Source organism: Nelumbo nucifera, chromosome 4, assembly GCF_055504915.1.
Source record: "Nelumbo nucifera cultivar China Antique chromosome 4, China Antique-T2T, whole genome shotgun sequence".
In the NCBI taxonomy this organism is placed as follows: domain Eukaryota; kingdom Viridiplantae; phylum Streptophyta; class Magnoliopsida; order Proteales; family Nelumbonaceae; genus Nelumbo; species Nelumbo nucifera.
The window spans coordinates 66,174,615-66,318,793 of record NC_142652.1 but is presented as its reverse complement, the minus strand read 5'-3'; the positions used below and the strand labels follow the sequence as shown (position 1 = coordinate 66,318,793).

Genomic DNA, 144,179 nt, shown 5'->3' with positions numbered 1-144,179 from the left:
CTGCATTTCATCTATCTTCTTGCTGAGGGCACTGATTTCTGTAGATAGTGTTGTATAGGTGTCTACATTTTGAAGTCTGGGCTGTCTCCTAACTTGGGCTCTCTTAGAATGCCACTGATAGTTGTTTCAAGCCATCTCCTCAATGAGTGAATGGGCAACTTTAGGGGTCTTGTTATTAATGGATCCCCCAGCTACAGCATCCATAATAATCTTATTGGCTTTGCTCAACCCATTATAAAATGTCTGAACTTGCAGTCATACGAGAAGTCCATGATGAGGGACTTTCCTCAATAGTTCCTTGAAACGCTCCCATAGCTCATACAATGACTCCCCGTCCTGTTGAGAGAAGGTGGTGATATCATTCCTCATCTTTGCTGTCTTGGACGGAGGTAAGTACTTGGATAGGAAGTGGCTGGCCATTTCATCCCAAGTAACAATCGATCCAGCTGGTAGAGAGTTCAGCCAAGTCTTAGCTTTGTCCTTCAATGAGAACGGAAACAGAGCCTCACCACATCATCACTAATTCCATTGTGCTTGAATGTGTCCATATTTCCAAGAAGTTGGTGATGTGAGTGTTCGGATCTTCATGAGCCAAGCCGCATAATTAAACTATATTATGAATCATCTGAATGATTGCTGGTTTGATTTCGAAGTTGTTGATGGCTATTGTTGGTCTCACAATGCTCGAGGCTGCCCCGGTGAGGGTTGGTTTGGCATAATCCATCATGGTCCTTTGTTTGGCCATCTCTGCACTTTCAGCTCTCCCTTGCTTAGAAGCTCTAAGGCGGCGACGGAGAGTTCGTTCAATCTCGGGATCGTAGGTGATGCTCTCCTTTTCACTTCTACGTGTCATAAACTATACAAGTCAAAGTCATAAAGAGACTAATACACAAATATCATGAACATATTGCACAAAATTAAAATCAGATTAACTTCAGTAGATAGTTCCTAATATTATTGTGACAATCCTCGGCAACAGCACCAAAAACATGATGCGCTTAGAAGACACTAGCAAGTGCACTAATCGATCAAGTATTATAATGATGAGTAGAGTATCGTTCCCACGGGGATTGATCCAACAACTACTAGTACTGAATCTGCCTTTTGTTATCTGATAAACCAAAATGTTAAACAAAGGAAAACCCTAACTCCTAGTTAGAAAACTACCCTAAGTAGTTTTGGATCAGACCACCTTTAATGATAAGTAGAATTACTGCATGCAAGAACTAACAGAACCGATTTAGCAATTAAATCTTTAAGCAGCCCAACCGAAGTGAATTCAGTCTTGGGTTGGTGAAACCCTAATTGCATGAGCAGCCTCTCTCGAGCACATCCCACTCTATCTATGAGCAATAATTCTTATATCTCTATTAGAAATTTAATCACCATAGATGCATTAAGAACAAGGAGTCGACAGAAATTTATTCTAGTTGAAAGAATGCCAACGAATCATGTAAATTATCTCTAAGATGCATTCAATCCGTTTTCTTGATTTATTGATCTGATTACCTAAATTCTTTCTCAAGTAATTCAAGCAATCCAAGAAACAAGAATAATTCGGCCAAGATTATTCTATTAATCGAAAACCCTAATCAATAAATCCCAAGAAGAAATCACAATCAATTGGATTTGCCTAAAATATTAATTACATATCAGATTTGAAATCCATCATGGTTCGCATAAGAGAAAGGAGAAAAGAAAGATTCAATAAAGAAACATCATGAAACCCTAATCGAATCTAGGTTACCGAATTTGTAGAATCAAAGAAGAAGACAACCTAAGATTTCTGCATCAATCTTCGATCTCCTCTTCAATTCACATTTAGCAGCCTTCTCTCTTCTCTAGAAGTTCTTCTTCTTCTTCTTTGGTTTTGTCTTCAGGTGTCCGAACCCTAATTCCCTCTTTTTCTTTTCCTTTTATACTCTTCCTTTCAACCTTTCTTTTTCATTCTCTAAAGTCAGCCACCTTTTTGGAGCCTCCCTTAGGGTTGTTGTTCTTGGTGGGCTGAACTGCTATTGGGCTTTTCTCCTTGATGGGCCGAACTGCTGTTCTCCCATAAGGTTTCAGTTGGGTTGTAGTTGGGCCTCTCTCCTTGGTGGCTTTAGTGCTTCCCATGGGGTTTCGGTTGGGCTTTTCTTCTTGATGGGCCGAATTATGCTTTCTTCACCCTAGATTGTCCCAAACTCATAGTTTCCTGAAATTCTGCTCAAATAGGGTAAAAACCATTGCAAATCATCATTAAAACCATGTATACAGTAATAAAAATGATGTGTAGCATGCATAGACATCACTTTCTTTAAAGGATCACATATCCACCCATCCAATGAGTTTTCCCTTTGGCCTTCATTAGACAACGTTCATTGCCATTTTAGGTTAAATCGTTATGTTTGTTAAGTGCAAACTCATCATATCGATAGCCCCAAGGTACCATGGAAGAGTATTCCATTTTAGGATAGTCCCTCCCATTAGTCTATAACACCACTATCATCTCATCAATCAATCCCACTGGCTGCTTTAGTGAAATGGATAGCCCAATTTTATGGTGCATCTCCACCCACCAATTTAGAACGTTTTCATGATAATGACGGAAGGCCTTTAGAGAAATCATCTTATGATATTCCCTATCTCATTTCATTTATATTAATCATGAGGGAACGTGGCTATCAGTCCCTAGATCAGATTTAGGTCATACCATAGTGGCTCCCATTGACTTTCATAATGTCATATTCAAATGGGCCCTTAATGGGCTAGGTTCCCATGAGGTTCTTCTTGGGGAGGAAGCTATTGAGGGGGCCCATTATAAAAGGAGGTCATTTAATGATCCATGGACATCATGGCAATAATGTGCATTCAGCCATGATGTTTGTAGAGAGCCACATAAGTTAATACATGGGCCAAGCACTTATGGCCCATGAACGAATCACATACAATCAGTACATCACATTTACATAAATAATTAATCCATATCAATTAAAACTTATAAAACCCATATCCATTTAGATTAACACATGATCAGCCCATCAATTGACTAAATTATTTAATAATTTTATCTAGGTATATGGGTTAAACTACAAGAAGCAATTCGGCGTGTATAGTAGTCCATGCTGAAATTGGCTAGTTTTGCTTTAATCTAACATAAAAGGGGTTTTTCAAGTATGGGTCGAATTGGTCCAAGCAATGTGCCATCAAACCCCTAGCCTAAAAATGATTTTGGGTCACTTAAACCATGATCCATGGAGTTGTGATCAGACCCCAAAGAACCATAGGTTTGGCCCAACAAGATTGAACCAAACCAAGGTCAAATTGGCCTAGGGTTTGGTGTCAAAAACAAGCTTCAATTCACATAGGTAATGATCTGATATTCTCAGTTATGATTCACAATCATATCAATAAATAAATAGCAAATAATTAGAAATAAATGGTTAGGGCTGATAGTGTGATGGTTTGAATCCAATCCGAACAAAAACTGTATCCCTACGAAAAACCCTAATTTCTATTGCTTACATCAAAAAAACCTAATATATTCTTTCTAGAAATGAAAAAAAAATAATTAATTATAGACCAAATAATCAAATTAATGAATTTGGTGTACATCAATCTTCTCACCATCAAGAGTTCAATCTCCATCAGACTTTCATCCTAAGATTTCAAGAATCCATAATAGAACAATTCTACAATACATCAGAATATATTTATCAAAATTTTATATCATTGGCCCACTTTAAGAATATAATTCTCAGAGTTTTCTGCTAACTACTCAAATCAGCTAGACTAGTTCTTGTCGATTTGAGTTTTGGTCCAAATCCGGTTTCATTCTATCCATGGGATGAACCTAGTGCTCTGATACCACTATTGGAAAGGGTTAGGATCTATAATATGGATGGCCAAACCATGTTATATAGCTGGGAGAATTTTCAAAAATTTCATAATCCTTATGGTAATCGAATTCCCTATGTTTTGAAAAACTACATGTTTTAGGATCAATCTTATACTGACCAGACCAGATTTCAAACCAATCAAAGTAAGAGATTTATACCTGATATGCACACTACAAATGCAAATCCTAAGGTGGAAGTTTATGCCCAAATCAGTCCTAAAACTAGCCTCCACTGAAGATGGCACATTGTGTAGGTGAAGTTGATTCAACAACACAGTTTTCAACAAAACTACAATCCAACTATTTGGATCAAACTAGGAAAGGTGAGCCTAAATTTCCTCTGAATTTTTCTTGCAGAAATTAGAAGAAAATTGATCACTATCACTCCTTGAAAGCCTAGGTCGTGATAGGGTTTCTTGGAAAACAAAAGAGAACAAGAGAGAGTGGTGTTCTAGTCTAGTTCACCCTCTTCTTTTATCTCTTTATGGAGCACTTCTCCTAATCAAATTAGGAGATTATCCAAATCTAATTTGGATCTGGAATCTATTAAGAGATAAGCCTTATCCTCTTAAGAGGATAGGTGCTCCATACTCATTTCCAAACCCAGATTCGACCCATAATCATGTGATAGCTCACAACCCAAGGGTGTTGCAGTGGCCAACTTAGGCTTGATTTGTATGGTGTGGAACCCACAATGACCTCACATAAGTCTATATTGGTTTGGCACAGCCTCTACGAAAAGGCTTAACTGAATTCACTACTGAATGCAATGAGCCCTTGAGCACACCACTTTGTCCGACAAAGGGGTTGATCCTATCACTATGATCACCCACTCAGATGAATTCTCAAACTTCCCCAACATACCCAGTTTTGACCCTCAATGGATCTCACTGATTAGCATGTCAAAGACAATCCAATCAAACACCTAGTGCAGTACCATAATCAAGTCTAGGGGTTATGTATAACTTTTCAGTTTTGTCCATCAATCTCCAAGGCCTAGGACATAACTGGAAAACGGTTTGGGTTCAGTGTTTCTACCAAACACACACTGCATGTACTTTCGGTCTAACCTTATCATCTGAGACAAGCTGCCCCAACTTCTTTGGTAGCACATCAGTGTTAACCTTGGCAGGATAAACTCCCCAAGTCTACCCAATGGTTGAGAGCATTCTAAACTAACGCGAGTCTCATAAGTGTCTAGTTTAAGGGGTAATTTCACAAACACATACCAATATCAACATGAAACAATAATGTACTTTTATTCATTTACAACAAATGTATTTGTACGTCAATTCAAATTGGATCTAAGGGCATACACTGTATAATAAATTTATATATTAAAATCATTAAATATTATATTATAATCAAATTTGGATTTTAGTTGGATAGGATGGAGTCAAATTCAAATCCCGATCTAATTATAAATTGGATGTAGGTTAAAAATTCCAAATCCAATATGATTATATAAATACACCATCATATAATTGGATCGGGCCTCAGATTTTTGTGCATCATTGATAGGCTTAGTCCCCATCCCTATCCCCAATTAGTGTATTCCTATTAATCCCATCTCCACCCTACCCCTATTAAGGCAATATCCATCTCTACGGGTGCAAGTTCGATTTATGGTCAACCTGGGCCCCACTCTAAACTTTGGGCTTAAGGCCCGAGCTCAGACCGAGCCCGAAGTTAAGGCTAATTTTCCCAACCCGAGTCTGGCTCGCACTATAATATGATGCATTCGGATTGGGCTAGTAGGGCAAGGCGCCTTTGGCTCCTTGAGATGCATAGATCTCAAAAGGTTACCCAAAATAAAAAAAAAAAAAAGATCACCCTAGTCGGACATCAAAGTGCAAAGTTATGACCTCCAAAATTATGCATGCATTAACTGTGCAACCTGTGACCTAGTGATTGGGTCGAATGGGTCAACAATTGAACCAGCCAAGTTGGACAGTTCTTGACCAAGTTAACAATTTTGACCACCTAATGGGTTTTGACTAAACCTGACCGAGAATCCTAGCCGAGTGACGATTCAAACAATTCAACCAGTCGGGTCAACAATGGGTTGAAAACACTAGTATTAGGTCAACCCAATAATTTGGGTCAAGTTTGAAATATGCATGTTATTAAGTCGGCTCAAATTGGATTTGCATGGGAATGTTTGAGGGTCGGATTAGGATTAAGTAAAACCCATGTTGAACCAAGTTTGACATCACTAAATACAAGTAGTCCTCAAAGGTTTATTAATTAGTTAATTAATTAATAATAAATTAACTAGTCATCTAATTAATATTTAAAAATAAAATAAAATATAAAAAAGATAAAAACATTGTTGATTAATTAGACATTAACTAATATTTAATTAAAATAAAATTTAATATGTAATAAATCAGTAATGTCATTGGCACTAATTTACCTACTATATATCTTCCCTTTTGCAACCAACCAATGGAATGTAAAAATATTTTGGACAATTTATTTATATATCATCACCATAATTTTTTTAAGAAATATAAACAAGTGAAATCAATGTATAAGTATTCTAAATATAATAAATTATAGCATGGATAAACTTAAACTCCATTTCAATATACAAAATAACTCTAAATAAAAAATAGAGTACAATTAATAGTTGAATACAAATTTGTAATATTAATAAAAATATTAATTACATTTGTAAAATAAAAATAAAAATATTTCTATAATTATTTCAATTTAACTTTATAATTAATATATAAATTTTAAAATTTATTAATAAGAAAGTTAAAAGATAAATAATAATATTTCTATAATTCTTTCAAATCAACTATATTATGAGTTAACCTTATAGTTAATAAATTTTAGGATAAATCTCTTAAACTATGAGTTAACCTCATAGCCATAACGAAATGGAGGCCGGGATACCCAAGTAGATCTCCTAGGTTGGTTATTAACTGGAGCTTGTGAGACATCTCCCACTACCCCTTAGCTTTCCTCACCAAGAACAACTTCCTGACGATGTTTTTTCAGGATGTAATCTTCCTCTAAGAAATGGACATTTCGACTACAGAACACTTTCTACTCTCCTAAGTCATAGAATAAATACCCTACAGAGCCTTTAGGGTAACCTACAAATAGGCAACGACTGGTCTTAGATTCCAATTTGTCAGGGCTTGTTCTTTTAACATGTACCGGACAACCCCAAATCTTCAAGTGTCTCATACTTGGTTTCTTTCTAATCCAAAGCTCATAGGGAGCCTTCGGAACGGATTTGGTTGGAACCCGGTTCAGCATGTATATCGCAGTCTCTAATGCGTAATCCCAGAAGGATATAAGTAATTCCGAGTGTACGAGAAGTGATAAGACCATATCCAATAAAGCCCGATTCCTCCTCTTTGACACACCGTTTAACTATGGTGTAGCAAGAGGAGCTAGTTGTGATATTATCCCATTTTCCTTTAAGTAGTCCCTAAATTCGTCAGAGAGATATTCACCTCCTCGATCTGATCGAAGGGCCTTAATGTGTCTCCCTAACTATTTCTTGACATCTTGTGTGAACTCTTTGAACTTTTTAAAGGACTAAGACTTGTGTCTCATTAGGTACACGTAACTATACCGTGAGTGATCATCAGTAAATGTTATGAAATAAATGGGTTGGTTACGTGTCCTAACATTCATGGGACCACATACATCGGTATGTATCAGGTCAAGAGTGCCTGTTAAAGGCTTACTGGTGAATGGTCGTTTCGTCATCTTACCCCAAAGGCAAGGTTCATAGGTTGGAAGATCTTCTACAGTTAGAAAATCCAAAGGACCATCATTTACCAACCTTGTGATATGATCTATGTGAATACGGCCAAGTCAGTAATGCCACAGGCATGTGGGATTAACTGTATCATGAGTTCTTTTCTTGGGGATATTATCCGACGTAGTTTTGGTTATGTTTGTTTCTAGGGAAAGATGAAGAACATAGAGACCATTCTCAAGTTCTCCATATGTGAGGAATTCGTTATTCCTTTTGATAGTAATCACGGTACTAAAAAGAACAGAATAACCATCAACACATAGTTTTGAAACAGAAATCAAATTTCTTCTCAAATTGGGTACATAATGACAATCTTTTAATGTAATAATTCCTTCTATAAAATACAATTCTATAGTTCCTATGGTTGTAGCTGCGATACTTGTAGAAGTCCCCAAGTAAAGAATCACTTCTCTGTCACTCAGTCTTCTGCTTGTCTTGAACCCCCGCAATGTATTGCATGCATGAGTAGAAGCCCCGGAGACAATACACCAAGAAGCAGAAGTGACCAATATATTGGTCTCTATGACAAAGGATTTGAAATTACCTTGTTTCTTGGTCTCCAGGTACTGAGGATAATTCCTCTTCTAGTGGCCGGTCAGCTTGTGAAAGTGATAGGCATCTGATGCCTTGTCCTTCTACTTTTTAAGCTTTCTAGTTTTTTTTTGAGGTTTCTTCTTTGCCTTCCTCTTTTTCTTGCCCGATTTACCACCTTCAACAAGCATGGCTATGGGCCTCATCCTTCTTTATCAGTTCTTCGGCCCTCTACAACATATTGCTAAGTTCCTGAAGGCTAACATTTATCTTGTTCATATTATAGTTCATTATGAACTGATTGAAGGAAGGAGGCAAAGAGTTCAGGATGGCATCAGTTAAGGTGACATGATCTAGCCCAGATCCAAGAGCCTCAAGTTCATTAATGTATCCCATCATCTTAAGACAATGATCATGAACTAGTTGGTTCATGGACATTTGTTCGGTCATAAACTGCTTAAGTACCTTTTGACGAGTAGAACGATTTTACTCTTCATACTTGGTCCTTAAACTATCCAAGATATCATTGGACACTTCAATCTTATCGAACTGTTACTGTATCTGATTGTCTAAGGAGGCTATGACGTAGCACCGGGCAAGAGAGTTTTTCTCCTCCCATTCTTGATATTCCCTCCTGCAGGCCTCAGAAGCCCTATCACCCGATGATCTGGAGTAGGGTTCTTAGCAACTTTGTCTAATTTCTTGAACGTCAGAACCAGCATAAGGTTACGAAACCAGTCAGCGTAATTTGGGCCCTTAAGCTTATTATTGTCCAACAGTTTAGTGAATTGTCCATTTGCCATTTCTAATAAAAGGCAAAGCAAATATTAGTCTACAACCTGATTTGATTCATGTTATCTACATAGATATGGATTTTAATTAATGCTCCATTTCCATTTGTTCATCTCTGAAATTTCCCTCCTATCTCAGAGACAGAGACTGTGAAATATGTCTCTACAAATGTGGGAAACCACATACAGTGCATGGAGCCAACTGTTTCAACTGCATAACCACACCACCTTTTGTGATGGATCACATCCACTCATCTCATGAGCTTTCCCTTTGGCCTCTGTCAAACAAGGTCCATTGCCATTTTAGGTTAAACCTTTCTGTCTAGTAAGTGCTTACTCATCATATTCATGAACGCCAAGGTACCATGAGAGAGTCTTCCATTTTAGGATAAGCCCCTCCCACATTGGTCTATGATACCCCTATCATCTTATGAAACAATCCAACAGATCCAATAGCAAATGGATAACCCAATTTTATGGTGCATCTCTTTATTACTGAAGGGTTCATTTTCATGCTAATGATGGAAGGCCTTTAAAGAGTTCATCATATGAATCTCCCTATCACATGCACTTATATTTCACTTGAGGGAACGAATAATTATGCCCTAGTTTTATTTAGGTAAAACCAATGTGTCTCCCACTGACTTTCTCAAAGCCATATTTAATTGAGCCCTAAACGGCTAGGGTTCCGCACAGTTCCTTTCGGGGAAGAAGTTGATGTAGGGCCCATCAAACAGGGAGGTCATCCAATGATCTTATGGACACCATAGCATTGATGTGCATCAGTCATGGTGTGCGAAAGAGCCACTATCGAATTAACATAGGCCAAGTGCTTATGGCCCATGTACGTAGCACATCACACATCCATACCTCACATGCATGAAACAAATTGATCCAATCAATTAAAATATCTGTAAAACCCTAAATTAATTAGGTTAAAAGGTATCAGCCCATTAGAGCCCATAACATTATCAATTAACATTATCTAGGTAGATGGGTTGTACTGCAAAAAGCAGTTCAGCCCGTATAGATGAATCAGGGCGGATGCAAATTTAACATATTAAAATTGGGTTTTACAGAGGTCGACCGAATTAAAAACTTGAAGTGGACCATCAACCCTCTGGCCAAAATTGAATTTGGGTCAGAAAAAATAACCCCATCAAACCAAGAATTCGGTCCAACCAGTTTGGACCAAATCTGGTACAAATCGGCCCAAGTTTTGGTGTCCAGTTCAAGATTTAATTCAAGAATAATGATCTAAAAAATAAATTAAATCTAGATAATCAAATTACCAAGAAAACAAAATTAGAGGGCTGCACTATGATTTTCTTGGATATCCTGCAAACCTACAAAGAACAATTAATCGCAGATTGCAGAATCGATATCTGCAAAATCGTAGATCGCAGAACTTCATTCTGCGAAATCTTCTTGTCCTCTGTTGCGCACTCCAACAATCTCCAAATGAAAATAAAATAGAAAAACCTAATTTTTCTATTATTACATCACATGGAATTCCTATACAATTTGTCTAAAAAAAAATTATTTACAAACCAAATTGAATAGAAAAGAAATAGCAGGGTGTGCCAATCTTGGCACCAAAAAGATTCGATCTCTATCACATGTGCAGCCCAAGAATTCAAGAAACATTCACAGAACAATTCTATAAATATAACAGAATAATAAAGATTTATTTTCCAGATCATTCGTCCATAATCTGGAAACCAATTCCCAGAAAAACACTAATTGCGCAAATTGGGTACAACGCCTTTTCCCCATTTGTGCAGATCCAGATCTGATCTAATTTGATTCAGGACTTGAACCTAGCTCCAATACCACTGAAGGGATGGGAGATCCAATATATGGATGGCCGAACCCTATAGGAAGGTTGGGCAAAATTTCAAATATTTCTTTACTCCCATCCGGGAATCATATTCCCATTTTAGAAAACTGCATTTTCAAGGTTCGTTTTTGTAACCAAACCGGACCAAATCTGAAACCAAGATTAGGGAGGGATATACCTGATACGAAATCCACGCAAAAAGCTCCTCCCAACGTAGGTGTTCACACCCAAAGAGGGTACAAAATCCTCCCTCCACTGAATATGACACAACTTAGGATGAGGCAGGATTAGCAAGTAGTTCTTCACCAAGAACTTGTGATTCTTCAACAAGAATCGAATGGGGTAATGAGCATAGCTTTAGAATTGTTTCTTCTAGCAAGAAACAATATCAAGATCCAATCTTGATCAGTTCCAAAAATTGGAGATCGAATAGGGTAGGGCGGCAAGAGCAGGGAGAGAAAGAACTGAAGGCAGAAACAGTCAAACTGAATTGTCTTCTGTGTTGTGTGTCTTTTTCAGATCTGCCATGCTCTCTATTTATAGCTTTAAAGAGATGACCTCCTAATCTGATTAGGATTCTCTTGATCCAAATCTTTATTTAGATCTGAACTCTTTAAGTGATAAGGATAAATCTTTATCTTATCTGCAGATTAAGATCAGCCTTTACTAATCAAATTAGGAGTTCCCTGATCCAAATCTCTATTTGGATCTGGACTCTTTAAGAGGATAAGAGTTATCCTCTCATCCTTATCTACTAATCCATACCCAGATTCACCCCTATTTAATTAATCCAATTAACTCAGATCAAAATGGGCTTAGGCCCATTAAGCTTTCATGCTCACTTCCTTTTAATGTTGGCTAGCTTGTCTCTCTTTGTATGGCATGGGACCCTATCATTGATCTACACATCAGCCACATGGGTTCAGCCTTTACTAATCAAATTAGGAGTTTCCTGATCCAAATCTCTATTTGGATCTGGACTCTTTAAGAGGATAAGAGTTATCCTCTCATCCTTATCTACTAATCCATACCCAGATTCACCCCTATTTAATTAATCCAATTAACTCAGATCAAAATGGGCTTTAGGCCCATGATAAGCATGGGACCCTATCATTGATCTACACATCAGTCACATGAGTTCAGCCTTGCCTCTCATACAAGGCTTAACCGAATTCACTGCTGAATATAGTAAACCCCTAAGTCCATCACCATGGGCTCTTAAAGGGCCCAACATTTATACTAAATGGTCCTTGGGTCCAGCCATCTTATGAAAGCCCAAGGACTGTAAGAAGATGAAAGATTAGTCCATCAGGTATAACCCTTAATGGTCTTATGTTTAAGGGTTAAGCTTAAGGTTACTGATAGTATCAGGGGATCCTTGGCAGACTCATATGCAGTACTCCCTCAATACTGTACAACCTTGCTTGCAAGCAACCTTGGGTCTGTATTGAAGCTGCATGCCCCACTTGCCTCAAAAGAATACACATATGGGGTTTTCAAGAGAGTCTTCATATGCCTTGTAGGTCCAAGGGATGGGTTCTTGAATGGTTGCAAAAAGATAATTGGGCTGGATGGTTGACACACCAAGATTGGTGCAATAAGGGGTATAATACTCATAGTTGTAGGGATTAATGGCAATAATGGAATTTTTCTATTGCATATTCTGTGGTAGAAGTTGAAAGCAGAGACAATTGGACATGGTTCTTAGTTGAGTTAAGAGATTCTCTAGGTATTGATGACCCACACAGGTCGACATTTATGTCGGATAGGAAGAAGGTATGTATATATTTGTTTGGTTGATTTAATGCATAATTTCCTTTGTTTTGATTACAAATAGCACTAATAAATGTGATACTTGTTTGCAGGGCATTGTTGAAGCAGTATCATGTTGCATGACTAGTGCAAATCATAGGGGCTATTTACGGTATCTATATAGCAACTTCAAAAAGCTATTCAAGGGGAAGGCATTAAAGAATGATGAATGGGCTACTGGGAAATCATATACCCAGTCTGACTTTATTCATTACATGGAAGTAATCATAAGCATAATGCGTAGATTGGGGAGGCCAGAGCAATGTTGATTGTTGAGATGTTGGAAGACGTAAGGAAAAGATGGATGCAGAAGATTTATTATAGACACAAGGCATCCGGTGCACTTAAGTCTGATTTGTTGCCTAAAGTGCAAGCAATCATTGACAAGAGATCAAGGGAAGCTAGGTGATGTTTATTGCCCAAATACTTATTGTGTTTTCTGGCTTGAGTAGTTCATTGTACATGTACTTACTTATTGTATTTGAACAGGTCTGTTAGGATTTTCCAATCAGGGCAATATGTGTTTCAAACACTTGGAGGTGACTTGGTTGAAAATGTCACCAAGATTGATTTAATGTCATGTACATGTAATGTTTGGGATATAAGTGGCCTACCTTGTACTCATGCACTTGCAGTGCTTAGTTTTACAAGAGGTAGGGTGGAGGACCTATGTGACAAGGCCTTTCACAAGGCAACATATGAAAAGGTGTACAGTCATTTTAGTCATGCTCTACTGGGACAGAAATATTGGCAATAAGTGCAACACCACCCAGTTAAACCCCCCATAGTGAGGAGGAGGCCAGATTGACCCCTAACCATGAGAATAAGAGAAGAGGTGAAGGCAAGAGAGATCCATCATATTGATGGCCAAACCCTGTAGGTAGGTTGGGCGAAATTTCAAAAAATTTCTCTCTCCCATCTGGGAATCACATTCCCTGTTTTAGAAAATCTGCATTTTCAATGATCAATCTTGAACCAATAACTAAACCAGATCTAAAACCTAAAGGTAGGAGAGGGATATACTTGATACGAAGAAACAGTATCCTCAAATGAAGGTGTTCACGCCCAAAGAAAATCTCCAAAGACTGCTCCCACTGAAGATGACACAGTGTAGGGTGGAGCAGAATCAACAGTGTTCTTCTCAAAAACTGAACCCTTCAGCAAGGATTCGATGGAGGCTGTGAGCACGACTTCAAATCAGCCTTTCTCCAAATACTGATATCAAGAACTATTCTTGATCGCTCCTACTAAAGTGGAGATTGAACTGGCAGGTGGCGGCAACTGGAGGAGAACGCAGGGAGAAGATGGCGCAGTCACACTGTTGTTGTCTTCTCTCTATGTAATCTGAGATCTGATCTCTGGGATGGAGTGAAGAATGGTTTGCCCCCTCCTCCTTTTATAGACTTAAAGAGATCAGCTCCTAATCCCATTAGGAGTTTCCTAATTCAAATCCTTATTTGAATATGGACTCTCTTTAAGTGATAAGGATAAGTCATTATCTTATCTGCAGATTAGATCAACTCTCTCCTAATCTCATTAGGAGGTTTCTAGATCCAAATCTCTATTTGGATCTAGACTCTCTGAGTGGATAGGATAAGGCCTTATCCTATCTGCTGATCCAAATCCTAGATCCGCCCCTCTTTAATTAGTCTAACTAAACCAGTTCGAAATGGGCTATAGGCCCAATAAGTCTTATGTGCTCAGTAGCCTTTCAAACTGCTGCCCAGTTGGGCTTCTTTGTATGGCGTGGGACCCAAACATTGATCTACACATCAGCCACATGGGTTCAGCCCAGCCTCTGTTACAAGGCCTGGCTGAATACACTGTTATGGACAGTGAACTCCCTAAGCCCATCACATGGAGTCTTAATGGGCTCAACACTTACACTAAGTGGTCCCTAGGCCAAGCCACCTTATAAAAACCCAGGGACAGTGGGCAGATGCAAGATTAGCCCATCAGGTATTACCCTTAATGGTCTTACATTTAACCTCTTAGCCCATAATGATCAAACACTGCACGACAAGAGAGGACCTCTCCCTCGGCTGCAATGAACAGTGTTGCACTCTCTACTCACATGGATCCCGAGATTTAAAACCTTTTTGCAAATATTTTGAAACCATAATATATATATGTACATCCGTATATAAATATATTTTGCAAAACAAATTTCAACGATTGAAATCGGCTGCCGGCAGTCTTGGTTTCCATCAGAGAGAGTGCATCCCCGATCATTACCTTTGTCCGACAAAGGGACTGATCCTATCACTATGATCACCCACTCAGATGAATTCTCAGACTATCCCAACATACCCAGGTTTTGACCCCCTCTAAGGATCTCACTGATTGGCATATCAAAGATAGCCCAATCTGACACCTAGTGCAGTATCATAATCGAGTATAGGGGTTAGGTGTAACTTTCCAGTTTTGCCCATCAATCTCCAAGGTCCAGGGCAATACTGGAAATCTGGTCTGGTTCAGGGTTTCAAGAAAACCCACACTGCATGTACCTCAGGTCTCTCCCTGGCAGTTGAGACAAGCCACCCCAACCAACTTGGCGGCACATCAGTGTCAGCCTTGGCAGGATAAATCTCCCCAGACTTATCCAACGGTTGTGAACATTCTTAACTAACACGAGTCTCATAAGTGTCCAGTTTAATGGTATTACACAGAAACACACGACAATAACATGAATCAAATATGTACTTTATTCATTTACAATAAATGTCATAATGTACATCATTCTGATTGTAGCTAAGGGAATACACTATCTAACAGCTCCCACTTGCACTTAGGTCCAACCTGGTACAAGCCGGAGTCCCAGACTTTCCATGTGTTTCTCAAACACTTTTTGTATCAGTGGCTTAGTCAATGGGTCTGCCACATTCTCCGTTGATGCTACCTTTTAACATCAATCCCCCGTAGGTCCAATGTTGTCACCCAACACTGGAATGAGTGATATACGAAATTCCAAATTCCAAAATGAACACCTTCATTCATTAGGCAGCCTCACTTACGGCAATGTGTTCGGCTTGGGTTATGGACTGTTATTCTTACTACTTAGGACCCCTGTTTGCCGAATTTCAGCAAAACAGCACACGATCCTATCGTGAAGATATAACCAAATGTAGACATTCTACCATCTGGATCTGACTGGAAGTTGGCATCAGTATACCCCTGGATCTGTAGTGAGTTACCATCGAATGCCAGACAAAACTCTTTTGTCCTTCGAAGGTACTTAAGTATATTTTTCACAGCAGTCCAGTGCTCCTACCCTAGGTTGGCCTGGAATCTGCTTACCACACTTACTGCTTGAGCAATGTCAGGATTTGTTCACAGCATGGCATACATGATGCTCCCTACGGCTGAGGCATAGGGAACATCCTTCATGCCCACAATCCCCTCGGAAATTATAGATAAATTGTATGTTCATCAATGATCACTCACGGTATGGTTATGTGTACCTAATGAGACACAAGTCCGAATCCTTTGAAAAGTTCAAAAAGTTCAGACAAGACGTCGAGAAACAATTAGGAAGACACATTAAGGCCCTTCGATCAGATTGAGGAGGCAAATATCTCTCTAACGAATTCAGGGACTACTTAAAAGAAAATGGGATAGTATCACAACTGGCTCCTCCTGTCACACCATAGTTAAACGGTGTATCAGAGAGGAGGAATCGGACTTTATTGGATATGGTTCATTCACTTCTCGCCCACTCGGAATTACCTACACTCTTTTGGGGATACACATTAGAGACTGTGATATATGTGCTGAACCGGGTTCCAATCAAATCCATTCCAAAGACTCCCTATGAGCTTTGGACCAGCAAGAAACCAAATGTGAGACACTTGAAGATTTGGGGTTGTCCGGCACATGTTAAAAGAATAAGTGCTGATAAATTAGAATCTAAGACCAATCATTGCCTATTTGTAGGTTACCCCAAAGGCTCTGTAGGGTATTTATTCTAAGACTCAGGAGAACAGAAAGTGTTCTGTAGTCGAAATGCCCATTTCTTGGAAGAATATTACATCATGAACAATCATCGTCAGGAAGTTGTTCTTGATGAGGAGAGCTCAGGGGTAGTGGGAGATGTCTCACAAGCTCCAATTAATAACCAACCTAAGAGATCTACCTGGGTATCCAGACCTCCAATTCATTTTAGCTATGACCAAGAAAGTTACTTAGTGGAAGCCACGACCAGTGAGGAGGATCCCGTGACTTATACAGAAGCTATGTTGGACATAAATTCCTGGGTAGATGCCATGAGAACTGAAATGAACTCAATGGAGACCAATGGAGTCTGTACTCTAGTAAATCCGTCCCGTGGGGTGAAAGCAATTGGATGCAAATAGATCTATAAGAGGAAGAAGGGCCCTGATGGTAAGATTGAGACCTACAAGGCTCGTCTTGTGGCAAAATGTTACACTCAGAAAGAGGGAATCGACTATAAGGAAACATTTTCTCCCATGGCCATGCTTAAATCTATTAGGACCCTGCTAACTATAGCAGCATACCATGACTACGAGATTTGGCATGTGGATATCAAAACCGCATTCCTGAATGGAGATCTTATTGAAGATATCAATGTGTAGCAACCGCAAGGTTTCATAGCCACAGGTTAGGAACACAAGGAATATAAACAAAATCAATCTGTATATGGACTTAAGCAAGATTCTAGGAATTGGAACATCTAGTTTGACTCTACTATCAAATAGTTTGACTTTGAGTAGGATCCGGATGAACCCTGCGTTTATAGGAAACTAATGGGGATAAGGTTATGTTCTTCGTTCTGTATGTACACAACATTCTACTCATATGGAATGATGTAGGAATGTTCACTACAGTGAAAGTATGGCTTTCACAGCAATTCTTCATGAAAGATCTTGGAGAAGCCTCTTATATCTTAGGACTTCGACTCTATAAAGATGGATTGAAGAGGATAATAGGATTATCACAGTCTACTTACATTGACAAAATAGTCAAGAAATACAGTATGGAGAACTCCAAGAAAGGAAATGTTCCTTCAAGCATGGAGTCACTCTCTCCAAGGGAATGTCTCCCAAGACACCTGAGGAGATTGAGGGCATGAAGGAAGTTCCCTTTGCCTCTGCCGTAGGGAGCATCATGTATGCCTTGTTGTGCACTTGGCCAGACATTGCTCAGGCCATGAGTGTGGTAAGTAGATACCAATTTAACATAGGACAAGAACCCCGGACAGCTGTAAAAAACATAATGAAATACCTTCGAATGACAAAATGAGTTTTTTCGGGTATTTCATGGTATTTCACTACAGATCGTTGGGTATACTAATACTGACTACCAGTCAAACCCAGATGGTAGAAACTCTACATCTGGTTGCATTTTTATGATGGGTTCTTGTGTATTAAGAAAAATAGTCTGCAACCCAAGTCAAGCACATTGTCGTAAGTAAGGTTGCCTAATGAATGAAGGTGTTCATTCTAGAATTTGGAATTCAGCACATCACCCATTTCACTATTGTGTGACAACACTGGATCTGACGAGAGATTGATGTTAAAAGGTAACATCAACGGAGAATGTGGCAAACTCATTGACTAAGCCACTTATACAAAAAGTTTTTGAGAAACACATGGAAAGTCTAGGACTCCGGCTTGTACCCAATTGGACCTAAGTGCAAGTAGGAGCTGTTAGACAGCATATGCCCTTAGCTCCAATCAGCATGATGTAAAACATGTTATTGTGTAATACCCTTAAACTGGACACATATGAGACTCGTGTTAGTTTAGAATCTTCACAGTCATTGGATAGATCTGGGGAGATTTATCCACCCAAGGCTGACACTGATGTGTCACCAAGTTGGTTGGGGTGGCTTGTCTCAGCTGCAAGGGTGACATGAGGTACATGCAGTGTGAGTTTCTTGAAACCCTGAACTAGACCAAATTCCAATGTTGCCCTGGACCTTGGAGACAGATGAGAAAAACTAGAATGTTACACCTGACCCCTAGACTTGATTATGGTACTGCACTAGGTGTCAGACTGGGCTGTCTTTTATATGCCAATCAGTGAGATCCATAGAGGGGGTCAAAACCTGGGTATGTTGGGCAGTCCGAGAATTCACTTGAGTGGATGATCATAGTGACAGGATCAGCTCCTTTGTCAGACAAAGTGAATGATCGGCGAAATGCACTCTCTCTGATGGAAACCTAAACTGTCAGCAGTGGATTTCAAATGTTTTTTAAATCTGGTTTTGCAAAATATATTTATATAGATATATACTTATATATTATGTTTTCACAAATTATTTGCAAAAGGTTTTAATTCCCGGGATCCATGTGAATAGAGAATGCAGCTTTGTACCTTGCAGCCAAGGGAGAGGTCCCCTATTGTTGAGTAGTGTTTGATCATTAAGGTGAAGGGATGAGAGATCCATCATATGGATGGCCGAACCCTGCAAATAGGTTGGGCAAAATTTCAAAAATTTCTCTCTCCCATGTGGGAATCACATTCCCTATTTTAGAAAACTACATTTTCAATGATCAATCTTGAACCCAAACCGAACCAGATCTGAAACCAAAAGGTAGGAGAGGTATATACCTGATACGGAGTAGTAGTAACCCCCAATGAAGGTATTCATGCCCAAGGAGAATACCAAAGACTACTCCCACTAAATATGACACAACGTAGGGTGGAGCAGAATCAGTATGATGGTTTTTCAGCAAGAACTCGATGGAGGGCAGGTGAGCATGACTTCTGATTATTTGTTCTCCCAAAAGATAATATCAAGAACTCTTCTTGATCGCTTCTACAGGTGGAGATCGAACTGGTAGTTTCTGCAATAGCAGGAGAAGCCAAGATCAGAAGATGGTGTGAAATCCCATAATCGCCCTGCTCCTCTATTTATAGCCTTAAAGAGTGCATCTCCTAATCCCATTTGGAGTTTCCAAATCCAAATCTTGAATCAGTAAGACTGAAGGATGAACTGGAGGTTCGCCCTGCTCCTCTATTTATAGCCTTAAAGATTGCATCTCCTAATACCATTTGGAGTTTCCTAATCCAAATCTTGTATTTGGATCTGCACTCTCTTTAAGAGATAAGGATAATCCCTTATCTTATCTACAGATAAAGATCAGCCCTCCTAATCTAATTAGGAGTTTTTTGATCAAAATCTCTATTTGGATCTGGACTCTCTAAGTGGATAGGGACAATCTCTTATCCTATCTGCTGATCTAAATCCTAGAACCGCCCCTCTTTAATTAATCTTATTAAGCCAGCTCGAATTGGGCTTTAGGCCTATTAAGTCCATGTGCTCACTTATCCTCCAAACTGTTGGCCAATTGGATATCCTTGTATGGCATGGGACCCAAACATTAATATACACATCAGCCACATGGGTTCAGCCTAGCCTTTGTTACAACGCCTGGCCGAATTCACTGTAGGAGACAATGAACCTCTGAGTCCATCACCATGGGCTCTTAATGGGCCCAACATTTACACAAAATGGTCATTGGGTCAAGCCACCTTATAAAAGCCCAAGGACTGTGGGCAAATGCAAGATTAGCCCATCAGGTATTACCCTCAATGGTCTTACACTTAACCTCTCAGCCCATAACGATCAAACACTACCAGACAAGAGAGGACCTCTCCCTCGACTACAAGGTACAGTGTTGCACTCTCTACTCACATAGATCATGGGAATTAAAACATTTTGCAAATATTTTGAAACCATAATATATATATATATATATATATATATATATATACGTGTGTGTGTGTGTGTGTATCTCTATATAAATATATTTTGCAAAACAAATTTCAACGGTTGAAATCGACTGTCGGTAGTTTTGGTTTCCATCAGAGAGAGTGCATCCCCGATCATTCACTTTGTCTGATAAAGGGGTTGATCCTGTCACTATGATCACCCACTCAAATGAATTCTCGGGTTGTCCCAACATACCTAGGTTTTGACCCCCTCTAAGGATCTCACTGATTGGCATATCAAAGACAGTCCAATCCGACACCTAGTGCAGTATCATAATCGAGTCTAGGGATCAGGTGCAACATTCCAGTTTTGCCCATCTATCTCCAAGGTCCAGAGCAATACTGGAATCCTAGTCCCGTTCAGGGTTTTCAGAAAACCCACACTACATGTACCTCAAGTCTCACCCTGACAGCTTAGACAAGCCACCCCAACCAACTTGGTGGCACATCAGTGTTAGCCTTGGCAGGATAAATCTCCCCAAATCTATCCAATGGCTGTGAAGATTTTAAACTAACACGAGTCTCAAATGTGTCCAGTTTAAGGGTATTACACAGAAACACACCATAATAACATGAATCAAATATGTACTTTATTCATTTACATTAAATGTCATAATGTACATTATTCTGATTGGAGCTAAGGGCATACACTGTCTAACATAAGGGCTAAGAGATTAAGTGTAAGACCATTGAGGGTTATACCTGATGGGCTAATCTTGCATCTGCCCACAGTCCTTGGGCCTTCATAAGATGGCTGGACCCAATGACCATTTAGTGTAAATGTTGAGCCCGTTAAGAGCCCATGGTGATAGACTCAAGGGTTCACTGTATTCAGCAGTGAATTCGGCCAAGCCTTGTAATAGAGGCTAAGCTGAACCCATGTAGCTAATGTGTAAATCAATCATAGGGTCCCACACCATACAAAGAGAGCCAAGCTAGCCAGCATTAAAAAGAAGTGAGCTTGAAAGCTTAAAGGGCCTAAAGCCCATTTCGAACTGGGTTAATTGGATTAATTAAATAGGGGCGAATCTGGGTATGGATCAGCAGATAAGTATAAGAGGATAACTCTGATCCACTTAAAGAGACCAGATCCAAATAGAAATTTGGATCAGGGAACTCCTAATTTGATTAGGAAAAGCTGATTTTGCTTTACGGATAAGATAAGGGATTATCCTTATCACTTAAAGTGTTTACATCCAAATAATGATTTGGATCAAGAAACTCATAATCAGACTAGGAGATGATCTCTTTAAGGCTATATATAAAGAGCATGGCAGATCTGAAAAATATAACATAGAAAAGAACACGGTCTAACTGTTTCTGCCTTCAGTTCTTTCTGTCCCTTCTCTTGCCACCCTACCCTGCTTGATCTCCATTTCTTGGAACTAATCAAGATTAGAACTTGATATTGTTTCTTGCTAGAAGAAACAATTCTGAAGTTGTGCTCACTACCCCATGTGATTCTTGCTAAAGAATCAAAAGTTCTTGGTGAAGAACTACCTATTGATCCTGCATCATCTTAAGTCGTATCATCTTCAGTGGATGGAGGATTTGGTACACTCTCTGGGCGTGAACACCTGTGTTGGAAGGAGCATTTTGCGTGGAACCTTGAAAATGCAATTTTCTAAATTGGGAATATGATTACCGGATGAGAGAAAAGAAATTTTTGAAATTTTGCCCAACCCTCCTATAGGGTTCGTCCATCCATATGATGGATATCCCATCCCTTCAATAGCAACCCACTACGGGAGTAATTTAGGCTCATATTTCAGCAAAACATGAACAAACAGGATTGCTCAAAGCTTTTGAAATCTGGTGGAAATGTTTCCAACTTCGCCCAGAATTGATTTGAGGTGATGTAATCGGGTCCTAGGTACTGTACTCCCTAAGACCCTCGCCTCTTTATCTCTTTTTCTCAATCTGGAGGAAGTTGGGAATTTAAATTAACCAAGATTTCAAGGCTTTAAGTAACCTGAAACTAAACTCAAAACAAAGAGATGGTGGAAAGGGAGGCTTACCTCTCATGTACGACCTTGAAACAATCTTTCCAACAGCTAAAAGGACCTCAAATGAAACTTGAACAAGGCAGGAGCTAGGCTGGGCGTTTCTGGTGTTGAGTTTGGAGAATAGGAGATGAGACTTGAGTTTGGCTTCAAGGATTCTAGGATTTCAAGCAAACTAGGTGTGTTACAGGGGGTTGGAAAGCTCTCCTGCCCCTTCAAGCTCGAGTTGAGCCTCTATTTATAGAGAAAATGGAGGGAGATGCGTCTGAAACTCGTCCAGCTATAGTGTTTGTAGCTCAGTAGAGTTTTTTCACCGAAATAAGCAAGGATTTTGAGAGAAGGGGGCTTGTAGTTGACCATTCCTTCTTTGTGCAACAAATCTTCTCGATTTTGGGTGATTTCTCATGGGTTTTGTGCGTCCAATGAGGGATTGGGGCGTGCCAGACATTGCAGCCCCGTATGTGGGGCTGACAATGGCAAAAAACGTAAATTTGATGAGATTTTAAAAGTGGTTTTGTCCTTTCTTGGTTTTAAGTGGGCGCTTGTTTGGTATTTTAGGTTTTTTATGCCTATTAGGTTCAAAAGCATTGGTCTAGGTGTTTTAATGGGGTTAAGTAAGGATCTAACGTTAGTAGGGGTGGATTCGAGTCGAGCCGACCCGAATAGTACCAGGCTCGAGCTCAGCTTAAAACTATTCTACAAGGCTCGAGCTCGGTTTAAGCCAAAACCTTGAGCTCGAGCTCGATTCGAGTCAAAGGTTCATAAGCTCGAGCTCAGCTCGGCTCGACTGGTTTTATATTTCATAAAAATTTTTTGTTATATATTTTATAAATATTTTATTATAAAAATATTTAGAAAAAATATTTTATAAAAATAAAAATTATATATTTTTTTTATTTTATATTTAAAAAATTAGGAATTATAATATTTTTATTATATATATTTTTTTTTTACTTTATTATATATATATATTAAATATCAAATATCAAATATATATATATATATATATATATATATATTCAAGCCTACTCGCGAACCGAGCTCTAGTAGGCTCGAGCTTGGCTCGTTTAATAATCGAGCCACTGAATTGGGCTCAATCTTGGTTGAAACCGAACTGAGTCGAGCTTTTCATGAGCAGAGCTCGAGTAGATCAACAAAAGCTCAGCTCGTTGCCACCCCTAGACGTCAGTCCCCACCCACTTAAGATCCTAGGTTGGACAACTAATGTGGCGGTTTAATCGGGTGTGTCAAAAAGGTATCTCTCTAATGCTCAAACGGATGAATCTGGTAATGAAATTTGGTGTGTTGGGGCTTCTTGGGTCTCTAAATATAGCGGTGATGCCTAATCGGACAAACGGGGTTAGAAAGATTGAGATATGTGGCTGACAAGTTCGGATTAATAAGATTTACTAAAATAGAATCTTTATTTGATAAAGGATCAAATTGGGGAATTTTGGAATGAAATTTGGTGGGTAGCCATTTTCAAACATACCGAATCTGATGGAAGTGATGGATCTTTAATCAGAGGTGTGAATTGACTGATTTACTTCAGATCATGGTCTTAGCTTATGGTTTTTCGATCAACGAGAGGGCCCAAAATGAAATCTTACTTTTTCAATGGTCAAATAGAGGTATTAGTCGTGAAATTTGACATGCTGGGATTCCTTGAGTCACTGAACATGGTGATGGGGTCTGAATGGTCAAATAAGGCTTGGATGATGGAGATTTGTGACAGGTGAGCTTTTGATCAATAAGATTCGCCAAAATAGAATCCAGGCATAATGTTAGGTCAAATGAGAGAATTTTGTAATAAAATTTGGTGGGTAGATATGGATTGGGATTACGAGGCGGTTCGAAGGGTTTGATTGTGTTAGGTATGTATAGATCACGAGTTTTTGGTTCAAGGAGCATCGTAGTGTTATATACGTTGAAATAGGATCTATGATGGATGATTGGTTAAATCTAGGAATTTTGGGCTGAAATTTTGTGTGATTGGTTGTTTGAGGATTTTGTTTCACGTGATGGATTTTTATTGGGGATAAGGTATGGTGATGTAGCACAATCAAGACCATCAAAAGGGAATCAAGTAGATTTAACGGTGGATTTATGGGCATTTCGGCTAAAATTTGGTTTCTTAGGATTTAGGCATGTTTTAAAGTGATTGGTGTGGTCCGATTGGGCATTTGGAATGTAGGATATGGGTTAAAGAAGGACCGAGCAAAAATTGGGTGCTAACACCATTACAGGATTGCAACAAGTCAAAGGCACTGGAAATGAGACACCCAACAAACTAAGCAAAACATATTAGACTAGATCTAACGTCATTTGTGTCGTGTCAACGTAGGAGACCCGCGAGAGGAAGTAGCACACGTGAACCATGAAAATCCTTGGACAAAAGGAAACTTTATCCTAGGAAGATCTCATGCGACACGTGGTAAACCCCCAACAGTGTCCTCTTGGAAACCGACATCAAATCAAAGATCCCCTTTCCTAATAGGATCAAACCCCTTTTGGCTCATTCCCTTCAGGGCGTCAGCCTTTCTTTGTCTTTCAAGGAGACCATCATACTTAGCCTCACCACCCTACTTACATGAGAATCTCTAGTTCTTCCCTTGATCATGAAGAATAATCCAAAGAATCAATCTTACTCCCATCCTAGAGGAGAAACATGAGAACCCCAATGACTCTAATATAAAATTTGAAGACCAGGACAACCAGGAAATGGTGAAGCAAGCGGACATCACCATCTTATCCCACAAAATCTACAGCATTGAGTCCTGCTTTGACCGAATGGAGCAGTTGCAAGTGGAGATTAAAATCACCTTGCACTGCTACTACAGAGATCGACAACACCCAAACATCCACCCTTTGCCCCTACGGACCCTCCTATACCAACCCCTCCCAATTGTCCTCTAGCTTCGGCCGAGTGGCACTCGTTCGAAACCAACCACCCAATTGTACCCATCGTAGCCCAGAGAACCCGATGTTTCACCGCCGAACAAACACATGCAGTAGTACACAACCCGATAATGACTGATGCACCCATTAGTTGGTTGGAAATCAGGGAATATGTCTAGGGCCTAAAAGAGGAGAGCCAGAACAAAACTCAGGTGGCCCTTAACCTACAAAATCCATACTCCAACCACATCTTGTATAACCCTACCCGGCCAACTACGTCCCTCCACTATTGTGGCCCCAGTATGACGGGCAGAAAGGGAGCCTGTAAGAACATGTTAACAAGTTCAAAGGCGCGCTAGGTGCATTCTCTCTTGATGGAGACCTAAGGTTTGAGAATTGTCCAAATCCCTTACCAGATTGGCTTATTCCTAGTTTGTCAACCTAAGTAGGACAGAGTCGGACCTCGTTGGTGCAATTTCTATCAATCGCCAAACCATGATCTCATGGACTGCTTCACCCTACAATACCTTTTTGCACAGAAAGTCAAGTTGGATGATTATATTTAGAGGAAGCCCACCCAGATAGAAACCGATCCTCTCCCAACACATTCTCAAGGGGGCAGAATTAACATGGTTGGGGCACTATCTAGCGGGGACGGAGATATGCTAATACAATGGTTCAAATAGAGCACCGAACTCTAATAGTTTTCAACAAACAAGGACCAAGCAACACGGTGCAAAGACTCGTTGTTAGGGCACTTGTAGAAGCCTTTAGGAATCCCTTGGAACCACATTGCATGGGCATGCTAAAGGTGGAGTTCACACCAAAACTTAGTTGACCAAGGAAGCTCTATGAACATAATCTTTGTCCACACCTTGCAGTTGATGAGTATACCCTACGATGCCATCAAAAGCCTGCCCATGGAAGTCTCCGACTTCAACGGCAATAAGTCCTTCACAAAAGGTTCCCTCATGCTACTAGTGTCCATCGATCCTTTCTCTATAGAACAAGAATCCCACCTACAAGATGTGATTTAGTACACTAATCTTGCCGAAGATGGAGAAACCCAGGTGGCTAAAGTCGAGGCACTGCGACTACCAAAACAACTGGGTGAACCCCTAGTAGCAATAGAGCGGAAGAAGAAAACCATATGTGTAAAGGTGACCGACGAAAGCGGTAAAAGCTGTTACATGACTATCAAAGAATACGAAGAAATTAGTCCTCCCACCACGAAAAAAGCCATCCAAGAGGTATGATTTTTAATTAGTTTGCATACGCATCAAGTTCAAAAACAATTGTAATCTCATTCTTTTTTATCAATGAATACATCATGTTCCCATGCCTAGAACAATTTGGTCAAAAATACATTACTGGAATCACCAAACAATGACATCACGGTGCTCACATCGCAAACAGAGCACAACTCATCCCAACAAAACACAACAAAGCAAAAGGTACATAATCCAACACCCACTATCATTGAAAATAAACAATTATAAATGGACAACTGAAATCCCACCTATGCCAAGATCAACCAAAAGAAACAACAGAGTATTATGATGAGATCCACGTGCCTCCTAAGCATATGCAAGATTCAAACAACACAATGGATGAACCATTAAAAGAAGTTGACATGGCCATGGGAGAAGGGGAGAAGAGGTCATTGTACATATTAGCTAAACTGAGCCAGGAAGAAAAGACAAATATGATAGCTCTCCTAAAAGGTACTAAAACTTACATCCCAATCAAAACCAGAAATCCTACTATCTTACTAAACCCCTTTCTTCCTTTATAATTAACAGAGTTTTAGGATGTTTTCGCCTAGTCGTACAACCAAATGTCAGGGTTAGATCCGGCGTTAGTCAAGCACTCACTCTACACCAACCCCAAGATCAGACCGGTGAAACAACCACAGTAAGTCTCCAAACCAGAAGTTGCCCTGAAGATCAAAGAGGAGGTCGAACAACTCCTGAAAGTACGCTTCATAAAGCCAATTGCACACCCGCAATGGCTAGCCAACATCGTCTCAGTCAAAAAGAAAAATGGCCAGCTAAGGTTAGTACCCACACCCAAACATCGTCACCTTAGTATTCCTAAAGTCAGTATGTAATGCCATCTCTTCCTCCCAAACACCCTAGGTGTTGTGTAGATTTCAAAGATCTAAGTAAAGCCTAGACCAAGGAAAAATTCCTACTGCCCAACATGGAGGTCCTCATCGATGCCAAAAGGAACCAGTTGTTCTCTTTCCTAAATATATACAATAGTTACAATTAGATTTACAAGAACTAGGTAGATGCACCCCACGCAACGTTCAGAATGTCGATAGGGAACTTCTATTACAAAATGATGCCCTTCAATCTGAAGAATGCTGGAGTCACCTACCAGAGAGCCATGACGAGTGTCTTCCATGATATGATACATAAAGAAATAAAATGGCATGTGAATGAACCCCAAACATGCGTGGAGTTGCGATGAACCTGATACCATCACAAAACTGCAAAATCACAGTAGATCGGGAATAAATGTCAACTACAAGTGTGTCTTTAAATTATGCATGCGGGTTTAATGAAAGCACGTCCACCAAATGATGATGTCACCCATGTCACGCCAATATAATAGGGTCAAATACGGAGAGAATCCGGAAGGGATAGGATTCTCTAATAATGATCCCTTAATATCAAACAAAAGGAAAGATCTCATTTTCTTACAGAAAATATCCCCTTTCCTAACAGGAAAAAACTTTTTCCTTGATAACCTTAACTTTCTCTCTATAAAAGGGGGGGAGTAATTCTTCCCTAGGGGAGACAATACAATGATAACTCTAACGTAGGGTTTCTCACAAAGAGACTCTCCCTTCTCTCCTCGCTTCTTCCTTTTTCACCACGATCTCTCTCTTTCTTCCCGTTGCCTTCTCCAGACCTTTGAAGACTGACCAACCTCCACCTTACCATGGTACCAATATTAGAATCTCTGGTTTCATTCTCCGGTCCCTGGTTTTAGCTTCCGAAGAATTAATAAATTGTAGAGAGGCTTATCGGTATACGAAGAAGGCCGCGGAGACGATAAATGGCAGTGGTAAAAGGCCCATCAACCGACGAGAGACATCGGCAGGGCATACTCGACACCACCGAAGAGGCCGCTCTGGCTTACGAGGGAGTTGCACATTCCAGCGAGTGTTTCTGAACCATCCGTTGCAGGGGCACTATTTGTCGACTTCCTCTTCCGACAAAGAAGGGACCATTATCTTCCCGGGGTGCCGACCGGTGACTCATGATTTCACTCGAGCAACCGGATCCAGAAGTTGCAATATCACCCAACGTTGGACTGCTATCTCTCACCAGATGAATTATCAGCATCGAACTCTTATCGACACTCGCATCCCGTCGTTTTAAAAGAGATGGACTCCCTGTCTTGCTCAGCATTACAGAACCGGTGACAACGCGGAGCACCGACTTTCTTCCCCAACATCGGCGACCACCAAGATCGTAATGCGCACGGCTCCAGGTCACCATAATCATTTGAAAAGATGATCCAAAAAATTGACGGTTTCAATTGCAATCAGCAGAGATCGAATGCCTAAGATAAGAAAGTGTTGTTTTGCGGAAGGAAGGCGCTACTTCGCCGGAATAGAGCCCGATGCAGGCGGTCATCATTACACTTGAATCTGGGTATTCCTCTACCTTTTAACTTAAATATATATTATGGGTGAGATTGAAAATATGTATGATGATTTAAGGAGGCGCCATGAGAAAACCCGTTTCTACCAATCGAGCGAAGAAGAAGATAGAAGATGGGTCGGTGTTGATCTGTTCTCACTAAACGCCAAACAGGTCGGTGTCAACCCGCCTCAAAAAAAAAGAAAAAAAAAATCTAAAACTAAGTAGTTGTGTCATACACGGTTTTCAATCTTACCACGTCAGCATTGTTATAAAATATAAACTAAATTATCTTTTAACTAATCACGATACAACTATAGGGTTTTAAATAAATCTGAACGGTAAATGATTCAAAACAATTGTTTCAAATTAGAATCCTATCGGATTAGGTAATTCTAACATTTATTATTTTACGACTTTGTTAGGAAAATATTTGTCATAATTCGCAAGATAAATATTAAAAATTTTGTGCATCCTGTCTTTCGAAGATTATCTCCAATAAATATTAAGAACTACTGATATTTAAGGTTATTGCCATTGTGAAACCTCAATTTTAGTCGGAGGACCATTCTTATTTAGAAAGTTATCCTTTATTCAATTAACCTTTCTTTTTTTTTGGAAATTAATACGATAACACAAAATATGGTAATTTGGTGACATAAACACTCATACTTAGCATTCAGAAAGAAAGATGGGGCATTAATTATCAGAAATAAATATCGAAATATAAAAATACATAATAATAAAAAAGGAATACAAAAGCAAATGAATAAATAAACAGAAGAAAAGTATCCCCCATAGGGTTATCCGAACCCTAGCTGAGTATTGCTTTACCACTAATTCAATATTTCGTATAGAGCTTAAATTCGTTAACATTAGCAAAATAATGCACACATGCATCTTAAACCTACTTTGACTAATACAAAGTTTGGTTTATTGCATCATGTTGAGTCCACAAAAAAAAACAATAATAAACAAAATTAAAATTAAAATAAATAATAAATAATAAATAAAGGTAAAAAAATAATAAAGGTACCTTCACAGCTTCATACACCCAAAATTAAGTAACGGTTCGTCCCTTACATTTAACTACAGATTCATTAGTTCTCATCAAAAATTGTGGCTAATAATCAGTTTTCTCTTTATGTTCATTAACTGTTATTGCTAGGATTATTCACATCGCTTGTCTCATGGCTAGATTAGTGACTAAATGGTAGATTTTATTTCAGTATTAAACAAATGCTCTTAAAATTACCAATTTTCATTAGAATATTAGTAACCCTCACATTGTGTTAGTAGTGAGTACCTTTCCCTTATTAAATGTTTCTTTTTTTGGGAAGGTGGTTGTGTCCTTCCAAATCCTCCTTATCTTATTATTTGTTCTTTTTATTTTCTCTTTCCACAATATTCCAGATGATTAAGATGTTTAGGTGTAATTTTCAGCGTGGTTAATTAGAATAGCTATGTTTTATAGGCTAACCTCCGTTTACTTACTTGCGTACTCATTTATTTATTTATTCATCTTCTTGGGATTTTCATTGCCTCGATGATTACTTACTTATTTGTTTATCTATTTATTTTCTTGAAGTCCCCATTGTTGCTTAATTAGATTTCAAACCTTGCATATGCCTCAATCTTGACAAAGGAGAACGATCCCAAATTATCGAGCATATGAATGACCCAACAAAGTAAAAGGATCTATTTTATGAGTACCAAGGCATGTATTTCCTAATTCAAATTTAGATTAAGCGTTAAAATTTGGGACACTTGATATATTTAACTTGATTTGTAATTTGTAAGCTCATTTATTCATTTACTTTATTCCGCATGCGGGCACCATCCTTGTTTTTTCTTAAAACATATTTCTCTTCGAATCGACAAATATACACATTTCGAGCATAACTTTTTCATGACTCATATAACGTTTCCATGATTCATATAGAGATTCTCCCTCTTGTTGGAAGAAAATGGTGAGGTCATTTCTCATTTTTGTTGTTTTAGATGGAGGAAAGTATTTGGAGAGGAATCAGCCACTCATCTCATCTCAAGTGGCTATAGATCTGGCCGGTAATGAATTCAGTCAAGCCTTGGCCCTGTCTTTTAATGAAAATGGGAATAACCTCAACCTAACAGTATCATCACTTACCCCATTATGCTTAAATGTGTCACAAATTTCCAAGAAATTTGCTATATGGGAATTTAGATCTTCACGAGTCATGCCACAAAACTGAACTATGTTTTGGATCATTTGAATTATGGCTGATTTGATTTCAATGTTATTAGCAGCAATGGTCGGTCATATAATGCTTTAAGCAGCCCTAGTTAGGGTTGGTTTTGGCATACTCCATCATAGTTTTGGGTTCAGCCATCTCTTCAATTTTAGTTCTGACTTGTCTAGCAGCTCTTAGGCGGATACGGAGAGTTTTTTCAATCTCCGGATCGTAAAAGATTTCCTCCAATTCAGGCCTGCTTGTCATAAACTATAGAAGTCAAAGCAATAAAAAGACTAATATACACAATTCAAAAATGTAAATAATTTAACCAATCAGTAATCCTAATCTAGCTGTAGTTTACAAGGCAAATACTAAATGCTATTTGAGAATACAAAATTCCAAGCTCAATAGCAATTCGCAGATCTGAAGACAGATCTGAAACAAGACTGAAATCAAGAACTTTAGGCTGCTCTTCGGGTTCCAATCTGTATATACCTTGGGTAGTATGCAATCTTCTTGATTTCAGCAATGAAAATTAATTACATATATCTGAATTGCTAAAACTATACTACTGAAGGTCAATATATAGATTTGAAATCAGTAACTACTTTGAAATCAGTAGCTACTGATACTAGAACAGCAATTTACAAATTCTCTCTCAATATCATATCTGATTTCATTGCTAAAATCAACAATGGAAATTAATTACTGAGATCTGAAATCTCAGCAGCTACTGAGAACAACAATATACAAATCTGAAATCAGTAGCAATTTATAAATTCTCTTTGAAATCAGATAGCTACCGCAATATACAAAATCTTCTTCATTGTACAAATCTGATTTCATTGCTGAAATCAGTAGCTACAGAAATTACACTATTGCAGGTCAATGTATAGGTCTGAAATCAATAGCTATTGAGAGTAGAACAGTTGTGTTCAAGTGACTGTGTTCAGGTCTGAGCTCCATATTGAAAGGCTACTAAATATCAGATCTGACCCCACTGTTTTTTATGAGTTGTGCATCACCAAACACCAGCTAAAGTGGCTATACTAAAAACTGAACAAATCACTAAGACAAACCACTGATATCAGGAATGAAGCATGTTGTATACAAATCTGTACAAAACCAAAATCAATCAGCAGTAAAAAGACATTCAGTGCGCTCAGATTTGGTATGTGATTTCAATAGTAAGAGTTAGTGTTTACAGATCTGAATCTCGCTACCAGGACTAATATAGCCACTAAACAGATCAGTAATACAGATCTGAACTACATCACAAATACAGATATGAAACCTACTTTAATTCAGAGATTTAGCAGATCTTATTAAATCAAAATTGAAAACAAGTTATGACAGATCTGATTTCGGTATGTGTTCAGATCTGATTGCAGAAGTGATAGGTAAGGTAATCAGATCTGAACCACATTGTTTTCATAAAATATGCAGACCAAAAAGAGCAGCTATACTAATGAAACTATAGCAACTATAATGAGTTCAGATCTGATTTCCGATTTTAGAAATCACAGCTAAGGTAATCAGATCTGAACTGCACTAGCCGCCTATGAGATGAAACAATTCAGCAATTCAACTTTTATCTTTTTTTTTTCTTTTGAGATAAACAAAACCAACAATAAACTAAACTACCTAAACTAAAATAGAAACCAAAGATGAAGCAACTCAGCAATAGGAAAGATGACCAGCTTCATCAGTAATGAAAGCTATTGCATTCAAATCTGAATTCTAAGATGCAGAATTAAAAATCAGCAATGTATGCAGAGCTAAAAATCAGATTAACAGTGGCCAATAATTCCTAATATTGCTACAATAAGTCCCCGGAAATGGCGCTAAAAACTTGGTACGTCTTGGTGACACTAGCAAGTGCACTAGCCGCTCAAGTAATAGAGTGATGAATAGAGTATCATTCCCACGATGACTTATGTAGCAACTACTAGTATTATATCAGCCTGCTCTTATCTGATTAGCCAAATTCTAAATCTAATTCAAATCTGAAAATCTAGCTAACAAGCTATCTACTAGGAGTTGGCTTAAACACCTTGTATTCAAGTTGAGAGGATAAGCTAAAAATACCCAGAAATGATTCAACAATTAGCTTTCTAAATCATTCAAATAGAATTTGATTCAGCCTTGGTTTGGTGAAACCCCAAGGCAATGAACAGCCTCTTTCAAGCGCACATTCATCCAATGCATGAATGATGATTCTTATATCTCTATCAAGAATCTAATCATTCATGCATGCATTAGATCAAACATTTCAAGGGCATCAATTCAAATTGAATGATCACCAACTGAATTGTGCAAGTTATCTCTAATCTTGCATTCAAATCAGTTCTTGATTAGCAGATCTGAAATTCTAGAGTCTTTCTCAAGCACTCTAGAATTTCCAAGAGTCTAGAACAGATTGGTCAATACTGGATGATGAATGTCTGAATTCTCTCTCAAGCAATTTACAATTTACAGATCTGAAATTTCAGATATGAATTTGTAAGATAGCAGTTCAGCTGATCTTTTCTACAATCTATATTCTAATCAAGAAACTCAGGATTGGATATGATCTATTCGAATGATTCAAGAAAACTAATTACATAATTGAATTTACAACAATCAAACTTCCATTACAGCAAGAAAGAAAGATAGATGGAGAAATTAAATAATCTCTAGCTGAATTCGAACACAAAGTATGCAAAAATTAAGTAAGAGTGTGACCTAGATCTCTCAAAAGCTTCTCCTCCTTCGAATTCACCTTCTTCTCTTCTTGGAATGCTTGGATCTCCTCAGCTCCATCTCTCTTGCGCCTAGCTATCTCTCTTCTCCTCTCCTTGAATTTCAAACCCAAGAGACCAAGGAGACTTGAACTTAGGCAATTGAACACCATTCCCCTCCAAGAAACCTCCTTAAATAGGCTTCCAAGGGTTCTAGAAGTTGTCACCGCTAGCCTCTCTTGAACCTTCTAGAATTTGTAGCCCTTTTTTCCTCTTGAACCTTCTAGAAATTGCTGCCCCTTTCTTCTCCTCTCTTAGAAGTTGCCACCCCTAGCTCTTCTTGGGCTGCACTTTGGGCTGCACCTTGGCTTAAAACTTGGGCTGTTTTTGGGCTGCAATTTAGGCTGCTCTTGAGCTAAAATGGGCCTCCTCCTTGCTGGGCTGAATTGGCTTTCTTGCTAGGCTCTCTCTTTGGGTTCTCCCAAAGAGTGTAGCATAGGCTGCATGGGCTGAGTGAACCTCTCTTGTTTCTTTCGGCTGGGCTATGGTTCTAGCTAGGCTAAATTACCTTAAATTTGGCTCTTTTCTCCCTGTTTTATGCCTTCTTTCTCCTAAATTGGTTTCCCCTGAAATATTTCCTAAAATTAAGCTAAAATGGGGTGAAACTCAAACAAACCGTCATAAAAATCATGCATAAATCCTTATAAATTGTATGTAAATTATGTACTCATCAAATACCCCCACACTTAAGCTTTTGCTTGTCCTCAAGCAAAGACATTAGCCATAAACTGATCATCCCCCCTTTTATTCTCACCATTTACCGGATGAATTTTTAGGAGGGGAATGCATTGAGTGATCAGGAAACTTCTGTAAGTATTCTGCTCCTATTCCTATAAACTACCATTTTACCATATGCATAAGAGCCAAGGAAAGGAAGAATATGAGATCCTTCAAGTTACAACTTTCACTCCCGTTCAATATGTCGATTAGCTCTTTGACCGCAAGAATTAACCATCACTTTGAACTAGGTTTCAAATCTGTAACTGCACCTCATGAGTGATCAACTGCATTTTGTCCCCTTGAACCTCAGCCATCACCAAATTTTCTTTCTTTCTTCAATTTTTTTTGGGTGTGAGTGCATTTTATGCTCCATCTCACACTTTTTTTTTGTGTGAGTGCATTTTATGCTCCATCTCACACTGGTCACAGACTTGAGACAGATAACAAGACTCATATTTCAAATTGCTAGTTTTACTATTCAGCTCGGAATAGCAGAGTCAATTGGACTTTGTCCTTTTGCAGTTGTTGAATCTCATGCATTAGTAGTTCAGATGTGAGCTAGCTCGACTGACCATTAATAATGAAATCAAGTGCTTTCATACACATGAAAGTAGTTAGGGTTGGTCATGATGAAAGACATATTCAGCCCCCTTAACCTCATGCATGTGCTAAGTTGGATCTTTCCCAAGAATAAAAACTGATACATATGTTGGTCTCCCTCAACTCTTTATACTCCCTCTTTAAATTCACTTAATAAACAACAATGAACTTGGGGAATTTCAATCTAATTGGTCATGTCAATGCCTGCATGTGTGTGTTGGGGTGATTGAGGTGCATGGTTTCAGCCCCACACCCTGGCCTCAGCCTAACTCCCCCACACTTAAGATGAGCATTGTCCTCAATGCTCTTAGTGTTAGGGAGTAACAATAAATCCAGCAAGAAAATCATCAAGTAAGGAGAGGGGTATAGAGGACTCCCTGAAGTTTATTTTCAAATTCTGCAATGGCTCTACTGATGAGGGGTCTCGCTATGGAAACTCACCAAGTACAAGAAGGAGAGATCAGAAGCTTTATTCAAACTAACATCCTAAAAATAATCTAAAGTGAAATGCTATAAATGAGAAAAGCAGTACGCAAGTCAGACAGTTTATGACTAAGTATCTGAATTTTAACAGTCTAGAGGGTCACTAGTTGTCTAGATAAATAGTGGATGGAGGGGGCATTGTTCCACCCACCAAATATGGTTTCAGGCGCTGACCATTCACTTTCAATGTGCCTTGAGTTGGGTGGGTGACCTCTACAGCCCCATGGGGAAAAACCTATGTAATTGTGAAAGGTACAGACCACCTGGATCTCAGCTTGCCTGGGAACAAGCGGAGATGGGAATTATATAACAATGCTTGTTGGCCCACATGAAAATCCCGTCTCAGCAAGTTCTTATCATGCCACCTTTTAATTCTATCCTTGTAAATCCTGGCATTCTCATAGGTGGCAAGCTTGAATTCATCCATCTCATTCAATTGCAACCGCCTCTTAATGCCCGTAGCCTGTAAGTCAAAGTTTAAGAATTTTAGTGCCCAATAGGCCTTATGTTCTAACTAAACCGGTAGATGACATGCTTTGCCAAAGACTAGCCTGTATGGGGACATGTCGAGGGGTGTTTTATATGCAGTTCTATATGCCCATAATGCATCATCTAACTTGATGGCCCAATCTGTCCTGGCAGATGCTACGGTCTTCTCTAAAATTCTTTTGAGCTCCTTGTTAGCCAACTCGACTTGGCCACTGGTTTGAGGGTGATAAGGGGTAGCCAATTTGTGTTTAATTCCATATTTCTGCATCAGCCACGCAAATTGGGTATTGCAGAAATGATTTCCCCTATCACTAATTATAGCTCGAGGAGTGCCAAATCGGGTGAAAAGCTTTTTCAAGAACTGTACTACCCTCCTAGAGTCATTTGTGGGTAAAGCCATGGCTTCCACCCACTTAGACACATAATCAATAGCAACGAGGATATACTTATTCCCAAAAGAATTCGGGAAGGGCCCCATGAAGTCTATACCCCATACATCAAAAATTTCACAGATCAAAATATTAGAAAGGGGCATTTCATTCTGTCGGGAAATGTTACCCATTCTCTGACATTTGTCGCAGGTGGACACATACCTATGGGCATCTTTGAATAATGTTGGCCAATAAAAACCTTATTGCAAGACCTTGGTTGTTGTGCGGCTGGCTCCGAAATGGCCTCCTGCTTCTCTATCATGGCAAAATTGGAGTACCGACTCCATCTCCTCCTCAGGGACACATCTCCTTATGATTTGATATGCACATAATTTGTACAAAAAGGGTTCCTCCCACAAATAGTATTTTACATTAGAAAAGAATTTCTTCTTCTGTTGATATGAAAGGTTAGGAGGGATATAACTTGTGCAGCAAGATAATTTACAAAATCCGTATACCAAGGAGATGAATATTCCAAAATGGAGTAAAGTTGTTCATCCGGAAATTCTTCTCGGATGTTGCTAATTATCTCCTCTTTTGAGTCTACCTTGTCTAACCGGGAGAGATGATCAGCAGCCAGGTTTGCGGCACCCTTCGTGTCATGGATCTCAAAATCAAATTCTTGCAGAAGTGGGATCCACCTGATCAGTCTTGGTTTTGAATTTTTCCTGGTAAGCAAGTGTCTCAATGCCGAGTGGTCTGCGTACACAATAAATTTGGACAAAATCATATATGAACGAAACTTATCAAGTGCAAAGATTACCGCTAGTAGTTCCTTTTCTGTGGTGGTGTAATTTAGTTGAGCACCACTCAAGGTTCTGCCAGCATAGTAAATCGGTTGAAAGTGTTTGTTCACTCTTTGTCCTAAAATAGCTCCTACGACTGAATCGCTCGCATCACACATCAGCTCAAATGGAAGTGTCCAATCTAGTGCTACCATGATGGGTGCATTGATCAACTTGCCTTTCAAGGTGTTGAATGCATGTAGGCGTTCAACTGAGAATTCAAAAGCTACTTCTTTCTGAAGCAGAGTAGACAATGGCTTGGCTATCTTGGAGAAGTCCTTAATAAATCTTCTATAGAATCCAGCATGTCCTAAGAAGCTTCTTACAGAACGGACGGATGATGGTGGTGGCAACTTTTCAATTGCCTTCACCTTAGCTTTGTCAACTTCTATACTTTTCTGTGAAATCTTATGTCCAAGCACTATGCCTTCTTGCACCATAAAATGACACATTTCCCAACTCAGCACTAAATGTGTCTCTTTGCATCTCCTAAGCACCTGCTCCAAATTATTCAAGCATGCATCAAATGAAGAACCAAAAACTGAAAAATCATCAATGAAAACCTTAATAAATTTTTCAACCATATCAGAAAATATGGACATCATACACCGCTGAAAGATTGCTGGGGCATTGCACAACCCGAATGGCATTCTCCTGTATGCAAAGGTAGCGTAAGGGCAAGTGAAGGTGGTCTTCTCTTGGTCTTCTGGTGCAATTGGAATCTGATTGTACCCTGAATATCCATCCAAAAAACAGTAATACTCATGCCTGGCTAGCCTTTCTAACATTTGGTCCATGAACGGGAGAGGAAAGTGGTCCTTACGGGTGGCTCCATTCAACTTCCTATAGCCAATACATACTCGCCACCCGGTGACGGTTCTAGTCGGGATGAGTTCATTTTTTTCATTTGGTACAACGGTCATACCACCTTTCTTGGGTACCACTTGCACGGGGCTCACCCAAGAACTGTCAGAGATAGGATAAATGATCCTGGCATCTAAGAGCTTAATGACCTCAGCCTTCACCACCTCCTTCATGTTTAGGTTTAGGCGTCTTTGGGAAAGAACCGAGGACTTGCTGTCCTCTTCCATCAAAATTCTATGTGTGCATATTGATGGGTTAATGCCTTTGATGTCTGCTACCTTCCAAGCCAATGCAGTTTTGTGTTCTCGTAACACTCTTAGCAATTTTTCTTTCTGCAATGGGCTCAAGGCTGTTGATATAATTACAGGTAGAGCTGATGGTGCCTTTAAGAAAGCATACTCCAAGTGGGGTGGTAATTGCTTCAGTTCAAGGGTGGGGGTTCTTGAGATGACGGCTTACCTGTTGGTACAGGTGTTTTGCCTAAGTTTTCTAACTTAAGAAATCCCTTCCCCTTGAACTGAGGCTTAGCATTCAGGTATGCTATCATGAGGTTTATTTCTTCATTTTCTCCCTTTTCAATTTCTCCCTATTGTAGGCAGAGTTCAAGAGGGTCAGCCGATCTACTCACCTGGAAGCAATCATCAACTGCATCATCAATAGCATCAATCATGTAACAAGAATCATCACTAGAGGGTGCTTGTTTCATGGCATCAGACATTTTAAAAATTATTTCCTCATTTTGTATCCTAAGGCTGAGTTGTCCTTGTTGGACATCAATCATTGCCTTCCCAGTAGCTAGGAAAGGTTTCCCTAGGATGAGAGGGACATCCACATCTTCTTGCATGTCCAATACAATGAAATCAACTAGGAAGATGAATTTATCTACTTTAACCAACACATCTTCTATAATCCCCCTAGGATGCTTAATGGACCTATCAACCAATTGTAATGCAACTCTAGTGGGTTGGGGCTCTCCCAATCCCAATTTCTTGAAAACCGAATATGGCATTAAATTTATGCTACCTCCCAAATCACAGAATGCTTTTTTCAATTTTTAAACTTCCTATAGTACAAGGGGTGGTGAAACTCCCTGGATCTTTAAGCTTTTGAGGCAGCTTGTTAAGAAGGATTGCCGAGCATTCTTCATTTAGAGCAACCGTAGCCACATCTCCCAATTTCCTTTTGTTTGCCAATAACTCCTTCAAAAATTTTGCATACTGTGGCATCTAGGCTAAAGCATCAGCAAAAGGAATATTAATATGTAAACTTTTAAATATCTCAAGGAACTTACCGAATTCCTTTTCCAGCTTGTGTTGCTTCAGCCTATTAGGAAAGGGAACTTGTGGTTGTTGGTGTATTTCTTGCTGCACTTCAGATTGCCCCTTCTTCTGGGTTCCGGCTTCAAGGGTTGCATCTGCCTTGGTTTCAGCCCTTGCTTTCATCTCTACTTCTGGCAGCTCCTTACCACTTCTTAAAGTGATAGCCTGCACTTGTTCTCGTGGATTCACTTTTGTATTGCTTAGTAGAGTGCCCGGTATTCTCGCTGAGATCAATTGCGCCAACTGCCCAACCTGATTTTCCAAGTTCGTTATTGAAGCCTCTTGGTTCTGAAACCTAGTTTCAGCACTGGCTATGAACTTTGTCATCAGCTCCTCTAGGTTAGATTTTTGTTCCGGATGATGAAAACTTTGGTGGAAGGGCTTCGGTGCATGTTGCTTCTGCCATGATTGGTTCGGGTGTCCTCTCCATCCCGGGTGAAAGGCATGATGGCACTGATATCCTTGCTGCCTTTGAAGGTTGCCGAAAAAGTCAACCTATTCTGTAGACTGCCTAAACTGATTGCCAACTTGGCATTCAGGGCTGGTGTGGCCTCCCCCACACAAATCATATGTCACGGGCTGCACATGCATGGCTGCCATTTGCATTTCGTCTAATTTCTTGCTGAGTGCACCTATTTCAGTAGATAGAGTTGTGTATGTGTCTACATTGTGGAGACCATGCTGCTTTCTCACTTGAGCTCTCTCTGAATGCCATTGGTAATTATTGGCTGTCATCTCCTCTATGAGTGCATGGGCTACCTCAGGGGTCTTATTGTTGATGGAGCCCCCGGCTGCCACATCTAGGATGGTCTTGTTGGAATCGGTTAGACCATTGTAAAAGATCTGTACTTGCAGCCATATAGGAAGGCCATGATGAGGGACCTTTCTTAGCAGCTCCTTATAACGTTCCCATGACTCATATAGAGATTCTCCCTCTTGTTGGAAGAAAGTGGTGATGTCATTTATGAGCCTTAAAAGTTAGGTCCATGAACATAATAAATCTAGAAATTGTAGGAATATTGGTCAACAACCTAAGTTATCATAGATCTATCATTTTGTGATATTTCTATATGGACTCAATTCTAAATTTTAATACACTTTTAGAAGCTAGTAAACTACTTGAGATTTAGGTAGCCCAATACAATAAGTTAGAAGCAAGCATGTGAATATTATGAATTTAGAATATAATTGAAATATTTATTTTGGTTTGTTGACTATTGTAATACATAGATCATTTTTCAAAACTTATTTGACAATATACACTCTAACTATTGAAAACTTATTTGACAACTTGTTTTTCTTTATTTAGTTATATTATTACTCTTATCTTAAATTCATTTTGTGAGACTCGTGTATGGATTGATGTATCTATTATGCTCTAATAATATATGATTATGTTCTGGACCCCCACCATTGGGGATGAATACAATAGCATCTTGGATTAGTCAATTTTGAATTTAGGCCCTCACCACAAGGCATACATGTGGTTACTTATCGCTGGGGTAAAAGTTGTAGTATACCCTTGTGAAATTTTTATGTGACTTTGAATTTGAATTTGAATATATCAACATCAGTCCATAACATGTGTTCCATCTAACTTGTTCTTATGATTTTGTAAATTGTTGGAAAGTTTGATCATTTTTATAAGTATATGACTTATTCCTCTCCAGAACGTATTAAATTGTTTGAAACTTATCTTGAGAATAATATGTAAATTTTATGAAATCACTATTGTTGTTGATATTAGTATTGCCTTTTTTGCATGCATGGTCCAATTGAGGAGATGAAATGTTACCTATTCTTACTTCTTCTACTTTTCAAATGCTGGAAAAGAATAACTACTTAATGAGATTGTTTGAGAGAAAATGTTAATACAAATTCCTTAACGTTAGAAATTTGTAGTAGACTTTATTAGTTGGATTTTGAATTTACTATATATGTTATTAGAGACAGGAGTTATCACTAATGTCACAATTGATAATTATTTTCAGACCTTATGCAACTTGCATTTGGGGGTCAGTCTGATTAGAGGATCTGAAACAGAATTTTATATCTAAATTGGTAAACGCCATCGCGATCAGACGCGTTTCAAACATGGACGAAAGTCCAAAATATCCTCAATATTTTTCAAAATGACATATTATACTCCCGATTTAAACGCAAGGTTTTAATTCAAAGATAAACACTGTTCACTCTTGTCTTCTTCTTGACAAAGCGGCGGCAATCTGATCGAAGCTCCTGTAGCGACCCAAAGCCATCAGTCTCCCTTTCTCCTTCTCTTACTTTCACTATCGCTGCTACAACTTCAAGCAATAGTGGTGGCTTCGTTCCCAGAAATCAAAAACCCTTTTCCCATTAATGACAACAAAATGTAGGTGGGGCTTGATCGTGTTGACAAAATTGGACGTGGGAATCAACGAAGGAGTGAAGGAGTGAAGTTTTATAAACTAGAAAGCGAAACCTGAAACTCTCGATTGGAACCTGAAGTGAAAGTGGGGTTTGATTGTGCCGACGAAATCCTCAACAAGAGTCATCTTGCCAAGCCCCATCATAACTACTAATGAAATTACAGAAACACCCAGTTCCTCTAAAGACAACAATTCTACTATTTTCTCTTTTTCATACTTCCTCCTAAGCAAACAGGATTCATATCCTGCTTCACTGGAACATTCCTTTTCCGTTCCACTGGATGACTCTCCTCTTTTTTCGGAAGACAACAATTCTACAATTTTTAAATGATCCGCTTTGATGTAGACGCATCCGGCTGGGCCAATGGAACCCTACACGCGTAAGGCAGTGAAGCACAGAGCAGAACCAATCGGGTCGAGGGCAGAGCCAAAGTCAACACATCACGCTGGACCAATCAGGGCACACATTAGGCTGGGCTTGGCAAGCCTCGTAGAGCCAATCACACGCCCTCATATGGCACTCCCAAATGACCGCGCCCTTGGTACGGACTGCATCCAAGCTATCCGAGGTCACTTGCCCTCTAGCGGCCTCAAGTATAAATAGGAGGCAACCCCCTCCAGGTAAAGGATTAAATACTCCAGCTCTCTAACTCACTCTTGAGATTACTTGCTCTCCTGTGACCTCGTCTGGGTGTTCACACCTCAGTCCTTGTCCACCTCATACCCTCTTACTAACTTGACCATCGGAGTCCTTGCCTCGGGTCTTTACCCGAGGCCTCTGACATTCCCCTTCCTTGCAAAACCGATATCGGGATCCTCATCCACCTCGGGTACCGAACATAGCGGATATCAGACTTGGGGGTGAATTGATAGTGTTGACCTTGGCCAATCCGAGCATCAACAATTGGCATCGCCTGTGGGAACGTCGCTAAGACTTCCTTCAATCTAACTTACAATCAAGACTTCCTTCAACATGGTACAAAACACCAGGAATGCCCAGAACCCGGTCACCAATGACCAATTCAAAGTGGTCCTAGATCGATTGGACCACCTCGCCTGGCATGTCGAGGAGGTGTGTCCCCAGGTAGGAAGCTACCCTTAGGGTGGCCGCCCCGCCCAAGCATCGGGCTAGCGGGGGCAACACGAGTCTGCGAACTCACTAGCCCTCGGCTCCGCCGACTCCCACCAGGCCGAGCCCTCCAAACCTGGTAGAAGCTAATGTGCGAGCCAACCCCCTTAGCATGCAAGACCTCCCAACCGAAGGGAGAACAAATCAGTACGGTCTTGCAATCGACGCTGAAGCCAAGGACACTGCCACCGACAAGAAACGCCACCTCCACCTCGCACCTCGAACCTTCGAGACTACCTCAATCACAGATGGGCCAAAAGGAACCAAGGTACCTGCTAGCCAATAGATTGCTGATGTACAAGCACAGCTTGGCACAGTGAAGGACGAACTTCGGCAAGTCAAGGAGAGCCGAGGTGACACCTCCATGAACGTAGCAACTCAAGGCCTCCTCCCAGGGTCGGCCCTCAAGTGCTTTGTCGCCAAGATGCCGCCTAGAACCAAGGCAGAATTTTTGAGGAATGAATAGATATACATCACCGCTAAGGAAGCCTCAGTCGGCCACCTCGGCTCCATGATAACGCAACAAGGGAAAGAGGATAGTAACCAAAACCGTACCGGCGGTTCACCTCGGCACATGACCCCAATCACCTTTGAGGTCCACCTCGGCATCGCCTAAGGGAATAAGTGTTAGGCTAATTTCCTAAAGTGAACGTCTAACGAGCCACTTCGGGTTATTTTTTGTCCACTTGTGACCTTTTAGACAAGCACAAAGTATAAAAAAAATGCTCATCTTGTTTCATAGTTCAGCTTGCAAAATTTTGGCCTTCAAGGCCGAGCACATTTATAACAGAGACAAAAACAAGAACTGAAGTCAATTAGGCCTCGCTCTCAATTGGAGGAATGGTAGGATCCTCGACGCCCATGTCTGCAACCTCGGTAGGAACCTCAGCCTTGTCCTTGTGGGTGAGAGACTCAAGTAGCACCTACAACTAGTCAATGGGGAAGTCTAGCGCTATCTTCAAAAGAGCCTTCTTGGTGTCGTCAATCCCCTCCAAGTAGGCCGTAGATTCATAGTGCACCAGGCACTATTGGTACTCCGGTGTCTACTGCCAAACAGCGATAGCATCCCAGTATTTTGCCTCAGCCTCAGCCTTAGCCTCTGACCTCCTTAATCGGTCCTCAGCCCTGGTGATGAGAGCCTTCTTGGCCTTTAAGTCATCCTCTAGCGTCTACCAGAGAAGCTTCTCCTCCTTTAGCAGTGTGAGGGTCTCCTCTCGGTTGTTCTCCGTCGAAGTCACCTGCACCTAAAGCTATTTATTCTTCTTCTCGAGTCAAGCCACACGTTAGAGAAGGAGGTAGACACGATCACCGAGGCCGACATAGTGACGACAGATCTACACCAAGCACACCATCAATAAAGCTTGCAGCAAGTCAAAAAGAGAAGGAAACTCACCTCAGCCAAGAAGTCCATCCCCTCGTCGATGATGGCAATGTGGTCTATTTGCATCATGTCTAAAAGGTCCCCTGGAAGGACCATCCCCTTGACAAGGGCCCTGTCGACGCCCTCGATACCAATGGAGTACCCCTCGCAAATGCCCCACTTCGGGCGGTAGAGACGGTTCAGCCCCCCCCCCCCCTTGGCGGGCTCAAAAGCGGAGGGAGGAGCATATGAGGGCCCGACGGTGGGCCCCTTCACAGGCAGTCTCCTCAAAGCAGTAGGAGCCCCCTTCCTCGACACACCGCCCTTGGCTGGTCTACCCTTGTGCGTAGGCCTCTTCATGGGAAGTGCTAGCAACACCCCGGCTAGCCTTTTTTGGCCAATCTTCCTTGGTCGATCCTCCTCGGTATTCTTCTTCCCTCTCCACCCTTGCAGGCAGCACCACAACCTCCCCCCCGAGGTGCCCCAGTAGTAGTCTCTTGGCGTCCATAGGCATTTCTACAAGAAAAATATTACCAAACAACACAAAGAAGATGAGGATGACGGAGATGAAGACAAGCAACTAAAACCAAGGGCTTTGGGGAAGTAGGAAACTCTTGGAAGCAAAGGCACTAGTGAACAAGTGACAGCCGAAGCCGAGGGCCCTATTTAAAGAAAATGGATGGCCCAGATTGTGCGGGATCCAACGACTGACGAACAACCACCTTTGCTACCCGTCCACTGAATGACACGCGTGGCCTGCTTTGGGTAAACGAAACGACACCTGGCGAACCAAAGCACCTCCTCACCGCGACTCACTAGTCAGCCCAACCGTGCTGACTCAGTAGAAGAGCGGCCCAGTTCACCCGCATCCAATTCTCCCTACAGTGATGACTCAGCAACCCGTTGAGGGCTCGGCTCCCAACTCACCAATTCGGGGACTTGCGACCAGAATGACCCATATCCGGCTCCAGGAACCACTTCCTTCACGACCCACAACACCGCATAAAGAGGCTCCGTCACAAAGAGACCAAGTCACCAGCTTTGGTACCCTTGCACTTCCTCCTCAACACCTTCAGTCGAAGCTGAGGCCTCGTGAGATGCACCCAACATTCACAAGACTGGGGGGCAACCTCCCTTTCGCCCACCTCGCGCCATAGCAAACTCGGAGCTGAAGCCAAGGACCTTTATGCAGGTGCAACCAACCCGAGGCCTTGCATGAGCCTCGGCCATCCTCGTAGTTCAAAGGCATACCAATGCCACTACAAGCCACAACGTGCATAGGTCCATCGACGCCTCCTGGTATGAAACAATGCACTCCCTTTGGCCGAAGCCAAGGCCCCTCCTATCTCAGACCCCCACCCCGGCCTCAGGAGTGGGGGCAAATGATGTAGGCGCATCCATTTGGGCCAATGGTGAGCCTACATGCATTAGGCGGCAAAGGACAGAGTGGAACCAATCAGGTCGCGGGTAAAGCTGAAGTCAGCACATCGTGCTAGACCAATCAGGGCGCATGCTAGGCTGGGCTTAGCAAGCCTCGCGGAGCCAATCATAAGCCCTCACCTAGCGCTCGCAGATGATCGCACCCTCGGTACGGACTACATCCAGGTCGTCTGAGGTCACCTACGCCCTAGCGGCCTCAAGTATAAATAGGAGGCAACCCCCTCCAAGTAAAGGATCGAATACTCCGGCTCTCTAACTCACTCTTAGATTAGCTGCTCTTCTGTGACCTCGTCTGGGTGTTCGCACCTCAGTCCTCGTCCACCTCGTACCCTCTTACTAACTTGACCGTCGGAGTCCTTGCCTCGGGTCTTCACCTGAGGCCTCTGAGGTTCTCCTTCCCTACAGAACCGATACCGGAACCGTCATCTACCTCGAGTACCGAACACAGCAAATATCGGACCTCGGACCACGGATCTCCCTCATCTCAGACTCCACTCCTCAGCCACGCATGTCCTCGGACTTCCAATACCTTGGGTCTAGTTGGACTTGGGGGTGAATTGACAATGTTGACCTCGGCCAATCCGAGCATCAACCAGCTTGTTTGCCCCGATTGCTTACAACATTCTGCTTCCTTTTCAGTTTTAAGATACAGAACAATTCCATCCCAAATGCATTGAAATTTCTGGAAGGTTTCTTGAGTGTGGTCTAAGGTAGAATCGCTTACCTCTTGATTGGATATGATCTCCACCCAAATGTCATCGGCATCATAGGCCACTCCTTTGAGGTTTCCTAGATAATTTGGTCACCTATCTTCGTAAAGCAGCTCGACATCTGCGTTTCTGGTGAGCAAGTCTATCAGGCCTCGAATTTCAGTCCATAGTTCCAACAAATTTGGAAGTTTTGCTTCTTCCCTTTTGTTGCATTTTCTCTGTTTCCGCCATGATTCAAGGTCAAGTAACAACTTGATAATATCGGGGATAGCGGTAGCAATTGGAGCTATAAGTTGAAGAGGAACCATAGCCATCTGTTTATGAATCCATAATGAAATCACCAAAATGAGTTTTCTACACTGTGTCCATTGCACCAAGTGAGACTAAAAATTCATTCCAATTTCTATCTACATCTATAGTCAAACAGAAGACCAACTAATCCAATATGGTATGGTATTTTCAATATTATTTTGAATTTAATAAATTATTTTTATTTTTTATGATTTGTAGTTGTACTAATTATTAAATATTTTATTGTTTATTATTTTTTATTATATTAATTATTAAATATTTTACGAGATAGTATAAATTGAATTCAAAATTACTAAATAGTCTAAGGGTAAAATGGTAAAATCAAGGAATTTCATGTGCTAAAGGTTTAATCAATACAAACAACCTTATCTATTCAAAGCCTCTAAAATATAGAAAAGCACCTATGCCTCTTTTCAGATTTCATATACAGAATATCTTTTTTTAACTTTTCGGATTTCAGATTTATCAAATGCCACCTAAGGCTTTAGACATTCAGTGGAACTCAAAATTTTAAAAAATTACGAGTTGATGGGTCAGGTGCCCACCTAATGGCTTTTTAGAAAGGTTTTTTTTTTTTTGCCAACTACTATCATGCACTCTCATATAGAATTGGGATATGTTGGAAAAACCAAAAAAACCAGGGATAGAATTGGTATGAAAAATCAGGGTCTTTTGACCACACTAATTGAATCATTCTCATTTTTTATATATGGTAGTAGATATAAATTCTTATTTTATTCTACAATTTTAGTTCATTTTTTTGTAATTTATGGTTTTTTTTGTTTGTTTTTGTAATTTATGTTTTTTTTCAATATTTATGATTTTTTATATTTTTTTGTAACTTTTCTCTATGTTTCTTTGTTTTTTTGTAATTTATATTATTTTCTTCATTTTTTTGTGTTTTTTCACAATTATTTTGCAATGACAATATATACAATGGGAAAAAATAGAAAGTTGAGGGTAAAGTTGTAAAGTAAAATCAGGGTTTTTTTAACCAAACCAATTGCAACATTCTCATTTTTCGGTATGGTATAGATTTGTAATTTATGTTATTTTTTTACAATTTTTATGATTTTCTATATTTTTTGTAAATTTTCTATGTATTTCTTTATTTTTTATAATATATATTATTTATTCATTTTATGTGATTTTTCATAATTATTTTGCAATGACATATATATAATGGGAAAAAATAGAAAGTTGAGGATAAAATTGAAAAATAAAATCAAGGTGTTTTGACAAAACCAATTACAACACTCTCATTTTTTAGTATATGGTATAGAAATTTCTATGAATTTCTATATTTTTTTTGTAAATTTTTTATGTATTTCTTTATTTTTTTGTAATTTATATTATTTTCTTCATTTTATGTTTTTCATAATTATTTTGCAATGGCAATATATACAATAGGGAAAAATAGAAAATTGAGGGTAAAATTGGAAAGTAAAATCAGGGTGATTTGACCAAACCAATTGCAACATTATCATTTTTTAGTACTAAATTAATATTAAGCCCATAATAGGATTCTTATTATCTAACTAAAATTAATATTAATTCAATAAGAGGTGTCTTTTGTATCCTTTTCAAGTTTTGGTGTTTATATGATTCATGGATTTTTAATTTTTATTCTAAATATCAAGGTGAATTTATAGAATAATTGAATGATATATGATTTCAGCAAAAACATAAATAACAATAAATTATTAGTTATGGGATCTCCAATCACCATTTAGCATCCTTATGTTTCATGTGTGTAATTGATAAGAATTTATGGATGGTTGCAATGAGTTAAATGAAAATAGTAAGTAGCAACAAGGTTAGCACTAGAGAGTGTATGTGGCCATTAATGATAAGATCAAATACTTGAACGATCAAAAAAGAACATTGAAAAACAAAAATTGTTGAGGGTAAAGATGGAAAGTAAAATCAAGATATACAACCATGTTAACAATTTGCATTCTCATTTTTTATTGTTGGAAAAAGTTTGATGGAGTGTATGTCCTCATGAATCATGATAATTAAATAAATTACTGGAAAAACAAAAATTATAGAGGGTAAAAAGGGAAAGTAAAATCAGACTTTTTAACTAAAAATTAGCATATGGCCTCAAGAATCATGAGAGTTAAATAAATTACTGGAAAAACAAAAATCATAAAGCATAAATAATGATAAATATCAGGGTGAATTTATAGAATAATTGATTGATATATGATTTCAGCAAAAACATAAATAACAATAAATTATTGGTTATGATCTCCAATCACCATTTAGCAGTCCTTATGTTTCATGTGTATAATTGATGAGAATTTATGGACTTGCAATGAGTTAAATGAAAATAGTAGGTAGCAACAAAGAGCACCAAGCACGAGAGAGTGTATGTGGCCATTTATGATAAGATCAAATATTTGAATGATCAAAAAAGAACATTGGAAAACAAAAATTGTTGAGGGTAAAGATGGAAAGTAAAACCAAGATACAACCATATTAACAGTTTGCATTCACCTTTTATTGTTGGAAAAAATTTGATGGACATCATATGGCCTCATGAATTATGATAGTTAAATAAATTACTGGAAAAAACAAAAAATTATACAAGGTAAAAAGGGAAAGTAAAACCAGGCTTTTTGACAACAAAAAAAACTTGTTATTATATAAGTTAGATATATTGGGGATGCAGAGGATCGAACCTGTACCACTCCTCGCATGCAAAGCGAGCGCTCTACCAAATTGTTGAGGGTAAAGATGGAAAGTAGAACCAAGATACAACCATATTATCAGTTTGCATTCACTTTTTATTGTTGGAAAAATTTGATGGACATCATATGGCCTCATGAATTATGATAGTTAAATAAATTACTGGAAAAAACAAAAAATTATACAAGGTAAAAAGGGAAAGTAAAACCAGGCTTTTTGACAACAAAAAAAAACTTGTTATTATATAAGTTAGATATATTGGGGATGCAGAGGATCGAACCTGTACCACTCCTCGCATACAAAGCGAGCGCTCTACCAAATTGTTGAGGGTAAAGATGGAAAATAGAACCAAGATATAACCATATTATCGGTTTGCATTCACTTTTTATTGTTGGAAAAAATTTGATGGACATCATATGGCCTCATGAATTATGATAGTTAAATAAATTACTGGAAAAAACAAAAAATTATACAAGGTAAAAAGGGAAAATAAAACCAAACTTTTTGACAAAAAAAACTTGTTATTATATAAGTTATATATATTGGGGATGCAGGGAATCGAACATGTACCACTCCTTGCATACTAAAGCGAGCGCTCTACCATTTGAGCTACATCCCCACATTATTAAATTATCATACTATAATAATTTATAAGTAGCGATCCGATACCCGGTATGCGGCAGCATAGATTTTTCCGACTTATAAATAAAAATCATTAATTTCTCTAAACCGTATCCTGCCAAGCGCCAACCGATTCTCCGATACTCCGTCAGAGTCAGAGAGGCTCAGAGCTACTCGTTTATGAACCATGTCTCGGTCATCTGCTTCTCTGTCTCTCGCAGGCCACCTATCTGTATACCCAGCAACACTTCGTCGGATACCGGCGCGTATTCGACGGATAACGGTCACTGCTATTGCTTCTGCTGGAAATGGAACTCAGACAGTAACTTCTAAATTGCAGAAATCGAATTCGATCCTTTTTAAGCATTCATCGGTGTCTTCTCCAACCACACATTTAGCAAGAAGTCTAGGGTTTCGTCCAAGTCCAGAATTGGGGCTTATTTCCCTTCTTTTTGTTCTCTCTGCGGTAATTACTATTTCTTAAACTCTATATTTGTTTATTTTGTTGCAAATACTTTCTATGGAGTTCTTTAACTATTATCAATATTACGATTATTCCTGTGTTTGATATTGGAAGGACATGTACTATTTTTTGGTTTCTTATGCCTGATTTTTAGATCAGAATGTCCAGGTCAGCATGCAAGATCCTAAATTGCAGTGGAGTTTTAAAAACAGGATTCATGTTGAACAGTTTACTACTCTGAGTTTCATAGGAGATTTATACCAGATTGAGACAGTTGAATTTAGTTATTGTAATCTTCACAAATGCACAGACATGCACAATCTTCTCAAGAGAGAAGGTAAAGTTCAAAATAGAATCACTATACAGAGAAAGAATGGTATTGGCTATTGAATATAGTTTAATTAATGGTTTCTTCATTTGCATTCAAATAGCCTGTCCTGAGTTTGTTCATTGATTCATGGTGCTCATCTTCTTAAATCCTACTCTTAAGGATGGACTTCTCAAGAGAGAAGGTAAAGTTCAAAATAGAATCACTATACAGAGAAAGAATGGTATTGACTATTGAATAGAGTTTAATTAATGGTTTCTTCATTTGCATTCAAATAGCCTGCCCTGAGCTTGTTCATTGATTCATGGTGCTCATCTTCTTAAATCCTACTCTTAAGGATGGACAACGAGGAACATGTTTTGAAACAACTAAAGGAATTTCCAGACCATTTATATGCATAGAAACAAGAATTCGTGTGTTCTTCTTAGTAAAAAAATGAGTTCATGTTCTTTGTCATTGCTGGTTTTAGGAGTGAATTCTTCCCCATTTGTCTACTTCTCTCACCTGAAGTATCATGCAGGCTTTTGGATCAATTTTCTCATTGGGTATAATTTCAATTCCTACAATGGATGTAAGTAAATTCTTGAATTATTCCTTTTGTTCATTTCATCTTAATGATCATAAATCCATTATTGACTAGCTTTTGATTTCTTGCACAAGTAGGCCTTTAGAAGATTAGCAGCTTCAATGGATAAACTGTCCAAAGTAATATCAGAAGAGGTACCTGGAACCTTGTCTTCACTAAAACTTTCTGGCCTTGAGATCAATGATTTGACTCAGCAACTGAGCAACCTCAGGTAAATGTATGAATCTAGTGGTTGATTATCATTGTCATTAGTTAATTACAATTTTGTTGAAAGTTGTTCTTTTATGATCTTGAAGGCAAAAGATATCTGGAAACCCATATGGAAAGAAATAGGGAAGCAATAAGCCAAGCTCGGAAACAACCTTATTGGAAATTGATTTGACCAGAAAAAACTTGGCAGTCAGGTAAACTTGCACAGTTAGTGGTTAATAAGCAGTGATGGCCTGATGGGGAATATTTACACTTCTTGAAGGATGTTCTTTAAGGCAATGGTGAAACGGTACTATTATTTTTTAGGTATTTAATGAAATATTTTACGTTAACCTATGGTTATTTTTAGTCCAATACCACATTTCATGAACTGATTCTATGACAAACTTGCTTTTGGCCATTTTTAGATGTTATTGTGCACTTACTTTTGGAGGATAACTTTCCCCTTTCCCCACCCTTGGAAGAGAAAAAAAGGGGTAGGTTACAGTTACCATGTAGATGTCCTTGAGGTTCCTGACAAGTCATCAACTTCCCTTCTGAGTGTTGTAGTGTTGGAGGTAATGGAAGTAACATATTTACATTACTATCCACTACTAATTTTAAGATTTGAATGAAAAGTAGTTTCTCTGAAAAGACCATTATACCCCCCCTTTCTCCCTTCATGCAGTGGATGGAATCCGAAGATGCAATTGTAAAACTGGTTGGAGATGGGGTGGTTAAGGTGGATTTTGAATAAGAAAATATGAACGTACGGATTGATCAAAAAATATATATATATGAACGTACGGAATTGACAAGATAGATGTCAAAGGAGAGGAAAGAATAATTGGGTAATGGCCTTTTATGTTGAAGGAGAGGAAAGAATAATTGATTGAGTTATACAACATTATAACCTTCAAGTAGAGTTTTGACATCTCACTTACCACAGTATTATTCAGAGTCATTCTCCTCTTATAAGTTACAAAGTAGTGAAGCAATCTGGGGATGAGGGATTGCCCCTTTGAAAATCAAGTTCTTCTCATGCTTGGCTGTAGAAGAGAAATGCCTCACCAAGGACTTGTTGAATAGAAAAGGAATGATGTTGCCTGATATCAGATGTGTGCTATGTAACCAAGAATCAGAGACATCTAACCATCTTATCATCCACTGCAATTTCTCGTCTAAAGTCTGGTTGCATTTTATCAAAGCCATAGGCATCCAATTTTGTATGCCTGCCTCAGTTAGGGTCCTTGTTGAAAGCTGGAAGGTAGGAGGTATGACCAAAAGGGACAACTACTATGGACAGCTATTCCTCTGGCTGTAATCTGGAGGAACAGGAGGGTCTTTGACCAAAAAACAAATGCAAGAAGAGGAGCTGATAAATCAGATTTTTGGAAGTTTAAGAGCCTGGTGGAGTGTCAATTTGCACTTCATGGATGACACAGCTTCTCTTCTTCCTTTTTGAATGTTGTCGTTTTTTTGGGGGTTCTTAATGGTGTTAATATGTATAGAAATTTTTTCTACAGTGAACTATCACACTTGTAAACTTTCTTTTGACTATTTTTAAGACAAGTTTACCTTACCTTTCAAAAAAACAAAAAACAATTACTAAGTAGTGAAGAAAATTTGTTGTTGAAAAACTATATCACACATTTTCACAACACTAACCACAAGTTCCCATGTCTATTTTGTGTTACAAAACCAGGCATTCTTTTTATGTTCTTTGGGTTCGGTTTGGGAAGAGTGCAAATACAAATATGTACAGTGCAATATTTGAATACTGTACTTCTAAACTATGTATTTGCATGGTAGATATTTGTATTTTGCACTCTTCCCAAGCGGAACCTTGATTCCAATAAATATTAGCTACTGAATAATCGATGTGGTTTACACATTTTGATTTTATAATTGCAAGGTATATGGGTTGTCATATGAATCATAGACTTGGGTTTATATGGAGTTTAGTTCTTGATCTAGGTATAAGCTCGAGTATGGGGATTAAGCATTTGATTAGGGCTTAGCACTTTTAAGGTTGTGCTTGAATTTTATTGCTTGGATTGGATTTTAGATACATCTAGACAACTAAATAAATATCCCAATGTTCTGTTGTTTAAGAGCTGATTGTCTGGAACAGTCGAACCCAATTCTACTGGTAACAAAGGTACTTTGCTTTCTCATTATTATCGAAACTTGTTTGTCGACACAAATTTCGTGTGCAAATTTGGAGCACAAAAAAAATGAAGACAAATTCAAAGATTTTTTTTTTTTTTTACAGAAATGTAAGTGGAATACAAACTTTTTTTCTCCTTTTTTTAGTTAAGAACACCCTCTGATTCTCTTGTTACGGATACAATTTAAACTTGTATTTGTAACTTGTCATGGACGTGACAAATTCAAAGATTTTTTTTTTTTTTACAGAAATGTAAGTGGAATACAAACTTTTTTTCTCCTTTTTTTAGTTAAGAACACCCTCTGATTCTCTTGTTACGGATACAATCTAAACTTGTATTTGTAACTTGTCATGGACGTGACAAATTCAAAGATTTTTTTTTTTTTTTTACAGAAATGTAAGTGGAATACAAACTTTTTTTCTCCTTTTTTTAGTTAAGAACACCCTCTGATTCTCTTGTTACGGATACAATCTAAACTTGTATTTGTAACTTGTCATGGACGTGACCGGAAAAGCTTGACAACTTGTAATTGTAAAAGGAACTTGCAATGATCAATTGTATATGAACAGAGCTTTTGTTCACAAACAATTGTTGATCTGAACGTGAACTGTAATACTAACCAATCAATGTGACACGGAGTTGTAGCAAATTCGAAGTTTCAATTGTTGAAGAGCCAGAGTCCTTGTTCTTTCTTCCTGCAACAAGAAAAGCCAAAAGCAAATTTTGGGGAGGTATTGAAGGGAGATGAGGAAGAGACACCCTTTTATCCCCTTCCTCTTTTTATAATGAGTTGGTCTCCTTTCAAGAGCCCGCCCAATTCTCTATTCAAATATGTTTAAAATCATACATGAAAGGAAAGCCAATCTTTGGCAAGGATGACTTTCTCATTTTAATTTAATTTGGGGGGAACCCACAAGATTAACTTGAGATAGCCTGTTATTAGGATTCTCTCCACCAAATTTGGGTTAATCCAATCAAGATTGATTAGTTAAACTTGCCGAAAAGGCCATTTGGCAAGAGGTCGACCCCACATAAACAAAGAATTTTATCAATCCGGTTAGGCTAATCCTTTTTAAGTTTTTATATCTATTAGCCAACCATGTTTCCTTTTCTGTGGAACCTTAGTTAAGGCGTGATTTCCATTCAATTGGATCCTATTGAGCTGACTCATCTGTCAATAAATTTCGTTGGGATCATTCTCTCGGTTTAAATCACATCTCATGTAATGAACCGATTCAATGGGGGCTTACTAGATGTAGGCCATGTGGCAAGGAATCCATTTATTCACAGAGCTGATAGTTCAATTCCTTTCTATATTGAACTTCATGGAATACATCCTTCAGGCTAATACGTTAGTAGGCCACTACACTAGATCCCACCCATGATTCATTCATCTTAATGGGCCCAACATGTAGCCACTTTTAATCCTATATACTTGTTGGGCCAAAACTTTGCTAATTCAATCCTTCCCAACGATTACTCTCTCTCTCTCTCTCTCTCTTCTTTAAAGAAATGAAGAAATGCTGCTGTTTATGCTGTAGATAATTTGCTTTCGTCAGTCCTCTTATTTAAACACTTTCTCCAATACTATGTTATTTTGATGACTTCAATGTTATGCACTCTAGATCTTTTTCTTTGACAACCTTGTTTGTTACCAAGCCTTTTTTTTCTTTTTTTTTTTTTGCTAACACTGTTATCTGAGCTTCATTATGAGGGACTTAAGGGTTGAATCTGTAAATCATTCTGAAGCCATGCTAGAACCCCATAAGTTTTCAAATACTGATTTAGACATAACCCGTTGTCTTTTGATGTCTATTTCCTCTCAATTTATTATATTGTCATCTTAGAAATTTATTAAAATGTTTTCTCTAAGGCTATGTTTGGTTTGAAGGAAAAGGTAGGGAAAGGAAGGGAAAGACGGGGAAACCTATACAATATTTGTAAAGGTTTCCCTACCTTTCCCTTCCTTTCCCTGCATTATCCTTCAAACCAAACATAGCCTAAGGGTACTTTGTATCTTGCTTCTCTCATGGTTTGCAATTTTCCTGGCATTTATTGATTGGTATTTCCTTTGAAATTTCCTATCTGAGAGGGCCTCAAAACATCTAGTGAATGAGTTTATCTATTGCATAATTTCAATGAAACACTGGCAATATTACTACCAGTGTTCAATCTATAAATATTTTGAGAAACATAGAAAGGAAAAAATGAATTATTATTGGAAGAAATGGGAAATATTTTCAGAAAAATCACATTTAAATGGATATTATTTTGGACATCAATAAGATATGGTCATCATAGCAAGTTTGTTCCTTGAATTTGTTGTGCTCTACATTGTACCTGTTAATACCAATCAAAAAAATGCCAGTTATATTTTACTATTTTGGTTTTAAAGATTGTTCGTGCCCAAATCAACAGTTCTTGAAGTTTCTTGAAGAATTCCATTTCTCTTGATGCTTCTATTCAAACCAGAAAAATTTACATTGGAATTTCCTTGTGTATTGAAATTGTGAGTCTTGGTTCTTCACAAATGTTAATTATATTCTATTTCCATCAATTTCACTTGATATTAATTTGAATGATTTTTGGCTAATAGTTTTTCTTTTCTAAACTTTATTTAAATTGTAATTTCTTAGTGGCATTTATGAGATTTGAGATGAAGAAATTTGAACGTAAGGCTGTGTTTGGTTGCAGTGCAATTTTATTTGCATTAGTACAAATGCATGGGAGTGCAAATGAAAAGAATGTAAATTCTGGTTTAATTTTGGTTTGGGTTTTATTTTATTTTCCTTGAAGTCTTGTTTTACTTAATTTGTACTCCAATCAAACAAAATAAGATAAAATTTGAAATAAAAATAAATCATAATTTGCACTAAAATCATTTGCACTGCCATGGTTTTGCATCAGTGCAAATAAATTCACATTGCAACCAACCAAACCCACGTTTTCTAATTGGATCTTTTACCCCCACCCCCCTTTGAAAATTCAGAGCCCCTTAAGCTCAGTTTGGAAGGAGTACACATGCAAATATATACAGTGCAAATACATACAAAATCTATACTATTTTAAAAAGCACGAATAGCCTCAAGAATATTTTTACAATTTTTTGAGGACAAAATTTATCCCTCTATATTTAAATTTATTGATAAAAATGAGGGCAAATAGTGTAATTGGCTTTGATATTAAATGAATTGAAAAGAGGTAATTTTAAGATATTCAATACATTCAATTCCCTCTTATTAAATCCAACATTTAAGTTATTAACTTGCATTCCTGTTCATTGAATCATTTATTTAAGCCATTTTTGTTTATTCTCGTCATTAAGTTCTATTAATTAAATCTATACTTAATAAATTAATAATTTCAATAACATAAAAGATTATACTTTTAAAATCTACCTACAAAAAATAGTATTTTCATCTACGTGGTGGTTAGAAATTAAACTATGTTGGGTCAAATGGGTCAATCCATTTTTCCACGATTAAATAATGAAATTCAAAAATAGATCAAATTAAAAAGTTGGGAACATTTTTAACATACATATTAAACAATAATAAGTATGATAAATAAGAACTATTTTTATTAATGATGGAAATGAAATGCTGTTGTCACGAATAAATAACAAAATACAAAAATGGATAAAAAGAAAAATATAGAAATTAAAAAAATGGAAACATTTTTAAAATACACATTAAACAATAATAAGTATGATAAATAAGAAGTGTTTTTATTAATGATGGAAATGGAATGTAAAATTTAAAACCAATTGGAAATAAAAATATTTTCTTATTCTCTTTCATTAAAACCTATATTTAAAATATATTTTTCTCATCGTTAAATTCTTATAGTTAAACCCACAATATTAATTTTAATAGTATAAAAATAAATATTTTGAAAAGTAAGTTGAAAACAAAACCATTTTATTCCCTCCCGGAGGTGGGCAAGCAATTCGACCATTTGGGATCAGATGGACTAATAAATAACGCCATAATTAAATAATAAAAAATAAAATAAATAAGTATGAAATGTAACAAGTATTTTTATTAATGATAAAAATGGAATGCCAAATTTAAAATCTACCTAAAAATGAAATGGTGCCATACTTAAATAATAAAATTTATAAAAATAGAAAATACAAAGAATAAAAAAAAAGATAGAGAAAATTTTGGGCACATATCAAATGTTATATATTTATAAAAAATAAAACATTGGGTACTCCTCTAATATTACACATTCATTATATTGAGCAAAAAATAAGTATTATACATAAGAAATAGTTTTATCAATGATGAAAATGTAATACAAAATTTAATGTCAACCTAGAAATCAAACTATTTTTCTTTTTGGGTGGTGGGTTAGTGGTTTGGGTCAAATGATATCATAGACAAACAAAAATTAAGTGTGATAAGTAAAAATTATTTTATATAATGTAAATGAAATAATTTAAAGGGAAAGTTATAGTCAAAGTCAGTTGTACATTTTAAATTTGGTTGCAGGTTGGTCCAGAAACTAATAAAACTTCGACAACCAGCTCTACATTTCAAATTATAAAAAACCTTGTCATATCATCGAAGGCTTATGTAGTTATTGCCAACATGGGACTCTTAATCCATGTTAGACACAGCAAAAAGCCTATACTGAAAATATGTTTTCAATTTCTCTCCCACCCCCTCTGTCTCTTGATCTCCCTCCCTTCTCTCTCACTCTCATAGTCATCTATTGCTCCCACTCCCTCTATGACTCCTACTCTCTCAGCTTCGGTCTGTAGCCAAATCAAAAACTTTATCTCTCTCTCTCTCTCTCTCTCTCTCAATCTATCATTCTCCCTTAGTCTTTCTCTCGCTCCCTCTTTAATTCTTTTTTTTTATTTTTCTTACAAACTTATATAATATTAATAAGACCGTACGAAAGAACTAAAGGGACCAACCACTTGTACAATCAAGTTATAAATTTCTATCAAGTTGGCATAAATTCATAGCCAAGAGTTTCTTGCGGATTTTTATCAAATTAGTGTAATGATTTTTGAATCATACCAAATTGGTCTCATGTTCTTTTATACGATCCAATTAATACCATATAAGTGTGTAAGAAAAATTAAAAAAAAAAAAAGAATGAGAGAGGGAGTGGGAGTGGGAGAGAAAGAGAATGAAAGAGATTGAGAGAAAATGATAGGTGGAGAGAGAATAAGAGAAATTGAAAGAAACAACATACATACAAAAACCAAAAAACCATTTTTATTTATTTTCAAATCACACAGTCCTTGAGTAGAGAGAGACAACTCTGAGATTGAGAGAGTGTGGGAGAGAGAGAAAGAGAGAGAGAGAGAGAGAGAGAGAGAGAGAGAGAGAGAGGGAGGGAGGGAGGGAGCATGAGATAAACAAAAAACCCTTTCTTTATTTTCCAATCACCCAACATTAAAGGGCAATTTCCACATAAGCTTTTTGTTGTGTCCAACATGGATTAAGTCCCATGTTGGCAACAACCAGTTGTGAGAGTTTTGTTGGTTTTTGGACCAACATGTAGCCTAATTTTAAATGTATAACCAACTCTTACTATAATTTTCCCTAATTTAAAATTACGGAAAGCAAAACTAATTTTTTATTTAGATGGTGGGTCAATGATCCAATTTTCCAAAGAAACCCATGATGAAAATGTACAGAATTTTGTTGAAAACATTTGAGAATTCTAATGTTATGTATTCATCATATTAAATAAAAATATTTGTTAAAATAAAAATTATTTTTATAACAGAAATGGAATACAAAATTTAATAATAATAATAATAATAATAATAATAATTGTTGTTGTTGTTACTTTTGTTAATTTTCAATTTCTACCTTAATTATGATATATTTAAAATTCAAGTAATTAATATAAAAAAAATTATCTCAAATGCAACGCGTGTGCTTAATTACTAGTAATACAAAATATAAGGTTTTGCACTTTACATATTTGCATTTATACTCCTTCCAAACTGAGCCTAAGGGGCTCTGAATTTTCAAAGTGGGGGTGGAGGTAAGGATCCAGTTAGAAAACGTGGGTGGCTGCGAGCAGCCAGCCAATCTCTCTCTCTCTCTCAATTTTGCAGGTCAAGTGTTTTGACTCTTAGTTTGAAGCATTTGAAGGGTCAAATAACGCTGTTAGCTAATGTGATCTAGTTTATGAGTTTCGTGATGAAGGCACAAGTGCAATTCCAAGTTAGGGCCTACTGTTTAATATTTGATTCTTGAAGTCGAAGGGACATGGGACAGGCGCTTGATCTTTCTAAAGAACTTCAATTTGGAACTTACAACTTAGGCAGAAACCTATAGACAGCGGCAACTTTTGTTTTTAACATTTATATAATTTTTCTTAGGTACATATGGTGAAAATGTGTTTGGTAAATGTGCTGTGTTTGGGTATATCTATAACTCTTTTATTTTATAAGCTTGTTCGTTGCTTTCCTATTTATGCGCACGCAAGGGGGATTTGATCCCAGGTCTCTGATATAACAGGTCAGAGATCCTACCAAGTACCCGCCTAGCCACCGTCAGTTGGTGTTGATCCTTTATATTGGCTCATGGATGTGCATGATTTTTTTTCTGATCTATATAGTTGATATCAATGGCTTTAAACCTTTTACTGCTTTCGAAAAAAACAAAAAACATTTTAAATAATTTGCAAATGCTGATTTGTGCGATTAAGCGATGCACTTATTTCATTGTGAAATTCCATTATCAGTCTGTAGAAGTGTGCTGTTTATCCCAAGTATCGACTTGATTGTAAATGTAGTACTGGAGAGTACACAGTGGAAAAAGTACATAGAATAAAATTCATAATCTTGCATACTTCTTGAGGGGTTCACCAGCATCCTTTGCGTGTTCAGGCACAGGCATGTTGGATAGGAGTGTAACCCTTGATGAGGATATCAAAGCTTTGCTCCCAGAGTTAGAAGGATCAATCTTCCAGAGTTGAACCTCCCAAACCTTTTCAAAAATCTCACTCGGGTTAGTTTAGTTAGATACAAATTTTAGGCCAAAACATGTAAATATGAAATTGTCAAACATCCTCATTTGTGATATAAAAAAAAAGTTTGGTTTATTGCATGAAACGGAGAAGGCAAAAGTGAGATGGCCTGTAACTTGATTGTGGGTGGAGCCTGGAGGGAAGTCTATGATACCGTGAAATTGATAATTCTTGGAACATCAGCAATGTTTGGCTGTCCCACAAAGCATGTTTAGCCATTCAAAACATAGGCTGCAAACAGTATCTAATTGTCTGTCATCAAATTCAACCCTTTAAGGGTGATCCGAATTCGATCTATTTATAGTTTAATCAACATATTGATCCATCCCAATTAGAAGATCCATCCAATTTGAGGAAATCTAATTTCATTCGATTTAAATGTATAAACTCATATATACTTAAAACTAATGTTGTATTTATTGATAAAGGTAGTTTGAATGTGTATTTTAACTAAATTTTCATATGTTCAACAGTTCAAATTTCATATAATTATTTTCAATTCACTTTGTTCATATGGATACTAATGCGTTTTGATAAGCAGCAAAAAAATATTGAACTATACTATAAAAGAAAGCAAGGTGCCATGAGATTTTTACAAAAAGATTACAATATCAAAGTCATTTTTAGTTTATTTTATTAATATCTTAAAATATTTAAATCATTTTTAGTTTAATTTACTTAAAACTTATATCTCTATATATAGCAAGATGGTCCACATCACCTTGCTTCTCCTTGCTCCATTACCCCAACCCTACATTCTCCTTAATTCTCTCTCCTCTCCCACTTCCCACCACTCCCAAATTGCCATCTCAGAACACTTTCTTTTCATTCCTCTCCCTTCTCATTGGGTTCTCTCTCTCCCCCCACAAATCATGTCTCTCACTTTTTATAACAATCTAACTTCTTTCCTTAATTAGCTCAATATATGTTTTATCCTTTCCTTCAGTTCTATCTCCAATTTTCCCCTCTATACTCTCCACTTTCCCATAAAAAACAGGGCCATAATTTCTTAAGATTTGGTTTTCCAAATCAAACAATATTTATATCTATAAACGTAATTTCAAGCAAAGAGAGAGGAATAAGGGGAATTTGATGTTTCCTACATATTCATGGCATCTCCCATTATTGTTAAATAATATATTCTTAAATAATAATCTATTGTTAAATAATCCATTAGTTACGAAAATTATTAAAACTTTATGGAAAATATTCTACCAAAAATTATGAAATAATTATTTCAGAAATAACTCATTATTTAAAAATTTTTGGTTATTGATAAATGTTGAAAATTTCAATGTTTAGTGCAATTTACATTAATCATTGTAATTTAATAAATTTTCATTAAATATTTACAATAATAATTTATTGACAAGAAATATTACTAATTAGTGTAATTTACTAATATCTATAAAACCAATAATTATAATTAAAAATTATCAAATAATTTAAGGAAACTCTTTTAACTAATAATCCATAATTATTTTTTAAATAAGTAATTAAGAAATTAAGAAATTAATATATAAAAAATATTCTCCAAAAATATTTAAATAATAATCCATTAAATAATTTAGGAATAAAAAATTATTATTATTGTTGTTGTTGTTGTTGTTATTATTACTAAACAATTAATAGAAAATTAGGAAAATTAAATTAAGAAATTAATCTATCAGAAATTATTTCATAATTATTTAATTAACAATTCATTATTATTATTATTATTATTATTATTATTATTATTATTATTATTTCAATAAATATTTATTAAATAATTCAAGAGAATTATTAAGTCTATCCACACCGGTTTAGACCACTTGGTTGACTTCAATCATACCTAGTTTTACATTAATTAACAATAAATGATTTTACTTTTAATTAAAAATAATGTAATTTACCATAATTACATTAATTTACTATAATTACATTCACCTTGATTAATAGTAAATAATTGACATTAATTTATTGTTATTGTAAATAATTAATTTACTATACATTACTACTAATCAATAGAAATTTGAATAATTTTTGGAAATTATTTTAAAAATATTATAATTTATTGTTAGTTAATTAGTTATAGAAATTTATTAGAATTGTAAGGATGGCAATTTTCTCTATGAAGTTGGGGCCCTACCCTACCCCGCCCTGAATGGGGCAAGTTTTCTCTTTTCAAATCTTAAAGATGGGGCAAAGACAGGGTGCGGATAGGAAAAATATTTTTGCCCCAAATTAGGGATTGGGTTTGCATATAATTCCTCGAACCCAATGGTAAATTAGTAAAATATCCGAAGATTTAATAGTGATTTTTAAAATATCTCTAAGTTTTCCTCGTATTCTTATAATCCTAGGATTTCATAATTTCATTTATAAAATGTCCCTAAATTACCATAATCCAATTCCTAAAATATTCTCAAGTTTTCAAAATCCTATTTGTAAAATATCCATAAATTAGATTTTTTTAGATAGTTACCTCATAGTGAGGAAAATTTGGGGATTCCCCATCCCTAACAGGGAATGGGTGCCTTAACTTGAATCTGCCCCGCCACCGAAATCGGAGCAGGGAATAGAGTGTCTCAACTTACAGGGGTGAAAGACAAGGAGGGGTGCCCCATCCCATGCATCGCACCGCCCCGCTAATATTCAATATTTCATTACAATCTGAATTCAATCCAAATCTAATATAAATAAGATGAGTAAAATCCTAATTGAATTCAAATATAAACAAATCAAATCTAAATCTACATATATCCGATTCCATTTGATAACCACTACCAAAAAGTGTTGTGGAGGACGGTGTAGATCATGTTGAGACCCAGAAGAAATTATGGTCGGGGAATTCATTACTCTAGAATTAAAATATAATAATTAAGTTTTAGAGCATTTATCCATTAAAATAATTAAATTAGTTAATGAATAATGGGGATGATAATTCAATCAATCTCCATGTTTTTAAGTTTTAATTAATCAAACCATTATCACATGTAAATATGTTTATGTGGTAGGTATACCATTTGGCATAAAATAAGTTTATGGGGTAGGTAGTTACTAAAAAGATAAATCTAAGAATCATATAATTCATGCTCCAGGCTAGGAGTTTGGAATGGAATAGGAATTGGCCATTTCGATTCCAACTGTTTGATTGAGCAAAATCAGAATCACATTTTCATTCTTTGTGGAATGGCATTTCCCTATTTGAGGGAATAATCATTCCATCCTTCTCTCTTAGGAATGAAATTCTATTTCAGTTAATTTCAATTCCGGTTTCAATTTTTGTCTAAACCAAACAGACTATGAAAATAGACCTTCCGATTCTGATTCTAAGGGGTTTTGGATCTAATTCAGACCACAAACCAAACGAACCCTTAATTTAAAAATAAAACAAATGCAAAAATATACAATGCAAAACCTTGTAAAGTACTTTATCTTTAAACCTTGTAAAGCACTTGCTCAATTTAAGAGTACAAATACATTATTTAAATATTTATATTTGTAGCCTTCCCAAATTAAGCCTTATACATTCTTATTTGTACTCTTATACAAACAAACTGTTTGGTGATGGTTGAGTAGACGAAGGATGCCACATGGCAATCTCTGAGGTTGCCCCCCCTTCTCAGGTCATGTCGAGGTCATGCATAACAGAAGAGCACAGTTAAGGAGTGTTCTGCACGAACGAGTAAAAGGACTCCACCGGGGAAGAGGAAACCTCCTGAAGACCTCATCTGACGCCCTCATCTCGATAACCCCGGAAGCCCTATCCATCTGGGACACAGACACCCAACTATAAGTAGGTATTCCCCGCTCGAGGTAAGGGACCTTTTCTGGAACTGCACTCTTTGAACACCTCTTTACACTATCTCTTCGGCCCGAACCAAAACTATTTCAACCTGCCCATCCTAGCCACATCCTTCTCGATCCCATTGACTTGAGAGTTGGAGTACCTACCCGGGGAACAACTCCTTGAGCTTCTAACCTTTCTCTTGGTTACAGGTCTTGTTGCATGGCTTTGTGTTTCCACCTCAGCCTCGTCTAATTGGCAGGACTATCTGACTGTGTCCTCGATTCAGAACACCTCGGATCGCACAGCATCAGATTGGTGTCGTTTGTGGAATACAAACAAAAAGTCATTTTCCAAACCCCTCTCCGTACAGTAAAAACAACCATGCCTAAGAACACATACGACCGCTTTGAAGCCTGTTCCCCATCTCGGGGATCCTACTCAGTTCGCAGCTCCCCACCTCGGGAGCCCTAGCACCAGGTAATAGTCGACCCTGCACAGTTCCAAGCCATGCATCAGAAGGTCAACCATATCCTAGCCATGATGGAGACGTTGGGGCAACCGGCTCACTCCCCCTAAGTTACTCGCCCTACCGCTCAGGCGCCTACTATAGTCGATCCTTGCACCAAGGACCCCAAAAGGCGCCACGCAAACAAGCGTAGGGCCCAATTTAATCATGAGCGACCGCAGCTGTCCAGAAGATTTGACTCCCCAGCCCAGCCTCACACACATGATGCCCGCAATAGATCCCATCACTCCGCTCGAGTGCTAGCGAAGGAACGGCTCGGCCAACATTTGTAGTAGCTACCAATCTCGATAGAAGAATCCAGCTCGATCCAAGACTAGCCTGCAATTTGAAAGGGAAAAAGCCCGTAAATGAGGTTCGAGCCGATAGAGACGTTGAGATCAAAGAATTAAGAGAGCACTTGGCCGAACTATATTGTAGCCAAGTAGATAGAAGCACAGATCCTCCAATGGCAGACCCTCAAAGTAGAACCACATCCAGACCGCAAAGGAACCTGTCTTTATCTAGGAGATCATTTATGAGCTTCCCCCAGTCGGCTCGCAACCACCTTAGTTTGAGAAATACGATGAAACCTCAAACCGAAACGATCACATTGAGGGGTTCAAGGCAATAATGATGTTGCACGGCTCCTCCAAAGGTCTCATGTGCAAGGCCTTTGTCACCACCCTCCACGGAGTCACTAAAATCTGATATGCCTCCCTTCCTCCGCAGTCCATATCCTCTTGGGAGTAGTTGGAAACGTAGTTCCTAGTGGAGTTCACCACCAGCCAAAGGCACTGGAAGACGTTGACCAACCTCATACAAGTACGACAAGGGAAAGGAGAAACCTTGAGGGAATACTTGGCGAGGTTCAATGCCAAGGCCCTTCAAATTCAAGATCTAGACCAATCGGTAGCTGTAACAGTTATCATGAGCGGGCTGCAGTCCACAATGTTCAGCTTCTCGCTACAAAAAAAACCTCCGCTCAACCTGACCACACTCATGAAGCATGCATAGAAGTACATGAACGCCGAGGAAGCCCAGACACTAGGAATGAGTGAAGATGACCATTATGAGCGTAGATCAGATAGAGACGACAAGAGATAGAACCATACACCGAGGACCCCGTCGCCGACGTACATGAACTTTACTCCCTTGAACGTGTCATGGGGCCAGAATATTGATGCAAATATACAACTGTAGCGTCGTCAAGTGGCCCAAAAAGATGAAAACCCAAGGCAACAAGAGGAATTGGGTTAGGTATTGTGATTTCCACTGAGACCATGGCCACGACTTCGCCACTACCTGGAAGACCTTGTCCGACGCAGATACCTCTATGGGTTCATTGATATCAAAGAGCATAAACCTAGAGAAGAGATGCACCGCGTCGATGAGCCCCCAAACTGAGCTCCCTCGGTCAGGGTCATCGTCGTCGTGATGGCCCTTAAAGGGAGAAACTAAGCACGGAGGACCAACATCAAAGACCTAGAGTGCCAGGAATTCAAATGTAGTAACAACAATCGGCGTCGAGCACTAACAACGACTGGGCTGTACAAACTCAATGAATAAAAATTTTCTTTCAAGCAAAAACAACCAAATGCCCACATACAGTCCAGTTGAACTCCGCACTAGCCAACGGACGTAGCGCAATGACAACCTCATCAAAGACCTGGCCAACCTATAATGGCAAAAGCCCAACAACCATCACACAAAAGACTCGACCGACCATAGACGGTCGAGGCTAGAACAAGCCCCCGACAGGCACCGTGGGAACAACGCCCCCGCCACATAATTGCAAGAGGATGACCATCAAACTCCGCACACCCAGCCAACTAACGATCAAAGCAAAGCCAGCCAAGGACCATGGCTTGCCTAGTCAAATAGTGTAAGGGCTCTCCAAGACCAGGTGCCACCAAGCTCCCCAACACCGTTGAGAGCTTGAAAGTACCTCGTTCATCATAAGACTGAGGCCACGAATTTGAAGACCTCAGCACAGCCTATAGACCCTATCGGCTAACCTAACTCCAAAGAGAAACAACTTAGAAAAAGAAGGGAAAAAACAACACAGAACATGCTCGACAAAAAGACCAAACTTCCATTAGTGAAAAGATTAACATAATGATTATAAGCTCATCATACCGAGTTGTGTACAACAAAAGAAAGAAAAAGAACATCAATCCAGGGGGTGGTCGCGCTAGTTCGGGGAAGATTGCTCAGTTGGCGGTGCCTCGGCATCAAAGGGCCCATATTGCTCCATGACCGCAACAATTTCAAGGTGATCGCGCATGACCATCCTCTGGCAGCAAGCAAAGTCGGTTTGCCAGGAGTTTGTAGAAAAATCGTCAAGGGTAATCTAGAACTCCTCGAACTCCTTGTACTTGGCGACCGCCTCCTCCTAAATGCATAGTAGTTTCGCCTCGCCTCCTCGGTCGTCATCCCCCTTGATCTTATGAGCACGGCTCTTCAGACGCCGCAGCTCAACCATCTCTACCTGCAAGTGGGAGAAACTGCCCTCCCATAGTCTCTAGAGTGTCCTCCGGCCAAACACTCCAACTTGACCTGTACATCTCGGATGCCAGCTCCACCAAACTCGGAGATGAGACCTCAAGACCTTTCCGCGGAATAGACGATGGTGGAGACCCATCAAAGCCAACATCCACCATGTCTCCCTCAACCAGCCTCGATCTCTTGTTCGATCAAGGGTTCGCAACCTCAGGGCGGTGTTGTTTCTAAGCCGCCGCCTAGGTGGTCGCCCTCCTCTGCGCAGTAGCATGCATTCGTCTCACTCTCTCCTCGTCAACGACTGTCATATCTGCTAGAGAGAATGAGTCAATCAAAGCCAAAGAAATGAAATGAGGAAAGACACTTGTAAAAGCAAGGACACACCAGTCAGGGGCTCCACCAACCCAGTACAGACCAACATAGAGAACGATGTGTACTCCTACACGTCTACCCTCTCTATATGCCTGATGGTCACTAACTCCTCCCTAGACAACTTAGCCTTAGTCAACGCCTTCACCTTGGTCCTCAGGATTGACAGCTCGGTGGGGAACGATCGACCCCCTGAGTAGCACACAAAGAAGAACCCCTCCTTCCAGTCGAAGGGGACTCCAACGAGCACCTTATTGTATTGCCGAGCTAAGAAGTAATAATAGCCCCGTTGGTTCTTCTTAAGGTGCAAAAAGTATGTGAGCATTGGTAGAGTGATGTCTATGTTGTAAACCGAGCAATAACAAAGGAAGCTAACCAAGTATCTAAAGGAATTGGGCATCAGCTGGATTGGTTGGACTGTTAGACAGTGTATGCCCTTAGCTCCAATCAGATTGATGTACTTTATAACATTTATTATAAATGAACAAAAGTGCATAATTGATTCATGCGATTTAATGTGTTTCTATGTAATACCCTTAAACTTAGAGGTGTAAAGTGGGTCGTGCTAGGCCGGCACGGCATGGCCCGTGTGCGGCCTCGCACTTTGTTCAGGCCATGCCATTTTGGCCTGCGGGCCATCACGGGCTGTACCACCCTCCCTGATGAAAAATTTGGGGATCGGCCCGGCACGACCTATGGCCCAGGCCCATGTGGGCCCATGTTGTGCTGTTCCGTGCCATGGGCTGGGTTGGCCCATGGGCCAAGCCTTGGGTCGGGTCAGGCCGTGTATTGGGCCAAAACTATTTATTTAAAAAATTGACAAAAAAACTTAAAATTTTAATTTTATATGAATTTGGTGTATAAATTTGCTTATATATGCAATAATTAAATAAATTAGTATAATTAAATTAAAAAATATATTTTATTAATATATTATATATTATATATTATTATATTATTATAATATATATATGGGTCGTGCCAAAGGTCGTGCTGGGTCGGGCTATGGGCTAGGCCGTGCCAGCCCGTGGACCTAAAATCCCAGGCCCAGCACGGCCCGCAAGGTCATGCTGGGCCGTGGGCGGCACAACCCGATTTACACCTCTACTTAAAGTGGACACTTATGAGACTCGTGTTAGTTTAGAATCTTCACAGCCGTTGGATAGATGTGGGGAGATTTATCCTGCCAAAGCTGACACTAATGTGCCACCAAGTTGGTTGGGGTGGCTTGTCTTAGCTGCCAGGGTAAGACTTGAGGTACATGTAGTATGGGTTTTCTTGAAACCCTAAACCAGACCAAATTCTAGTATTGCCCTGGACCTTGGAGATAGATGGGCAAAACTGGAATGTTACACCTGATCCCTAGAATCGATTATGGTACTGCACTAAGTGTCGAATTGGGTTGTCTTTGATATGCCAATCAGTGAGATCCTTAGAGGGGGTCAAAACCTAGGTATGTTGGGATAGCCCGAGAATTCATCTGAGTGGGTGATCATAATGACAGGATCAGCTCCTTTGTCGGACAAAGTGATGATCGGGGAATGCACTCTCTCTGATGGAAACCTAAACTGTCGGTAGTGGATTTCAAATGTGTTTGAAATTTGGCTTTGCAAAATATATTTATATAGAGATATACTTATATATTATGGTTTCAAATTGTTTGCAAAAAGGTTTTAATTCCCGGGATCCATGTGAGTAGAGAGTGCAACACTGTACTTTGCAGCCGAGGGAGAGGTCTTCTCTTGTCGAGCAGTGTTTGATCATTAAGGGCTGAGATGTTAAGTGTAAGACCATTGAGGGTTAATACCTGATGGGCTAATCTTGCATCTTCCCACAGTCCTTGGGTTTTCATAAGGTGGCTGGACCCAATGACCATTTAGTGTAAATGTTGGGCCCATTAAGAGCCCATGGTGATGGACTCAGGGGTTCACTATGTCCTACAGTGAATTCGACCAGGCCTTGTAACAAAGGCTGGGCTGAACCCATGTGCTGATGTGTAGATCGATGTTAGGGTCTCATGCCATACAAAGAGAGCCAAGTTAGCCAGCATATTAAAGGGTAAGTGAGCTATGTGACTTAATGGGCCTAAAGCCCATTTCGAACTGGGCTTAAGTCAGTTAATTAAAAGGGGTGAAATTTGATTTATAAACTGATTAGGATTAGCTGAAGGAAAAGATAAGTCTTATACATTTAAGAGTCCATATCCAAATATCAGATTTGGATCAAGAAACTCTCTCCTAATTGGATTAGGAGGCTGATCCAAAAAAGGTTATAAATAGGGGTGAATTTCTCAGTTTAAACACATTCAGTAACTAGCAAAATTCTTCTCAGTTCTTGCCGCCCCTACCCAGTTCGATTTCCACCTATGAAACTGATCAAGAAAGGTTCTTGATATTGTTTCTTGCTAGAAAAAACAATCTAAAGTCATTCTCACTAACCCTTGTTCGATTCTTACTGAAGAATTCAAGTTCTTGCTAAAGAACCACCCTGCTAATCTTGCTTTACTATACACTGTGTCATCTTCAATGGAGGCATGTTTTGGTGTTCTCTTTGGGTGTGAATGTTACTTCATATTAAGCATATCTCTCTCTTCCCTTTTTGGTTTCAAATCTAGTCCAATTTTGATTCAAGAATGATCATTAAAAATGTAGTTTTTTAAATTAGGAAATACGATTCCCGGATGGGAGATAAAGAAATTTTTGAAATTTCGCCCAACCTTCCTACAGGGTTCAGCCATCCATATAATGGATCTCCCATCCCTTCATGGATGTCGTACCACCTCAACACCATTGCTATACCCTCACTCAAGGGAAACCTCAACCCGACTATCAAGTTGTGCTCATAAATGCAAAGCTCCCCCAACCAAGCCAAGGTAACCCTCTCACCAATACCTAGATACATCAACTCATACTCCTCAGGAATATAGTAAAGGGCCCTAATTCAGGCCAAGTCCCTAGGTGTCAACCTACAAGGCAAAGACACAAAGCAGCTAATAAACCATGCAAGGATGCCAAGCCCCTCTTTTGATACAATGTCTACTTCGGCCTCATTGGTTTCCCTGACCTCGACCTCTCGAAGGGCCACAACACCCTCACCCTCAGGCCCATCGACCTTGGCCCCATAGGCATTGGTCCCACGAGCCATGAGCGCAGTGGCCTCAGAATAAGACCCCGACTCGGACTCATTACCCAACACACAAGAACTAGATGAAGAGAAAGAACAAGAAGATGAGAAGGAAAGTGAAGACATCTTATCAAAGAGTTACACTACAAGACACCTAAAGCACCAGCTAAGGACTAATTCTCTCTGAGCTCCTAAGATCGTTTACTCAAAATGACAAAGTAAAATGACTCGCCACCTCCCCTTTTATAAGGGGGACCAATGGTTCAGATCAGCCCAAATCAACGACACCGATTCAACTTTGCCCTTCGCATGCGCAAGACCTCAGGAAGACGAAACGATGCATCTGCTAACCTGTATCAGAAATGGTATGAATGGACAAACCGGCCTTACTCTAGGCCAGTCAATTCGAAGAAACTAAAGCTCCTCAGTCAAGGACCGCAGAACTCTTCAACGCCCAGTCGTGGCCGAGCACTACACTCATCAACTTCGGAATAGAGGGAGTAGTGTTCGGGTAATGGTTGAGTTGGCCAAGGATGCCACATGGCAATCTCCGCGGCCTACCCCCTTCTCAGGCCATGTCGATGCCAGGCGTAACGGAAGATCACAACTAAGGAGTGTCCTCTACGAACAAGGAAGCGGACTCTGCCGGGGAAGAGAAAACCTCCCGAAGACCTCGGCAGACGCCCTCATCTCAATATCCTAGAAGCCCTATCCATTTGGGGCACAAACACCCAACTATAAATAGGTATTCCCCGCTCAAGGTAAGGGACCTTTTTTGGAACTGCACTCTTTGAACACTTCTTTGCACTATTTCTTTGGCCCAGACCAACACTATTTCAACCTACCCAGACCAGCCACATCCTTCTCGATCCCACTGACTTGAGTGTCTAACTGACCTTTCTCCTGGTTGTAGGTCTCGTTACATGGCTTCGTCCTTCTACCTCGGTTTGGACAGCATCACAAACTATGATCACATTCAACATTTCTCTCTCTGTCCGTCTTATTTGCCATCCACATGAAGATAGGAGAGCCCATGGGACATACAAGTTAAAATCCTCTGTTGCTATTGTCTACATGAGTCTGGATCTATCATGTGTGAGACCCACTGAAAGACTTTGACCCGCTATACATGTGACGTGCGGATATGGATCATGTTTGAAATATTGGAAGGGATTTTTTTGTTGATAGGAGAATGACGAAGCGGGTTACATGCATAAATCACCTGCCAACAAAATATGCTCCAACTCTACCAACATGATCTCACAAATGTTAGATCAAATTGGTAGAGGGTTTGAACGAGTTTTGTTGACAGAGGATCTCAACTTGTATTGAGAACATCTCCCCCTATGAATAATAACACAAAGTGGGAGATGTTATTGATGTATGGCTGTGAGCTGCCGGCTGAGAAGCATTGTGAGGAGCGCTCTGTTAGTAGCAGATCCGAACTCGGTTGGGATGCGCTTTGAGGCGCGCTCTATGGTCTAAAGTGAATTTTATAATGGTGAAGATGAAGACATTGTTTGTGGGGATTGAAGTGTGGTAGGTGGAAGAATCTTCACTCTTCCGTCCCACAAAACCAAGCCGGATATCTTCCTTTAGCTAATGGTGATTCTATTTGGGAGAAATACAAATTAGCTCAGCTCAGAATTTACTAGGCCCAAAGTACAGGGGAATGCATCTGACCGTGAATTGATACCAAATTCACGGGCTGAAATAATTCTGCATCGTGTGTCTCTGTACTTTTCCCATTTTATTTTAATAAATAAGAATAGGGAATCGAGTAATTAGTGAATTGAAATAAAAGATCGGGAAGAGCTGAGAAGATGGGAAGGGAGGGACCTCACCTGAATGGTTTTGCCAAGGCTAATTGGTCTGGCCTCTGCAGCTACAACGTCGCCCAGCTCGGCTCGCTTGACATGATTGATGCTCAGATGTATCCCTGCGACTCTTTGGAGGCCGGACGCCATGTGTGCTCCGATGCTGGCCAGTGACTCGGCTATTAGAGCCGACACTCCACCGTGTAAGACCTTGAATGGCTGAGATTATCATAGAAATCGTTCCGTTCACCAAATCAGATCGTACAAAAACGGAGTAAAGAAATGAACTAATTACAGCAAACAAAGTGTTGCTGCAAAGTCAGGAAGAGAGAGAAAGAAAGGGAAAGAGAGCATCTCGGTCTCAATTCTCACCTGACAACAACTCGGAGTCACTTTTAGACGGCCGGTGACCTTCTCCGGTGACAGCTCCTCGAGCTCGAAGCCGATGGCATGGAGCGGTGCGTCCACAGCTGGTCTCTTGTTTGAGGGTGAAGCAGACGAATGATCCATATCTCTCTCTCTCTCTCGTCCTTTCCTAATTGGTATGGTATGGGGACTTTCAATTTTCTCACCTAACCATACTCGTCCTTACCTACCATCGCTATATATGACAACAGCATAACGGAAAATTTGAAAGATTTAATAATTTTATTTATAATTAATTAATATTAAATTAATAATTAAAATTTATTGTTAATTAACTAAAAGTATTCAAATTATTGTTAATATTTAAAATTTTAATAAATGTCTTTTTCATTTAATGTTGATTTACAGAAAATAACTATTGTTAATTTAATATTAATTATTTTTTAATAAATTTAGTTTTATTAATAATTTGTAGTAATTTTAATAATTGTTATTAGTTTTATTATTTTAAATGAATTTTTCATTAATTTTAAATAAATAAAAATAATTACAAAAGCTAACAATTTTATTAATTTTACTAATAATTAGGAATGACAACGGGGTGGGTTCAGGGTGGGGCACTTCATCCCTGTCTCTGCCCCATATTCAAGACACTCTACTCCATCCCTACCCTGTCCCCAATGTCAGGCGGGTTCAAGGCAATGTAACCACTCCCTAATGTCAAGCAAGTTTAGGGGAAAGGCACCCCACTCCTCATCAAGGATAGAGAATTCTCAAATTTCTCCACCTTGTCCCTAGTATTGGGCAAGTGCAAGTAGAGGTGTAAATCGGGTCTTGCTGGGTTGGCACGGCATAACCCACATGTGGCTCACACAAAGTGTGGGTCATTTCTCCCTCCCCTGGGATAATTTGGGGGGTTGGTTCGGCACGGCCCACGGCTCGAGCCTGCACGAACCCGTGCTATGCTGTGGGCCAGGCTGGTCCATGGGCCAAGCTAGGTTGTGGACCGTGCCAATCTATGAGAGGTCCATTTAAAAAAAAATTGAAAAAGATGTTTAAATTTTTATTTCATATGATATTTTATGTATACAATTGTTTATATATACAATTAGACCTATTCATGGACCGAGTAGCCCGACGGCCCGGCCTGGCCTAACCTGTTATTTTTCAGGCTTGGACAAAATTTTAGACTTGTGGGCTCGAGCTTGAGCTTTCTCAAATAAGCCCGACCCGGTACTATTTCATATATAAAAATACTTATGTTATATATAATAAATATAATGTGTATATATATATATATGCTTCTTAAATTATTAATAAGTATCAATTTACTATTAGAAAATATAAATTAGTTTATTAATTTATTAAATTATTAATAAATTAATATAATATTAGTTTATAAAAGTATACTGAAAATAAGACATTTTTTGTATAGATCGGGTTTCGGGCTTGGGCTTGAGTTTTAGGCTTTATATAAGGGTTGGGCTTGGGCTCAAGATCTAGGCCCAATGGTCGGGCCAGGCTCAGGCTCAAGCTTGCACATTTTCTGTTGATAAAGAGGTCATGTTAATTATAAAACTATGATTTTTTACAAATTAAAATTTTTATTTAATTCTAGTATATTAAAAAAAATATATAGCAGTTCTATATATTAATATAAAATTTATTATTTAAATATTATATAATAATATTTACCATATATGCATATAACTTCCAAATTGAGATTATTATGGATTATTTAGCTTGGGCCCTATCTGCTAAAACCATCATTGGATCTCTAAAAGTTTGATACCCAATTAGACTTCGAATCTGATTATCCCTGATAATGTGTGGGCATGGTGCATATCTCAACTAGACTTAACTCAAAAGAAAATAGTTGCTTGAGCCTGCAAATATATAGATCTAATAGTTGCTTAAGTTATAAATGATTTCTTGCATTTTATTAATTATTAAAATATTGTAATGATTAAATTACTATATTTATTTAAAATATAGTAATTTCTAGAAATTATCATATTTTTAGAAATATTTCTAATTTCTTGGCTAAAACAAATTAAATGTAATTTTTTGGTAATTAAATATAACTTTTTTTAGTTAAATGTAATTTTCTACTATTTATAGCTTAAATTATAATTACTGTTAATTAAAGTTTAAAAAATAATTATTGTTAATTATATTACTATTAATAATTAAAATGCATTATTTTTTCATTATTATCAATATTTTTGCAATAAAATACAATTAATTTAATTTTTTAATTACTTTTAGTATTTTAATTAAGCTTTAGTTTTTCAGAACTTTTGGATTTTTAATTAACTTTTGGTGTTTTTTATTATTATTCATTAATTTTTGCATATGAGTATTTTTCAATAATTTTTAGTATTTTCAGCATTTATTTTTCATATTAGTCACTACAAAATTAATTTGCAATTGCTTTTAGTAAAAATAAATTAAATAAATAACATAGTTAATAAAAATACAATTAATTTTCAATAATTTCTAGCTTGAGTATTTTTTAATAATTTTTGGTATTTTTAATAATAAAATACTATTAATTGTACTTTTTAATTATTTTCAGTAAATACCCTTATTAATAAAAAATATTGTTAATGTTCAATATTTTTAGTATTTTAACTATGCTTAGGTTTTCAGATTTTCCAGATTTTTAATTAATTGTTGGTATTTTTCATTATTATTTAGTAATTTTTTCATATGAGTAATTTTGCAATAAAATATCGTTAATAAAACATGTTCTACATTTTAAAGTCTCATTAATTATTGTCATTTTTTAATGAGTTCATTATGTATAATAAATGTCACAACTCATAAAAATTATTACTTAATTAAAAATGCATTAATACAAAGTTATCTAATAATATTATTAAAATTGTCAATTAATATTTGTATATTTAAATTTCTTATTTTTAATTAATTGTTAGTATTTTTTCGTTATTATTCAGTAATTTTTGCAATAAAATACTGTTAATAAAATAGGTTCTCATTTTAAATTATTTTTTAGGGTAAATTACAAAGACCCCTCTGTACTATGGGGTCTGTGACAAAGACCCCCCCCCCAGTACTTTGTTTCGTGACAAAGACCCCCCTATACTATGACCGTGAGACAAAGGACCCCCTTCTGTTAGCTTTCCATTGAAATACACCCGTTACAATATTTTTTAATCCCCATACTACCCTTGTCTTGAATCGATTTTTTAGTGCATCTTTCTTATTAATATATATTTTTTGGTAAAAATAGGATTTGGGTATCTGTTGTTGCAGTTGGGTGGGGTAGTTTTGAGATGAGTTTTGGTAGGAAAGCAAACCCCGAGCCAGGGAGATGCAGGAGAACGGATGGAAAGAAATGGAGATGCTCGAAAAAAGTATGCCCAGATTCAAAGTACTACAAGAGACACATGCACATGGCTAGAAACAGTTCAAGAAAGCCTATGGAAGTTATTACGGCAAACACCTCTACAACAATCTCATCAATACCCATAAACCCCTCCACCATTATCAACAACTCCTCTGCAAATTCCTCTTCTTAGTCCCTTCCTTCACTCTCTTCATCAGTTGCTGTTGAAACCAATCACCAACACCATTCTTATTACAACATCCCACATCATCCCTTCCTTTATCCCCATTCGTCCTCTTCCAGACCTCCTGGCAATGGGTTCTTGCTTCTAAACAACTCCATTACCCATTTGTTCTTGGACTCTGGATCTTACTCTTAGGCTGACAAAGATTATAGGTTTGTATAGAACAAAATTACAAGATTAACGGGTCAATCCTCTTGAAAACCCAACAATGGTATACTAATTTTTCTTTGGTTATCTGAACAAAAAGAACAGGTATTTTCATGGATTGAAGGGAGAGGTGGATGAGCGTGCTTTCTTTTCAGAAACTTCTGGAACTGATAGGAGTGAACTGGATTCATTGCTTGATAATTTGTGGTGATTTACACCGCTAGCTCAATCCAAACAGAGGCGCTGCTCTGCTTTACAAGGTGACTACTCTCAGCCGTAGTTGCAAAGCCTTACTGACATTTCGAAACAGCAAAAACAGCAAAAAGAGCAGCACTGCTTTGTTTTGGGTGCCGACTTCAAATCCGAAAAGCCACAGAAGATGGAGAGAGAAGAGAAACCCCAACAACCTCTTCACCACTTCTTCGACGAGTGACCTGAAAGGGATGAGAGATCCATCATATGAATGGCCAAACCCTGTAGGAAGGTTGGCCGAAATTTCAAAAAATTCCCTTTCTCTTACGTGGGAATCACATTCCCTATTTTAAAAAACTGCATTTTCAAGGATCAATCTTGAACCTAAACCAGACCAGATCTTAAACCAAAAGGGAGTGGAGGGTTATACCTAATACGAAGTAACAATAACCTCTAATGAAGGTGCTCACACCCAAGGAAAGGTCCAAAGACTGCTTCCACCGAAAATGACACGGTGCACGATGAAGCATAATTAGCAAGATGGCTCTTTAGCAAGAATCTAATGGAGGGCTAGTGAGCACAACTTCTGATTACCTTTTCTACCAAAAGGAAATATCAAGAACTCTTCTTGATCACTCCCACAGGTGAAGATCGAACTGGTATGGCGGCAAGAGCAGGAAAGAGTAGAAGACAAGAGCAGTCAAACTACAGATTCTTCTCTCTTTGTAATCTCTGATCTGAGAATTGTTTGTTGAAGGTTCTCCCTGCTCCTCTATTTATAGCCTTTAAAGAGAGCATCTCCTAATCCCATTAGGAGTTTCCTAATCCAAATCTTGTATTTGGATCTGGATTCTTTTTAAGATATAAGGATAATCGCTTATCTTATCTGCAGATAAAGATCAGCCCTCCTAATCTAATTAGGAGTTTCCTAATCCAAATCTTTTATTTGGATCTGGACTCTTTGAGTGGATAGGGACAACCCTTATCCTATCTGCTGATCTAAATCCCAAAACTGCCCCATTTTAATTAATCTTATTAAGCCAGTTCGAATTGGGATTCAGGCCCATTAATTTCATCTGCTCACTTACCCTCCAAAGTGTGGCCTAGTTGGATATCCTTGTATGGTGTGGGATCCAAACATTGATCTATACATCAACCACATGGGTTCAGCCCAGCCTCTGTTACAAGGCCTGGCCAAATTCACTGTAGGAGACGTGTGTGTGTGTGTGTGTGTGTGTGTGTGTGTGTGTATCTCTATATAAATATATTTTGCAAAACAAATTTCAATGGTTGAAATCGACTGCCGGCAGTTTTGGTTTCCACCAGAGAGAGTGCATCCCCGATCATTAACTTTGTTCGACAAAGGGGCTGATCCTGTCACTATGATCACCCACTCAGATGAATTCTCGAACTGTCCCAACCGGTTTTGACCCCCTTTAAGGATCTCACTGATTGGCATATCAAAGACAGTCCAATCCAACACCTAGTGTAGTATCATAATCGAGCCTAGGGGTCAGGTGTAACATTCCAGTTTTGCCCATCTATCTCCAAGGTCCAGGGCAATACTGGAATTCTAGTCTAGTTCAGGGTTTCAAGAAAACCCACACTGCATGTACCTCAGGTCTCACCCTGGCAGCTGAGACAAACCACCCCAACCAACTTGGCGGCACATCAGTGTCAGCCTTGGCAGGATAAATCTCCCCAGATCTATCAAATGGCTGTGAAGATTCTAAACTAACATGAGTCTCATATGTATCCAATTTAAGGGTATTACATAGAAACACACCATGATAACATGAATCAAATATGTACTTTATTCATTTACATTAAATGCCATAATGTACATCATTCTGTTTGGAGCTAAGGGCATACACTGTCTAACATGGCCATTAACGAACAGAGACTCGCGGCTCGATTTGGAGGACAACCGATCGAACCAGGCCTCATTCTCCACAACCCAGCTCTCGATTTCCACTCCTATGCCATCTCTCGACTTCGCAATCTCCAATTCCCGAACCCAAAATGGTAATTTGATTCCATCGAGAGAACAAATGAGGATGATATTGCAGATATTGTTCCTTCGTATGTATACTATACGGTGAATAGTTCATCTGAATTAGCTCCTCTTTTTCCTGATAAGGAAATATTGGTTAAGCTTAGGAGTATAGGTAGAATGTCAGAATCAGTTTGTATCATTTTACCTCGAAGAATCTTTTAGTTATCTAGGAAACCTCTGCATGAGTTCCATGAACTAGTGGTGAGGTCTTGGATTTATCATGGTTGAATAATAAGGTTAAGATGGCTCTTACAGAAGAAATTGTATTTTCCTGTCTCTTTGTTACCATTAGCCGCTGTAACGAGTTATGGCGGCTATAGCCGAGAGGAACGGAAAATAGAGGAAAGCGGGAAGAAGAAAGGGGAAGGAGAAGAAAAGAAATTGGGGGAGAGAGAGAGAGAGAAATGTAAAGGAATTTGAGGTAGAAGGGATTACCATTGCTATTGTTTTGTTTGAGTATCGTGAGATTGAGGAAGATGAACAGTGTTTTTCTCCCAATTGTTACAAGGGTAATATGGAGATTAAAATATATTGCAACAATGGATTTTAACAGAAAGCTAATGGAAGGGGGTCTTTGTCTCATGGTCATAGTACAAGGGGGGTCTTTGTCGCAAAACAAAGTACAGGGGGTCTTTGTCATAAGCCCCATAGTATGGGGGGTCTTTGTAATTTACCCTTTTTTTATTATTTTTAATGAGTTCATTATGCACAATAAAGGTTTCAATTCATAAGTTATCTCATAATATTATTAAATGTTTAAAACTATCCATTAATATTTTTATTAGCGTTTATTAAGTTTGATTTTAAGTGGAATTGAATCACATTTTTAATATTTACTAAATTTTGTTAATATTTATTTTTAGTGAAAGTTTATTGGATTTTTAAATTAATATTTTTTTTATTGTTTAACCTCAATATATTTATATTATTACTATTCTCTCTCTCTCTCTCTCTTAAATGTCTTTTTTAAATGTAATAATAACATGCATTAAAATAAGAGGCCTTGAAAAACCCAAAGGTCTCTCTTTAATAGTGTACAACTTTATTAATCTAATCAAGATAAGCAATGATTATTGTTTTATATTTTGAAAACAAAAGAAAATAAGAAAAAAATACAAAAAATGGAGAAAATAGATAAATAGCTTCTCTCAAAGGAGAGATATGCTGACATGGACAAACCAATTTTTCGCATGAAAATAACGTTAAGTACGGAAGATATTCTCAATGTATAGCTACGATGTGCTCTGAAATTGGTGTGAGGTGTTCTGTGAGTATTAAATCCGATATTGGGCCAAACAATAAAGGATAACCCGTCCCACAAAATCTATCTATATATAAATGCATATTGAAACAAAGCGGTCAAGAAATTTTCTCCTTTTTTTGAATTTTTTATTTTTTTATTCCACGTCATTTTTAGGACAATTAATGAGATGCACTTTCCCAATAACCTAAATAATCTCTTCTCCTAAAATTTCTCCTAAACTACCTCCCCCACTATCCCCTACTTTATCCAAAATTATCTCTAATTCCTATTTATCTTAGAAATTATCTCTAATTTCTATTTATCTCTAAAGTTATCTCTAATTTAGTAGAGAGTTTATATCCTAAATTATCTCTAATTCTTATTTATGCTCTCCCCTATTTACCTATAATTCTTAAAAAAAATTAAATTATTTAAATATTCTAACAAAATTATATAATAACTTTAAAATATTTATTAAAAACACAAAAAGTAATTTTATATTTTTACAAAATATATCACAAATATGTACTAACAATTTAAATTATGTTTTTTTCGGACTATCAATTTAAATATTTTTAAAATATTTAATAATATGTAATAGATTTAAATAAATAAATTTCAAATAACAAAATATTTTAAATATTTTATAGATTATTTAAATATTTAAATAACTAAATATTTATCATAAAGCGTTTGTAAAGGTAGGGAAACCTATACAACGTTTGTAAAGGTTTCCTTACCTTTCCCTTCCTTTACTTGCTTTTTCCTTCAAACAAAACACAACATTAACAAATGTCCCCACTAGTATATATATATATATATAATTTGGTCTGTGCATGTCAGCACCCTCTCCTTTGAGAGAAGTTATTTATCTATTTTCTCCATTTTTTACATTTTTTCTTATTTTGTTTTGTTTTAAAAATATAAAACAGTAATCATTGCTTATCTTGATTAGATTAATAAAGCTGCACAATATTAGAGAGGTTTTCCAAGGCCTCTTACTTTAATGCATGTTATTACATTTAAAAAAGACACTTAAGAGAGAGAGACATTTGGGTTTTCCAAGGCCTCTTATTTCAGTGCATATTATTATTACATTTAAGAGAGAGAGAGAGAAAGGGAGGGAGAGAGATAATAGTAATAATATAAATCAAGGTTTTTAAAACCGAACCGGACAACAAACCGATCAAAGATTCGGTTCTCGAATCAAACGGTCCAACTATTCGAACTGAATGGATGGCCCATTCTGACAAAAAATAAAAAAACGGTCAAAACCGTTGGACGATTCAAACGGTTTGACCGTTGGGTTAGCGGTTTGCTGACCAGATCAACGATTTTTGGCAAAATAATGGTTCTGGGGTAAAACGGAACTGGTCACCTAATCAGTTCCTAGTTTTTCCGGTCTGGACCGGTTTTGAAAACCATGATGTAAATATAAATAGGTTGAGGTTAAATAATCAAAAAATTATTAATTTAAAAATCCACTGAACTTTCACTAAAAATAAATATTAACAAAGCTTAGTAAATATTAAAAATGTGTTAAACTGCCACTTAAAAATCCAACTTAATAAACGCTAATAAAAAATATTAACTGATAGTGTTAAAATACCAACAATTAATTAATAATCCAAAAAAATTTGAAAAACCTAAACATAATTATAATACTAAAATTAATTAAAAAATATTGGAAATTAACAATATTTTATATTAATAAGTGTATTTACTAAAAATGATTAAAAAGTACAATTAATAGTATTTTATTACTAAAAAATACGTAAGCCAAAAATTATTGAAAATTAGTTGTATTTTTTATTAACTATGGTATTTATTTAGTTATCTAAATGGTGAAAATACTAAAAAATATTGAAAAAATACTCATATACAAAAAATACTGAATAATAATGAAAAAACACCAAAAATTAAGTAAAACTCCAAAATTCTGAAAAACCTAAAGCTTAATTAATAAATAATTTATTTTAATTATTAATAGTAATATGATTAACAATAATTATTTTTAAACTATAATTAACAGTAATTATAATTTAAGTTATAAATAATAGTAAATTACATTTAATTACCAAAAAGTTATATTCAATTACCAGAAAATTACATTTAATTAGTTTTAGCCAGGAAATTAGCAATATTTCTGAAAATATGATAATTTCCAAAAATTATTGTATTTTAAATAAATATAGTAATTTAATAATTATAATATTTTAATAGCTAACAATATTTCAATAATTAATAATAATAATTAATAATTCGTTTATAACTTAACCTAACCTGATTAGACCTATAAATTTGTAGGCTCAAGCAATTATTTTCTTTTGAGTTAGGTCTAGTTGAGATATGCACCATGTCCACACATTATCAGGGATAATCTAATTTGAAGTCTAATTGGGTATCAATCCTTTGGAGTCCAATGATGGCTTTAGCAAATAGGGCCCAAGCTAAACAACCCCTAATAAGTTCAACTTGGAAGTTCCCAACTGGAGGTGATCTGGCTTCGAGCTGGTCGCCTCGCGCTACTCCTACTCCGGAGTCCATGGGGAACTTCATAGCCAAATAGTAGGTGGATACCACTACGCGAAGTACGTGGGTGATGGGCCGACCTACAATGACATTGTACGGGGAAGGAGTCGTGACTACTAGGAAAGTGTGCTCGAATCTTGCGATATTAGGCCATGTGTTGACCTCCACAGGTACTAAATTTTTCCCTAGGGGCCTGACTTCTTCTCCGCTGAAGCCTACTAAAGGAGTATTTGTGGGCTTGATGTCGCTTTCCTGGAGCTGGAGCTTGTCGAAGGCGTCCTTGAATAAGATGTCAGCCGAGCTCCCTAAATCCACTAGGATGCGCTTAACTTCAAAATCGTTGATCCTCATTGTTATGACTAGAGCGTCATCATGGGAGTATTGAATCCCGTGCGTGTCGTCTTTTGTGAAGAATATGGGGTCTTCGAGCCTTGGTCGCTTCGGAGGATTCTATTCTTCTCGTTCTAGTTCATGAACCGAGGTCTTCCCCGCTACCGAGGTGCAGTCCGCGACAATAGACCCGCCTGTAATCATGTTGATTACTCTACGGATCAGTCTTTCTTTGGGCAGCTGTCTCTGTTCACTCTGTCTGTTGTTGGACTCAAAAGCATCTCTCATTTGCTCCCCCTGCCAATTTGTCTGGTTTTTATTATCTTTTTGTACAAAATTTTTCAAGTATCCGCGACGGATGAGTTCTTCAATCTCGTCGCGGAGGTTTCTACAATTTTCGGTACTGTGACCATGATCTCTATGGAAATGACAGTATACATTTTTGTTCCCTCCCCTGGTTGGTGACTTGCTCTTTCTTTGCTTGTTGTCCCCGTTGTTCGAGGTGTCACCTTCTCGTTTCCTCTTCTCCATTGGGTTCTCACTTTTCTGGTTCATCTCCTCTTCTGTCCCGATGAACTGATCAGCGAGCTTGAGAAACTCGATGATATCTTTGGGCTTGTTGGCTACCACATGCCACTTAAACTCCCTGTTGGTGATACCTCTCTTCGCTGCCGTGAGTCTTACAGCGGGATCCAGATCGGGAATTTGTACAAGTGTCGTTGAAGCGTTTGATGTAACTTCGAATTGACTCTCCTTCCCTCTAGACTATGTTGAGGAGGCTTTCTTGTGACCTTGGACATTTCTTGCTAGTGATGAAGTGCGAGATGAACATCTGCACGAACTGCGCCCAACTCTTGATCGTCCCTGGCGCGAGGTTCCTGTACCACGTGCGAGCTACTCCTTTGAAGGTCGTAGAGAAGGCAACGCACATGCAAGATTCATCATCCCCAGCTAGGTGCATCTGGGACTGGAAGGAGACTACATGATCATTTGGGTCAAACGACCCGTCATACTTATCTAGCGAAGGCATTTTGAAGTCCTTCGGCATCGGGGTGGCCAGGAGCGGTCTTTGTGTCTTCCGAGCTTGCCACCTCTTTGCCTTTAGGCTGTTCAGGCTGAATAGGTCCAGCGAGCTGGCTTGGAACTGTAGCTCGGCATGCCTTATGACGCCTCTTCTACTGCTTCTTGACTGGTTCTGCATTTGTGCTGCTAACTTCGGTGTGATCGGGTACGGTGCGGACACGGGGTAGTTTGGATATTGGTGCTGGTTGTTGTGGATGGAGGGGCCTCGCTTGGAGTCCGCGGCCAGAACCCTGAACCGATTCCCCACGAGCGGACCTTCTTGACGCGATGGCCTAGGTGAAACGGCCTTGGCGGGCTGAGTGTCTCCCGATCTATTAATGTTCTCCGAAGCAAGAGGAGTAATCTGTCTGTCCCTCCTGCCATGAGACGAGACTTGGCTCCCAAGGTGATGTGGAACCTGGGAAGTCTGCCCTCGGCGAGGAGGGCGAGTGTTCTGATGACGGGATCTACTTTGCTTTGGGGCCAGATTTCGAGGTGGAACCGGCTGTTGATTCTACGGTAGTGGAGGGAATTGTTGCTGATATTGCTACTGGTAAAAGTGGTGCAGGACCTGCTGCTGGTATTACTGGAATTGCTGGACCTGTTGCATTTGGACCTGAATGGTCTGCACGCAGTGTACCAAGTCATCAAGCTGATTCTGCCCGACTGCAAGGGGAATCACAGAGGGTTCAGTAAAGGTTGCACCCACCGTAGGAGGGAGTGGGGCATTCACTGGTGCTATGACTCGAGGTATGTTTAATGTTGGAACCCCATCTGCAGACAGAGGCACGGTAAACTGACCGATGCATACGGCTGGGACCTGAGGTTGCCCCCTGGAGACGTTCATTTCACCGTTCTGTCCGGCGTTACTGGAGGATGCCATTGATGATTTTCAAGGAAAGAGGCTTCTTGTAGCGTTTCCCACAGACGGCGCCAAATGATGTAGCGCAATCTGGCTGCTCCCAGCTAGAGGTGATCTGGCTTCCAGTAGATGACGGACTTGGTTATCTGCAAAAAGCGAATCAGAGGACCCGGGGTTGCTTACTCGGCGAGGTCGCTCCGATGCTTAAGTTAGTACTTGGTTGCGAGCTGATAATAACTTAGAATGCAAGAGAGCTAGAGAGCAGAGATTACACGTACCTTTCACCCCCCGGGGGGTGGAACCTTCGCGGAGCGGTTCCGGAATCCTCGTCACGGTGAGGTCCATTTCTGTGTTAATTGGGGATAATGCTGCCAACTGATATGATTCATCACTTCCGCCCGAATCGGATGGGGGAGATAATGTTAGCTGTTATGAGGCGTGATCCCGTGAGGCGCAGAATCTGGTGGCGAGATCTTTGGGGTTTCCATGCAGTGGTCGGTCAGTATTACCCGAGCTAGTGCCCTTTGGATCCGACCTAGTACGAATGCCGAAGTACCTTGGGACTGAGGTGGTCCTGATGCGATAGTGCACCGAGGTGAACTCATCCCGAGGTGGTTTGGTTATTCGAGCTCGACCCGTTGCAGACTTGGTGTGTCGGACTGAGCTGTCATCCTGCTATCCCGTGAGGCGCAGAATCTGGTGGCGAGATCTTTGGGATTTCCATGCAGTGGTCGGTCAGTATTACCCGAGCTAGTGCCCTTTGGATCCGACCTGGTACGAATGCCGAAGTACCTTGGGACTGAGGTGGTCCTGATGCGATAGTGCACCGAGGTGAACTCGTCTCGAAGCTCGACCCGTTGCAGACTTGGTGTGTCGGACTGAGCTGTCATCCTACTAGTTAGGTCATGTCCACATGTCCCCCTATTACTAGGTCGGGCCAAATCACCCTACATCATAAGTTATATGCATATATGATAAATATCATTTTATAATATTTAAATAACAAATTTTATATTAATATATATAAAAATGTTATATATTTTTATACTATACTAGAATTAAATAAAAAATTTAATTTTAAAAAAATCATAGTTTTATAATTAACACCAGCCCCTTTATCAACAGAAAATGTGCAAGCCTGAGCCTGGCCTGACCATTGGGCCTAGATCTTGAGCCCTGCTCGACCATCAGGCCTAGGTCTTGAGCCCGAGCCCAACCCTTCTATAAAGCCCGAAGCCTGATCTATACACAAAATGTCTTACTTTCAGTATACTTTTATAAGCTAATATTATATTAATTTAATAAATTAATAAAGTAATTGATATTTCCTAATAGTAAATTGATATTTCCTAATAGTAAATTGATATTTATTAATAATTTAGGAAGCATATATATATATAACATAAATACTTTTTATATACATAATAGTATCGGGCCAGGCTTATTTGAGAAAGCTCGAGATCGAGCCCACGGGCCTAAAATTTTGTCCAAGCCTAAAAAATAACAAGTCATGCCGGAAGAGGCCATCAAGTTACCTGGCCCATGAATAGGTCTAATTGTATATATAAATGATTGTATACATAAAAATCATATGAAATAAAAATTTAAACATCTTTTTCATTTTTTTTTTAAATGGACCTCTCATAGCTTAGCTCGGTCCGTAGCTTGGCCTGGCCCAATCAGCCCAGCATGACCCGATTTACACTCTACTTGAACTTGCCCAATACTGGGGTCGGGTGGGGAAATTGATGGATTCCCCATCCTTGATGAGGAGTGGGGTGCCTTGCCCCTGAACTCGCCTGACATTGAGGTGTGGTTGCCTTGCCTTGAACCTGCCTAACACTGGGGACGAGGTGGGGATGGGGTAGAGTGTCTTGATTATGGGGCAAGGATAGGGATGGGGTGCCCCGCCCTAAACCCACCCGATTGTCATTCCTATATAATTGTTAATTATTAGTGAAGTTAATAAAAATGTTAACTTTTGTAATTATTTTTATTTATTTAAAGTTAATAAAAAATTTATTTAAAAATAATAAAAATAATAACAATTATTAAAATTACTATAAATTATTAATAGAACTAAACTTATTAAAAAATATTTGTTCATATTAAATTAACAATAATTATTTTCTATAAATCAACATTAAATAAAAATACAATTATTAAAATTTTAAATATTAACAATAACTTTGAATACTTTTAGTTAATTAACAGCAAATTTTAATTATTAATTTAATATTAATTAATAGTAAATAAAATTATTAAATCTTTCATATTTTCCCGTGCATTGCACGAGTCCCCGCTAGTATATATATGGCCCACATCACCTTGCTTCTCCTTGCTCCGTTACCCCAACCTTACATTCTCCTTTACTCTCTCTCCTCTCCCCTTCCCACCATTCCCATTTACCCATGTCATCACTTTCAACCCAACTACCTAAAGCTATTCCTAGAATCTCTCTCCTAAGGTATCTCCTCTAATTAAGCCATTAGGAACATATCATGTTACTCCACTCCCTAACCAATTCCTAAAATCTCTCCCCCCAATCTATATCTATTATTTCTCATTTAAAATATTCATATTAATTAAATAGTTTTATTACCAAAAGTTAATAAATACGTTAGTAAATTATCAAAAAATAATTATTATAATTAGCAAATTACCAAAAATTAATAAATATTGTTATTAATGAACTCATGACTTTCTAAAATATTTTCGGTAAATACTGTTATATTCGTGTTAATTAACAACGTTTTATAGAAATTGAAAACTCTTTAACTAGTTTCTATAAAATTGAGAATTATATTTAACAATTAAAAAGTATAAAATTTTAGTCATTTCTATTATTATAGTTAATAACCAAATGCAGATGGGGGAATAAAATATCATAATTTTGGAAAATGAAATTATTAATTAATGTATATAGGAAAATAAATGATAAATTAGTGTAATTTTGTTAGTAAACTACATAATAAAAAAATATTTAATAACAATTTAAAATAATTTTCAATAAATCTCCATAATTACACAATTGTAATATTTTTTTCAAAAACTTTCATAAAACTACATTTTCATAAAAAAACACTTTGGAAATTAAAAGATATAAAATTTTTGAAAGTTTACTTAAAAATGTATTAAATAATTATTGAAATATTTTGGAAAATTTAGGAAAACTCATTACATTTGATAGATTTTGGAAAACTATTGAAAAATTATGTATTTTTCATTGTAAATTATTGAAAATGATTAAAGATAAATGAGTGTGGGGAAGGGGATCGAAAATGTAATTTGAAGCAATAATTACACAAATTATTAAGATAAATTAGTATAATATTGGAAAAAGGAAATTATTGATTGGTTTATATTAGAAATATAAGATAAATTTATGAAATTCTGTAAGCAAACCATTTAAAGAGAAACTAAATTATTTAATAAAAATTTAAAAATAAATTTGAATAAATTTTCAAAATTACATCAAAATTACATAAATGTAATAACTTTTCCATTTTTTCACAAAATTACATTTAAGAAAATTTACCATGTGGTTGATACTTAGTATATCCTTTTGATCATTTTTGTCATCAAATTGAATATTGGGTTGATGGGGAGTAGGTGCCTTGCCTTGAACCCATTCAACACCAGGGGCGGGGAAAATTCAAGGATTCCTCATCATTATTGAGGAGTGGGTGCCTTACACTAAAATTGATTGACATTGAGGACGAGGTGGGGAAATTCGAGGATTTCCCTTCCCTAATGGGGAGTAGGTGCCTTGCCTGAACCTGCCCAACACTAGGGATAGGACAGGGATGGGGTGGCACACCCCATTGCCATTCCTATATAATTGTTAACTATTAGTGAAATTAATAAAAATGTTAGATTTTGTAATTATTTTTATTTATTTAAAGTCAATCAAAGTTTCATTTAAAAATAATGAAAATAATAACAATTATTAAACTTACTACAAATGGTTAATAAAATAAGTTTATTAAAAATATTTGTTCATATTAAATTAATAATAATTTTTTATAAATCAACATTAAATAAAAATAAAATTATTAAAATTTTAAATATTAACAATAACTTTGAATACTTTTAAGTAATTAATAACAAATTTTGATTATTCATTTATCAATTAATTAATAATAAATAAAATTATTCAATCTTTCATATTTTCTGTCCCCACTAGTGTTATATATATAGAGACCTTATATACCATCGTATTAGAAAATGTTTGCTATTATTCTAGTCACCATTCTCTGAAGCAAATTAGCAATTAGCCAACTACATTAACAACATTATTACTAGGCCTAACATTTGTAACCAAGAAGTCGCACAAGGGAATCCTTCCACACAAATTTTTAAGCCATCCCCCACTCTCCGATAGCTACCCTTCTTCACGATAAAAGTCAACTTCAATAAATTGGTACGAATGAATGGATAGCAATTCAATGTCAATAGGGCAGCCCAAGATTAATGACAGGCACAATTAACCTGTAATTTGGTATAATGACATAAATACCCCGAACTTTTAATTGCAACACTTGATTAGCTTATAGATATTGAAGTCCATTTATTAATATTCGGTCAGTCAAACATTATATAATGTTAAATATCCTTTTCATGTATTTTTAATATCATTCTAAGTAATCAAAAGTCTCCCTACAATAACGTTCTCACATAGATAGTAAATACATATTCAAATTTTCTGACAACAACGTTCTTGATAATGATTTTACTTTGTAGGATGATTTTAAAAATATAAAAAGGGCATTTTTAATATTATGTAATATTTAACTAATGAAATATTAACGGGTGAACCCAAATGTCTATTTTTGAAAGTTCTGGATATTCAAATATTGCAATTCAAATTTCAAATTACCTATATATCAATATCCCCAAAGTACAGGTATCTATATATAATTTACCCAAAATAAAATGATGATAGAGAACTATGCAAATTCTGTATGTATTTAGCATACCTTCCCCCAAGATGAAGTTCAGACATGGGGAAGCATTAAAATGAAACTTACTTCCCCCAAGATGTGCACACAAAAAAAAAAAAAGAGATTTGTCATTGATACGAGGGCGTTTATCAAAACATACGCTCTATCAAGTTGCGGAAGCAAGAAAGTGCAACAGGTGAAAATAATTTTCTAATAAACTTTTTCTTTTTCAGTTCATTTGTTCATTTGTTCATTCAGTAATAAACTGAGATGTTTGTTTGGGGCGCAGTCTACTTATCCCTAAATGTTTTCTCTTTTGGTAAGTGATGAACCGAAGCGTGTCATATTTGTATAGTGCATCGCTGTAGGTGAATGAGTGAATGTGAAGAGATTATCCATCGTTTCCTTTCCTGTCACACCGCATTGCGCTTTTGTTTGATTATATCCTTCTATTTCTTGACACGTGTCTTTCAAACCTTTCTTTTACTCGAAACAAAAAAGTGAGGTTTTCATCGAGTCCTCCACCTCAGAAATTTTTATGAGTTGGTGGAGCCGGTGAATACGTATGTATCTTCGTCAGAAGATTCAGGAAGATTAAAAATTCCAAAAATAAAAAAAAGAATAGAACTACTCACCCTCCTAGGCTGTGTTGGGTACTTGTCTTTTTGCCTAACTGTTGTGTTGGGTCTTGGTCGGATTCGACCAAATTACCGTTTTTTCATTGTGAAGTTAAAGAAGAAAGTGGGAACTGGGAAGGGAGAGACGGAGTCTGAACAAACCAAAACGGAAGAAATAGGAATCCTGAAGAAATAGGACTCTCTCTCTCTCTCTCTCCTTCTTCTTCTTCTTCTTCTCTCTTTCCCCTTCCATTTTATCTCTTCGTTTACGAGTCATTTCCAAATACTCGTAGTCGGCTTTTACTTGACTCAATCCGATTTCTGTTGCCGGCATGGAAGAGGCTAACGGTAAATTCCCTCTTCGAATCTTTTCTTTTCCTTTATCATTTTCGTTCTAGTTCTTGATTCGTTTATTCGATCTGATTTTCCGTCTCTCTTTTTGCATCTTTCTTTTTCTTCTGCCTGGGTATTTTACTGGTTTCATGATGCTTTTTGTCGATGTGTAGTTCTCAACAGGGGTAAGCTTTAAATCGATATTAATTGCTTTGGTGCTTTTTTTTTTTTTTTTGCTGGCTATTTCTGAAAGTATAACTTTACTCTTGTTAGAAGTTGCAACTATAGGCCATACCTGTCTTATGGGTATTCGCAAGGTTATAATTTTAGGACATTTTATGGCGTTCTTATTCTCTTGCTCTTCACCCAAAACGTGGTCTTCAGTTCCAGAGTTCTTGAAAGATATTTGTATTTCAGATGTAACTGATAGTTTCTTTGAATGAATTGGCCCTCGGGCTTTATCAAAAAAAAAAAAAAAAATTCTCTTTCTCTCACTCCCATCTCTCCGTTGGTTAAATGGATTGTTATGCTTTTTTTAGATGTAATGTAATTTTTGTAGAAAAATGTATTTGTATTTTTATTATTTTAGTCATATTCATTTTTTGCTTTTTATGTGTGTGTCTGTTTGTTTGTTTAATTTTTCGTTAATCTCCTTTTCCATTCAGTTTTGTTCTCTCATTCTTAAATATATTCCTAGGGTTGCGTAATTGGTGTTTATACGATGGATCTTCATATTCCTTGGATATCTATGTACCTTTCTGTGTATTTACTTTCTCATTTGGTTCTGAGTGGGGAACAAAAAGGCATTTGGGCAAGAGAACGGATTCTTTTACGGGAGAACCTGTAGGGGCTGCTTTGTAAGGGATAAAATGGTAGGAGGGTGCACCCAGAATGTTTAGATTGATGAGTTTAGACTGCGCTTGGTAAGAGTGCAAATGCAAACATGTTTTCTTCAGTAAAATGCAAACTTGGTTTGGTTTTGCGTTCAAAAATTTTCTATTCGTACCAAATGTATTTGGTTGTGACGAGTACAAACATGGATTTCAAGACTGGAATTTACCCGTTTTTTTACATCGACCAACTTTAAGTGCAAAAGTTTACTTCCTTTTTTATATACAAACATGTCAGGAAATACAAATTTATTGTCATTTTCAGTATACAAAAATGTTTTTACCGAATGCCTGCAAAATTGAACCTAAGAGCAAATTCTTTTTGGTTCAGTGTTTGCACACTCTTACCAAACACAACCTTAATGTCACATCATCACTGGATGGACAGAGCCAAACTTCTAAGTGTGGCCCTTGGGAGAGAAATTTGTACCTTGTAAAGTCTATTTGTAGGCCCAAGGTTGGGTGAAAACTGTGAAGAGGCAACAGTATAGACAAATATTGATGGGTCTAGGGACAGCCAGGAGGGAGCTGCTCGTGACAGGAGCATGGCTTCCCAAAGTTTTGAAAATATAGCCCTGATTAACTCAGTGATTTAAAAGGCATGCCTAGGCGCATAGGTGAGGCACATTTTAGGGTATGCGCCTCGCCTAGGTCCTAGGTGCGGCCCTTTCAAAAGGCGCACGCCTGGTGCGCCTGATGCGCAGGCGCCTTGCGCCTTCTGAAAATTTAATGCTTTTTTTTTGAACCTAGTGGCTGGGTTGGGGGCTGCACCGTCAGACCCCCATGCCACGCCCCTCGAGGCAAGCCCAAACAAGTCCATGTTAAGGTCTCAAATTCTTAATTCTCATATAAAAATAATAATTTTATAATTTTAATTGCTTTTTAAGAAGATATTTTATAATTCTTAATTTTATAAATGCCCCTCAGGGCCACCCCCTATTTTCTAATGTTGTTCATTCATTCATCCTAATAAAATATTTTCTTAAAAAGCAATTAAAATTATAAAATTATTATTTTTTATATGAGAATTAAGAATTTGAGACCCTAACATGGGCTTATTTGGGCTTGCCTTGAGGGACGTGGCACAAAGGCGGCTCATAGAATCAAGAATGTAATATGTTTTACATCACATTAGCTAGTTGAAGTAATGCAATTGAGGAAAAAAAGAGATTGTGGGTTCTACATGCTTGAAAATGTTTTATATGTTTGGTTTTATTTTTAAATTCTCATTTGAATATGCTTTACATGCTATGTTTATGTATTTTAATTTTAGATAATGGGTTTTTTGAAACATTTATTTTAAAATTTAAGTTTATATTTTTTATTAATATTGTGTTTAATATTTTTTTTGATTTTTTGGCACTTTTTATTTTTTAGCATTTTGTTTTTGTATTTTGGCGCCTTGCTTTAAAAAGGCGCACTCCTCGCCTTGCGCCTTATGCCTTGGACGCAACTTGGCCCCTGCGCCTTTTTTGTGCCTTGTGCTTTTAAAACATTGCATTAGCTGCACTTGATGGTTGGAACTTACTGAGACCATCAACATGATATTTGATTATACATTAGGAATACATTGTGACTTGGTGCTGAACTGGCACCCTAGTACACATTTTATGCCTTTAGTAGCAGGCACACAATTATTGGTATTTATACATGGTTAGGTGCACAAATGCAAATGCAAGTTGCACTTCGTATTCTGTCTCATTGGGAGGTGGAATTTTAAGACTTGGATCAAGTTCTTAGTGCTTATTTATTTGATTTTCTTTTTCTTTCTAATTTTGGAGGATGATTCACAAGTGATGATAGAGAGAAAAGAGGGACCTTGGACCTTATGATCCTTTGTTAGAGATATAAGATATTTCACCTGATTAAGATGCCATTTTAGAATTCAGATAGAATCCTAGATCCGCTTGCTAAATCAAGGGCAAAAGAGAGGTAAATAGCAATATTGTCAGTCTTGGACCATTTGCAAACCCAGAAAGGCTACTAGGCTTTGAGAATATGTGGCTTACGTCCCCATAATTTGTGCAAAATTTGAAGGATTGGTGGAGGGAGGAGGTGCCTAAGGGAAATTGGGAGGGTGTAAAATTCCATAGGAAACTACAGAAGTTGAAGTTGAAAATTAAAGAATGGAACTTAAATGTATTTAAGAGAATTGAAGAAAGTAAATCCAATTTGATAAGTCAAATTGATGATTTGGATAGTAAGGAAGAGCAAGGCACTTTGAGGGAAGGGGAAAGGAATGAGAGACTTAATATGAGAAAAGAATTGGATATGTTATTACTAAGTGAGAAATTTCATTTCTATGCTGGAGATGGAGGATGGTATAACCACTCAATAGGAGGAAATCACAAGGGCCTTTGCGAACAACTTTAAATCAATTTATAGGAGGCCAATAACTGCAAGATGGAATTTAGAAGGACTTGAAGGTCCTTTGTTGGAAGAAAGGTGGAGAATTGTTTGTTTTAGAAAAGAGATTTGAGGAAGATGAGGTTAAGGGAGCTATTTTCTCTATGGATCAATCAAAAGCTCCTGGCCCGGATGGCTTCACCATGGCTTTCTACCAAGATGCTTAGGAATGGATTAAGGAGGATCTTATGGAAATGTTTGAGGAGTTCTATTAGGGATTATTAACCAAGGTGTTAATGCCACATTTATTGCTTTGATCCCTAAGAAACTAGGCACTAGTCATCCTAAGGATTTGGGGCCAATCAGTTTGGTAACAAGCCCCTACAAAATATTGGCTAAAGTGCTATCTCTATGGTTGAAAAGGGCTCTTCCTTCAATCATTTCTCATTTCCATGGGGCTTTCATTCAGGAGAGGTAAATTAGTGATCAAATTCTTATTGCCAATGAATGCGTTGAGGACTTTAAAAAGTCAAGCAGGAAAGGAATTGTGTGTAAATTGGACTTAGAGAAGGCCTATGATTATGTGGATTGGGAGTTCTTGCTTGAACATGAGATTTTAGTGCAAGATGGTGTAAATGGATAAGAGGGTGCTTGGAGACGTGCCACTTTTCGGTGTTGGTGAATGGAAGAGTGGAGGTTTTCTTTAGTGCCCTAAGGGGAATGAGGCAAGGGGACCCACTTTCCCCTTTTTTTACTCTCATTGCAGAGGTGTTTAGTAGATTGATCTTGAAAGTGGATGAAGGAGGGCTAATAAAGATGGAGGATAGGAAGAGATAGGGTTAGGGTGACTCATCTACAATTTGCAGACAACATCATAATTTTTTGTGAAAATGGGGGAGAGTAATGCAAGGAATTTGAGATTGTTGGTGAATCTTTTTGAGAGAATGACAAATTTAAAGGTAAACCTTAGCAAGAGTTTGGTTGTTGGAGTCAATATTAGTCAATCTAAGACTGAAATTTGGGCTAGAGAGTTAGGGTATAATTCAGCAGGTGGCCATTGAAATATTTGGGGCTTCCTTGGCTTCCTTTGGGAGTGAATCCTAGAGCATCATCTTTTTGGGACTTGATGGTGGAGAAATTTGAAAGGAAATCATCGGGATGGAAGAGAAACTACATCTTCTTGGGAGGTAGGATAACTCTTATTAAATACACATTGGCTAATCTTCCAATTTACACATTGGCTAATCTTCGACTAGTCTTCCAATTTACTATCTTTCAGTCTTTTGCATGCCTCGGGTCATAGTGAAAAAATTTGAGAAAATAATGAGGGACTTTGTTTGGGAACCTGGGAAGGATAAGAAAGAACACTTAATCAGATGGGAGTTGGTGTATAGAAGTAAAGAGTATGGTGGTCTTGGGCTGGGAAGATTAAAAAGAAAAGAACTGGGCTCTTTTGGGGAAATGGCTTTGGAGGTTTCAAGGGAGACAGACAAACTTTGGCATAGAATGGTTGTGAGCATTCATGGGCTTTCAGAGAATGGTTGGGATGCTGGAATTTCTAACAGTGCCTCCAGTATCTCCTTAGAAGGCTATTCACAATTTTTTTTTTTGATCAATAAGGGCTATTCACAAAATTCATCCACACTTTTTGTCTCACACCAGGTATGATATCAATTCAGGGAACAAAATCAAATTTTGGGAGAACCTATGGTTAGGGGAAACTCCTTTAATGGAGTCTTTTCCTTCCTTGTTTGCTATTTCATCTTTCAAAGGCAGACCTATATCTGAGTTTTTAGTTCATTCCCCTTCTCAGTCTGGAGTTGGATGGAATTTGGGTTTCCGTAGGAATGTGCTTGTGTCACAATTGCTTCTTTTGTTGGATGGTGTTTTCCTAGATAATAGCAGAGTAGATAGCTGTTTATGGATGGGTAATTCCTTCGGAATCTTCACTTGTGCTTCCTTTTTGAAATTGTTGGTTTCCCCTTAGCCGATCATTTTGCTAAGCAAGGGGTCAATAGAGGGAATTGTTTTTGGGCTCATTTGTAACTGTTAGAAATAGTGTCTTATTGTCTTGAGATCATGGGGTAGCCGAGTTGCAACTCTTATTTCTAATTAATAAAAGATTTTTCTGTTGTTGATAAAAAAATTACATATATAAGTTGTGTCTGTTTCTGGTTTTCATACAAGTGACTGAGGTTCAAGTCTTGTAAAGCATGGCTTTTCAATATATATAGTCTTGTAGCATAATTATAATATCCTAAGTGTAAGGTTCCAATTTCAAGTTCCTCTTTTTGTCATTTTCGAAATTATGATAAAGCAATGACCTTGTCAGGTCATTCAAAACTGTTTCACTTACCAAAGCCCAAACAACTTTCATTCAACAATTTGTCCAAGTCAATGGTGGGTCTCCCAGTTTTTCAAAAATTTGAAAACTAGGGTTCTAAAAAGTAAAAACCAGAATGGTCACCACGTTCCCAGTTCTGATGGTTCAATTATCAGGTCTCACCCAAGTCTCAACACTGATAATAGAGAATTTTCGCACATTTATCCTGCTGCCACAGAGCAGTAGTTGGATGATTGAATATATTTTTGTATTGGCGTAAGGGGTGCTTGACTGGGGCAAGGGTCAAATGATTTTGCTAAGAAGATTATTGTACATATTGTTTCTATCCTTGATAAAATGTTTTCTTGTTGCCAATTAAGAAAGGGCCATTGCCTAATGATGGTCCTGGCCATCCAGTGTCTTGGGAGGGGTAAGACCGGATGTGGACCTAACCTTTGTCATTCTTTTTTTGGCACAAAGTGTCTGTTCTCAAACCTGAAGCCATGTTATCATTATTGTGAGCTCAAGATTTTACCGTTGCACTAAGCAATGTTCCCTTTCTTGTTTTTCTTACTTTTTTTTTCCAGTTTACTGGTGTGATTACAGTGGCAATTCAATGTCATTATAATTTTAAATTAGCTGATTATGCCAATCTGTTTTAAGCTTATAGAAATGGGAATTGTTGACTTATTTGTGTTATCCCTTCTGTTTTCTTGTTTTATTTTCCCCAGTGGTGGAAGCCAGGGATGGAACCATTTCTGTAGCTTCTGCATTTTCTGGTCATCAAGAAGGTAATGGTGGAACCTTTTTATCACCTTCTTCTATCACATTGTATTCAAATTTTGTTTTATTTCATCGGAAAAGGAAATGATTGGTATTGATACACAAGATTAACAAATATTACAACTTTAAAGTCAATCCCTTTCATTTTTTCTTCTTTTTATATTTTGGAGGGATACTTGCATACTACTTGTTGTAAAAGTCCAATGACCCTAGTGATAGACCATGGTGTGGTCTCTCCAAAAATTTTCTATGCCAAAACCAACAATCAAATGATCCATCCATTCTATGGATCCTTTATTATTCTGTTGGATTACTAGCCTTTTTTTCTTCTATCTTAAAAATTGGATGACTATAATTATGCCATTAAATTATTTTTCTACCAGCAGTATTTGATGAACCAAGCCCAATCCTGCACAGCAAGGTATTGTATTAAAATCAAAAAGACTTGCATCCCCAATCCTGCACAGCAAGAAGCTGTGCCTTCACCAAGCCCATCTATACAAAAAGTAATTTAATGGTATATAGATATGGAGTAATCATGCTTATGGTTTACCTTTTGGTATCTAAAATTTCTACTTGTAAATGGTTAAAGCTAGTTAAACTGGACATATGTTGTTACATATCGGTAAGCATCATACTTTTCTTTCTTGTTTTGGTCAACCAGCTGTACAGGATCGTGATCACAAATTTTTGTCAAGAGCAATTGAGGAAGCATACAAGGGGGTAGAGTGTGGTGATGGAGGCCCTTTTGGTGCAGTTGTTGTTCGTAATGATGAAGTAGTTGTGAGTTGTCACAACATGGTTTTGAAACACACAGACCCTACTGCCCATGCTGAAGTAACTGCTGTAAGAGAGGTTAGGCCAAAAACCAAGGAAAAAGCATTAGCTATGTGATTTATTTAGGTTTGTGGTAAATGTTATTATTCCATTTAACTCAATGATGAAGTTATACCAAGAGCTTTGCAGTAAGACCTGTCTTACAAGAAGTGAGCACTTCCCAGCAAATGGGTTCTGCATTGGAGATCTATTATCAGAAGTGATCCGATTACCTAGACTGCAGTCGAAGTTGCATTATTTTGGTAGATGCTATAAGCGTTCCGTTCCCAAAATAAACTCCATGTAGTCAATGGTTACAATTATTTGATAAGCTGAATGTTGGTAGAAGAGACTTAGGTGGGGATTCATTCAATTTGTGTGAACACTGTCCCAGGTTCCATTAAAGGCAGAAAAGGGAGAGGGAGACTGCATTCCAAATATCTCCTGGTTCACAAGAAGTGAGCATGTCCAATTTGATGGATTCCACCTTCAATATCTCCTACATCAGAACAGAGTCAGCAGACCTGATTATATAATTTAGTTTCTGATTGAATACATTATTTGGGCAGGTGGAAAAATCTTTTCAATTCCCAAAATAAAATCTAAATAAAGGGTGGTACAACTATTTGATTAACTATATGTTGGTATGGGAATCATACAAAGGATCTATCTATTGTGTGCTTCCCCCTCACACAGTCAATAGGGTTGAGGGGGAATAATGCATGCCTAATATAACTACAGGTCAGTGGCTAGGGCCTTGAAACCTTCCTTTCCATAATTTTTTATATTAAAATATTGTGGTTCTGCTGCTAAAATACACTTGTTGTTTTTCCTGTTCCCTCCCCAATGTGCTGGTTAAATATTTCACCTTTTGTAAATGTGTTGAAGATCATTATACTTTGTCTGTATTCTCCTAGGCCTGGAACAAGGGGAACTGCTTTTAGCATTATTTTAATTATTTGGAAAATCCAGATAAATTTCTTGAGCATGGGAGAAAAGTTTTGTGTTCAAAGTGCTGACTGCTTTAATTAGCATCTAGATTTTACTGCCATATTGGTTTTCTTAAGAGTTCCATTTGTACCCTATGGGGTGTATTGACCTTTCTTTTAAATCTTATGGGAGTTTCCTTTTGGCTATAAACCTGTTTTCAATTGAGTGCACACTCATCCAATAATGACCACGTAGAAAGTTTTGATGAAGACATTGCCATTTTGGTGCAAAGTTAGCTTTCCTGGGTGGTTCCTATGATATTATCCATTTTTCCCCTAGCCTACATTGAATTTTTTCTCTAGAATCTAGATGCCTATTTGGGGAATTGAAAGACCTAACATAGTGAGGGGACCATTTTGTTTTGTTTGTGATAATATTAAGAATGAGTTTAATTAGTTCAACATTGCACTTAAATTAGTTCATTTTCATGTAAGGATGTGATTTTATGACAAGCTTATTTATATGGACATTTTAAGCTTTTTGATAAATGAATGCATTTATATCTTCCATTTTGATATGAAATGTGATTCCTTTCTGATGAACTTGTAGGCGTTTTGACTGTAATGAGGTTATTTGTATGCAGTTTAATGAACATGATATTTCTAGGAAAGTAGTTATTATAGATCCAAGAAAATGGCTGATTTTAGGAGAAGGTAGGTGTTAGAAAGTTCCAACTTCCAATTTCCAAGTAGATTCAAATATGGACATGAAAAGCCTAATTATGCTTTAAGGCTGTTCTATCTTTTGGAGTTTTTGGGAGCTAAACAATAAGGTTAGTAACTGTTTTGCAGGCACAAATAGTAAGATTATGGTGAATAACTCTACCATCAAGAGTTGTGTATTTATTGCATTGAGAATTTGCAACGAACATTCTAGGGCTCTTGTAGCCTCTCAAATGTGGTCATGGGTAAGATATTTTTTTTGAAGGCAAGGTAAAAAAATTTATTGATGAAAGATGAAAATGTTACAACTTCCTGGAGCCCCACACACAGGAAGAAGACATTACAAACTCCAAATAGACCGAGTACAAAGCAACTGGAAGTCTGGAACAGATTCTGAGATTTAAACTTAGGGGTAACAGACATCCAAGAAGCAAGTTTAGAACTGCAGCCTGAATTAACTCCTCCGGATTCTCACTTTGTTGCAGAAAATCCTGTTGTTTCTTTCAGTCCATAAAGTCACTAAAACAGCCACAGGAATGGTTCTCCAGATCAGATTACCCTTTTTCTTCAGACCAGGTGATTTCCAGCAGTATAAAAGGTCCTTGGCAGAGCCAGGCATAACCCAGCAAACCCCAGCCACCTTGAGAAAGTGCTACCAAACTCTTGCAAAGATCGAACAATGGATGCCAAGGTGATTAACCGTCTCTTGCAAGAGCCCACATAGGCCACAGTTAAGATCTGAAATCTGAACCCCTCTCCTAACCAAGTTAGCTCTCGACAAGTACTTATTTAGTGTCATCATCCAAACCAGAAAATTATGCTTAGATGGGCTGACAGAATTCCACACCTGCTTACTTGGGAAATCAGAAATATTTGTTCTACTCAGTTTTGATGCCAAGGATTTAACAGTAAAAGCACCATCACCATTCCATCTCCACCTCCACTCATCCTCCAGATTAACAGAGATAGATTGCCTCTGTAACAGTTGCAGAAGGTCCAACAGCTGGTCCATCTCCCAATCAAAAAGATTTCGTCGGAAGAGGGGGCACCAGGAGATTAAGTCCCCAACCACATTGTAGGAGTCAGCAACTGGGGCCTCAGGACTAAGGGCACATTGAAAGAGAAGAGGAAAGGCTACAGCAAGAGGAATGTCTAAACACCAGGAGTCCTTCCAAAAGTTCAACCTATCTCCCCTACCAATCTTGAGAGCTAAGCCATCAGAGAAAGCTGGAAAGGATTTCATAATTCCTTTCCAAAGGGAGCACCCCCATCTCTGAAAAGGATCTAAAGATTTCCAATTACCCCAGTCCACTCCATATTTAGATGCAACTAGGGACCTCCACCAGGCATTCCTTTCAACACCAAAGCTCTAAAGCCATTTGCTGAGAAGAGAAGAGTTAAATACCTTCAACTTCCTTATGCCCAAGCCTCCGTCCTCCATAGGGAGGCAAACCTGATCCCACTTAACAAGATGGATTTTTCTTTCTTCCTCCCAACCTATCCACAGAAAATTTCTCTGAAAGGGACTCCAGCTTCTTTGCAATTTTGGATGCGATGGGAAAGAGGGATAAGAAATAGGTGGGTAGGTTTGAAAGAGTACTTTTTAGGAGAGTAACTCTACCCCCGAGGAAAGATACTTATCGTCAGCATAGTCACATGTAGTGGTCAAGGGAGAGAGAATTTCCTGTCATGCAAATTTAGAACTATCACATACTGTTCAACATTGGAATATGCAAAGCTTCATGATATGTAAATGAAGGGATTCGTGAGATACATATACATTGTCAGTTCTAATCTGGCATTTGTTACTTTGAACTGGCAGAGATTGATTCAAGATGCAATTGAAAGGGCAATACTAGAACTCCCATTGTTTAAAACCAACCAATGTTTCAAATAAGATCAAATAGATCAATTATTGTAAATGTAGAATATAAAATACTCTGAAGCATAAACTTCGAGTCCTATGGGATTGGAATTAGTATAAATTTAAGAAAATCTCTTCAAGACAAAAATCTAGGCATAGATGGATAAAGGAAGGGGATGGGAACACCAGATTTTTCCATGAAATGGCAAGATGCAGGAGGAAGAATCATGTATCTTCTTTGGAAATAGATGGCATAGTGATTAATCAAAGAGAAGGGATTGAAAAGGCTTTTGTGCAACATTTTAAATCTATCCATAGGAGGCCTTTGAATAGTAGACTTGTGCTTAAGGGACTGGAATGGTCTTTTTCCTTAATTGGGGATCTAAGGAACTTTCTTGAGAATGATTTTGAGCTGGAAGAGGTAAAGGAGGCGATCTTTTCCATGAACTGATCAAAAGCACATGACCTTGATGGATTTACAATGGCATTTTACCAAGATTGTTGGGATATTTTAAAAGATGATTTAATGGAGGCCTTTGGTGAATTCTTTGAAGGGGGTATTTTAAATCCTGGAATAAATACTACTTAGTAGTGATTGCTAAAAGGACTGGGCTAATCACCCAAAGGCTTTAGACTATTCAATTTGATAACCAGCCTGTATAAGATCGTTGCCAAGGTGTTTTCCGTGAGACTTGGGAAGGTGTTGTCCTATATCAGTACACAAAATCATGGAGCTTTTGTGTAAGGCAGACAAATTGCTAATCAAATCCTTATTGATAATGAGTGTGTGGAAGACTTTAAAAGGTCTAGAAGGAAAGGTGTCATCTGTAAACTAAACATTGAAAAACCATATGATCTGGTTGATCAGGTGCTTCTGCTCGAAACACTTCATTTTTGTGGTTGTGGTGAGAGATGGCACAAATGGGTTAGAGGGTGTTTCCAGTCTCAGCTTTCGCCAATTGGCTGGTTGTAGACTTCTTTCCTGCTCATACAGGACTTGGGAAAGGATACCCTCTTCCACCCTCATTACGGATGTATTTAGTAGAATGATTTTAATTGCAGATAGGTTGCATTTAATCAAAGGATGGAGAATGGGGAAAGAAAGGGTTGTGGTTACACGTTTGCAATTTGCAAATGTTATCATTCTATTCTATGATGTGGGAGACACTCAATGGATCAGGAACTTGAAACTTGTAGTGGAGTTGTTTGAGCAGATCTTAAACCTCAAGATATGTCTTGGTAAAAGTTGTATAGCCAGAATTAATTTGGAGGAGAGGGAGTTAAGGGAGTTTGTGGATATCCTAGAATGCTTAGCTTCTTCCTAGCCAATGAATCTCTTGGGTGGCCCTTTGGAGCTAACTCTAAGGACCATTATTTTTGGAACCCAGTGTTAGATTTTCTAAGAGACAGCAGTGTAGAAGAGAGGCTATATATCCTTGGGGAGTAGAATAACCTTGATTAAGTCCATGTTGTCCAACCTTCTTGTGTATTATTTGTTGGTGCTTAGGATCCCACAAAAATAGGGTAAGGAAATTGAAAAGATAATGAGGGATCAGTTGTGGGATTCAGGGGAATTAGAAAAAGATCAGCTGATTAAATGGGATGTGGTAAGTCTAAAGTGTAGTGTGGCTTGAGTGTTGGAGGGAAAGAAAGAAAAACTTCTCACTTCTCAGTAAGTGGCTTTGGAGATTACCTGTGGATAAAGAGAGACCCTAGCATAAGGTGATAATCAGCATACATGGTCAATTGTGGACAATGGATGGGATACAGGAGTGGCTGCTAGGGCCAAAAGGAGCTCCCCCTTGGAAAGCCATCAATGCAATTCTTCCTCAGTTCTTTCATTTTGTAAGGTATGATGTTTGCATCGGTAATCAAGTTAAATTTTGAGAACACATTTGGCAGGGATAAATCCCTTTGAAAGATAAATTTCCTACTCTATTTGCCTTATCCAACTTCAAGGGGAGCCTGTTTCAAAATTCGTTCTTTCAAACTCAAGCAATGGTTGAGTGGGACTTGGGCTTTAGGAGAGGGCTAAGGATTCCTGTGGTGTTTGACCTCTTGAATCTTTTTTTTTTTGATCAATAACAGTGAAATTTTATTAATGATATATAAAATCAGAATTACAAGGGAGGGAGCTAAAAAGTCTTAACTCCCAGCTACCCAAAAAAATCCCGACCATGCAGTGATTACAAAACAGCCCAAAATATAGTATCTCTGTCTACCCCTTGCCTAGCTAGACCATCAGCCAATGCATTTGCACTTGTCTTTATCCATGTACAGTGAATTTCCATGTCCTTGGTTAGCCACTTAAACTTGCTCTTTTCATTGCTGTATTTCCAAATCATAGAACTGTCCTCTTTTAGCCAATTCACCACGGTTTCAGAATCACCTTCTATAATCACCTTTTTGATATTCATTTCCTTGACCCTTTGTATCCCTTCAATAGCTCCTAAAATCTCAGCCCTCAAGGAGTCTCCCACCCCAATTGGCCCAGAGTACATAGCTAACAAGTTCCCTTGAATCTTCTTAATGGTGTTGTTTTGGACCATGGGGTCATGGCCCTAAGGTCAAACAGGCAAGGCAAAACCTGTTTACATCAGATGGTCTTTATCATTTACCATGTAGAGATCCTTGTATATAGTATAGTTCACCCTTTTTTGCTATAGCATTTTGATGCAAACTTGATTTATTAAAAGAGGGAAAGTCTCTCTCTCTCTCTCTCTCTCTCTCTCTCTCTTCCGCTGCTTTATAATTCTTTTTAGGTTTTAGAAAACATTGTCACTAAAACTCTTATAACTTTTTACACAAAATAAATCCTTACAGAAATTGTTAGTTTTACATACTTCCTATCAGTATAACTTAGGCTCAGTTTGGGAGGAGTGCAAATACAAGTATGTACCATGCAAAACCTTATATACAGTATTTCTAAACCTTATATACAAGTATCTTTCCAAACTGAGTCTTGAGTGCATTCAATGTGCTTGTTTATATCTTCTTAATTATTTGTAGGAAAGATACTTGGAATCAGTTTTCCTCAGTGCTTCCCTAAGGTAACTGTTATCTTTCATCATATGGTTATGTGACTCAGACAGATGTGGTACTTTCAAGATGATTTTTGAAAGATGCAGGGATAGTTAATAGTCAAACTGAACTATTTTGTTACACTTCTCTGCTCTTTGAAGTGAAATGCTCTCACCTCATGTGATCATCACATTGGGTGCTAGCTGGTAATATGTTAAGATGAAAATAATGTTAGAGGTTTTCCTTCTTAAGTTTTGTTTGTGGGAGAATCCATAATGAGGATATTCATGTTTCAAGCTTGTCATTAACTGGCTAAGTGTGGAGCTGAGGTACCTTGGGCCTTATGGTTTCTGGCTAGACATGCACAAGAACCTGGAAATTGAAAGAAATCTGAATTGCTTGTTCAGTTGGACTCCCAGATAAGCTACAGCAGATTCCCTTGTCAAGGGATGGAATTTCTAGGGAAAACTTATGTTGAGGTGGGCCTAGACTAGGAAGATCATGTAAGATGAAAGATGAGTGGTCAGATTCAGCCTTCATGTTGTTTCTGTTTGTAGGATAGCATCTCGTACAATTGGAATTTAATGAATCTTTGATTACTGTTGCTTACCAAAAACCATCTAGGTAGGTTCTTAGTAGTTCACAATATAGTATGAACACGTGAATTGGGTCAAATGGGTAATCAAAGACGACCAGAAGCCTTGGTTGTGGCCTTAAATCACACTCGAGAGAGGCACTTGCTTAATATCTCACTCAATAGGAAAGTTAGTGATAGAAAGGATAATAAACTTCTCATATTTTTGAATGACCTTAATTCTTCATGAATACTTGTTTCCTTGGAAGTTTTATAATCTGTCTGTCATCTCTTAAATGTGTAATTCTTACATATGGTAGAAAAATCAGAATTCAATCCATCTATCTCTATACATGCCAAAACACTGGTTTAGTTTCTGTACATGGGTAGATAAGGTGAAGGGGCTCTTTGGTTCTGCTATATTGCCAGTTACCTTGTTATATGCTGAATTTTTGCCAAAAGGAACTCTGCCACATGACAAACTGAAGCAAGTGGACAAGGGATCTCTAAACAGCCTCGAGCTCAACATATTCAATAAAACCAGAAGCAACTAGTCCAGGACAAGTTGGGGATCTCTGACTGCAATTTTTAGTATAGAATATAGATTGTCATTAATAATGACTATTCACATGTTACCTATCATTACTCGGTGCAATGGTAAAATCCCTGGCTGAGAAGTGTGAGAATAAGGGTTTGAGTTTGAGAGCAGCCACTTTATTAAAGATGCAGGAGGTTAGGTCTTTTTCTAGTCCACCGCTCCATAGACTTGGACTGGCATTGGGTAACGGCATGTAGGAGATGAATCTAGTTAAGCTGATATATCATAGGGTGTTTCTGAAGTTGTTTCTATCCACCTTTTTTTTATAGCTATGGCATTGATTGTAGAGTTTTCCCTCCATCTATTCTTACACTAAGATAATAATTTTTGGAGGAAATTAAAGGCATTGAAATGCGAGTCTGACAACTTGCTGCAAGCAATAGCCTTTTACATGAACGCCATATATCTTTGGCTGCAGGGCCCGTAGGTTCATTACAGACCCTGAGATCTGGTTGGGTTTTGGCAGTGACAAGTCCTGCATGTTCATATGAAGGGTTTAACTTTTTTCAAGTCAAGAATCCAAATTTGTATTAGATCTATTTTCTCCTTGAGTCCAATAACAAGCTATTATACCTATTCCATATGCAAACCGTACGAGCGTCTAAGGTTTTATATGGGTATTTGCTGATACATTTGGAATGTGTAAGGCGCACAAAGTTGCGAATATTTCATCTTATGGATCTCTAATGTGCAAAAAGTCTCCCTGTTTAGGCATGCAAAAAGCTCAACAAAATTGAGCTGCCCGACTGTGAGATGTATGCGTCTTGCGAGCCTTGTCCAATGTGCTTTGGAGCAATTCACCTTTCGCGAATCAAGGTCAAAGTGTTGTTCCATTTTCTATTCCTGTTAAAAGCACAACATTTTAGGTTGGTTCCCCTAACATGGGTTTTCCCAATTTTTGCTCATATGAATGATGCAGAGGCTGGTCTACGGTGCCAAAGCTGAAGCTGCCATTGCCATTGGGTTTGATGATTTCATTGCTGATGCATTAAGGGGTACTGGATTCTACCAGAAGGCCCATTTAGAAATAAAAAGAGCCGATGGTAACGGTGCCATCATTGCTGAACAAGTCTTTGAGAAGACCAAGGCCAAGTTTCAAATGTACTGAATTCCTGAATCTCCTTTTGAACTGCATGGAGGTGGACTGCCTTATTATTAAACTTGCATTTATTTCTGTTTTCTTTTGCCACTGAAAAACTCCCATTGTTCAAGATCAATAATATGTGTCTACTCTCAGGAACCTACCTAGTAATAACAATAAAAAATTTCAAAATAATATTATTATATAAAACCTAATAACCAGATAAACAAGTTGAACAGGTCAGTGGTTCAGCCGTCAGGCCAATATATCAATGATCGATTTTTTTAATATAATTTATAGGTGAATTGAACAAAGCTGTGACTGGGTTGCTGGTCTGACCGGCAACAGTGTCAATTCATTGTGATAATTGACAAGGCAGCAAGTTGAAATTGTAAATCAATGCAATGGGATGGGCCTGGAGCTAGATCAGGGAAAATTCAATCTTACACACGAAAATTTCTAAACCCAATCTCGATTGGAATGTCGGGTGGTGGGGTGGGGGTTTAGTGGCCAACTGGTTAAGAACTCTAAACATGCTTACCCACAAAACAGTACCTGGGAACATTTCCCGTGCATGATATGTAAAAACAGTACCTGGGTACATTTCCCGTGCATAATAACATGCAAGAGGATAAGATGTTTCCCATGTGTGGTTGCAATTTTATGTGGTTAAGTGTGGGTAGGAAATCATGACTTGGGCTACCCACTTTACAGTTGTATATCTCCATGAGAAAAAAGGTTGTTGAAGGAGTACAAATACAAATATGTAGAGTGCAAAACCTTCTATTTGTCCATTCTGCTCTGATAATATGGATGGTATCCTCATTCTCTCTTTGTCCTCTTGTGATGGATTGTTGAACTTGGTAAAGGGCGAGGCTATGTTGAATCATCTTTTGAGTTCTCTCTTTGTCTCCAATTCTAAGTGTACTCTATTTTGTTTACTGTTATTATCATGAAGTACCTAGTAGACTTAGAATTGAACCATGTTATTTGGACTAAAGTATATCTGATTCAATCCATTCGCAGCCTCACTTGAAAGATCGGGTCCCAAATTTACCATTTTTCAGGAGAATCCATCGATCTTGATGAAATAAATAAGGCTCAGTTTGGGAAGAGTGCAATTGTAAATATGTTCAGTGCAAAACCTTGTATTTGCACTGTACATATTTATATTTGTACTCTTCCCAAACTGAGCCTAAATTTTATCGGTGACCTATTTGAGAACAATTTCAATAGTAACATCTCTAATATATCACGTGGCCATGAATTTGACTATATCAAAGCACAGGTAATTCATTAGTAGGTGACAAATAACTGTTATGGTTCTAAAAGCTACTTACATAGGTATTTGAAGGAATTTTAATCAAGTCAACATTTATAAGAACTGGATAGATCAATACCATTTTGGATGCACTGAACATGTTCACCATGCCTATCACAAAAAAAAAAAAAAAGAGTTTGTTAGGTTATTGAGGAAATTGTCACCAAGAGCTTTATACAAATGCAATTGTGAAACACCACATTATTGGCACCTTATTGCATTACTCTCTTATTTATCCCAAGCCCATTTAAACTTGTGTCCTCTCAATTTTGCCAACCCGTCCTGTCTCTTCCAAACCGATTATAATACCATATGTTATAATATGTAACATATGTGAGACTTTAAGTCTTATAAGGAAACTCTATCAAATGTTCATCAAAAACTGAAAAAAAATGAACCAAACCAAGGAAATCAAACTGAAAAGTCTTTTGGTTTCGATTAACCTAAAAATTCAATTGTTAACTGAACGGACAAGTACATATATATTTTTAGTATGTTATATATTTATATATTCATCTATAATATATATTATAATATTATAAAAAATCAAAGAAGCGAATCGATGAAAAACTGAATCAATCAATTAGTTAACCAATTAGTTTGGTTCTCAATATTGCAAAACCGGAGGAATTGGTTGGGTACCAACAATTTGCCCATGGTTTGGTCAACCAAACTATGAGCACCCCTATCAAATTCTAAAGCACTTGTCTTTTTTTTTTTCTGCTTTAATTTTGACATCATATGGTGTTAGGGGCTGGGGGATGAAGTTTGCCTATGCTTGTCCTCCATATCCTAAGGTCATAACCCCCAACCCTATTCCTCGTGAGAGTTGAATTTGATCCAAAGCACTTAAGAGTTAAGACTCATTTCAAATTGGATTTGAATTTGAATTTTGACAAATAAGCACCATTTGAATTATTAATTATAGTAATAAAATTTAAAAAATAATTATAAATATTTAAAAATCATTAATAATGCTTGGATTGGACTTGAATTTACCCTAACCAATTGACTCTTAATCTAAATTTAGACAAATAGATACCATTTGAAATCCCAAATCCTAATAATATTAATTTAAAGTCCATTTGAATTTAGAAATAATTACATCAATAAATTTTTAAAATTAATTGATAAAAAATAAAACTCAGAGACAATTATTTCATCTAGAAATATTGCTTGGAGTGGACTTAAACTTGCCCAAGCCAATTGAATCTTAATTTGAATTTAGACAAATAGATACCATTTGTATTTTGCAATCTTAAATCCTAATTATATTAATTTAAAATCCATTAAATATAATTTTAATTATGTCAGTAAAATTTTAAAACTAACTAATAAAAATTTAAATTTCATAAAAAAGTAACTCACTTAGAAGTATTGCTTGGATTGGACTTGAACCTAACCAGATGCCCCAAACTTGCAAATTAACCAATTAATAATGTCATAGGCCATAGGGCTCCTCCTAGGTTCTACTTAATTAATTTCTATAAACATATTATATATTATAAATTGTTTTATACTATATATTATATTAGGTTATATTATATTTTTATTTTTCATTTAATATTGATTTATAAAAAATGATTATTGTTAATTTAATATGAACAATAATTATTGATACTTTTCTATTAAATAACAAAATAAAAATAGATTTATAAATAATTATTGAAAGCATATTTATAAAAAACAATAAACAATTACTGAAAATAAAAAATATTAATTATAGTATATATAAATATATAATGAATATACACTATTATTGTAAAATTATTACTAATAAATATAATTTTTGTTGATAGTTATTTTCTATAATTATAATTGTACTATTATTACAATAAATTATTATTAATATGAATATTATGAATTCTATTATAATTATTTTTCTACTTTTAAGATTTGTTTTTTAAAATTTATTACATAATTTCGTTATTTTAACTATTTAAAATTTTTTTATGTTAAATATTTTTTTATTTGAATATTTAAATAATATGTAAAATATTTAAAATTTTTCATTATTTGAATTTTATTTATTTTAATGTTATTACATGATATTAAATATTTTTTTTATATTACTTAGCTATTTTAATGTTTTTCTATTTTAGATTTTAGTTATTGAAATATTTAAATAATGTTTTATTTTTGAATAACATTTAAATTGAATAATTCGTAAAATTATAATTTATATTGCTACTACATAATTTCATGATGAATTTTGTAAAAATATTGAATTATTAATAATATGAATATTATTAATTCTATTAATTGTTTTTTTTTTTGTGTTTTGAATAGATATTTTAAATTTAGTATATAATTTCATTATAAGGTTTAAATAGTTCTGATTTTTTTTAATTGAAACTTTCTTTAGATAGATGTAGATAAAAAGTGGGGGAAAGGATAAATAGGAATTACAGATAGTTTAGGAGAGAATCTCTCTACTAAATTAGAGATAATTTAAGAGATACATAGGAGTTAGAGATAATTTAAGAGATAAATAGGAATTAGAGACAATTTAGGAGGAAGTGGGGGAAAGTGGTGCCACTTGGCTAAACATTAGAAAAGCAAATCCCTCTTTCTTTATGGTTGTTAGAAATAGTTAAGCATATGTGATTTCCTTATTGGTTTAATGGGCAATTATGTGGAATTAAAAAATAAAAAATTCAAAAAACAGAAAATTACGAAGGGGGTTTGAAGCAAGAAGAGGTATGGTGAAGTCAAAACCAAAACCTGTCCCAAACCCTATAGGGTTTTAATCTAAAATCTCAAACCCGTCCCAAGCCCTATAAGGGTTTTATAAACGAGTCCTGTTAGGGTCGGGATGGATCGGATACCAAAAAATTTTCATGAAATTACCATCTCTAAGAGAGAGAGAGAGAGAGAGAGAGGAAACAACTAGAATGGATAACTCCATTGTTGATTCACATTTGTACATGGTTCTTTTCAGTGTAAATACGGACAGATGTAAAACTCCACACTTGGTTTGTATTTTTGTGTATTTGTTTTCAGTGTAAGGTTTCCCATTGGTTCACTTTTCCATTGATAATCAATGTAGATGTACATTGATGTATTATTTACATCAATTATCACATAAAAAAAGCTCTAACGGTCCACTAAAATTTTAAACCCACCGATTGAGTTTTACATTGATGAATTTTCAACTGAAAACAAACACAACTTTATGGGTCTATGAAACATTATCTATTCCTTTTCAGCCTATAAAAGTATGGTCAAGTCAAGGTGGTTACTTGGCATCCCTTTCTTTGAGGAGGCAGCTGGAACCAGTGGAAAGCAAGCTCTCAGCTCTCTACGTTGTGTATGCTTAGTGGTCCTTGTGTGCATCCTTGCTACCCAAACTAGAACAAAATTACGAGACTTAAATTGAAGAAGTAAATTGTTGATTCATATTTCTGAGTTTATAGAGGTTTATATATAGATGTAAAGAATTCAAAAGTTCAAAATCAAATGTACAGATAACTGATAAGTACAATAAGATAATAGTTATCGAGTGTAGTTAAGTATACAAATAACTATTGATTAGTGTTATCCAACTGATGACGTGGATGGAATGCGGTTATCTCTAGTATCCCCCCTCAAGCTGGACAAGGGTGGACCAATGGTCAGCTTGTCCTTGAGATGAGTAAACCGGGTAGAGGGAAGTGGTTTAGTGAGTAAGTCAACAAGTTGGTCATTGTTGGGAACATAGTGTATAGAGAGGAGCTTCTTAGAAACCATGTCTCTAACAAAATGAACATCAAGTTCAATGTGTTTGGTGCGATCATGATGGATAGGATTGTACGCTAAGGACTTGGCACTCATGTTATCATACCAAACAGTGGCGGGGGAATATGGAATAGCCACTTTGAGAACATTTATCAATCGAGCAGCTCACCCAATCCACATCAGCAAAACTAGTGATATTGAGGAATTTGGAGAGGTGAAGAGACAATCCATGTGAGATAGTACCTTTCAGGTAACGAAGGATTTGCTTGATAGCCACCTAGTGAACAATGGTGAGAGCTTTGAGAAATTGGTAGACTTTGTTTATGGAGAAACAAATGTTTGGCCGAGTTAATGTCACATATTGGAGCACACCAACAATGCAACTGTAGAATGATGGATCAGGGAGAGGATCACTCTGTGAGGAGTGAAGTCTTGTGTTGGCGGGAATTGGGGTAGGAACGGGTTTGGCTTCATGCATCTGAGCGCAAACTACAAGATCTGCAATATATTTGTGTTGTGACAAATGGAAGCCAGAGGAAGAGCGAGTTAGTTCAACGCCTAAGAAATAATGTGCTAGCCCAAGATCTCGCAAGACAAATTGAGATGCTAAGTCGGCTATAAGAGAGGAAATAGAAGTGGAGCTGGATCCCGTAACTAGAATGTCATCGATGTAAATAAGGAGGAATAAAGTTTCATCCTGAGTGCGTCAAAGAAAAAGAGAGGAATAAGCCCGTGATTCAATAAACCCCAAGGCAAGAAGGTAATCATGTAATCTAGTGAACCATGCCCGTGGGGCTTGCTTAAGTCCATATAAGCTATGATTTAGCCGACAAACAAAGGAAGCATAACGGGGACCAACAAACCCAATTGGTTGCTTCATATACACTTAATCAGTCAAGATATTGTGTAAAAAGGGGTTACTGATATCTAGTTGATGAACACTTCTGTTATAAGAGAGTGCAAGAGAGAGCACGGTGCGGATGTTTCGTCATAGTCCACACCCGCCTCTTGATTTTATATACCCAACGATTGCCAATAATGTTCTTGTTGGGAGGGGGAGTCACCAACGACCAAGTGTTATTGGATAGCAAAGCTTTATACTCGTTCGCCATGGCTAGAACCCACTGAGGGTCTTTTTGGGCCTTAAAATAACAACTTGGCTCTATCTCAATGAGTGCTAGTGTGAAATGCATAGCATGAATTTGGTTTAAAAATCCCACGCTTGGACCAAGTCTCCATAGGATGAGTGGAGAGCATAGGAGGAGCATTCTTAAGAGAGGGAACAACCGTTGTAGTTGGAGGTGCTTCAGGCGATTCAGCGAGAGGTGTAATCTTAGAGGAGGATGGAGCTGCAATCGGCACCAGAGGAGTGCTACTAAAAGTGGGTTGAAGTGGTGGGGGCTCAAGTATTGAGGGCGTAATGAGTGGAGAGGATGGTTCCTTTGTAGAAGCAGTAGTAGATGGAAAGTGCCCTTCATTGAAGATAACATTACGAGAGATATATAATCGGCCCGTTGGTAAGTGAAGGCACTTATAGCCTTTATGATGAAGGCTATAGCCTATAAAAACACATTCACCAGAATGATATTCCAGTTTAGAACGTCTGTATGGTCTCCAATATGGATAACATGAGCAGCCAAAGATCCTGAGTAAAGTGTAATAAAGAGGTGTGCCAAATAATTGTAACCAAGGAGAAGCCATGGAAAGAGTTGGAGTAGGTAGTCTCTTTATGAGGAAGACAACAACTTCAAATGCATCATACCACCTGTTTTGAGGGACATACGTTGTAGCCATGAAAGTTAAACTTGTTTCCACTATGATACGGTGTCGACATTCAACAACACCATTTTGTTGGTGTGTATGAGGACATGAACGTCGGTGGAAGATCCCCATAGAATGAAAAGCATCGGTAAGAGGCTTATATTCCATGCCTTCGTCAATTTGAATAACTTTGATTTTGCAATTCAATAAGTTTTCAACATGATTTTTGAATGATAGAAATAAGGATGGTGCTTGAGATTTTGTAGTCATAGGAAAGACCTAGATAAATTTACTAAAAGCATCCACAAAAGATAAATAATATTTGAATCCTTCAATTGAAGTGGTAGGGGCAGGACCCCAAACATTAGAAAATATTAATTATAATGGCTTTGTAACAACTGAATTACTAGAACAGAAAGGAAGAGAATGTGCTTTCCCTCTAGGATAGGCCGTACAGAAGGAAAAGGATTTATCAGAAACAAGTAAGTCATATTTTGAAATAATATAGGGGTAATTCTATGATTGGGATGACCCAATCGCAAATGCCAAACATCCTTGGAGGTGCGTTATCCAATCAAGGCCGCAGAATTGTTGGAAACAGATTGCACTTTGTATAAATCATCTTTAATTGGCCATTTGAAAAGAATCTTCCCCGTCATCCGATCCTTTACAAGAAAACCAGAGGCATCAAACACAAACGCTGCATCATTATCCTTGCAGAATTGGCTTATGGACAAGAGATTTTTAGTGATCCAAGGTCCTCCTTGCATTCAACCTCTGCCCAATCACTTCTGAAATATCTCAGCAAAATTGAAGGATTTTTTCTTTCATTTTTGTATTTTTTACAAAGTTAAAACATATATTTCTTTTATTTATATTTTTCATATTATTTTATTTAATTAATAATTGTCTAAAAGATCAACTTTCATTGATAAATCATAAAAATTTATCTCTTAAGTGAAGGAACCTTGGAGCAAGGTCCAAAGTATCGACACGTATCGGCCCGTATTGGCTAATATGTATCATTTCGAGAGATCCCCGATACGCCTACAGAGGGGGTATCAGGATTCTAACCTGTTCAGGGGGTGGCGGAGCCTTAAACCGGCCCCCTGAACCGATTTTGAAAAAAAATAAATAAAAATAAAAAAAAAGTATGGATATCACCCGACACGCCCCTACCGATCTATCAGTGCAAATAGTTTCCACACCTATCCCTAATGCAAGTCTAGGACGGACTAAGGCGTAGGAAGTGAGAGGAACTGTGCGAGTTAGACTACTCATTAATTATCTTATTTATTACAGAGTGTAAGTAATTGGACAAATTTGTGCATCGGTGCTGCTTTAAATGCTGCTTTGAGTTTTGTGGTCTTCTCTCTCTCTCTCCAATGACTTCAACAATCGAAACACTACTCGTCATGTACAAAAAACAGCCCACCTGCTTCTATCATTGAATAAATAAAGAAGATTTCATTTTCATCACCAAACCCTTATTTGTCTACTTGCTTTCCAACTTTCAATGAGCAAAAGATTAAAAGACAAGAGGAAGACTGCATTTTCAGCCTCCCATTTTCTCCTCCCTCTCATTAAACAATTCACCAAACTAGACCGTAAATATTGACTTAGTGCAGTCTGATTGGCGTATTATCCTTTTAATACGGATAAAGGGCAGCTGGGAGCTAAGGATCCTTGATATATAATGCAAGAGAAACTACAATAATACTTCAGTATTTTCAACAATGAACATCATTACAATCTATATTTGTTGGGTATTCTTTTATTATGATAAAACTTGCGATTAGGCAGATAACCACTTGACCCTTTATGATTCTGTTTGCTTTTTGGTAAGTTATTTATGTATTTTATTCGGGTAAATGTAGTTAACTGGGTAAGTTTTTTCTGTGAAATATTTACTCGGATAAGTGCATTTACCCATGTTCTTTGATTTTTCATGTAAATAAGGCAATGACCATTTTAACCATAAAAATCAATTATTAAAAGGGGTACTCTTGTCTCATTCAAGTGTTGGCAACTTTCCCCTAAGTGAGAAAGCTATTTACCCACCTAGGAGTTACCTATCTCCTAGGTGATAGATAAACTTTCCCACCCCCACCTAAGTGATATCCAGAAAAATAAATTTTCTATGATTCCCACATAAACCTGAAATATGAATGTGGGATTCTTGGTCAATGGGAACTAAAATCCCTTTGACCAACTTTTCCCTCTCTCAAATGCCCCCTAAAAGAATTAACATACATAAGATAATCTACATCATCTAATAGTCTCACTGACAAGGAAAAGAACTTACTAAACATGACTCATAATACCACTAGTGAGATGATGCTCTAAAACACTCCAAATGGAGGGTGCAAGACTGCAAGTGCATATAACACTACTGTCATGTACCAACTTTGATATCGGAGGCTAATGCCTTATAGGTTTCTCAATATAATCCCTTAGTCCATAGGTTAAAAAAGAACATGAATGGGTTGGATGATCACACCCATCTATGTCTATGATGATCACAAACATAAAATGAGAAAAGAAAAAAAAAGGAAAGGTCCCACATTAAAAGAACATGAATGAATAGGCCTTATGAAATATAAATATAAATAAGTATATAGGAAAGCAGTTTGGTAAGAGTATAAATATAAAATACAAAGTATAAATATAACCATAAATATGTATAATATAAATGTATACAAGATAATACAAAATACAAAATTTTGCATTTTACATATTTACATTTGTAATCTTTCCGAACTGAGCCTAGAAAAAGAAGAATAGATTTTTCCATGGTTACTGGACCGGATGGTTGAATATTAGAAAATCGGAAACCGATTAGGTGACCGATTTCATTTTCCTTAAAATTGGAATTTTGCAAAAAAATGTTGATTTGGTAAGCAAATCTCTAACCTGAGCAACTGACCGGTTCCTGACTCGGGAACCGGACCCTGATCGATTTGTTGTCCGAATCGGTTTTAAAATCCTTGGATTTGTCAATTGCAAATTGCCCATGTTGGGGAAGATGGGGTCATTGTAACTTTGGAGGAGAAGCTCTGAGGCATGTCTGAAGACACTGTCTTTAGAACGTTATTTGCCCCCACTCAGTTTTATTGAGTTTGCTGTTGGGTTACAGGCAAATTCATTCCCAGGATACAACAGAGCCTTGGGCGAGAATCTGCAACCAGCAAAGTTGAAGAGTCTCCAAAGAAACCTTCTGTGAGACTGTAGCAGACCAGACTGAGAGAGAGAGAGAGAGTGAATTTCAAAATTGTGTGATTTGGAGTCTGATTCATGCTCCTTAAATAATTTGTGAAGAGGTATGAAGAAAAGGTAGGTGTTGGTTTAGAGAAGGCACCTTGAGCAGTCACAATTTCAAACATTGTGACTGTTTAAAAAGTAGTTAACAGTTGGTGACTGTTAACTTTGAATTGTGCCTCTTGATCACACCCAATCGAATCGTGACCGTTGATCTCATCAACGGTGATCAACGGTCATCAATGCACCAAAACCAGGGCCGTCCATCGCGAGCCACGCGGGTGCGAGCAAAGTGCGCCTCTAAAGCGCCTCATTGCGCCGCACACACGCGTGCGCACGCATGCGCGCGCATTGGGCGGTATCGAATCCCCATACTCTCCTTTACTAATTCTAAGGAGTGTAAATCAGCTCCTATTGAAATACTGAAAACAAAACTTATAATTTTCCAATGTGGGACAAGTTCAAAATTGGGTTTTTGTAAGAGAAAAACTGATTTTTCAATCAAGTGTACAAGAGCAATTTCTCATGTAATTGACCAATCAAACCCTTTGGATTTAATAACAATCCCCCACATTGATTGATCAATTACATAGTTCTCTCTCAATCCAAACTACTATGACACAGTTATGTATACAAAAGGTGTTTATCAACTTAAACATCTTGTTAGTATAGTTATCTCAGAGCCTTGTCAAAGTTATTGGTGGTAAGATCTTAAACCAATTACTCTCAAGACAGACCGAAGACACCTATACACACAAAAATGTCCAGTCTCTGCAAAAGTTTCAAGTTTTGCTCAGCACTATTATGGCCGTGTGCTTCTTTCCTGGTTTTATGAACAATCCCGAGAGCAAATCCAAACCCTCATGAGAAGCGGCACCACTTCTATGTTCACATAGGTGAAGTTCCACTATGTGCTCCGTTATTTGACACATTTCAGAACTTCATTAAGAGTTTATCTCAACCTCTCATCATAACGGACAACACTGTTTATGTTGTGATGGGAAATTTCTCAATGTCAGTGCTAACAGTCACATTGCTGTAACTTGCTGTTACCCATTAGATCCAATACTGATGGTTTTTCAGTTTAGGTTGGGTTACCATTACAGGTGACTAAGTAAAGGGTTTTAATCCCATGTTTTTTGTTGTCATTCTTACCAATTCTCTGGCTAAGCCCTTGGTAAGAGGATCAGCCAAGTTTTTACTTGACCTCACATAGGTTATAGTGATGACACCATCTTGAATCAATTGCCTAACAAATTCATGTCTCAGACTTATATGTCTGGACTTACCATTGTAGGTACCACTGTAGGCCCTTGACAGAGTTGCCTCACTGTCACAGTAAATGGAAATTGGAGGCATAGGACTAGGCCAAAGTTTTATATCCAATAATAAATTCTTAATCCATTCAGCCTCTTTTCCAGTAGCCGCTAAGGCTATGAATTCGGATTCCATGGTCGAGTGAGATATATAAGTTTGTCTCTTGGATGCCCAAGAGATTATACCCCCACCAAGGACGAAAATCCATCAAGATGTGGACTTGTTATCTCCATTACCGGTAATCCAACTTGCATCAATGTACCCTTTTAGTACAGCTAGATAATCACAATAAAACAAGCCAAGTTCCAAGGTTCTCTTGAGATACCCAAGAACTCTCCCAATTGCCTTCCAGTGCTTTGCACCGGGATTACTTGTAAACCAACTGAGTTTACTTACTGCAAATGCAATATCAGGTCTGGTACAAAGCATAACATACATCAAGCTCCCTACTGCACTAGCATACTCAAGTTGTGCAATTGCTCTACCAGTATTTTCTACTAGCTTTATACTAGAATCATATGGCGTGCTATATTTTTTAAACTCTAAATGCTTAAATTTCTCAAGTACTTTTTCAATATAATGTGATTGGCTTAATGCATAGCCCCTACTATGCTTTTTAACTTTTATTCCCAAGATGGTATCTACTTCTCCTAAATCTTTCATCTTGAAGATAGAGGATAAGTAGTTTTTAGTTTAATTTATGCCAACCATATTTGTACCCACAATAAGCATATCATCAACATAAAGACACACAATTACTCCATAATTTTCAGTGAATTTTGAGTAGATGCATCTATTAGCATTATTATGTTTAAAACCAAAAGCTAGGATGCAAGAATCAAATTTCTCATGCCACTCTTTAGGTGCTTGTTTTAATCCATATAGTGATTTAACCAATTTATAGACTTTCTTCTCATTTCCAAGAAGAACAAATCCTTCTGGTTGTTTCATATAAACCTCTTCATTTAAATCACCATTTAAGAAAGCGGTTTTAACATCCATTTGGTGAACAGATAAGTGATAAATGGATGCTAATGCTATGAGTGTTCTAATGAAAGTTGTTCTAGCCACTGGTGCATAGGTGTCAAAGTAATCAATCCCTTCCTTTTGACTAAATCCTTTGGCTACCAATCTAGCCTTAAAAGTTTGTACAGTTCCATCAGTGTTGTATTTTCTTCTAAACACCCATTTACATTTTATTGGTTTTGATCATGGAGGCAGGTCTACTAGTACCCATGTGTTATTTGACATTATTGAATCCATTTCATCATTTATAGCTTCCTTCCAAAAGGTAGCATCTCTAGAGGTCATGGCCTCACTGTAGGTTTTTGGATCATTTTCAATGTTTAGGACAATAGGTATCTTATTTAAAATCTTCTCTCTATCAGCCTCAACCAAAAATACAATTGATTGAGTAGAGATAAAATCTGAACCTAAGTGTTTCTCTGTTCTTTGTCTTTGACTTTTTCTAAGTCCTATTGTAGGTGTTACAGTTATGTCATTTCTTCTATCAGTCTCATTATTATCAATAGGTATTGAGATCTGAGTTTCTCTGTCATTTTCTGTAGATTCAGAACACAGTTTATTTTCAAAGAATTCAACATCTCTAGTTTCAATTATTATGTTGGACTCTAAGTCTAGAAGCCTATAGGCCTTGCTATGTTCCGTAAATCCAACAAACATACTTTTCTTAGCTCTGAGTCCTAATTTGGTTCTTTTAGGATCTAAAACTCTATAATATGCTAAGCACCCCCACACTTTTAGATATGCTAAATTAGGCTTTTTCTTCCTGTCCGTAATTCATATAGGCATTTGTTATTAACTCTAGAATCAATTTTGTTATGTAAATGGTAAGCTGTTAGGAGTGCTTCCCCTCACAGGTTTAAGGGTGCATTAACTTTTAACAACATGCAGTTTATCTTTTCTGTAAGTGTTATATTTTTCCTTTCAGCTAGACCATTCTGTTGAGGGGTATAGGGAGCAGAACACTGATTTATTATTCCAAATTCTTCACAGAAAGAATTAAACTCATTTTTAAGGTATTCAACACCCCTATCACTTCTAAGGATTTTAATTTTCTTTTCTAATTGATTTTCAACTTCAGTCTTATATAGTTTAAACATGTCAAAGGCTTCATCCTTAGTTCTCATAAGGCAGACATAGGTGTACCTAGAAAAGTCATCTATAAATGTTATGAAGTATATCTTACCTCCTCTAGTTAATACACCATTGAGTTCACAGATGTCAGAATGGATTAGTTCTAGAAGTTGAGAATTTCTCTCAACACTAGGGAAATGTTTCTTAGCCATTTTAGATTTTACAACATTTTTCAGTTGATTCATTACTGTAAGCAATTATACCAAGTTTGCTCATATTCTTTATGGATTTAAAATTCAAGTGTGCTAATCTATCATGCCATAAAGAGAAAGAATCAACAATATAAGCATAAACTTTTCCTTCATTAATACTTAGTTTGAACATACCATTACAACCTTATCCCTTTCTAACAAACATCCCATTCTTGGATAGGATTAGTTTGTCGGATTCAAAGACAACTTTGAATCCCCTCTTACAAACAAGATTTACTGAGACCAAGTTCTTTCTAATGTCAGGAACATGGAGAACATTCAAGAGAGTCAGTGTCTTTCCGGAGGTGAAGTTCAACTCTACGCTGCCTCTTCCAGCAACTTTGGCACATGTTTGGTTTCCCATCTGTACCTCCTGGCCATCAGTCACTTCTTCATATGTCTTGAACAAGGACTTGTCTTTGCAAATATGGACTGTGGCGCCTGAATCAATCCACCATCCAGAAGACGATTCTGCCATGTTGACTTCAGTAATCATCGCCACAAGATTGTCTTCTACCATGTTTGCAGACTTGGTTCCGCCTTTCCGATGTTGGCAGACTCGGGCATAATGCCCCTTCTTTCCACAAACATAGCGGGATCCTTTCTTATTGTTGCTCTTTTTGAAGTTCCCATCCTTCTTCTTTACTTGTAATGTAGGGTTAGTCTTCTTCGATCCGTTTTCCACAAAATTGACCTTAGAGTTCCGCATACCGGTCAGGGTCTTATCCCTACTGTCTCTAATTCGAGACAGTAGTTCATGAACTTGGAAAGATTCAGGAATGATTGCTCCTGATTGCTCCAACTTGGAAAGATTCAGGAATGATGATGTTAAGGGATCGAATTTTATTGACTATCACCTGTAGTTCATGAACTTGCTCTAGTATGGGTTTATGATCGTTCATGGTGAAGTCAAAGTATTCTGCAATAAGATACTTATCCGTACCTGCTTCTTGCACCTTGTATTTGAATTCCAGGGCCTTCCAGATTTCTTTTGGAGATGTAAGTTCCTTGTAGAAGTTGTAGAGCCGGTCTGATAAAGCATTCAATATGTGTCTTCGACACAAAAGTGAGTCCTCTTCTCGTTTTGCTCTTTCCTTCTTTAGTTTCTCTGAGTCTTTGTCAGTGGGTTCAGGAAGTGATTGCAGATTCGGGTCCCGCAGATAGTATAGATTCAATGTGGTCAGAAAGAAAATCATCTTGTCTTGCCATCGGCTGAAATTTGCTCCATCGAACTGGTCTAGTCGAACAAGATCTTGGTTCATCATCTTGATCAAAGTCATGCTTGCTTCCGCCTCCATTGCAGAATAACGTTCTAAAATTGTTGGGGAAGATGGGGTCACTGTAACTTTGGAGGAGAGGCTCTGAGGCGCGTCTGAAGACACTGTCTTTAGAACGTTATTTGCCCCCACTCAGTTTTACTGAGTTTGCTGTTGGGTTACAGGCAAATTCGTTCCCAAGATACAACAAAGCCTTGGGCGAGAATCTGCAACCAGCAAAGTTGAAGAGTCTCCAAAGAAACCTTCTGTGAGACTATAGCAGACCAGACAGAGAGAGAGAGAGAGAGAGAGTGAGTGAATTTTGAAATTGTGTGATTTGGAGTCTGATTCATGCTCCTTAAATAATTTGTGAAGAGGTATGAAGAAAAGGTAGGTGCTGATTTAGAGAAGGCACCTTGAATAGTCACAATTTCAAACATTGTGACTATTTAAAAAGTAGTTAACAGTCAACTTTGAATTGTGCCTCTTGATCACACCCGATCGTGACCGTTGATCTCATCAATGGTGATCAATGGTCATCAACGCACCAAAACCAGAGCCGTCCATCGCGAGCCACATGGGTGCGAGCAAAGTGCGCCTCATTGCGCCGCACACACACGTGCGCACGCGTGCGCGCACATTGCGTGGTATCGTATCCCCATACTCTCCTCTACTAATTCTAAGGAGTGTAAATCAGCTCCTATTGAAATACTGAAAACAAAACTTATAATTTTCCAATGTGGGACAAGTTCAAAATTGGGTTTTTATAAGAGAAACTGATTTTTCAATCAAGTGTACAAGTACAATTTCTCATGTAATTGACCAATCAAACCCATTGGATTTAATCTCTTATGAGATTAAAATCCAACAGTCCAATGGATAAAGATCGATAGATCATTAATAAACGTTTCCTCTTAAAACATGCTTATACAAAGCTTATAAGCTAGCCAAAGCCAAGCTACCTTTGAAAAGGTGGTGAGGGTAGGTGGAGTTATTCATCTCTAGAAACCAAGTGAGAAGATCAAGAAAAAGACCAGGGTGTATATGTATTCAATTTAAATTCAACTCAAGTAGAAAAAAATAAATAAATTCAATAAAATAAAATAAAAAGATAAAAGAATAAAAGAAGCCAACCCCACAGCCAGGAGTAAAGAGACAATCTCTCTCTCGCTCTCTGTCAGTGGTGGTGTTGCTCCCCTTTGAAACTAGGGGCTGTTGACACTTGACACAGGATGGGATGAGATGTTCCCACCAAAAGGTGACTTTTAGGGGAAGGCCATAACGCTATTGGGTAGAGAATAGAGATAGATAACAAGACAAGCGTGTGGGAAGGATAAGGGTGAAAAAGCATCCTTTTGTCATTTTCCAACACCGTAGGTTGATTAAACACGGAACCCCAAACCGAAAGCAACGGCATTACTTCTCCTCACATTTTTGATAACGGATTTCATGTTTAAATTACTATAATGCCCTCATAATAACAAAACCTTCTTTTCTTTTTTCATTCTGTAAATAATCATATAATTAAGCTGAGATTTGAGAAAATGCGACCACCACGAGTCGGGGCCGGTTCAGAAATAATGTATTAATATTATGTAAGAGGATGTAATGTTTTCCATGTATATATTATGTGGGTAGATGTAGGTAGAGTTAGTTTAGATTAATAATCGGAATCTTTTCAAATCTGATCCAATAAGACTGAGCTATAATACTTGTTTTTTTTTTAAATATAATTTGTGATGATAAAATAAAAAATTATTTATATTAATAAATACGTATTTTTAATCAAATTTATTTTATATATTGTCCATAAAATTTATTCTTTTATACATAAAATATAATAAAAATTATAACAAAACTAAGAAATCTTTATATATCATTAATAAAATAATCAATTAAGAACACAACTGGAGAAAAATAAGACTCCATAACCTAGTTCGGACTTGGACAAAGTGGGATCCGCCGATCAGATAAAGGTGCATCAGAATTTGATTTGTTTATATTTGAATTTGAGTCAGATTTTATCCATTAGATTTAATTTGGTTTGGAGTCAAATTCTGATTGCATTCAAATATTAAATGATATAAATAAATTAAATAAAAATGATCAAAATGCTAATAAAATAAACTAAATATGTATTTGGTATAATATTTTATCACCAAAATTAATTGAATATTTTAAATATTTTATTTTTTTATTTCATGTCATTTTTTAAACAATCAATGATATGCTCTTCTTCCCCATAAAAAATTACCTAAATTCTCTCTCTCTCTCTCTCTCTCTCCACACACACACACGTTCCAAATAACCTAAATAATCTTCTTTCCTAAAATCTCCTAAACTTCCTCCCCCACTTTCTCCTAAATTATCTCTAATCTCTATTTATCCCCTTAATTATCTATAATTCCTCTTTATCTCCTAAATTATCTCTTATTCAGTTGAAAGTTTCTCTCATAAATTATTTCTAATTCTTTTTTATCCTCTCCCCCACTTTTTATCTATACTAGTAAACATGTATGTGCATTTGCACGTGCCACTATCTCTAAGACAAAACTATTTATAATTCATGGACAGTTTTTGAATAGTTATAAGTATGTAGTTTCTAGAAAGTTAGTTATAAGTGGACAGTTATAAGTGGGCACTTTCTAAAATGAGAGTAAATGACATATATGCCCTCTTTATGCCCATTGTATGTAGGGCTGCCCATGGTTCGGTTAACCGTGGGGTAATTTTCTAGACCGAACCGATAGGTTCAGTTTTTACATTCAACCGAACCGAAATTGAACCGATACAACCGGTTAACCGCGATTTGGTTTTTCAGTTTTTTATGCCCTTAAAATAATAAAAAAAAGAAAAACTGAGAGGTGAGTCCGTTGAAGGACGGAGCGCCAAAGGCTAGAGAGAGTCCGAGAGGCAAGAGGGAGAGAGAGAGAGAGAGAGAGAGAGAGTTCAGAGAGACTGAGAGGCGAGGGAGAGATAGTTTAGAGAGAGAGAGAGAGTATCAGAGAGTGAGAGTTCGAGAGCGAGGGAAAGAAAAAGACTGTCAAACAGACGAACCTGTCTCAGAAAGACTGAGAGGCCAGTGGGTGTCAGTCTGTCAAACGACTTAGACTAGCAGCCAGTGTGTGCCAGACTGGCGAACCTATCTCAGCAGACTGGCAAAATGGTTAACCGTCGGTTTTTTTTAAATGGTTAACCGAAACTGAACCAAAACTTTTAGTTTTTTGGAAACATCGAACCGAAGCTGAATTGACTGGTTCAGTTAACCGATTTTTCGGTTTGGTTTTTTTTGCTCACCCCGAATTATATGTTTAGACAAGAAGGATAGAAAACGTCCAATGAAAATTCCAGAAAGAAGAGGCATTCACTCTTTTATAGGTAGTATAGATCCATCTAAAGAAAGTTTGATTTAAAAATTTAAGAATTATGTAAATATTCTAGCAAAATCATATAAAAGCTTTAAAATATTTATTAAAAACATAAAAAATAATTAAAATAGATTTCATAATATTTATATTATTAATAATTTAACATTTTTATAAAATTCATCATGAAATTATGTACTAATAATGTAAATTATGAATTCCCGGATTATTCAATTTAAATGTTATTCAAATAATAAAACTTTAACATTAAAAATAAAATATAATTTAAATATAAATAAAAAATAAAAATGGCTAAATAATTATATAACAACATATTTAATATTATGTAATAACTTTAAAATAAATAAAATTCAAATAACAAAAATTTTAAAAATTTTACATATTATTTAAATATTTAAATAACTAAATATTTTAAATAATGAAATATTTAACATAAATAGAATTTAAATAGTTAAAATAACGAGATTATGTAATAAATTTAAAACCTTACTTAAACATAGAAAAATAATTATAACATAATATCCAAATTAATTATAATTTAATATTTTACAAAATTAATAACGAAATTATGTGATAATAGTATAAATTATAATTCTATGGATTATTAAATTCAATAAATAATTAACACTTTAAAATTTAAATAACTAAATAATATTGTAAATAACTAAGTTCACTTATATCAATTAATAATTCTAGAAAATAAGTTAAAAAATTAATATTTATTAATAATAACTTTAAAATCCTAAAGTATATTTATTATATATTTATATATACTAAAATTAATTTTTATTTTATTTTTAGAAATTATTTATTATTTTTGGTGATAAATATATTTTCAATAATTATGTAAAAATCTATTTTTGTTTTGTTATTTAATAAAAAATTTTCAATAATTATTGAAGATTAAACTACTGTTATTTAACTTTTTAAATTTAATTTATTATACTTATTGTATAATAGTTCATTATATAATAAAAGTACTTTGGACCATCATACCAATCAGTTTTGTCCAAATTTGATCTACTATTTGTAAAAACTATTTATATTTGGACCGGTCCGAGTCCATATAATTCTTAGGACCATCCAATCCATCCAAAAGACATTTGGACTGGATGGGGTCCAACCCGAATCCAATCCATTAACACCCCTATTCTCAAATTTGTATTTTTACTATAAATGCCAACACCCAATTTAATGCCTATATTTAGGGCTGTTCATGGGTTGGGTTGGGTCGGTTTACTAGTGTTTTTTCAACCGACCCGACCTAGTCGGGTTACCTATAGATCAAACCGAAACTGACCCTCAATTAAGTAAAACCAACCTGGTCGGTTTGAGTTGGTTTGGGTCGGTTTGGGTTTCAACCAACTCCAAGTTTGCACAATGCACATGAAGTCAAAGTGCCAATATTATATATAATATTTCAAAATATATTTTCTGGAAATATATATTTAAAACCAAAATATATACAAATATATCAAAATATATATTTTCTAATTTCTGGAAATATATATCTGATATATTTCATAATATATATTTTTTTCAGATATATATTTATTATTTAAAACTAAAATTGCTATATTTAACAGATATTTTTTCAGAATATATTGTGAAAATCGAAACTGAACCAAATTATCAGTTTGTTTATCTTTGCAACCCGAAACCAACTGATAGTAAAAAAAAAAACCGACAAACTCGGGTTGAATCGGACCAGGTTGATCGGTTTGGATTTATTTATAAACAGCCCCAGATGTAATGTGAAGACCATTTCTCAAGCCTCAAGATTTAAAAATGGAAAGAATTGTCATTGTAACTTGGGAGTATGGAAAGAGGAAAGAACGTGTAGAATGGATTTCTATTGACTCTATGGTATAGAGTGGACCACAACACGTTGCTGGTCATGTCGGTCCAGCCGCACATTAGGAATACTGGTGGTGGTATAAAGTAAAAGAGATGTTGTCAATATGCGGCTGAATGAACATGACCAAGCAATGTGTTATGTGCTATGGTCAGTAAATCCCAACTCAAATGAATTGCCCTAATCTTATAAAAGCCAATCTACAGGTAGGCCGTGAGGACAGAGTCAATAGAAGTCCACAACGCAAGCTCACGTTGGTGTGGGCCTTCGTAATGTTTGTCTTAGGTTTTAAAAAATATACAACACCGAATGTCCAAGCAATAAGCATCTCGTTGTCGATGGGGCTGAGGCTTGAGGGCATTGGCGTGTCACGTGTGGATGTGGTGGGTCTATCCGTCTGTGGATTTAGGAGTTAGGGCTGGATTGCCGAGTACCACCCAGTTGTCTATTATTGACTCAAACCCACGTTGCACGTGGTTCTTCCATGACTACGACTACGACTCCTTGACTATGTCTTCTTCTGCTCCTCTTATCAGTTTAGGATTAGAATTCTAAGGCTCAAAGTACAGTTGATAAGTACCGTTAGAAATTAATGTTAATTCACGGATGAAATATTTTAAATATTATAGATCTAATGGAATTCAGAAATCTATAATGGGCCTATTCAAAATTTTCTGTTTTTTCTTTTCATAATGGCTGTGCATTGATTGAAGTTAGTGAGGCTACAGATTTTCCATATAAATTTCAAACAGGAATTATCGTTCTGCTCAAGTACAGTCTGGCCGCCGATCACAGTGATAACTGATACAGTGGCAAAGGCCCAAAGAAATTAAAGATTGGTTAATGACTTAATTGGCACGCGTTAAGGCGTTAAAGGCCCAATCTTGAGAAAAGATTTCCGGCGGCCATGATCGCATACGGCCCCAATAAAACTGTTTCACACGCCAGTGTTTTAAATCAAACGCCAGTTGATGTAATATTTTGTTTTTCCTTTCGAAAAGATTGTCCTGCGACCACTGTCGCAGGAAATGTGACCTCCCCAATTTTAGACTTTTAGTCCCCTCTTTTTATTTTGTTTTTGCCTCTTCTTTTTCAACAAGCGGTGAACACGTATCAAATTTCTCTCATAAAATTTTCTATTGCATGGTAATTAATTTATAATTTATAGAAGAGAGGACTTTTCTCATTGCTCAATTATTTTATCATGTAATGATTTCTTTTTTCTTTTTATCTTTAGGGTCCGTTTGTTTCGCAATTGGAATTGGAATGGTCTATTTAGGGTCCGTTTAGTTCACAGTTAGAATTGGAATTGGAATTGGAATCGAAATCTTTTAAAATCGGAATCGGAATGGTCCATTCTTATACTCTGTGTTGGTCCAGACAGGAATGAGAATAGGAATTGGAATCAATAGGAATGAGATGAATCTCATCCTCCAAAGAGGGGCAAGGAACAGCCATTCCCTCAAATGGGAGAATGCCATTCCAGCAAGAATGGGAATGGGGGTTCTGGTTCCGTCCAACCAAACAATTGAAATCGAAATAATCCATTCTGATTCTGATTTCAGACCCCTATTCCTGTGAACCAAATAGGGCCTTAGTTCAGATAAGAATAGAAATAAAAATTGGAATCAGTAGAATGAGATTTAATTTCCAAGCGAGGGGGAGGGAATGGTCATTCCTTCAAATTGGGGAACGCCATTCCACTAGAAATGGGATTCCGATCCTGCCCAATCAAACAGTTGAAATTGGAATAATCCATTCCGATTCCAATTCGAGACCCCTATTCCTTTGAACCAAACGTGGCCTTATTTTCATGAATGAAAAGGCAAAGGATATGTTTAACATGATAAAGATGATGATAGAATGTTGGTGTTGCTCTAAAAATATAAACCGATGAAATCACTTCATCTCTATTTGACGGAAAATCCATGGTGATACGTAGGTATATGACAAGTGCCAACCTCTAGGCTTTTACTTTGATCCCGTTTACTGGAATTCACATCTCCCCCCCCACAATGTTCCATAGTACATCCTCGTTGTGTATTCTAGAAGGCCCAACCCACTAATGCCTGCTAACGTCAGACACACTAGGCGAGAGTCTTACTGTCTTCATACGGAGCCAATCACATAACTACCTGGAGTACCGCCAGGGCCTACAGTCTAACCTCGTACGGTTCTCATCCAAGGCGTTCATCTTCACCTACCACCAGCACACTCAAGTATAAATAAGAGGTAACTGCTCATTGAAAAGGGGCTGGAACGGAGTAACTTCAACATTATTCACTCATTTACTTCCTACACCTACATTGTCTACCTAGCATTAATTCAGGGAGATCTGGTGCATCCAAGGACTCTCTCCAGGAGCACCCTTGCACTCTCCCCTACTTCACATCTCTTACTAACTTGAGCATCAGAGCCTCTGCCTCGGGTATCCACCCCGAGGCCTTTGACACTTCTTGTCTTGCAACATCTCAGATCACTAGGGACCCCGCCTCGGCAAGTAGTCCTCGGCTACCATAGTCCTCGGAAGTTACACTTCGCCTCGGTTTGCTGTCCTTGGCTTCGGTCAACCTCTTCCGAGGCCTCAGGGTCATCGGCTAATGCTTGGAACTTGAAGGGTGAATTTACCTTGTTGCCCTCGGCCAACCCGCATAGCAACAATTGGCGCCGTTTGTGGGAAACTAGTTGCTAAGATGACCCCCACTTCAAAATAAACAATAATAACACTCTAAGATCCAAAATCCCTATAAGCTCAGAAGCCAGGAACAATCCGAACCTAGTTACCTATGAATAGTTTCAGGCCGTCATCGATCGCTTGGACCACCTCACCCAAAGAATGGAAGAAGTCTGCCCTCGAGCAGGAGGTCCCTCTCAAGGCGACCGCTCGCTAGGGTGACAGAAGATCAGGGCCGACGCGAGAACATCGAGGTACTGGCCCTCGGTCACAGTAATCCGCTAGCCGAACCGTCAGAATCGGGCAATAATCGCCTCACCGACTCACCTCGAAGGAATGTCTGTCCACCTAGCCGAAGGGAGAGCATGCCCGCTCAATCCGAAAACAGTCATCAATCTTCGGACCAGCACCACCGCCGCCGTAGGTAGGCTACCCAGGAAGATGGCGGGTAGTTCGGCCGCCTGGAGTTCACTCCCGAGGTGAGAGCTGATGCCATCCCACCCCACCTCCTGTCTCAAACCTCAGGGACGTCTTGAATGATCGTCGCACCCGTAGAAAAGCGCGCAACCCCGTCTCGGAGTATTCGGGAGTCCGAGACGACACCCATTGGGTCCGCGAAGACAGGAGCAGGGCCCGTGCCCGTGCTGACCCAAGGATTGCTGAGTTACGAGCCAAGATTGGGGCCGTCAAGGACGAGCTCCGCCAAGTCGAGGAGAGTCGAGCCAACCCCTCAACCGGTCATGGTGACTCTGCTGGTCGCATGGACGCGTTCACTTCTGAAATCATCTCGGAGCCTCTCCCCCCACACTTCAAGGCTCCCACACTGGAGACATACAATGGAAGCACCGACCCCGATGACCACCTAGAGGGTTTCAGGGTGCTTATGATACTATACGGTTATTCCGACGCCGTGACGTGTTGGACCTTCTAGGCTACCTTCAGGGGGGCCGCTCGCCGCTGGTTCTCCAGCCTTCCTCCTCGATCAATCAGCTCGTGGGAGCAGTTTACAACTCTACTCCTCGCCTGCTTCATCAGTAGTAGACGATGCTAGAAGAGCGTAGTCTCTCTAATGTCGTTCAAACAGGAGCTGGGTGAAAGCCTACGGTCTTACATTGACCGCTTTAAGAAAGAAGAGCTTGAAGTGCAAGACCTCGACCCTATGGTCTCCATGCATGCGGCCATCAACGAACTCCACCCCGGCTCGGCTCTCAAGTGCTCGGTTTCCAAGACCCCGCCGGAGACTAAACTCGAATTCCTCAAAAAGGCCCAAAAATACATTGCAGCCGAAGAGGTTTTGGCCGGGGACGACAAAGAAAGGGAAGCCGAGCACCACGACGGGGCCCTAGAGAAGAAGAGGAAAGGTGGAGACCAGCGCCACCCTAGCAACAATGGCGGCAAAGACAACAAGAAGTCCGCCACCCTGGCCTACAGGGACTACACACCACTCAACTCCACCCGCACCCAGATACTGATGTAGGAAGGGGAAGAAAAGTTCGTGAAGTGGCCAACGAAATTGAAGCGGAACCCCAAGAGGGGGAACCCTACGAAGTATTGCAAGTACCACCGTGGCACCGGGCACGACACCAAGGACTGTTATGACCTAAAGAATGAAATAGAGTCCCTCATTTGCCGAGGACACCTTAGACAGTTCGTCAGAAGAGAGGCTGGCACCTCGTCGTCCCAGTAGCAGCAACAACAGCATCAGCAAGTGGCAGGCGTCATCGTCGTCATCGCTGGGGGCACGACTTCGGGTAGAGCGTCGGCCTCGGCTTGAATGGCCTACACTAGGCAGCTTAACATCCAGGAGCCTGCCCCGAAGAAGCAGAAATATCTGGACACTCCGAAGAGGTAGAGATGCCCACATGCCCTTGTCTTCACCGACGAGGACTTAGAGGGGGCTACTGTCCCCCATGATGATGCCCTTGTGGTCGCAACCATCATGTTCAATTTTATGGTGAAAAAGATTTTGGTGGATAGCGGCTCGTCAGTCGATATCATTTTCTACGACACCTATGAGAGAATGAAGCTTGCGCCAGAGAGACTCCAGCCAGTTGACACTCCCCTTGTTGGCTTCTTTGGCAGCTTCACCAGGCCGAAAGGAAAGATCACCCTGCCCATCACGGTAGGGACAGTGCCACACCAGGTGACTTGGATGCATGACTTCCTAGTGGCAAGGGTTGCCTCTCCCTACAACGCGATAATGGGAAGACCAACCCTTCATGCACTAAGGGCAGCCATGTCCTCTTATCACCTGGCCCTCAAGTTTCCCACCGAGCACGGCATCGGAGTCGTTTGTGGGAACCAATAGATTGCCCGCTAATGCTACATGGTGGCTCTAAAAGGGAAGAATAAGGAGGCTTTATCACTAGAAGGCTTTGACCCCCGGGAAGAACCAGCGAGTCGAGGCCAACCAGCCGAGGACCTCGTCTCGGTCCCCTTGGATGAGTCAGCCCCAGAAAGGACAGTCCACGTTGGGTCCAACCTCCCCCTTGAATGCCTATCTGAACTGATAAGTTTCCATAGAACTAACGCCAACGTCTTTGCTTGGTCTACCACTGACATGCCCGGAATTGACCCTTCGGTCATTACTCACAGGCTGAGCATGGACCCGAGCTTTAAGCCAGTTCGACAAAAGAAGATGAACTTTGCACCGGAACGATGGAAGGCTATAGGAGAGGAAGTTGATAAGCTACTCGATGCTAGCTTCATCCGTGAGGTACAATACCCCAACTGGCTGTCTAATGTGGTTTTGGTAAGGAAAGCTAATGGGAAATGGTGGATCTATATTGAATTCACAAACCTTAACTGAGCCTACCCGAATGATAGTTTTCCTTTGCCGAGGATAGACCACCTTGTCTACGCCACTACAGAGTATGAACTACTTAGCTTCATGGATGCCTTCTCTGGGTACAACCAGATACAGATGCACCCCGACGACGAGGACAAGGCATCCTTCATCACCGAGCATGGCACGTATTGCTACAAGGTAATGCCGTTCGACCTTAAGAATGTAGGGCCCACTTACCAGTGCCTCGTCAACAAGATTTTCAAGAATTAGATGGGGAGGAATATTGAAGCCTACGTAGACAACATGGTGGTGAAGAGCCTGAAGGCCAATGCGCACACCTCGGACTTGGCAGAGACCTTTGATACTCTGCGTAAATTCAACATGAAGCTCAATCTGAGCAAGTGTGCCTTCGGGGTTACCTCGGGGAAATTCTTAGGCTTTGTCGTCACTCAAAGGGGCATTGAAGCCAACCCAAGCAAGGTACAAGCCATACTAGACATGGCACCCCCTCGGTCAGTGAAGGAGACTCAAAGGCTCACTGGTAGAATAGCCGCCCTCAATCGCTTCATGTCGGAGTTGGCAGACCGCTGCCTTCCCTTCTTCTGTGCCATCAAGAAGCTGAAAGATTTCTAGTGGATGGAGGAGTGCCAGTGTGCCTTCGATGAGCTTAAGCTATACCTCGCCTCACTCCCGCTCCTCGCTCGATCGGTGTTAGGGGAAACCCTGTATTTGTACATATCAGCCGGAGAGGAGGCCGTCAGCTCGGTCCTGGTGAAAGATGACGGAGTTCAAAGACCTGTGTACTACGTTAGCAAGGTCCTCAGTGACACTGAGACCCAATACCCCGAAGTGAAAAAGCTAGCTTACGCACTCGTCACCTTGGCCAGAAAGCTCAGATCGTATTTCCAAGCCCACTCCATAGAGGTCATGACAAATCAGCCCCTTAGGGCCGTCCTTGCCAAGCCAGAGACCTCGGGACGCCTGATTAAGTGGGCAATAGAACTATTGGAGTTTGACATACAGTACCAGCCGAGGCCCGCGATCAAAGTGCAATCTTGGCTGACTTCGAAGAAGAGAGCACTTTTAGCAGGCCCCTTGGCCGGCCTCGCAAAGATGAGGCAGAAGAAGCATGACCGGCTGAGGAGATCCCCCCCCTCGCGTGGAGACATTTTGTCGATGGTTCATCCAACGCCAAAGGGAGTGGAGCAGGCCTCATTCTCCTCACCCCTGACAATGTCGTCATAGAGTATGCGATGAGATTCGAGTTCCTTGCATCCAACAACGAAGCGGAGTACAAAGCCCTCTTGGAGGGGTTGCAGCTCGCCTAAGACCTCGGCTCCAAGCACGTCGAAGTCCTCAACGACTCGCAGTTGATGGTGAATCAAGTCAACGGTGAGTACGAAGCTAGAGAAAAAAGAATGACTAAGTATCTCGGTAAGGTTCAAGAGTTAGCCAGCCACTTCCAACGCTTCTATCTGTAGCAAGTCCCGTGAGCCGAGAACTCCCGAGCCGATACCCTCTCCAAATTGGCGAGCACCTCGGATGCGGCCCTCGGCCGCACTGTGCACGTGGAAAGACTAGCTCAACCCTCCATAGAGGACATCCAAATCCTACCTCGGATGTGGCCCTTGGATGGATCCTATCTTCGACTTCCTACTAATAGAAAGGCTACTCGATGACAGGAACGAAGCCCAAAAATACCAACGGCAGGCAGCGCACTACACTTTGCTAGAAGGAAAGTTGTATAGGAGGTCCTTCACCTTGCCTTAACTCCAATGCCTCCGCAGGGAGGAGGGCGAGTACGTGCTCTAGGAAATTCACAAAGGCATCTACGGAAATCACCTTGGCGGCCGGACCCTAGCCCAGAAAACATTATGGCGGGGGTAGTTTTGCCCGACACTTCACAAAGACGTGACCGAGCTGGTGCGAAAATGTGATCAGTGTCACAAAGACGCTAAATTCCGAGAATGGTGCACCTCCCTCGGCATCAGGCAACAGTACACCTCGGTAGGGTACCCCTAGACGAACGGCCTGGCTAAGGTCATGAACAGAACCATCCTAGACGGACTGAAGACCAGTTTAGATAGCTTACGCACTCGTCACCTCGGCCAGAAAGCTCAAGCCGTATTTCCAAGCCCACTCCATAGTGGTCCTGACAAATCAGCCCCTTTGGGCCATCCTTGCCAAGCTAGAGACCTCGGGATGCCTGATTATGTGGGCAATAGAACTGTTGGAGTTTGACATACAGTACCAGCCGAGGCCCACGATCAAAGCGCAAGCCTTGGCTGACTTCATAGCAGAGAGCACTTTTAGCAAGCCCCTTGGCCGACCTCACGAAGATGAGGCATAAGAAGCACGACTGGCCGAGGAGATCCCCCCCGCGTGGAGACTTTTTGTTGATGGTTCATCCAACGCCAAAGGAAGTGGAGCGGGCCTCATTCTCCTCACCCCTGACAATGCCGTCATAGAGTATGCGTTGAGATTCGAGTTCCCTGCATCCAACAATGAAGCCGAGTACGAAGCCCTCTTGGAGGGGTTGCAGCTCACTCGAGACCTCGGTTCCAAGTACGTCGAAGTCCTTAGCGACTCGCAACTGGTGGTGAATCAAATCAACGGTGAGTATGAAGCCAGAGAACAAAGCATGACTAAGTACCTCACTAAGGTTCGAGAGTTAGCCAGCCACTTCCAATGCTTCTCTCTGCAGCAAGTCCTGTGAGCCGAGAACTCCCAAGCCGGTACCCTCTCCAAATTGGCGAGCACCTCGGATGTGGCCCTTGGCCGCATTATGCACATGGAAAGATTAGCCCGACCCTCCATAGAGGACATCCAAATCCTACCCGTAGAGGCCCAACCATCTTGGATGGATCCTATCATCGACTTCCTACTGACAGAAAGGCTACTCGATGATAGGAAAGAAGCCCGAAAACTCCGATGGCAAGCAACGCACTACACTTTTCTAGAAGGAAAGTTGTATAGGAGGTCTTTCACCTTGCCTTACCTCCGATGCCTCCGCAGGGAGGAGGGTGAGTACGTGCTTCGGGAAATTCATGAAGGCATCTATGGAAATCACCTCGGCGGCTGGACCTTAGCCCATAAAACATTAAGGCGGGGGTACTTTTGGCCGACACTTCACAAGGATGTGACTGAGCTAGTGTGAAAATGTGATCAGTGTCGCAAGGACGCTAATTCTGAGAATGGTGCACCTCCCTCGACATTAGGCAACAGTACACCTCGGTAGGGTACCCCCAGACGAACGGACTGGCCAAGGTCATGAACAGAACAATCCTAGACGGATTGAAGACCAATTTAGATAGAGCTAAAGGCCTGTGGGCCGACGAACTACACAACGTCCTCTGGCCTGACCTATGGCACGAAAGCTGTGATCCCAGCTGAGATTGGATAGCCAATGCTTCGGATCCAAGAGTATGCCGATGACGAGAATGACGAAGCGCTCAGAGTAAAGTTAGACCTGCTGGAAGAGACCTGAGAACAAGCACAGATTAGGATGAATGCCTATCACCAGCGAGTGGCCTGCTACTACAACTCTAGAGTGAAAAAAAAAGCACCACAAAGAGGGAGACCTCGTCCTTAGGAAGGTCATGGTTCCTAAACCTGGAGTAGGGAAGCTGGGCCCCAAATGGGAAGGCCCCTACCGAATTAAGCAAGCTCTCGGCCCCAACACATTTTGGCTGGAAAACTTAGATGGAAGACCCGTCCCTCAGACGTGGAACTCGGAGAACCTCCAGATGTACTACAGATGAATGTAATTTTTTGATGAAAGTAATGAATGAATGAATGAAGTGAAGTTCCTCTTCACTCCAATGTACACAAAAAAAAGAAAAAAAAAGTATCGTGGTTTCAACCTTTCGGAGGGGCAAGGACCTCTCGCAAAAAAAAAGATAAAAAAGAAAGGAGAAGAAGAGAGGAAAGGAGACAACATACACAAAACACAATGTACACAAAAAAATGGCTTCATTCATTTCATTCACTATTCAACTTTGAGCTTGTACAAGCCTTTACAAAATTTTGTACTCTGTTCAAAAAACAAAAACAAAATAACGAACAAAAAAAAAAACAAAGCGGATGACAATTATTACAACAACAGAGCAGAATAGGAAGAGGGGAAGTCTATGTTTGTGCCTCGTTGTGGGTCAGAGGGAGAATGACGTCTTCAGCTGGGGGAGCCTCGGCAGGAGAGTTGGGGATCACTTGCAGTCCCTCGACATCAAAATCTAGCAGCACCAGCAGGAGTGCCTTCTTACTATCTTCTATGCCGTCGAGGTATGTTGACGAAGCATACTCCGCCAACGCATCCAGGTAGTCGGAAGACTTCTTGTACGTCTCCACTGCGTCGGCTGCTACCTTCTTTGATTTCTCTGCCGTAGCTAAGGCTTTGGCAGCTTTCGCCTACGCCTCGACAGCTCTCTTCTCGGCCTTGGCAGCTCATCTCTTCGCCTCCATGACTATTCTCTCTAGCCACACTTGCTCCACTTGCTCTTTGGAGAGTGAAGGGATGAGAGATCCATCCCACGGACGCCCAAAGATTGCGGAATAAGGGGCGAATTTCAAAAAAATTTTCTCTCCCTTCAACTGGGAATTGCATTCCCTATTTAGAAAATCATATTTTCAAGGATCATTCTTGAACCTTAAACTGAATCAGATCTGAACCAAAAGGAGTAGGGGAGAAGTATACCTGATACGGAGAAGTAGTATCTCCCAACGGATGTGTTCATGCCCAAGGAAGGATCCAAAAACTGCTCGCACTGAAGATGGCGCAGTGCGGGATGGAGCAGAATCAGCAGTGTTCTTCTCCAAGAACTTTGTCCTTCGCAAGAATTAGCAGGATGGTATGTGAGCACAGCTTCCTTTCAATCATTTCTCAAAGAACTGATGTCAAGATCCAATCTTGACTTCTTCCACAACTGGAGATCGAACTGGCAAACAGGGCGACAAGAACAAGGAGGCGGCAAGAGAGTATTCGCAGGGTGTAGAATTCTCTCTTCTTGATTTCAGCACTAAAGAAAATCTGATGTTGTGTGTCTCTTAGGCTGCTGCCCCCTCCTTTTGTTAACCTAAAAGATCAGCTCCTAATCCAATTAGGAACAGCGTATCCAAATCATATTTTGATGAGACTTCTCTTTAGGTGATAGGGATAAACCCTTATCTTATCTACAGATTAGATTAGCTTTCTCCTAATCTCATTAGGAGGTTTCTAAATCTGAATCACATTCAGATCTGAACTCTCTGAGTGGATAGGATTAAGACCCTATCCTATCTGCTAATCCATCTCAGAATTCGCCCCTTTAATTAACTAAATGAATAGCCTAGTTCGAAATGGGCTTTAGGCCCATCAAGCTTATGTGCTCACTTAACCTTCCTAACTGCTGCCCAATTGGGTTTCCTTGTATGGCGTGGGACCCAAGCATTGATCTACACATCAGCCACATGGGTTCGGCCCAGCCTTTGTTACAAGGCCTGGCCAAATACACTATTAAAGACAGTGCACCCCTGAAACCCATCGAATGGGCTCTGTGGGCCCAATACTTACCCTAAGTGGTCCCTGGGCCAAGCCACCTTGTAACACCCAGGGACTGTGGGCAGATGCAAGATTAGCCCATCAGGTATTATCCTCAATGGTCTTACACATAACCTCTCAGCCCATAATGATCATACATTGCCCGACAAGAGAGGACCTCTCCCTCGGCTACAAGGAACAGTGTTGCATTCTCCACTTATATGGATCCCGGGAATTAAAACCCTTTTGCAAACATTTGAGAAACCATAATATATATACTTTTATATCTCATATAAAATATACTTTGCAAAACAAATCTCAACGGTTGAAATCGGCTGCCGACAATCTTGGTTTCCATCAGTGAGAGTGCATCCCCGATCATTACCTTTGTCCGACAAAGGGGCTAATCCTGTCACTATGATCACCCACTCAGATGAATTCTCGGACTGTCCCAACATACCTAAGTTTTGACCCCGCTAAGGATCTCACTGATTGGTATATCAAAGATAGCCCAATCCAACACCTAGTGCAGTATCATAATCGAGTCTAGGGGTCGGGTGTAACTTTCCAGTTTTGCCCATCAATCTCCAAGGTCCAGGGCAATACTAGAAATCTGGTCCAGTTCAAAGATTCAATTAATCCTACACTGTATGTGCCTAGGGTCTCACCCTGGCAGCTGAGACAGGCCACCCCAATCAACTTGGTGGCACCACAGTGTCAGCCTTGTCAGGATAGGTCTCCCCAGACCGACCCACTGGCTGTGAACATTCTAAACTAACACGAGTCTCATTAAGTGTCCAGTTTAATGGTATTACGCAGAAACATACCAAGGGAACATGAATCAAATATGCACTTTTATTCATTTACAATAAACTCAATATCTAGCAGCACCAGCAGGAGTGCCTTCTTACTATCTTCTATGCTGTTGAGGTATGTTGACGAAGCATACTCCGCCAACGCATCCAGGTAGTCGGAAGACTTCTTCTACGTCTCCACTGCGTCGGCTGCTACCTTCTTTGATTTCTCTGTCGTAGCTAAGGCTTTGGCAGCTTTCGCCTCCGCCTTGACAGCTCTCTTCTCGGCCTTGGCAGCTCATCTCTTTGCCTCCATGACGATTCTCTCTAGCCACACCTGCTCCACTTGTTCTTTGGAGAGCCCTTGCCGCGCCTCCTGCAGTTGAACTTCGAGGCGTTCTCGAAGCGACTGTTTGTCTAGAAGCGCCTTGCGGAACTTCTAGTGCTTCTCCTCGGCGGTGGCTATCACCTTCTGGAGCTTCTCCTCCGCAGCCTTCCTCTCCTTCTCGGCCTTGTTGGCGTGACCCATGGCCAGCCTTGTTCGGTTCCCCAAGCCGACGATGTGTAGACAGGCCTGCCACAAAACCAATAAGTGAAAACAAAAAAAATATATATAAACATATACACAGTGATATATTGAAGAACGTCTTACCTCGGCCAAGTGGTACAGATCCTCATCGTAAATAGAATTGGGGTCACTTTACAGAAGACGATAGCGATCCTTTGGCAGAACGGATCCGCTAACCAGCTCCTAGCTGACCCCCTTGTTGCGGATGGAGTCCTCCTCTCAGAGCTGCCATTGGGGGCGGAAAGTCTTGCCAGCCCCTTCGGTCCTCTTGGAGGCACCTTGTACTGAGGGAGGGGATGACGAAGTCTCGGATGGGCGCTCCCTGTGTGCGGACCTCCGCACCACCTACTCGGCCTGCCTATCTGTGTTGGCAAGTTTCCGCGGGGGCTCCTCCCTCGGCATGTTAGTGGCGGGCCTCTTCTTTCTCGCCTCAACCCCCTCCGTGGGTCTCTTCGGCGCCTCTTCCCAGGTGGTCGGTTCCTTCGGCACTTCTCCTCAAGTGGTGGGCTTCCTCGACACCTCCCCCATCCCCTTCGGTGCCACCACTGTCTCCTTCCCCTTGGAAGGTACTTGCGAATCCCCCCTTTCCCGGGGAAGGGGCAGCTTCGTTGCCGGGCCTCTCCAGCGTCTGTCCACCGGCCTTCTTTCTGACTTGCTTTGCCCGGGCCTTTGCCAACAAGCGCTCCTTGACATCCATTGGCACTTCTGCAAAACAACAAAAGAAAGCAGTTAGTAGCACATCAATAGGAAAGAGAAAAGAACGTAGAAGACGCACCAACTACAGAACTTATCCTATCGAGGGAGGTTGAGCTAATCCTAGCGAAGACTAGGGGAACCTCCTACTCCACCAAAAGCTTTGCCTGGAATGTCCCCATTAAAAGTAGATGAGCCACTACTGCAGCCTTTTCATCTCGGAGCGGTGGGGGACATCTTTCAATGACGATGTAGAACTCCCCCCATTCGGACCTGAAGCGCCAACCCTCAGGGCAGGAGACATAGAAGAACTTGTCCTTCCACCCGTGAACGGAAGAGGGGTTATGCACTAGTTTCCCTCACCTCGGGTGGAAGTAGTACATGTTGACCTCGGAAGCATACTTCCTCGACATGAACATGGTGCGGATTAGTCTCAACGTCAACTCCACGCCCCTGAGCCGAGCCCACACCATCCTCGCCATGATGGTCCTACGGGCGTTAGGTACGAGCTGGTTGATAGTGATGTCGTACCACTCCAGCAGCTCAGAGATCAATGTTGGGAGGGGAAACCTAAGGCCAAACTCTAAAAAATGCTGGTAGATGCAGATTTCCCCCTCCTCGGGGGTCCATGGCCTATCGCCCACGTCGGGGACCCTCAGGCTGTAGGACCGAGGTATGTGGAACATCTTCGCCAGGGATTTGACCTGGCACACGTCCAAGGAGCTGTCAAACTTTGAACGTGGGATGCCAGCATTAGCCACCCTTCGGGTAGCACTCCTCTCTATTGGTCCGGTGATGAGTTCCGCGGCATCACCCTCGGAGAGAGGAGATCCCTCAGGCTCCCTTGGCAACGCCGAGGCGACGCTTTTGTGGGGAGAGTTATTTCCCTGGTGACTGCCCTCGGCACCCCCCGAGGTTAACCTCTCCCTCAAAACGACCACCTCCCGTCGATGGGGGACTACGACCAAGGAACCTAAAGAAGACAAGGGAGAGGGGGTTGCAGGAGAGCTCCCTTTCGAGATGTTTGGGAGTTCATGGCACTTGGGACTAGAGTCTGAAAACGACATTTTGAGATTACCTAAAAAGGATGGAATGTCCCCGAAGAAAGAAAGAAGCAAAAGAATTATGGAGACTTGGGAGTTAGGGAGCTGTGTTCACTTGAGAGCAAGGGTGTCTGAGTCCAAATGGGGAAGAAAAGCACCGCCAGGGCCCCTATTTATAGGAAAATGAACGGCTCGGATTTCTCCAAATCCAATGGCTGAAATCAATCCTCTCCCACCATCCAACTGCGATGTGCCACCTAGCACAGGCCCTCGGAAGACAAAACGATGCCCAAAGCAAAGGTCCAGATCGGTGTAGACCCAACAAACGCGGGAGCCCCCCTACGCAGGCCCTCGGAAGACGAAACAATGCCCAAAGCAATGGTTCAGATCGACACAGATCCAACGGATGCGGGAGCCCCGCGCTCCTGCGAACCAGTCTCACCGCACCTCCTAGTGCATGCCCTCGAAAGGCGACCCGCCAAGCGAACCGAAAAGTCTGCATGTCATGGACCACCGGACGGACCGTTCAACCCGGCAAACACAGGATTCTTGGGACGACCGTCCCCTGCACGGTAGCCCCACTAACGTAACCTGCCCGTGCGAGATACGGGACACCCCCGCCAGGCCGAGGCATCCACATTGCTCGCGCTTCCCAACTGAAGAGTGACGGTGTGAACAATGAAGATGACGCCACTACAGGGCATCCCCCGGCTGATGATTCCGAAGGCATAACGACCACTACTCCCAATGACCGAAGCTGAAGCCTCACTTCGATTACCACCCTCATTATGTGCAAAAGCCGAGGCCTCACCTCGGTCTCAAGAGTGGGGGGCAAGTGATGTGGGTTAGCTTGGCCCAGCCCACATAGGGCTAGAAGGCCCCCCACTAATGTCAACCACAGTAGGCGAGAGCCCTGCTGCTTTCGTATAGAGCCAATCACATAACTACCTAGCGTACTGCCAGAGCCTATAGTCTGACATCGTATGGCTCTCATCCGAGGCGTTCATCTTCACCTACCACTAGCATGCTCAAGTATAAATAAGAGGTAACTGCCCCTTAAAGGGGCTAGAATGGAGTAACTCCAACATTACTCACTCATTTACTTCTTGCACTACATTGTCTACCTAGCATTAATTTAGGGAGATCTAGTGCATCGGAGGACTCTCTCCAGGAGCACCCTTGCACTCTCCCCTTCTTCACATCTCTTACTAACTTGAGTGTCGGAGCCTCCGCCTCAGGTATCCACCCCGAGGCTTCTGACACTTCTTGTCTTGCAGCATCTCAGATCACCGGGGACCTCACCTCGGCTAGCAGTCCTCGGTTATCATAGTCCTCAGAAGTTACACTTCGCCTCGGTTTCCTGTCCTTGGCTTCGATCAACCTCTTCCAAGGCCTCAGGGTCCTCAGTTAACGCTCGGAACTTGAAGAATGAATTTACCTTGTTGCCTTCGGCTAACCCGTACGACAACAGGAACATCCCCCGACGATGACATCATCGATTCTGATAGTATCATCTAGAGATATTCTTAATACACGGCCGGGATGTGTTGTGAGGCGGAGATGTGAACTCCGTTTATTAAATCTTAAACATCATTTTGTTAAAGAAACTGATTAAAAAGAGTGGTGGTTATGTTCTACATTTATTTCTTCATTTCTTTTATTTATCATTGGTAAGTAGGCAAGTAGCTATCATCGTTGTGGCTACGGCACTGAGGACTATTACGGTGTAACCACTGTGGTTGATGTTCAAATTCAATGTCACTTTCTTGATGAGATGAGTTTGTTGTTTTATATACTCCACATTAATATTATGCATGATATGACTTTATGATCCGCAAGATATTTTTCTTCACTTCCATTTTCTTCCCTCTTTTCTCTTGCTTATTTTTTCTGAAGTTGAAGACGACAAGTTTTCCTCAAAAGACAAATTCGCTATGGTTGAAAAGTAGTATTAATTTTAGAGATTACATCAAGGATGTTTGTTTGTTCATTCCAAAGTCCTAGAAGAGATCTGGAATTTTTGAGAAATTCAAAATTTGAATAGTTCTAAAAAATAGGTTCCATTCAACTCTTAGAAGGGAAGGGCGTTGCATTAAGTTGATATTTTGAAAAGGGTGTCTTTAGAACAGTGGAGGTTGATCATCTGGAGTGGTGGATTGGAGGGGTCTTTAAGTTGTTGACATAGTTGGATGAGTTTGACTTTTTTCTTTGTCATCTTTCTTAGCTTTGAAAAGTAGATATTCCTTCACATGGAAAAGCAAGACCTAGCCGTTTTGTGTTAGCTAGTATACATGGGAGCAAGAGACAGCCCACTCGTCCCCAATGTCTATTAAAAAATCAGAATGAAGGGAGCTAGGTTATTCCTTGCAGGTTTCCTTATCGTCTCATACAAGTACCAAATTGAGATATATGTGTCAATAACAATATTGTTGATAATGAGTATGACAATAGTTATAATCTTTTGGTCTCATCTCAAACCCATTTTATTTTATTTTATTAGACATCAAGTCATGGGTCTGGATTGGTGTCATTTTGTTCTTTATT

At 38.6% G+C, this 144,179-nt stretch overlaps 4 protein-coding genes, 1 long non-coding RNA gene, 2 other non-coding genes and 1 pseudogene across 8 annotated transcripts; 7 read left to right on the top strand and 1 right to left on the bottom strand.

Moving 5' to 3' along the window:
• The first annotated feature begins 265 nt into the window (after positions 1-265).
• Positions 266-372, top strand: LOC148800663 (small nucleolar RNA R71). Its single transcript, XR_016071037.1, has one exon. It is a non-coding gene; the product is annotated as a small nucleolar RNA R71 (small nucleolar RNA).
• An 11,775-nt stretch (positions 373-12,147) lies between these two features.
• LOC104585602 (uncharacterized) lies at positions 12,148-13,392 on the top strand. The gene is made up of 5 exons (XM_010242539.1): positions 12,148-12,397; positions 12,496-12,599; positions 12,689-12,787; positions 12,880-13,040; positions 13,125-13,392. The coding sequence occupies exons 1-5, from the start codon at positions 12,148-12,150 to the stop codon at positions 13,390-13,392; spliced, it is 882 nt and encodes a 293-aa protein (XP_010240841.1).
• Positions 13,393-40,478: 27,086 nt separating this feature from the next.
• Positions 40,479-40,585, top strand: LOC148800662 (small nucleolar RNA R71). Its single transcript, XR_016071005.1, has one exon. It is a non-coding gene; the product is annotated as a small nucleolar RNA R71 (small nucleolar RNA).
• A 9,796-nt stretch (positions 40,586-50,381) lies between these two features.
• On the top strand, positions 50,382-60,790 carry LOC104613531 (uncharacterized). 2 transcript variants are annotated; one of them, XR_016085893.1, is made up of 5 exons: positions 50,382-50,753; positions 51,599-51,649; positions 51,742-51,875; positions 51,961-52,180; positions 52,282-60,790. XR_016085893.1 is itself a non-coding variant. In XM_010281373.3 (4 exons), exons 1-4 carry the CDS (start codon positions 50,475-50,477, stop codon positions 51,995-51,997), a joined length of 501 nt encoding a protein of 166 aa, XP_010279675.1. In that variant the 5' UTR covers positions 50,382-50,474; the 3' UTR covers positions 51,998-52,244. The 2 variants fall into 2 exon arrangements, 1 of the variants encoding a protein (XP_010279675.1); XM_010281373.3 differs by lacking the exon at positions 52,282-60,790 and having other exon boundaries at positions 51,961-52,244.
• Positions 60,695-73,690, bottom strand: DHNAT1 (Thioesterase superfamily protein). Its single transcript, XM_010281371.2, has 3 exons — positions 73,487-73,690; positions 73,142-73,333; positions 60,695-60,989 (listed from the first exon to the last, which is right to left on the bottom strand). Exons 1-3 carry the CDS (start codon positions 73,622-73,624, stop codon positions 60,837-60,839), a joined length of 483 nt encoding a protein of 160 aa, XP_010279673.1. The 5' UTR covers positions 73,625-73,690; the 3' UTR covers positions 60,695-60,836.
• Positions 73,691-76,590: 2,900 nt separating this feature from the next.
• Positions 76,591-77,656, top strand: LOC148800661 (growth-regulating factor 1-like; annotated as a pseudogene).
• Positions 77,657-91,103: 13,447 nt separating this feature from the next.
• On the top strand, positions 91,104-107,500 carry LOC104613529 (Cytidine/deoxycytidylate deaminase family protein). The gene is made up of 5 exons (XM_010281370.3): positions 91,104-91,408; positions 97,684-97,743; positions 98,400-98,590; positions 106,972-107,076; positions 107,180-107,500. The coding sequence occupies exons 1-5, from the start codon at positions 91,393-91,395 to the stop codon at positions 107,366-107,368; spliced, it is 561 nt and encodes a 186-aa protein (XP_010279672.1). The 5' UTR covers positions 91,104-91,392; the 3' UTR covers positions 107,369-107,500.
• Positions 98,597-104,854, top strand: LOC148800660 (uncharacterized). Its single transcript, XR_016085603.1, has 2 exons — positions 98,597-99,009; positions 99,121-104,854. It is a non-coding gene; the product is annotated as an uncharacterized LOC148800660 (long non-coding RNA).
• Positions 107,501-144,179: the final 36,679 nt, after the last annotated feature.

Bases quoted from the DNA above. Each gene is read 5' to 3' on its own strand.
- LOC104585602 (XM_010242539.1), top strand. From the start codon at position 12,148: ATGGTCTTATGTTTAAGGGTTAAGCTTAAGGTTACTGATAGTATCAGG. The intron at 12,600-12,688 runs GTATGTATATAT...ACTTGTTTGCAG, and splicing joins TTATGTCGGATAGGAAGAAG to GGCATTGTTGAAGCAGTATC. The intron at 13,041-13,124 runs GTGATGTTTATT...GTATTTGAACAG, and splicing joins AAGAGATCAAGGGAAGCTAG to GTCTGTTAGGATTTTCCAAT.
- LOC104613531 (XM_010281373.3), top strand. From the start codon at position 50,475: ATGTCTCGGTCATCTGCTTCTCTGTCTCTCGCAGGCCACCTATCTGTA. The intron at 51,650-51,741 runs GTAAGTAAATTC...TTGCACAAGTAG, and splicing joins TTTCAATTCCTACAATGGAT to GCCTTTAGAAGATTAGCAGC. The intron at 51,876-51,960 runs GTAAATGTATGA...ATGATCTTGAAG, and splicing joins CAGCAACTGAGCAACCTCAG to GCAAAAGATATCTGGAAACC.
- DHNAT1 (XM_010281371.2), bottom strand. From the start codon at position 73,624: ATGGATCATTCGTCTGCTTCACCCTCAAACAAGAGACCAGCTGTGGAC. The intron at 73,334-73,486 runs GTGAGAATTGAG...TGATAATCTCAG, and splicing joins TGACTCCGAGTTGTTGTCAG to CCATTCAAGGTCTTACACGG. The intron at 60,990-73,141 runs GTGAGGTCCCTC...ATTTTTGAAAAG, and splicing joins GCCTTGGCAAAACCATTCAG to GTTTGGGAGGTTCAACTCTG.
- LOC104613529 (XM_010281370.3), top strand. The intron at 97,744-98,399 runs GTAATGGTGGAA...TTGGTCAACCAG, and splicing joins ATTTTCTGGTCATCAAGAAG to CTGTACAGGATCGTGATCAC. The intron at 107,077-107,179 runs GTCAAAGTGTTG...TGAATGATGCAG, and splicing joins TTCACCTTTCGCGAATCAAG to AGGCTGGTCTACGGTGCCAA.